Source organism: Ovis aries, chromosome 3, assembly GCF_016772045.2.
Source record: "Ovis aries strain OAR_USU_Benz2616 breed Rambouillet chromosome 3, ARS-UI_Ramb_v3.0, whole genome shotgun sequence".
Taxonomy (NCBI): Eukaryota; Metazoa; Chordata; class Mammalia; order Artiodactyla; family Bovidae; genus Ovis; species Ovis aries.
The window spans coordinates 73,021,952-73,166,130 of record NC_056056.1 but is presented as its reverse complement, the minus strand read 5'-3'; positions in this window follow the sequence as shown (position 1 = coordinate 73,166,130).

Genomic DNA, 144,179 nt, shown 5'->3' with positions numbered 1-144,179 from the left:
TGAAGCTAAGACTTAGGCTGAGTTACTGGAAAAATGAGGAGTTGAGAGTTAATTAACCTAAGAATAAAAACGGAGATAAAAATATGGAAGGGAAAATACTAACTTTAGTTTTGTCCATGTATTGTCTGAGGTGTCAGGAGTATAAGTTTATGTAAGTGCTCAGGCTTGCCCTTCATTGCTTGTTTTCATGAATTGTAAATAGAATGGTATCATCAATGATACCTATATTCATGAATTGTAAATAGGGTGGTATCATTAATGATGCCTATATTTTAAGAAGGTGAATTTTCTAATAATAACTATAATGAGTACACTGTAGTCACAATAATAACTTTATTCATGCAATAATTTACAATATATTTTATACTCATTTTCTGCTTAATGCTTACAATGATCATAAGATCACTGGGGCAAGAGTTAATATCCCAGGTTTTTAGATGAGTCAAGGAAATGAGAGAATTTAAATCACTTATCTAAGGACAAATTGGAAAAGGTCAGTTTTCATTCCAGTCCCAAAGAAAGGCAATGCCATAGAATGCTTAAACTACTGCACAATTGCACTCACGTGCTAGTAGAGTAATGCTCAAAATTCTCCAAGCCAGACTTTAGCAATAAGTGAACCGTGAACTTCCTGATGTTCAAGCTGGTTTTAGAAAAGGCAGAGGAACCAGAGATCAAATTGCCAACATCTGCTGGATCATCAAAAAAGCAAGAGAGTTCCAGAAAAACATCTATTTCTGCTTTATTGACTATGCCAAAGCCTTTGATTGTGTGGATCACAATAAACTGTGGAAAATTCTGAAAGAGATGGGAATATCAAACCACCTGACCTGCCTCTTGAGAAATCTGTATGCAGGTCAGGAAGCAACAGTTAGAACTGGACATGGAACAGCACAGTTGTTCCAAATAGGAAAAGGAGTACGTCAAGGCTGTATATTGTTACCCTGCTTATTTAATTTATATGCAGAGTACATCATGAGAAACACTGGGCTGGAAGAAACACAAGCTGGAATCAAGATTGCCAGGGGGAAATATCAGTAACCTCAGATATGCAGATGACACCGCTTTTATGGCAGAAAGTGAAGAAGAGCTAAAAAGCCTCTTGATGAAAGTGAAAGAGGAGAGTGAAAAAGTTGGCTTAAAGCACAACATTCAGAAAACTAAGATGATGGCATCTGGTCCCATCACTTCATGGGAAATAGATGGGGAAACAGTGGAAACAGTGTCAGACTTTATTTTGGGGGGCTCCAAAATCACTGCAGATGGTGACTGCAACCATGAAATTAAAAGACACTTACTCCTTGGGAGGAAAGTTATGACCAACCTAGATAGCATATTGGAAAGCAGAGACATTACTTTGCCAACAAAGATCCATCTAGCCAAGGCTATGGTTTTTCCAGTGGTCATGTATGCATGTGAGAGTTGGACTGTGAAGAAAGCTGAGTGCCGAAGAACTGATGCTTTTGAAGTGTGGTGTTGGAAAAGACTCTTGAGAGTCTCTCGGACTGCAAGGAGATCCAACCAGTCCCTTCTAAAGAAGATTGGTCCTGTATGTTCTTTGGAAGGAATGATGCTAAAGCTGTAACTCCAGCTGAAACTCCAGTACTTTGGCCACCTCATGCAAAGAGTTGACTCATTGGAAAAGTTTCTGATGTTCTGAGGGATTGGGGGTAGGAGGAGAGGGGGACGACAGAGGATGAGATGGCTGGATGCCATCACTGACTCGATGGATGTGAGTCTGAGTGAACTCTGGGTGTTGGTGATGGACAGGGAGGCCTGGCATGCTGCAATTCATGGGGTCACAACGTGTCGGACATGACTGAGTGACTGAACTGAACTGAAGGGCAGACAGGTAAAAATGTGGTGAAGGTGCCTGGAACACAATTATTTTGAATGCTTGTCCGAGGATTTTTTCATTTTATTTTTGGTCTTAGAACAAAGATATAAGCTCAAAATTCACAAACTCGTTTTGGTAATAGTAATAACAAAGATTATGCAAACTAATATTTTGGGAAAGTCATTATTTTAGATGTGTGTATGTGACCATGTATAAATATTATATATAGTATGTATATATGTGTGTGTGTGTGTGTATACACGTGTGGAAAGGATATATGTATATGTATGTATATATGTATATATACACACACGTAAGCATATGTTTTTTTCCCCTACTTCAACTAAAATAGTACATTTTAAGATATTGAGTGCAGAAACATAAATGAGAATTAATTTTTCCATTAAGATGGATATTAAGATATTCAATAATGTAAAATAATGCTACTCTTTCCACAAGATTTCTTTTGGTTGGAAAATGTATCAGTACTTTATAAAAACATGTAATTACTTTGTAAGTGTTATTTTAAATGAATTGATAAGTAAATATTTGTACTTTTTGTTTCAATTTCAATCATAGTTAATGTTGACAAATACTTATCCATGAAAGAAAAAGTCCTCAATAATTTTTAAGAGTGTGAAGGGGTCTTGAGACCAAATATATATAAGAAGTATTATTATAAAATTTCAGATAATTTATATATAGTTGTTGCTTTAAACCTTCCTGATACCTCTGCAAGGATTGAGAGCTTGAGCTCACAGGCTCTACATGTAAGTCACCTGTCACCCTTACTCAAATAATAGTTCCATAACTGACTACCTATGAAATCTAAGCAAGCTACTTTACTTCTCAGTGCCTCAGTTTTATCAATACTACAATGGTAATAAGGTATTTAGCTGAGCTACTGCCAAAGAATTCAAGAGTTATGACATAGCATTTCCAGGGTTGGGTGGCAGAAATAGTACACTCCAGCTGCAGGCAATGAATGGATGCACTGTCTGCAGAGAAAGAATAAATTTTTTAAAAAGCTACTAAAAGTCAATTTGCTCTTATTATCACCAGGCACCCTCAATTCTAAACAATGTCAGTAATGAAATACTCGTTCTCCAAAATATCTTTTGTTAGATTAAGTTTTAGACAATCACCTGCTCTCCAGGTGGATGACATCAACTGCCCCACCAGGAGAGAAACCTGGGTAGCTCTTAGATTTGCTAGAGAGCCTCCCAGGCTACTGTCCACAGGGTCACAAAGAGTCGGACATGACTGAAGTCACTTAGCATGCACTCCCACACTTCCTAGCTCTAAAACCTCCTTGACATCTGTGGGTTGAGTCTCTGTTTCAGCTGCATCCCAGTTCAACCTCTTAATTCTACTTCTCTCACTGCTAACAGAAATTGTTCCTGCGAGTACCAGCCAATACATCTCACTATTCAAAACCGTCTTAGAATCTGTTTCCCAGGGAATCTGATGCAGACAAGTAGCTAATCCAACATCATACAGATAGTGAATTTCATACCTAGAATTCAAATACCAGCAAGTTTGACTGCAGTGTACCCATAACCACTTAATTACTATCTCATTATATACACACAGTTCCTTGGTATCCCCAATAACTACAACAAAACAATGATCAGTGTTTCAGTGAGGCAGGTAATGTTAGATTTTCTCTTCGGCCTGGTATTCAGTCAGGAGCTTAAATCACTAATAATTAGAGGGACAATTATAACCTATGCTTGGAGTCATTGACCGGAAACCACTTTGAGTGGCAACCTTCCTAACCTGCAAAATCTCTGAAATAACCACAAAGAGAGATTGGAAATCTGACTCAGGGAGTAAATGTTGATGTCTCACCTCATCAGCAGAGTGTGCACCTTTCCTTGATGTCTCTGTGTTAGCTGTATGCTGATAGCCAGTTACTGGATTCACACTTATTTCCCTGAAAAGACAAAAGAGTTTGTGCTCTTATTGTCTTCCCTGATTGTCTACCAAACCATCAGCTAGCCTTCAAGGAGCATCATGAAGAATGCCTGCTTTATTTCTCTTGATTAAAAGTAATATATTTTCTAATATTTAAATGGAAAATAGTTGGGATTTTACTCTTACTTTGCATAAAACCGTAAAGAAGGAAAGCTACTACACATAACCATTCCCTAACAGAGTACTCATTTTATTTTCTTTACAGTGTTTGTTACCACCTGATATTTTCTCAAATTAACTTGCTAACTTGTTTATTTCTTTTCCTGTTCCATTAATGTAAAATGAATGAGTAAGGAACTATTATATCATTTTTAAGCTACTAGAAGAATGTAGGACAAACAGTTAGTGTTTAACAAATGCTGGTTCAGTGAATGAATATCTGGAAAGTAAGGACAATAAAACAGATTTTTAGAATCTGGTTAAAGTTTGAAGAAATATCTGTATTATTATTTATTTTGTACTTTGAACAAATTTAAAAAGTTCTTACACTCTATCATACACTATGCTTGGTACTAAATTTGAGGTGGCAAATTAAATGCATAATAACTGTCTTGAGAGACTCACTAGAACACAAACCAGGATATTTTGTAAACCACATTTGCACGATTATTAAAAACTTATTAAATGTTAGTGGCTAATATATCAATACTTTTAGGTAATATCTGATCATGTGACAAATAAGAATCAACATTTAGAGGAGATGTATTGAAGATGGCGGGGGAATAGGATGGGGAGACCACTTTCTCCCCCACAAATTCATCACAAGAACATTCCAACGCTGAGTAAATTCTACAAAACAACTTCTGATGCTGGCAGAGGACATCAGGCACCCAGAAAAGCAGATCCTTTTCTTCAAAAACAGGTAGGAAAAATATAAAAGATGAAAAGAGAGACAAAGGAGGTAGGGAGGGAGCTCCATCCTGGGAAGGGAGTCCCATCCCGGGAAGGGAGTCTTAACAAGAGAGAAACTTCCAAACACCAGGAAACACTCTCACTGTTGAGTCTGTGGCGAGCCTTGGAAGCACAGAGGGCAACATAACAGGGAAGAAAAATAAATAAATAATTAAAACCAACAGATTACGAGCCCAAAGGTAACTCCCCCAGCAGAGAAGCAGCACAGATGCCTGTATCCACCACTAGCAAGTGGGGGCTGGGAGGGAGGTGCAGGCTGCAGTGCTTTTTAAGAATCGGCCGGACTGCCCTGAGTGTAACCAGAGTGAACTAACTTGGGCTAGCATTCCAGACTGTGGGATAGCTACCACGCAAAAAGCTCTAACACAAGACACCACCAGGACCACACACAGATCAAAGAATGGAACAGAAATAGCCTTGACTAGATGGACCTTAGTCAGCGAAGTAATATCTCTACTTTTAAATATGCAGTCTAAGTTGGTCATAACTTTTCTTCCAAGGAGTAAGCATCTTTTAATTTCATGGCTGCAATCACCATCTGCAGTGTTTTTGGACCCCCCAAAATAAAGTCTGACACTGTTGCCACTGTTTCCCCATCTATTTCCCATGAAGTGATGGGACCGGATGCCATGACCTTCGTTTTCTGAATGTTGAGTTTTCAGCAAACATTTTTTAAGTTCACGGTTCACATTTCGCTGAAGCCTGGCTTGGAGAATTTTGAGCATTACTTTACTAGCATGTGAGATGAGTGCAATTGTGTGGTAGTTTGAGCATTCTTTGGCATTGCCTTTCTTTGCAGTTGGAATGAAAACTGACCTTCTCCCCTCCTGTGGCCACTGCTGAGCTTTCCCAATTTGCTGGCATATTGAGTGCAGCACTTTCACAGCATCATCTTTCAGAATTTGAAACAGCTCAACTGGAATTCCATCACATCCGCTAGCTTTGTTTGTAGCTATGCTTTCCAAGGCCCACTTGACTTCACTTTCCAGGATGTCTGGCTCTAGATGAGTGATCACACCATCGTGATTGTCTGGGTTGTGAAGATCTTTTTTGTGTGCAGTTCTTCTGTGTATTCTTGCCACCTCTTCTTAATATCTTCTGCTTCTGTTAGGTCCAGACCATTTCTGTCCTTTATCGAGCACATCTTTGATTGGAATGTTCCCTTGGTATCTCTAGTTTTCCTGAAGAGATCTCTAGTCTTTCCCATTCTGGTATTTTCCTCTATTTCTTTGTATTGATCACTGAGGAAGGCTTTCTTATCTCTTTCTTACTATTCTCTGGAACTCTGCATTCAGATGCTTATATATTTCCTTTTCTTTGCTTTTCGCCTCTCTTCTTTTCACAGTTATTTGTAAGGCCTCCCCAGACAGCCATTTTGCTTTTTGGCATTTGTTTCCCATGGGGATGGTCTTGATCCCTGTCTCCTGTACAATGTCACGAACCTCATTCCATAGTTCATCAGGCACTATATCTATCAGATCTACCCCCTTAAATCTATTTCTCACTTCCACTGTAAAATCATAAGGGATTTGATTTAGGTCATACCTGAATGTTCTAGTGGTTTTCCTACTTTCTTCAATTTGAGTCTGAATTTGGTAACAAGGAGTTCATGGTCTGAGCCACAGTCACCTCCTGGCCTTGTTTTTGTTGACTGTATAGAGCTTTTCCATCTTTGGCTGCAAAGAATATAATTAATCTGATTTCAGTGTTGACCATCTGGTGATGTCCATCTGTAGAGTCTTCTTTTGTGTTGTTGGAAGAGGGTGTTTGCTACGACGAGTGCATTTTCTTGTCAAAACTCTATTAGTCTTTGCCCTGCTTCATTCTGCATTCCAAGACAAAATTTGCCTGTTATTCCAGGTGTTTCTTGACTTCCTACTTTTGTATTCCAGTCCTCTATAATGAAAAGGACATCTTTTTTGGGTGTTAGTTCTAAAAGGTCTTGTAGGTCTTTGTAAAACCGTTCAACTTCAGCTTCTTCAGCATTATTGGTTGGGGCATAGACTTGGATTACTGTGATAATGAATGGTTTGCCTTGGAGACGAACAGAGATCATTCTGTCATTTTTGAGATTGCATCCAAGTACTGCATTTTGGACTCTTTTGTTGACCATGATTGCTACTCCATTTCTTCTGAGGGATTCCTGCCCGCAGCAGTAGATATAATGGTCATCTGAGTTAAATTCACCCATTCCAGTCCATTTTAGTTCACTGATTCCTAGAATGTCAACGTTTTCTTTTGCCATCTCGTTTGACCACTTCCAATTTGCCTTGATTCATGGACCTGACATTCCAGGTTCCTATGCAATATTGCTCTTTACAGCATTGGACCTTGCTTCTATCACCAGTCACATCCACAGGTGGGTATCGTTTTTGCTTTGGCTCCATCCCTTCATTCTTTCTGGAGTTATTTCTCCACTGATCTCCAGTAGCATATTGGGCACCGACTGACCTGGGGAGTACCTCTTTCAGTGTCTTATCATTTTGCCTTTTCATACTGTTCATGGGGTTCTCAAGGCAAGAATACTGAAGTGGTTTGCCATTCCCTTCTCCAGCTGACCACATTCTATCAGACCTCTCCACCATGATCTGCCCATCTTGGGTTGCCGTGTGGGCATGGCTTGGTTTCACTGAGGTGCTGTCCCACGTTGAGGGTCAGGAATGGCGGTGGTAAGGAGATACCCCTCGTCCAAAGTAAGGAGCAGCAGCTGTGCTTTGCTGGAGCACCCATGAAGAGATACCCCAGGCCCAAGTTAAGAGAAACCCAGGTAAGATGGTAGATGTTGCAAGAGGGCATCAGAGGGCAGATACACTGAAACCATACTCACAGAAAACTAGTCAATCTAATCACGCTAGGACCACAGGCTTGTCTAACTCAATGAAACCAAGCCATGCCTGTGGGGCAACCCAAGATAAATATGTTAGTAACCATTTAATCATTTTTCAATAGTAAAAACATCCTATTATTTTTTATACCACAATATTTACAAAGCCTTCGTTAGTGACAAGTACTATGCAATAATTATTGCTCTCAGATGGCTTGGGTATTTCTTCAGGTCCTAAGTTTTATTGAACAGATATTACTTTAATATAGTGTGAAATAAACAGATATTCCACAAAGGAATTTATCCAAATGGGCAATAAGCAGTGAAAATGTACTTAACATTGTTAGTCAATGGGGAAATATAAATTAAAGTCACAATGCGATACCACTGAACACAGACCAGAATGGTGAAATTAAAAAGAGAAATAAACCTCAGGGATTTTTCTAAGCTGAGGACAATGGTCTGTATCTTGAGAGGTATTTTTGTTACACCAGTCTGATGAACTTGTCAAAACTCATCAGGTGGTATTCTTACAATCTTTACATTTCAGTATAGGCAATTTTACATGAAAAAAGTAAGCAAATATTCAATTCTCATTATTGATCTATATATATTGCATACTTAGTGGTGAAGTGCATGCAACTTACTTTTAAATAGTATCAAAGAATAATAAATTGAGTTGATGGATGAGAGAGGGATAGATGCTTGGATAGATGTATACACTGTTCATATTTTTCAATGTCTCTATATGTTTAAATATTTTCATAACAAAATATTAGAAAAAAATAAGGACTTTCTTATGTCTTCTAATATAAAAATTCCTACATAAACTATATCATAGAGTCTTCCTGAATTTCCTAGGCAGAATGTATCCCATCACCTCTGTACAACTAAGAGACACAAGGGATTAGGATAAGAATATCTGTTCAATAAAACTTAGGACCAGATTATCTGGATCCTTCTATTTCGCCTAAATTATGAATTGATTTTTTAGAAATTTTTATAAGTTAATCATCGTGGTGGCTTTTCAAGGGCAGGAGTTATCTGCATTCATTATTATATCTCTTTCCAATATTCAGTTCATTGATCTGCATATGACTGATACTCAAAATTATCTGTTAAACCAAAATCAATTTTGGTTATCACCATCTACACTTACTTCCCTATATTTCATTCTCATTTCCTCACAAATGTGTTCTTCAATTTGGGCTTCAAATCAACCTAGATAGCATATTCAAAAGCAGAGACATTACTTTGCCGACTAAGGTCCATCTAGTCAAGGCTATGGTTTTCCAGTAGTCATGTATGGATGCGATAGTTGGATTGTGAAGAGGGCTGAACGCCAAAGAATTGATGCTTTTGAACTGTGGTGTTGGAGAAGACTCTTGAGAGTCCCTTGGTCTCAACCAGTCCAGACTCCAACCAGTCCATTCTGACGGAGATCAGCCCTGGGATTTCTTTGGAAGGAATGATGCTAAAGCTGAAACTCCAGTACTTTGGCCACCTCATACGAAGAGTTGACTCATTGGAGAAGACTTTGATGCTGGGAGGGATTGGGGGCAGGAGGAGAAGGGGATGACAGAGGATGAGATGGTTGGATGGCATCACTGACTCGATGGATGTGGGTCTGAGTGAACTACGGGTATTGGTGACGGACAGGGAGGCCTGGCGTGCGGTGATTCATGGGGTCACAAAGAGTCTGACATGACTGAGCGACTGAACTGAACAGAACTGAACTGAATCATCCATGACCTTTTCTGAAAATGGGGGAATATGGATCAGGAGGTTTTGATTAAAATAATAATTTTAATTACTAGTAAAGGGTGAAGGGGATTAAAATGTACAAACTAAATATTAAACATGCTGAGAGAGTAAATATTAAAAGTTTTCAAAACAAGAGTAAAAATTTGTAACTATGTATAAAGGTTGACGTTAACTAGACTTATTCCGATCATTTCACAATTTTGGTCAACTAATTTTTAATGATTGCAAAATGGACTTGAATCTGAACCTTTGATGTAACCTAAAGAATGCACAGAAGAACTGTACAAAAAAGATCTTCACAACCCGGATAATCACGATGGTGTGATCACTCATCTAGAGCCAGACATCCTGGAATGTGAAGTCAAGTGGGCCTTAGAAAGCATCTCTAAGAACAAAGCTAGTGGAGGTGATGCAATTCCAGTGGAGCTATTTCAAATCCTGAAAGATGATGCTGTGAAAGTGCTGCACTCAATATGCCAGCAAATTGGGAAAGCTCAGCAGTGGCCACAGGACTGGAAAAACTCAGTTTTCATTCCAATCCCAAAGAAAGGCAATGCCAAAGAATGCTCAGACTACCACACAATTGCACTCATCTCACATGCTACTAAAATAATGTTCAAAATTCTCCAAGCCAGGCTTCAGCAATATGTGAACCGTGAACTTCCAGATGTTCAAGCTGGTTTTAGAAAAGGCAGAGGAACCAGAGATCAAATTGCCAACATCTGCTGGATCATGGAAAAAGCAAGAGAGTTCCAGAAAAACATCTATTTCTGCTGTATTGACTATGCCAAAGCCTTTGACTGTGTGGATCACAATAAACTGTGGAAAATTCTGAGAGAGATGGGAATACCAGACCACCTGACCTGCCTCTTGAGAAATCTGTATGCAGATCAGGAGGCAACAGTTAGAATTGGACATGGAACAACAGACTGGTTCCAAATAGGAAAAGGAGTGCATCAATGCTGTATATTGTCACCTTGCTTATTTAACTTCTATGCAGAGTACATCATGAGAAATACTGGACTGGAAGAAGCACAAGCTGTAATCAAGATTGCCAGGAGAAATATCAATAACCTCAGATATGCAGATGACATCACCCTTATGGCAGAAAGTGAAGAGGAACTCAAAAGCCTCTTGATGAAAGTGAAAGAGGAGAGTGGAAAAGTTGGCTTAAAGCTCAACATTCAGAAAACGAAGATCATGGCATCCAGTCCCATCACTTCATGGAAAATAGATGGGAAAACAGTGGAAACAGTGTCAGACTTTATTTTGGGGGGCTCTAAAATCCCTGCAGATGGTGACTGCAGCCATGAAATAAAAGACGCTTACTCTCTGGAAGGAAAGTTATGACCAACCTAGATAGCATATTCAAAAGCAGAGACATTACTTTGCCGACTAAGGTCCGTCTAGTCAAGGCTATGGTTTTCCAGTAGTCATGTATGGATGTGAGAGTTGGACTGTGAAGAAGGATGAGCACCGAAGAATTGATGCTTTTGAACTGTGGTGTTGGAGAAGACTCTTGAGAGTCCCTTGGACTGCAAGGAGATCCAACCAGTCCATTCTGAAGGAGATCAACCCTGGGATTTCTTTGGAAGGAATGATGCTAAAGCTGAAACTCCAGTACTTTGGCCACCTCATGTGAAGAGTTGACTCATTGGAAAAGACTTTGATACTGGGAGGGATTGGGGGCAGGAAGAGAAGGGGACGACAGAGGATGAGATGGCTGGATGGCATCACTGACTCGGTGGATGTGGGCCTGAGTTAACTGCGGGAGTTGGTGAAGGACAGGGAGGCCTGGCGTGCTGCGATTCATGGGGTCGCAAATATTCAGACAGGACTGAGGCACTGAACCGAACTGAATCAATAAAAAAGTTACATCAACAGGGCATATGTAAGGTGCACAATTAGGAAGATTTGTATTGGTAAGGAAAATAGGCTTAAGATACATTTAAAGAGGTGAGACTGTGGCAGCTGAGAGTGCCAGGCTGTGACGGCACAGGTGCTGCCAAGGAGCTACCCTACATCTGAGATCAGGGGTGGTGGCTGGGAAGAGCTACCCCCCGCCCTACATCAGGGGCAGCAGCCAGAAGGAGCTACCCCATGCCCAAGCTCAGGGGATGTGGCTAAGAGGAGCTACAGCACCTCTGAGGTCAGGGGTGGCAGCGGAGAAGAGGAACTTCATGTCCAAGGAGCAGTGGCTGCGCAGGCGCACGTGGGCCAAGAGGAGCTACTCCACGTTGAAGGTCAGGAGGGGCGGCAGTGAGGAGATATCCCTCATCCAAGGTAAGGAGCAGTGGCTATGCTTTTCTGGAGCATCTGAGAAGAGATACCACATGTCCAAGGTAAGAGAAACCCAAGTAAGATGGTAGGTGTTGGGAAAGGGCATCAGAGGGCAGACACACTGAAACCATAATCACAGAAAGCTAGTCAATCTAATCACATGGACCAAGCCTTGTCAAACTCAATGAAAATAAGCCATGCCACGTGGGGCCACCCAAGATGGGCAGGTCATGGTGGAGAGGTCTGACAGAATGTGGTCCACTGGAGAAGGGAATGGCAAACCACTTCAGTATTCTTGCCTTGAAAACCCCATGAACAGTATGAAAAGCAAAATGATAGGATGCTGAAAGAGGTACTCCCCAGGTCAGTAGGTACCCAATATGCTACTGGAGATCAGTGGAGAAATAACTCCAGAAAGAATGAAGGGATAGAGCCAAAGCAAAAACGATACCCACTTGTGGATGTGACTGGTGATAGAAGCAAGGTCCGATGCTGTAAAGAGCAATATTACATAGGAACTTGGAGTGTTAGGTCCATGAATCAAGGCAAATTGGAAGTGGTCAAACAGGAGATGGCAAGAGGGAAAGCCAACGTTCTGGGAATCAGCGAACTAAAATGGACTGGAATGGGTGAATTTAAATCAGATGACCATTATATCTACTATTGTAGGGGAGGAATCCCTTAGAAGAAATGGAGTAGCCATCATGGTCAACAAAAGAGTCCAAAATGCAGTACTTGGATGCAGTCTCAAAAACGACAGAAGGAACTCTGTTCATCTCCAAGGCAAACCATTCAATATCACAGTAATCCAAGTCTATGCCCCAACCAGTAACATTGAAATAGTTGAAGTTGAATGGTTCTATGAAGACTGCAAGACCTTTTAGAACTAACACCCAAAATAGATGTCCTTTTCATCATAGGGGACTGAAATGCAAAATTAGGAAGTCAAGAAACACCGGAAGTAACAGGCAAATTTTACCTTGGAATACAGATTGAAGCAGGGAAAAGGCTAATAAAGTTTTGCCAAGAGAACTCACTGGTCATAGCAAATACCCTCTTCCAACAACACAAGAGAAGACTCTACACATGGACATCACCAGATGGCCAACACCAAAATCAGATTGATTATATTCTTTGAAGCCAAAGATGGAGAAGCTCTATAAAGTAGCAAAAACAAGACCAGGAGCTGATTGTGGCTCAGATCATGAACTTCTTATTGCCAAATTCAGACTTAAATTGAAGAAAGTAGGGAAACCACTACACCATTCAGGTATGACCTAAATCACATCCCTTATGATTATACAGTGGAAGTGAGAAATAGATTTAAGGGACTAGATCTGATAGAGTGCCCGATGAACTATGGATGGAGGTTCATGACATTGTACAGGAGACAGGGATCAAGACCATCCCCACTGAAAAGAAATGCAAAAAAAGCAAAAAGAAGTCTGAGGAGGGCTTATAAATAGCTGTGAAAAGAAGAGAAGTGAAAAGCGAAGGAGAAAAGGAAAGATATAAGCATCTGAATGCAGAATTCCAAAGAATAGCAAGAAGAGATAAAAAAGCCTTCCTTAGCGATCAATGCAAAGAAATAGAGCAAAACATCAGAATGGAAAAGACTAGAGCTCTCTTCAAGAAAATTAGAGATACTAAGGGAACATTTCATGCAGATAGGCTTGATAAAGGACAGAAATGGTCTGGACCTAACAGAAGCAGAAGATATTAAGAAGAGGTGGCAAGAATACACAGAAGAAATATACAAAAAAAGATCTTCATAACCCAGATAATCACAATGGTGTGATCACTCACCTAGAGTCAGACAACCTGGAATGTGAAGTCAAGTGGGCCTTAGAAAGCATCACTACGAGCAAAGCTGTGGAGGTGAAGGAATTCCAGTGGAGCTATTTTAAATCCTGAAAGATGATGCTGTGAAGGTGCTGCACTCAATATGCCAGCAAATTGGGAAAGCTCAGCAGTGGCCACAGGACTGGAAAAACTCAGTTTTCATTCCAATCCCAAAGAAGGGCAATGCCAAAGAATGCTCAAACTACTGCACAATTGCACTCGTCTCACATGCTAGTAAAGTAATGCTCAAAATTCTCCAAGCCAGGCTTCAGCAATACATGAACCATGAACTTTCAGATGCTCAAGCTCGTTTTAGGAATGAGGGGAATGAGAGATCAAATTGCCAGCAACCGCTGGATCATGGAAAAAGCAAGAGAGTTCCAGAGAAACATCTATTTCTGCTTTATTGACTATGCCAAAGCCTTTGACTGTGTGGATCACAAGAAACTGTGGAAAATTCTGAAAGTGATGGGGATACCAAACCACCTGACCTGCCTCTTGAGAAATCTGTATATAGGTCAGGAAGCAACAGTTAGAACTGGGCATGGAACAACAGACTGGTTCCAAATAGGAAAAGGAGTCTGTTAAGGCCTGTATGTTGTCACCTTGCTTATTTAACTTATATGGAGAGTACATCATTAGAAACGCTGGGCTGGAAGAAGCACAAACTGGAATCCAGATTGCCAGGAGAAATATCAATCACCTCAGATATGCAGATGACACTACCCTTATGGCAGAAAGTGAAGACAAAATAAAAAGCCTCTTGATGAAGGTGAAAGAGGAGAGTGAAAAAGTTGGCTTGAAGCTCAACATTCAGAAAACGAAGATCATGGCATCCGGTCCCATCACTTCCTGGGAAATAGATGGGAAACAGTGTCAGACTTTATTTTTGGGGGCTTCAATATCACTGCAGATCGTGACTGCAGCCATGAAATTAAAGACGCCTACTTCTTGGAAGGAAAGTTATGACAACTGGGGAAACCATAGCCTTGACTAGATGGACCTTTGTTGGCAAAGTAATGTCTTTGCTTTTCAATATGCTTTCTAGGTTGGTCATAACTTTCCTTCTAAGGAGTAAGCGTCTTTTGATTTCATGGCTGCAATTACCATCTGCAGTGATTTGGGAGCCCCAAAATATTAAGTCTGACACTGTTTCCACTGTTTCCCCATCTATTTCCCATGAAGTGATGGGACCAGATGCCATCATCTTAGTTTTCTGAATGTTGAGCTTTAAGCCAACTTTTCCACTCTCCTCTTTCACTTTCATCAAGAAGCTTTTGAGTTTCTCTTCACTTTCTGCCATAAGGGTGGTGTCTTCTGAATATCTGAGGTTATTGATATTTCTCCTGGCAATCTTGATTACAGCTTGTGCTTCTTCCAGCTCAGTGTTTCTCATGATGTACTCTGCATAGAAGTTAAATAAGCAAGGTGACAATATACAGCCTTAACAGACTCCTTTTCCTATTTGGAACCAGTCTGTTGTTCCATGCCCAGTTCTAACTGTTGCTTCCTGACCTATATACAGATTTCTCAAGAGGCAGGTCAGGTGGTTTGGTATCCCCATCACTTTCAGAATTTTCCACAGTTTCTTGTGATCCACACAGTCAAAGGCTTTGGCATAGTTAATACAGCAGAAATAGATGCTTTTCTAGAACTCTCTTGCTTTTCCATGATCCAGCAGATGTTGGCAATTTGATCTCTGGTTCCTCTGCCTTTTCTAAAACCACCTCGAACATGTGGAAGTTCATGGTTCATGTATTGCTGAAGTCTGGCTTGGAGAATTTTGAACATTACATTACTAGCATGTGAGATGACTGCAATTGTGCAGTAGTTTGAGCATTCTTTGGCATTGCCTTTCTTTGGGATTGGAATGAAAACTGAGTTTTTCCAGTCCTGTGGCCACTGCTGAGCTTTCCCAATTTGCTGGCATATTGAGTGCAGCACTTTCACAGCATCATCTTTCAGGATTTAAAATAGCTCCACTGGAATTGCATCACCTCCACTAGCTTTACTTGTAGTGATTCTTTCTAAGGCCCACTTGACTTCACATTCCAGGATGTCTGACTCTAGGTGAGTGATCACACCATCGTGATTATCTGGGTCGTGAAGATCTTTTTTGTACAGTTCTGTGTATTCTTGCCACCTCTTCTTAATATCTTCTGCTTCTGTTAGGTCCAGACCATTTCTGTCCTTTATCAAGCCTATCTACATGAAATATTCCATTGGTATCTCTATTTTCTTGAAGAGGTCTCTAGTCTTTCCCATTCTGGTATTTTCCTCTATTTCTTTGCATTGATCTCTAAGGAAGGCTTTCTTATCTCTTCTTGCTATTCTTTGGAACTCTGCATTCAGATGCTTATATCTTTCCTTTTCTCCTTTGCTTTTCACTTTTCTTCTTTTCACCGCTATTTGTAAGGCCTCCTCAGAAAGCCATTTTGCTTTTTTGCATTTCTTTTCCATGGGGATGTTCCTGATCCCTGTCTCCTGTACAATGTCACGAACCTCCGTCCATAGTTCATCGGGCATTCTGTCTATCAGATCTAGTCCCTTAAATGTATTTCTCACTTCCACTGTATAATCATAAGGGATGTGATTTAGGTCATACCTGAAGGTGTAGTGGTTTTCCCGACTTTCTTCAATTTGAGTCTGAATTTGGCAATAAGAAGTTCATGATCTGAGCCACAGTCAGGTCCCAGTCTTGTTTTTGCTGCTTTACAGAGCTTCTCCATCTTTGGCTGCAAAGAATATTATCAGTCTGATTTTGGTGTTGACTATCTGGTGATGTTCATGTGTAGAGTCTTCTCTTCTGTTGTTGGAAGAGGGTGTTTACTATGACCAGTACATTTTCTTGCCAAAACTCTATTAGCCTTTTTCCTGCTTCATTCTGGATTCCAAGGCAAAATTTGCCTGTTACTCCAGGTGTTTCTTGATTTATTACTTTTGCTATCCAGTCCCCTAAAATGAAAAGGACATCTTTTTTGGCTGTTAGTTCTAAAAGGTCTTGTAGGTCTTCAAAGAACCATTCAGCTTCAGCTTCTTCAGCATCACTGGTTGGGCCATAGAATTGGATTACTGTGATATGGAATGGTTTGCCTTGGAAACAAAGAGAGATCATTCTGTCGTTTTTGAGATTGCGTCCAAGTACTGAATTTCGAGCTCTTTTGTTGACCATGATGGCTACTCCATTTCTTCTAAAGGATTCCATCCTGCAGTAGTTGATATAATGGTCATCTGAGTTAAATTCACCCATTCCAGTCCATTTTAGTTTGCTGATTCCTAGAATGTCGACATTAATTCTTGCCATCCTGTTTGACCACTTCCAATTTGCCTAGATTCATGGACCTAACATTCCAATGTTCCTATGTAATATTGCTCTTTACAGTATCAAATCTTGTTTCTATCACCAGTCACATCCACAACTGGGTATCATTTTTGCTTTGGCTCCATCCCTTCATTCTTTCTGGAGTTATTTCTCCACTGATCTCCAGTAGCATATTGGGTACCTACGGACCTGGGGAGTACCTCTTTCAGTATCCTATCATTTTGCTTTTCATACTGTTCATGGGGTTTTCAAGGCAAGAATACTGAAGTGGTTTGCCATTCCCTTCTCCAATGGACCACAATCTGTCAGACCTCTCCACCATGACCTGCCCATCTTGGGTGGCCCCAGGGGCATGTCTTAGTTTCATTGAGTTCGAAAAGGCTGTGGTCCTACTGTGATTAGATTGACTAGTTTTCTGCGATTATGGTTTCAGTGTGTCTGCCCTCTGATGCCCTCTTGCAACATCTACTGTCTTACTTGGGTTTCTCTTACCTTGGGTGTGGGGTATCTCTTCACGACTGCTCTAGCAAAGTGCAGATGTTGCTCCTTCCTTGGATGAGGGGTATCTCCTCACCGCTACCTCTCCTCACCTTGAACATGGAATAGCTCTTCTAGGCCCTCCTGCACCCACGCAGCCACTGCTTCTTCGATGTGGGGTTGCTCCTCCCGGCTGCCCCCCATGGCCTGGGTGGTGGGTCACTGCTCTTGGCTGCTCCTGTGCTCTCACAGCCTGGCACTCTCGGCTGCCCCCACCACCCCTGACCTCTGATGCTTTTTCTAACTCAAGGACTATGAGCCATGCCATAAAGGGCCACCCAAGATTGATAGGTCATGGTGGAAACTTCTGACAAATGTGGTCCACTGCTGAAAGGAATGGCAAATCATTTCAGTATTCTTGCCTTGAGAATGCCATGAACACTATGAAAAGACAAAAATATAGGACACTGAAAGATGAACTCCCCATGTCTGTAGGTGCCCAATACACTACTGGAGAAGAGTAGAGAAATAATCCTAAAAGGAATGAAAAGATGGAGCCGAAGCAAAAACAATGCCCACTTGTGGATATGACTGGTTATGGAAGTAAAGTCCAATGCTATAAAGAACAGTATTGCACAGAAACCTGGAATGTTAGGTCCAAAAATCAGGGTAAATTGGAAGTGGTTAAACAGGAGATGGCAAGAGAAAGCACCAACATTTTAAGAACCAGTAAACTAAAATGGACTGGATGGGAGAATTTAACTTAAATGATCATTATATCTACTACAGTGGGCTAGAATCCCTTAGAAGAAATGGAGTAGGCATCACAGTCAACAAAAGATTATGAAATGCAGTACATGGGTGCAACTTCAAAAATAACAAAGTGATCTCTGTTTCCAAGGCAAATCATTCAATATCACAGTAATCCAAGTATATGCCCTAAGCAGTAATGCTGAAGAAGCTGAAGTTGAATGGTTCTATGAAGACCTAGAAGACCTTCTAGAACTAACACTCAAAAAAGATGTCCTTTTCATCATAGGGGACTGGAATACAAAAGTGAGAAGTCAAGAGATATCTGAAATAACAGACATATTTGGCCTTGGAGTACAAAAATGAAGCAGGGCAAAGGTGAATAGAGTTTTGCCAAGAGAACGCACTGGTCAGAGTAAACATCCTCTTCCAATAGCACAAGAGAAGACTCTACACATGGGCATCACCAGATGGTCAATACAAAATCAGATTAATTATATTCTTTGCCACCAAGTTGAAGAAGCTCTATACAGTCAGCAAAAACAAGACCAGAAGCTGACTGCGGCTCAGATCATGAAATCCTTATTGCCAAATTCAGACTTAAATTGAAGTAAGTAGGGAAAACCACTAGATCATTCAGGTATGACCTAAGTCAAGTCCCTTATGATTATACAGTGGAAGTAAGAAACAGATTCAAGAGATTAGATCTGATAGACAGAGTGCCTGAAGAACTAAGGATAGAGGTTTGTGACATTGTACAGGAGACAGGAATCAAGACCATTCCCAAAAAAAGAAATGCAAAAAGGCAAAATGGTTGTCTGAGGAGTCCTTACAAATAGCTGTGAAAAGAAGAAAAGCTAAAGAGATAGGAGAAAAGGAAAAATATACCCACTTGAATGCAGAATTGCAAAGAATAGCTCAGTGAGATAAGAAAGCCTTCATCAGTGATCAGTGCAAAGAAATAGAGGAACACAATAGAATGGGAAAGACTAGAGATCTCGTCAAAAAAAAGAAAATAGAGATACCAAGGGAAATTTTCATGCAAAGATGGCACAATAAAGGACAGAAATGGTATGAACCTAACAGAAGCAGAAGATATTAAGAAGAGGTGGCAAGCATAAACAGAGCTATACAAAAAGGTTCTTCATGACCCAGATAATCATGATGATGTGATCATACACCTAGAGCCAGACATGCTGGTATGTGAAGTCAAGTGGGCCTTTGGAAGCATCACTAGGAACAAAGTTAACGGAGGTTATGGAATTCCAGTTGAGCTCTTTCAATTCCTAAAAGATTATGCTCTGAAAGTGCTGCAATCAATATGCCAGCAAATTGGGAAAACTCAGCAGTGGCCACAGGACTGGAAAAGGTCAGTTTTCATTCCAATCCCAAAGAAAGGCAATGCTAAGGAATGTTCAAACTACCACACAATTGCACTCATTTCACACTGTTGTAAAGCAATGCTCAAAATTCTCCAAGCCAGGCTTGCACAGTACAGTGCATTTCCAGATGTTCAAGCTGGACTTAGAAATGGCAGAGAAAACAGAGATAAAATTGCCAACATCTGTTGGATCATGGAGAAAGCAAGAGACAAAACATATATTTCTGCTTTATTGACTATGCTAAAGCCTTTGATCGTGTGGATCACAACAGACCATGGAAAATTCTTCAAGAGATGAGAATACCAGACCACTTTACCTGCCTCCTGAGAAATCTGTATGCAAGTCAAGAAGCAACAGTTAGAACTGGACATGGAATAACAGACTTGCTCCAAATAGGGAAAGGTGTATGTCAAGACTGTATTGTCACCCTGCTTATTTAACTTATATTCAGAGTGCATCATAAGAAAAAGCTGGTTGGATGAAGCACAAGCTGGAATCAAGATTGTGGCGGAGAAATATCAATAACCTCAGATATGCAGATAACACCACCCTTATAGTGGAAGCTGAAGAAGAACTAAAGAGTCTCTTGATGAAAGTGAAAGAGAAGAATGAAAAAGCTGGCTTAAAACTCAACGTTCAGAAAGTTAAGATCATGGCATCCAATCCCATTACCTCATGGCAAATAGATGGGGAAACAATGGAAACAGTGATAGACTTTATTTTTTGGGCTCCAAAAATTAGTGCAGATGTTTACTGAAGCTATGATTAAAAGATGTTTGTTCCTTGGAAGAAAAGCCATGGCCAACCTAGATAGCATATTGAAAAGCAGAGACATAACTTTACCAACAAATGCCCAATTAGCCAAAGCTATGGTTTTTCCAATAGTCATGTATGTATGTGAGAGGTGAACCATAAAGAAAGCTGAGTGCTGAAGAATTGATGCTTTTGAACTGTAGTGTTGGAGAAGACTATTGAGAGTCCCTTGGACAGCAAGGAGATCCAACCAGTCAATGCTAAAGGAAATCAATTCTGAATATTCATTGGAAGGACTGTTGCTTAAACTCCAATACTTTGGCTACCTGATGTGAAGAACTGACTCATTGGAAAAGACCCTGAAGCTGGGAAAGATTGAAGGCAGGAAGAGAAGGGCACGACAGAGTATGAGATGGTTGCATGGCATCACCGACTCGATGGACATGAGTTTGAGCAAGTTCCAGGAGTTGGTGATGGACAGGGAAGCCTGGCTTGCTGCAGTCCATGGGGTTGCACAGTGTTGGACATGCCTGAGTGACTGAACTGTGATTAGGAGGACACATATTTATCTAGGTGTGTATATATATACATATATATATATGTATATATATATTCTCCATTGCTTGAAAGCAGTATAATTCTATTCAATGTCAGAGTTACTCAAATCCTTCTTGTCCTTGTTTTCAATAATGAAATAACAAGATAGACTATTTTTAGGCTAATGATTTTAAAAGTCAGCTATGTGCTATTGACAGCTAAATTTTAATATAAAAAATGATATGCCACAAAACAAATACATTGACCAATAGAATAGAATTTGGAGATTTGGAGCCCGGAAATAAACCCATATGTATATGAGCAACTAATATTAACAAAGGATTCAATAATACTCAGCAGGAAAATGATAGTTTCTTCAATAAATTTTGCTTGGAAAACTATATACTCTCAACCAAAAGAATGAATGTGGCCCCCAACTTACTCCACTTACAAATATTATCTTGTACTATGTAAAGAATTCCATGTAAGATCTGATACCCTGATACTCTAAAAATAAAACAAAGTTCCTTTGAATTGGTCTTGGTAATTTTTTGAATTTGACACCAAAAACACAAGTGACAAAAGCAAAAATCAAGTGGGACTACATCAAACTAAAAAGCTTCTGCACAGCACAGAAAACAGTTGACCAACAACAACAACAACAACAAAAGTGGAATTGGAAAAGAATGATTGCAAACCATCAATCTGATAAGAGTTAATATCCAAAAATACATAAGGAACTCATACAGTTCTACTGAAAAAGAAACCTGATACAAAAAATGGGCAGAGGACTTAGATATTTTTCCAAAAAGGAAATACAAATGGTCAGGAAGTATGTGAGAATGTCACTATCACTGATCATCAGAGAAATACATATCAAAACCTCAGTGAGATATCACCTGTCACCTGCTAGAACAGCTGTCATCAAAAAGACAAGAGATAAATGCTGGCAAGGATGTCAAGAAAAGAGAACACTGGCACACTGTTGGTGGAGATTTAAATTAGGATAGTCACTGTAGAAAACAGTGTGAGCATTCCTCAAAAAAGTTAAAAATAGAACTACCATATGATCCAACAACCTCACTTCTAGGTATACATCTAAAGGAAATGAAATCACTATCTCAAAAAAATATCTGCACTCTCAAGTTAGCTGCAGCATTCACAATAGCCAAGACCTTGAAACAAATATCCATAGGATATAGGTAATGGCATATCTATCTATCTAGGGAGTGAGCAAGAGAAACACTGTATGATCTCACTTACATGTGGAATATAAAAGCTCTGAACTCAGAAACACAGGAGAGAATGGTAGTTACAGGGGCTGAGGAGGGGTAGAGAAAATGGAGGACATATTGGTCAGGGGATACAAACTTTGAGTTATAAGATGAATAAGTCAGTGGATCTAATTGATGGCATGATGACAGTGGTTAACAATACCATATTGCATAGTTGAAAATTGCTGAGAGTAGAGTTTTAATATTCTCTCTATAAAAATAACAATGGTAATTATGTGAGGTGAAGGTTGTGTTAACTAACCTTATTGTGATAAATAATTTAATTACATACGTCTCAAGTCCTTACGCTGTACACCTTAAACTTACACACTGCTGCTGCTGCTGCTAAGTCACTTCAGTCGTGTCCGACTCTGTGCGACCCCATAGACGGCAGCCCACCAGGCTCCCCCATCCCTGGGATTCTCCAGGCAAGAACACTGGAATGGGTTGCCATTTCCTTCTCCAGTGCATGAAAGTGAAAAGTGAAAGTAAAGTCACTCAGTGGTGTCCGACTCTTTGCGACCCCACGGACTGCAGCCTACCAGGCTCCTCTGCCCATGGGATTTCCCAGGCAAGAGTATTGGAGTGGAGTGCCATTGCCTTCTCCAACTTACACACTATTGCATGTCAATTAAATCTCACTAAGACTTCCCAGCTGGTGCAGTGGTCAAGAATCTGCCTGGGTCAGGAAGATCGCCTGGAAAAGGAAATGGCAATATACTCCAATGGTCTCTTCGGAAAAATCCCATGTACAGGGGAGCCTGGAGGGCTGCAGTCCATGGAGTCACAGAGCTGACATGACTTAGTGCCTGAGCCGTGAGTGGTGGCTGTGCAGCGCTGCGGCAAGTGGCGGCTGTGTGACACTGGAGCAGCGAGCAGCTAAGAGGTCCTGACCATGTCTGCCTTCTCTTGACCACATTTAAGGTCAGGAGCGGTGGCCGTGAGGAGATACCTCATGTCCAAGGTCAGAGTAACCTCAGTAAGAGGAAAGGCTCTGAGAGAGGGAATCAGGGGGCAGACAGACTGAAACCAGTATCACAGAAAACTAACCAATCTAATCACATGGACCACGGCCTATCTAATTCAATGAAACTATGAGCCATGCCATGTAGGGCCACCCAAAACAGATGGGTCATGGTGGAGAGTTTGGACAAAATATGGTCCACTGGAGAAGGGAATGGCAAACCACTTCAGTATTCTTGCCTTGAGAACCCCACGCACAGTATGAAAAGGCAAAAGATAGGACACTGAAAGATGAACTCCCTAGGTCAGTAGGTGCTCAATATGCTACTGGAGATCAGTGGAGAAATAACTCCAGAAAGAATGAAGAGATGGAGTCAAAGCAAAAACAACATGAATTGTGGATGAAACTGGTGATAGAAGCAAAGTCCGATGCTGTAAGAGCAATATTGCATAGGAACCTGGAATGTCAGGTCCCTGAATGAAGGCAAACTGGAGTGGTCAAATAGAAAATGTCAAGAGTGAACATTGACATTTTAAGAATCAGCAAACTAAAGTGGACAGGAATGGGTGAATTTAACTCAGATGACCATTATATCTACTACTGTGGGCAAGAATCCCTTAGAAGAAATGGAGTAGCCATCATGGTCAACAAAAGAGTCCAAAACGGAGTACTTGGATGCAGTTTCAAAAATGACAGAATGATCTGTTTGTTTCCAAGGCAAACCAGTAATGCTTAATATCACAGTAATCCAAGTCTGCTCCAACCAGTAACGCTGAAGAAGCTGAAGTTGAACGATTCTATGAAGACTTACAAGACCTTTTAAAACTAATGCTCCCAAAAGATGTCCTTCTCATCATAGGGGCCTGGAATGCAAAAGTAGGATATCAAGAAACACCTGAAGAAACAGGCAAATTTGGACTTGGTGTACAAAATGAAGCAGGGCAAAGGCTAATAGAGATTTTCCAAGAGAATGCACTGGTCAGAGCAAACATCCTCTTCGAACAACACAAGAGAAGACTCTACACATGGATATCACCACATGGTCAACACTGAAATCAGATTGATTATATTCTTTGCAGCCAAAGATGGAGAAGCTCTATACAGTCAGCAAAAACAAGACCAGGAGCTGACTGTGGCTCAGATCATGAACTCCTTATTGCCAAAATCAGATTAAATTGAAATAAGTAGGGAAAACCACTAGACCATTCAGATATGACCTAAATCAAATCCATTATCATTATACAGTAGAAGTGAAAAATAGATTCAAGGGATTAGATCTGATATAGTGCCTTATGAGCTGTGGACAGAGGTTCATGACATTGTACAGGAGACATAGATCAAGATAATCCCCAGGAAAAAGAAAAGCAAAAAGGCAAATGGTTTTCTGAGGAGGCATTACAAATAGCTGAGAAAAGAAGAGAAGCAAAAGGCGAAGGAGAAAAGGAAAGATAAACCCATTTGAATGCAGTTCCAAAGAATAGCAGGAGAGATAAGAAAGCCTTCCTCAGTGATAAATGCAAAGAAATAGAGGAAAACAATAGAACGGGAAAGATTTCAGAAAATTAGAAGTACCAAGGGAACATTTAATGCAAAGATGGGCTCAATAAAGGACAGAAATTATATGGACCCAACAGAAGTAGAAGATATTAAGAAGAGGTGGCAAGAGTACACAGAACAACTGTACAAAAAAGATCTTCATGACCAAGGTAATCACGATGGTGTGATCACTCACATAGAGCCAGACATCCTGGAATGTGAAGTCAAGTGGGCCATAGGAAGCATCACTACGAACAAAGCTAGTGGAGATGATGGAATTTCAGTTGAGCTATTTCAAATCCTGAAAGGTGATGCTGTGAAAGTGCTGCACTCAACATGCCAGCAAATTTGGAAAACTCAGCAGTGGCCACAGAACTGGAGAAGGTCAGTTTTCATTCCAGTCCCAAAGAAAGGCAATGCCAAAGAATGCTCAAACTATCACTCAATTGTACTCATCTATTGGACATAACTGAGTGATTTCACTTTCACTGCTTACTTTTATGCATTGGAGAAGGAAATGGCAATCCACTCCAGTGTTCTTGCCTGTAGAATCCCAGGGATGGGGGAGCCTGATGGGTTGCCGTATATGGGGTCGCACAGAATCGGACACGACTGAAGTGACTTAGCAGCAGCAGCAGCACACTAGTAAAGCTAGTAAAGTAAAGCTAGCTTTAGTAATAGTAAATATTAATAAATACTTGCTTCAGTAAATAGTAAATAGTAAGTACTAGTAAATAGTATTACTATTTAGTAAATAGTAAATACTAACTTTAGTAAATCTAGTAAAGTAATACCCCAAATTCTCCAAGCCAGGCTTCAACAATACATGAACTGTGAACTTCCAGATGTTTAGCTGGTTTTAGAAAAGGCAGAGGAACCAGAGATTAAATAGCCAACATCTGCTGGATCTTGGACAAAGCAAGAGAGTTCCAGAAAAACATCTATTTCTGCTTTATTGACTATGCCAAAGCCTTTGACTGTGTGGGTCACAATAAACTGTGGAAAATGCTTCAAGAGAATGGAATAGCAGAGCACCTGACCTGCCTCTTGAGAAACCTGTATGCAGGTCAGGAAACAACAGTTAGAACAGGACATGGATCAACAGACTGTTTCCAAATAGGGAAAAGAATATGTCAAGGCTGTATATTGTTACCCTGCTTATTTAACTTGTATGTAGAGTACATCATGAGAAATGCTGGGCTGGAAGAAGCACAGCTGGAATCAAGATTGCTGGGAGAAATATCAATAACCTCAGATATGCAGATGACAGCACCCTTATGGTGGAAAGTGAAGAAGAACTGAAGAGCCTCTTGATGAAAGGAAAAGAGGAGAGTGATAATGTTGGCCTAAAGCTCAGCGTTCAGAAAACTAAGATGATGGCATCTGGTCCCAGAACTTCATGGCAAATAGATGGGGAAACAGTGAAAACAGTAACAGACTTTATTTTGGGGGGCTCCAAAATCACTGCAGATGGTGATTGCAGCCATGGAATTAAAAGATGCTTACTTCTTGGAAGGAAAGTTATGACCAACCTAGACAGCATATTAAAAAATACAGACATTACTTGGTCAACAAAGGGCCGTCTAGTCAAGGCTATGATTTTTCTAGTAGTCATGTATGGATTTGAGAGTTGTGCTATAAAGAAAGCTGAGTACAGAAGAACTGATGCTTTTGAACTGTGGTGTTGGAGAAGAATCTTGAGAGTCCCTTGGACTGCAAGGAGATCCAACCAGTCCATTCTGAAGGAGATTGGTCCTGAGTGTTCATTGGAAGGACTGATGTTAAAGCTGAAACTCCAATACTTTGGCCACCGGGAGCAAAGAGCCGACTCATTTGAAAAGACCCTGCTGCTGGGAAAGATTGAAGGCAGGAGGAGAAGGGGATGACAGAGGATGAGAGGGTTAGATGTTATTACCGACTCAATGGACATGAGTTTGGGTAAACTGCGGGAGTTTGTGATGGACAGGGAGGCCTTGCATCCTGCAAGTCCATGGGGTCACAAGAGTTGGACACTACTGAGCGATTGATGTGACGTGAACTGAACTGAGTGACTGAGCACATATCTCAATAAATCCAGAAACAATAAAAATAAAGGGAACATTAGTGGAAAAAAGTCACTAGTGCCAAACTTTTTCAGAAAGTTCAAAAATAAATATCTACCTGCCTGTTTGATGTGTTCACTTGAACAGGCATCTCAAAATTAGCATGTCTTCTAACTCCTGATACCTTTATCTCGCAACCTGTTTGACTTTGAGCAGTCCTATCTCCTTAATTTGCACCATCTCCCATCCAGTTGGTCAGGTTCAATATAATCTTATCATTAACTCTTTTTTTATTTGAAACATCTGGAATCCAGTCAGTCCATCTGTAGTATCCTGTTTGCTCCATATTCAAAATATCTTATATTCTAAATCTGTGCATCTCACCCTTCTCTGCTACCACTCTGGGATGAGCCGCTAGCACTTCACACCTAGTCTCTTTAGACTACAGTCACTGCATCTCCTTATTCCTACGTATATACTGTTTCAGTCTCTTCTCCAATGGCAGTTTGATAATATTTAAACATATCAGAGAGTGTGATATCACTGCTGAAACGCTCCAATAGTTTCACATTTTACTCAGAATAAAATCTGTCTTAGAGAATCTGACTGATACGAACTAAGGCCCCTCTCCTACTTCATTTCTTCAATCTCTCTTTCCCATTTCACTGGGTCCCAACCACATTGTGATGTTCTTGGAATATGTTCAGTACACTCAGATCATTCATTGTCTGCATATGTTCTTCCCTTTGCCTGAAATTTTTCTCCTACCTATTAATATATGAACACCAGCCTCAATCTTCTCTTTCAAGGCTCAGTTCAAATGTCAATGCCAAAGAGAAGTCTTCCCTACTACAAAACAATACCCTTCTCATTTTCAGTCTCCTTAACTTATTTTTGTTATCTTCATAACACTTACTATTAATGACATATTTAATATTTGGTTGTTTAATATCCATCTCACTCAGCATAATACAAATCAAATTCTATGAGGGGAGGGACATATGTTTTATTTACTGCAATAACTCCATGCCTAGTTAAATCCCTGACCCACAGTAGATGAAAACAAATATTTGCTGAATGAATGAATAAATGGTTGATCAATTTGAGTTATGTCCATCACAACATTGAAATGTGATTTGCTGAAGTGGTGGTGTAATTCTGTTTAATGATAATGATAATAATAATATTAAAAACCTTGAAAACTTATAGTTCATAATCTCCACTATTCAGGCTTTATTTTCCTGTAGTTTTAAAATTATCTAACCATGAAGCATTAAAATGATTCATGAAAACAAATCCTTAAGATGAATTGATTTATTCACTTTACTCCATACATTTTCCCTAGAAAGGTTACATAAAGATTAATTAGAGAAAGTAATCTGAACAGAGGGAATCAGGAACTATTAAGGGCTGCTTTTTAGTTTATATATCACTAAAGTAAGCATATAACTTCAAGTATTAATAAGTTCTATGGTTTTGTTAGTAAATTAATTTTTAATGTTCATAATATTGCATATCTTTAAATTTTCTAATGCTTTGTGAGCATTAGTAATTTTTAGTGGGGCCGTTAGCTGTCAATATAATAATTCTTTTGAACTGGATGAAAAAAACGTCTAAAATTCCTTTCTATATAAGAATACAAAGCCACAGAATATCCACACACTTTGTAATTTGATTTATAAGCTTATGTGATGTATCCCTTGAAAAGCAATATCGTGAAAGGGGTGGTAAGAACAAAACACACACACAAAAGCCTATACCTTGATTTCATGCACAATTGTCATAATACATAAGAGCACAGAGAAGGAGGGAGATAACGCAGCAAGATAGATGGGAGATTAAAAAAGTGTCATCACTCATTCATGATTTTATTCCTTTTTCTCAAGAGGCAGAGAGAACAATATCATCTCTTTATTTTCAGTTCAGTAAAACAAACTCTGAATGATGTCACCATGGACAAAAATGATTTCATGATATCATTATAAAATGTGTTGACTATCTCAAGGGAACAGAAAGACAGGAAGACTGTTTTATTGAATCACATAAGATGAATATAATTATTCTACACAAGCATATTCCCATATAAGATAGAGAATCTAATTTGGGATTTGCAGCTCTTTCATCAAAGCATCAGGTTTGTGATGTTGGGAAGTCATTTACTTCGAAGGTGTGACAAATCACAGCCCCAGGTTTTTAGACAATCAGAAATGGGCTTTGCTTACCTCCATTTTCTCATTTTACATTTAAATCTTATTGAATAAATGTCCAAGAAGTTTAAAATATTGTGATATGACCTTATATAACTTATTTGACAAGGGACTGACTAATAAAATAATCTTTAATAGAGCTATAATTTCTTATGACATTTTATTGGCAATTACTGGAATCTAATAAATGTTTTACAGCTCAACCAATCCTTTGGGGAAATTCATGTAACACATTAAAAAAATATGTACTGAAAAGAAAAAAAAGATGCAGAAACAATACAGTCTCAAATTAGAGCATATATATTTTCTAAAGAAACAGTTTCATTTTTAAGAGAAACAGTTTTATTTTTAGAGATCTAAAACCACAATTAAAATAATCTGAATTAACTCTTCCAAAAATCTGATCCTAAATATCTACAGGTAGTGTAAAAAATGAAAAGACAAAAGTCTTGTCTCGTAACAAGAAATGTTCTGAAGTGGTCTATCATTATTAATTAACTTAAAATTCACTGTCAAAACATTAGTCACATGTTTGCTATTAACGTCAGCCTAATCAGCGCTTTCATGTGGAAATCTCAGATTTCTGCCTGATATTGTATTTCAAGACAATGCTCCAAGAAAGGGGTGATTCAGGAGGGGAGAGTGGTTAATAAGACATGTCTAATCATTCTATAATTACCATTTAAAATAAATGACACTCAAACAAAAAGTGTGAGAAAAAATAGATTAAAATAGAGCTATTGTTCACACTAGATATTTTTTCCTCTGTTTCAAAATTAGTCCATAGCAGATAGTCAAGTACTCAATTAACTGGATAAATGAAACAATTACATGACTTCTTAGAAAGCAATCTAATACATAGTGGCCAAATGATTAATCTACATGTGCCTTGGGAAGAACAGACATGAGTAAAAAAAAAAAAATTACAGCACTGTTCATCTTCTCTCATTTATTCCTGTTCATCCTTTTATCTCTTTCCCATATCTTTAAAGTTATATTTAAGTAAGTGCGATTGCTTTTAAATATTTTAATATTATACCAGTTTGACAGATATAGATACAGGATGGTTAAATGGAAAGAGTATAATACTTTAAGTTGTAAGATTCAGGTCTTGATTATCTGATATGAGAAAAGTTCTCTTATTCTTTTCTTAAAATTCATTTCTTAAAATTGTTGCTCATTTTAAATCATGACTGCACCACTTATTAGGCATGTGCTTTGGAATATATGTTTTCTAGTCTCAGATTCTTCATTTGTGAAATATAGACAATGACACGTATTGTAGTTAGATAATATATGTAGAAATGTCCATTCAACATAATGCCAGAAGAAGGGAAAGCACAATTGTAATAATACAGAGAATTATACATTTTAAAGGGAAAATTCAAGGAATTAATGGAAGCAGAAAACAGAAAAACTTTGATAACTTCAAATCACTTAGTTAATTTTTAAAGGGGCTATACATCCTTTTTGTATCAGGAAACATGTATGGAAACTCAGAAAAAATGTATTTAAAAAGCATCATTCAACTATTTATAATTGAGTGGCTGTATTTGACTAATATAGCTCCAGGAGATGAAAAATATTTCCTAATCTATAAAATCAGGCTGGCCAAAATCACTAATGGCGCTTCATTGGCATTGTTTGACTGTTTCATTTCTTCATCAGATAGTTTTGCATGAGTAATTGTAGGTCACTACTTGTAAAGTTGATGCATTTGCATAGAACACATTAATCAACAATCATTCATGCTTTGAGAAATAGTGAAACAGATGGAAACAGCAATGGTACAAGTGACTGACTTTTGCCTCAGCAGTCTGGGTGGATGCTCAATGAAGAAAATTAGTTTATTGTGGTGATGATTTATTTTAGCTTCCAAGTGCTGTCTCTAAGAAGCAGTTCAAGGAATAAGACATTTCAAAATGTCTCTAGACTTTTCTCTCCCTAAAATATGCAATGGCAAAATGATGTCTTTAGTATTACATGCTAAAAACCAAATATCTTCATACGCTATTTCCCACTGGCATTTGGTTTTTAATGACTTCAAGAGTGTAGGTTGCAATTTCTGTCTAATGCTGCTAGTTTATAAGATGACTTTGGTAAATATCACTGCTATATTTCTTGTTTACTCTTTAATTTGAGGTTATTGCAGATTCATCCCCAAGGCTAGCCTGAAAAATTATTATTATTATTTTTAAAAAATTTCTTCAAGTTTAAGAATCAGCACCTGCTCTGGAAAAGCATATTGTCACTGTGAGTTACTATCTTATTTTACATGGAAATTAATTGGAGGAAGACAAGACCTATTCTAGTTTGACATAATCCTTGCTGCTGGGCAGAGTGAGATGGGGAAGAAGTGTATATAATTCTCTCAGATGAATTTACTCCTTCACATCAGTGCTGGCTTTAAGAGAAAAATAAAAATTATCCCTGATGGCTCAGCAGGAAAAGAATCCACCTACAATGCAGGAGATATTGAAGATGTGGGTTCAACCCCTGGGTCAGGAAGATCCCATGGAAGATAAAATGGCAAGCCACTCCAGTATTCTTGCTTGAAAAAGCTCATGAACAAAGCAGCCTGGTGGACTACAGTCCAAAGTGTTGCAAAGAGTTATACATATGTCTGAACAATGAAGCACGTATAAAAATCAGGGGAAAAGTTCACAGCAAAAAATGGCAAAGTAGTCACCTCTAGAAGAGAAGAAATCAGAGTGATGACACAAAGTATTTAAAACTGATGACAAGAAAGATACATTTTATGTTCACAAAAGATGAAGCAATTCTAAAGTCAGCAAACATTTTTAATAATTAGGGGACCATTGCTACACGATAGTGATTTTTTTAACTTTAAGAATGATTGCTTTCTCTCAAGTATAGTATCAACTTTGTAGCACCTCTGTCCTTGGAAACTTTAAAAAACAAATTGGCAGTAGTGATTTCAGAATCAATATCCAAATGTACAGGTGAATACACCAGATGGACCTTGGTCCTTTCCAATTCCATAATTCTATGGTGATAGGAAATCCCAAATTCCAATCTTGTCTTGGCATATTTGGTTGGTTTCTGACAGGAAAACAGCTGGTGTTTGTGGTTGTGTAATGAAACTTCAATCACCAATTGGGCTAACTGTACTAAAATATGAAGAAAAACATTCTGGTTTGGTAATTTTCATTTAACCAGTTCTCCTAATTTTTATACACTCCACTTTGGATTGCATAATTGAGCTCTTGTTTTACCCCCCAAGTCATTCAGTACCAACATCAACAAAATCTGGAACTCCATGAATGAACTGGAGCACATGCCCACAGAATCACATTTTGGCAAAGTGAAATAGAGCAGGTAGTAGGTAGTATCTAGCACATTATTAGTCTATTATAATGTGGAGAAGGTCCCTAAGATCAAATGGAAGAGTCTATTCTAACACTTGAGTAAAACACAAGAGTGAAGTCTGTAGGTAAAGCTAACTAGCTGAACTCCAGTCCTGCAACTCAGTACATGGTTAGACTGTCAAAAAATAGCAGGGGTTTAACGATGAACCTGAGATTTCACTGCCTGATCTTGAAGTAAGTGAGAAAAGCAAGCCAGGAATTTAGATATACTAGGATCAAAGTAACAGGTGGGACACAAAGAATGAGACTTATGTACAAACAATTTTCAAATCTAGCTTCCAAAATTGGACTATAATGTCTGCGATGATACCCATATAAAGAAAGTGAAAACCCTTTTTTTCAATAGGATACTGTTAGGACAGGAAGGGAGAAGGAAATGGCAACCCATTCCAATATTTTTGCCTAGAGAATCCGGTGGACAGGGGAGCCTGGTGGGCTGCTGTCCATCGGGTCGCAAAGAGTTGGACATGACTGAAGCGACTTAGCAAGCATGCATGCATTGGAGAAGGAAATGGCAACCCACTCCAGTATTCTTGCCTGGAGAATCCCAGGGACAGAAGAGCCTGGTGGGCTGCCGTCTGTGGGGTCACACAGACTCAGACATGACTGAAGTGACTTAGCAGCAGCAGAAGCAGGACAGGAAGAGAGTGTTTATGCAGATTCCTTAATTTTTTTTTTCTTTGTGACTCTTTTACTGGTCCCAGAAATCAGAACTGGCTTAAACCACAGGAAGCTCAGCTGAGAGGAAAATTTTGAACCTTGAAGCATTGAAAAAAAACCATGGAGAGAAACAAAGTTACCTTAGGCACACTCACTTGAAGACCTGCATAAGGTGAAGTTACTGGAATGCTACTGGATAAGGTGAAGATGAGGAACTTAAAGCCAGAGTAACAAGTTAAATTATGACTCCAGACTCAGCTAGTGCTGCCAAAGGTAAGAAATATGTAGCAATTGTGTGCAGCAGGATAAGCGTAGTAGAGGACTAATTTGTTCACCTGTTGTTCCAGCTTATTACCCATTTTTGGCAGATAGAAATGGTCAATTTCTTCAGAAGTGGCCTCCGATGCTAGTCTAGGAGAATTTCTGAGCTATTTTTCTCTGAAATATTTCATCAGTGTGAATATGAGCCCTAAGACCAGAGATTTGAGATTAAAAACAAAAACTAAATTCTACTTCCTGTGCCTTTATGTTTAATGATAAGTTTTGAACCATTAAATTTCACAGGTGGAATTCAGTAAAGTCAGTCAAAAATCCATTACAGTCATATGCACTGAGAACAAAAAAAAAAAAAAAAAAGAAAAGAAACATTCCCATTAAAACTAGTCTATGGTACCATAGAGTAATAACTTTTCATCCCATTTTAGTAGGATTTGCTAGTAAAATAATGTTTTATTTCAAGTAACAAAGATCTGATACTGTCATTTTTTTCCCAGTGGAAACAGAAAAAAAATCTTATTACAAATAAGTCTCCTATAACAAAATTTTCCTTCCAACTTCATTTATTTTTATAATATAGTGTCACGTCTTAAAAACTAGAAATAATAGTAGAAATCTATTTGATGTTCAGTAAAGTTTTCATATCAGTCACACATATTATATAAATCAATAAATACATATGTATAATAAAGATTACATTGACATTGCTTATGGATATACCTGTGATAGCTATTCTCTGTGAAATAGGGTTGAATTGCCAAGACACAAAGTTCTAAAAATCATTGTTTGTTATTGTTGTTCAGTTAATGAGTCATGTGTGACTCTTTATGACTGCAGTACACCAAGCTCCCCTGTCCTTCACTATGTCCAGGGGTTTGCTCAAATTCATGTCCATTGAGTCGGTGATGCTATCTAACCATCTCATCCTCTGCTGCCCCTTTCTTTTGCCTTCAATCTTTCTCAGCATCAGGGTCTTTTTCCAAGGAGTCAGCTCTTGGCATTAGGTGGCCAAAATATTGGACCTTCAGCTTCAGCATCAATCCTTCCAATGAATATTCAAGGTTGATTTTCCTTAGGGTTGACTGGTTTGATCTCCTTGCTGTCCAAGGGACTCTGAAAAGAATGTTTTTCAGCACCATAATTTGGAATCCTTTGTTCTTTAGGGCTCAGTCTTCTTAATGGTCCAACTCTCACATCTATACATGACTACTGGAAAAACTATAACTTTGACTATACAGACTTTTGTCAGCAAAGTGATGTCTCTGCTTTTGAACACACTATCTAGGCTTGTCATAGCTTTCCTTCCTAGAAGCAAGTGTCTTTTAATTTCATGGCTACAATCACCATCCACAGTGATTTTGAAAAGTGAAAGTGAAGTTGCTCAGTCGTGTCTGACTCTTTGCAACCCCATTGACTGTAGCCCACGAGGCTCCTCCATCCATGGAATTTTCCAGGCAAGAGTACTGGAATGGGTTGCCATTTCCTTCTCCAGGAGATCTTCCTGATCCAGGGATTGAACCCAGGTCTCCCACATTGTGGGCAGACACTTTTACCATCTGAGCCACCAGGGAAGCCCCTGGTGATTTTGGAGCCCAAGAAAATAAAGTCTGTCACTGCTTCCACTTTTTCTCCTTCTATTTGCCACGAAGTGATGAAACCCAATGCCACGTTCTTAAGTTTTTGAATACTGTTAAGCCAGCTTTTTCGCTCTCCTCTTTCACCCACATCAAGATGCTCTTTACTTCCTCTTCACTTTCTGCCATTATAGTGGTTACATCTGCATATCTGAGGTTGTTGATATTTCTCTAAGAAATCTTGATTCCAGATTGTGATTAACCCAGCCAAACATTTTATGTGATTTACTCTGCATATGGGTTACCTAAGCAGGGTGACAATATACAGCCTTGTACTCCTTTCCCGATTTTTGAAACAGTTGTTCTATGTCCGGTTCTAACTGCTGCTTCTCGACCCATATCCAGGTTTCTCAGAAGACAGGTAGGGTTGTCTGGTACTCCCATCTCTTTGGTGATTTTTTACAGTTGTGATCCACACAATCAAAAGTTTCAGTGTAGTCAAGGAAGCAGAATTAAATTTTTTTTTTCGTGTATTCTCTTGCTTTTTCTGTGATCCAACAATGTTGGCAAATTGATCCCTGGTTACTCTGCCTTTTCTAAACCTATCATGTACAGCTGAAAGTCTTCAGTTTAGATACTGCTAAAGACTAGCTTGAAGAATTTTTAGCATGTGAAATGAGCACAATCGTATGGCAGTTTGAACATTCTTTGTCATTATCTTTCAGTGTTAGAATCAAAACTGACCTATTCCAGTCTCCTGGCCACTGCTGCATTTCCCAATTTGTTGACATTGAGTGCAGCACTTTCACAGCATCATCTTTTAGGATTTTAAATAGCTCAGCTGGGATTCCATCACCTTCAGAATCTTTTTTGGTAATAATGTTTCCTAAGGCTCACTTGACTTCACACTCTAGGATGTCTGGCTCTAGGTGAGTGACCATACCATCGTGGTTATCCAAGTCATTAAGACCTTTTCAGTGTAGTTCTTCTGTATATTCTTGCCACCTCTTCTTAATCTCTTACGCTTCTGTTAGGTCCTAATTATTAATAATATGTTATTTTTCCAACCTAAGAGGACCTACTCATTTTATGGACATTAAGTTATTTAAGTTATTATCATGCAGTGGTCATGTATAGGTGTGAGAGTTGGACTATAAAGAAAGCTGAGCACCAAACAATTGATGCTTTGAACTGTGGTGTTGGAGAAGACTCTTGAGAGTCCCTTGGACTGCAAGGAGATCCAACAAGTCCATTCTGAAGGAGATCAGTCCTGAGTGTTCATTGGAAGGACTGATGTTGAAGCTGAAACTCCAATACTTTGGCCACCTGATGCAAAGAGCTGACTCATTTGAAAAGACAGATTGATGCTGGGAAAGTTTGAGGGCAAGAGGAGAAGGGGAAAAGAGAGGATGAGATGGTTGGATGGCATCACCAACTCAATGGACGTGAGTTTGGGTAAACTCCGGGATTTTGTGATGGACAGGGAGGCCTGTTGTGCTGCAGTTCATGGGGTTGCAAAGCGTTGGACACTGACTGACTGACTGATGCTATTTTAACTATTTGATATTATTGTGGTTTAGTTGCTAAGATGTTCCCAACTCTTGAGATCCCATGAACTGTAGCCTGCCAGGCTCCTCTGTCCATGGGATCCTCTAGGCAAGAATTCTGGAGTGGGTTGCCATTTCCTTCTCCAGGGGATCTTCCCAATCCAGGAATCAATCCCAGTTCTTCTGCATTACAGACAGATTCTTTACTGACTGAGTTATAATGAGGATAGACAAATGAATGCTATAGTCAATATCTCTAAACCACAGTAATTTCTCCTTTCTTTTTAATTATAGGTTGTTGTTTTATAAAGATTAATAACTGTTCTCCTGACTTATAAAGTATCATATCATTTTGAAAAGTCACTGTAGTTTTTTTCAGAAGAATATATATATATACACATATGTATAAATGTACTTATGTATTTCTATAATTTTCTGTATCTCAATATTTAAGTTCTTAAATTTTTAGAGATCTATAGAAAGAGACTGGAATGATTTCAAGACACATGGATATTATGTGGCCTAAAACAAAATAATTATGCTGCAGTATTTAATCATGTCTAATATTCATGGTAATGATCTATATTTAGATTAGGGAACAATTGAAAGTACACTGTCATTGTTTTATCAGAGTCTTGTTATAAAATTAGGGAAAGTATTTTTCAAGGCAGGTGTAAGATGACAGAGTTGAGCATAATACGAAAACTTTGACATTATACTCTTTAGTAAGACTTCCTTTCATATTCCTACTCCTATACATTTAAAATATATTTTTATGTCCTTTACAATAAAGAGCAGCTTTAATTATTTTGAAATCTGAAGGTGAGTAGTTAAGGCAAACATATAGAAAACAATAATGTACAAAATAAAAGGGAGACTTTGGCTTTTTCAAATCTGATATTCTTCCAATAGAATTTCCAGTGACAAGGAATTTTCCTGGTATATCTATATATTTAATTAAATAGGGAAGCTTACTCTAAACAAACACAGATGTTTATGGTTCTGCTTGACTAACAACGTTTTCTTTGCCAAACATTATTGTTTGGAGAGTCATTAAAGGTTTGACTAAAAACAACTCTACATTAAAAGAAGAGATTTACAATTTAGTTTGAAGTAATTAAATCACTTGATAGCAAGTGAACTGAACCGCAGCAACAGATGATTTTTTTCAAAGCTGCTATAAAACTCATAAGTGAGCTTGGATGTCAGCCTGTTTTACAGATAAGTCAAGTAGCCCTTTGCATATGCATATATTCACCTTTAGAAGAGCGACACAATTCAGTGTTAGATAGAAAATACCCTACAAGAAAATAGATTCTTGACCCAGTGAGCTTGGAGAGCACTCAAATAAACAAATTTAAGCAAGTTTTCTTATTTCAGCAAAATTCTAAGAGTACTTAATATGCAGTCATGGCTTGTGGGTAAACCAGAGATGAATGTTTCCCAAAATTGACTACTAAATTTCTCCCCCTCCCCACTTAACATTTCATCGAATTGGTAATTTGCTGGATTCACTTCTGGATATGTTGCTCTGAAGCGTTATTCAAGTAGTAAATCTAGCCAAACTCTGATATTTTGGAATTGATCAACCTCATCCCTCACTTCCTCAGACACAAACTGGCTCATAAAAGAAATTATCTGAAATGTCTGCCTTCTAGGTAGACTCTTTCCTGTGTTTCTACTTCCCTCTTTAGCTTGTGCTTGTTCCCCTAGTTCTGAGTTTAGGACTTTGTGAACCTGATATAATACCAGAATAGCCAGATAAGTGGAGACACCTCTTTTCCTTTCGCCCCACCAACAGCTCTCTAAAATAATTTGGTCTGCACAATCACTCATCTTCTTACCTTCCCCAGTAATCTAAGAAAGTATTACTTTTGGGAGCTCAATTTGAGTTTTTATAACACAGAGTATTATTGATCAATTAGTGATCAGTTCAAAAGAATTGATAGAGGCAGAGGAAAGAGAGTGAGAAACAGATTAATAATCATAATAAATACCACAATCATACTGGTGACTTTTCTGAAACAGCTACAGTTTATCAAGAATATGGTAGTAAATGAATCAGAAAGAAAAAGAACAGAAGTAGGAAAGTTTGTCCAATTGTATAATAAGAAAAAAAAATCATAAAGAGAGACAGGAGGAAAGGAGTCAGAAAAGTCTTGCTAGCTAAAGAAGCAGGGGACATTGCAGTATGTAAGAATAGGCTTGAGGAAAGCCTTTGGAACCACTATAGGGATAAAAGATAATTTTGAGTGAGGGTAAAGGTAATTCTGAAGAGGATCTAATTGATTCTGATTCAAATCTCCTTTAATTATCTAGGTAAAAACTGGGGTGTCCTGTTAATTACTTTTAGCTATTGGGCTAGTTTCCATGAATGAATATGTTATACAAGGACAGTGAGGCATTTTGAGTTAAATTTAGATCATATTAGCTTCTTTCACTGGCAAACCTTCTGGACTTGTGGCTCAGCTTTTTGATTTTTAGTTTCTCATCAGTTCTTTGCTCACTAAGTTGGTTTTGACAGTACTAACTGTCTTGAATGAGAAATTTCTGTACCATTTCTAAGCTCGGTCATTTCAAAAGAGACCATCCCTTAGCTCCGAGTTCTTTCTTCCCATCACCTTTCCTATCCATAGTCAGGGCACTTAGGGACAGCGCACTTTGTTAATAACCTTCCAGTATCTTCTTGTTTGTTAATCTGTGTCTTCTCTGTGTCACAGTGTTTTTAGACCAAACAAATTAAAAGTGAAATGGCTATTTATATCCGAGACTCAAGATGTCCACACCTCAGCTGAGTCTAGGAAAAGTGAAATTCTCACAGTTCTATTTATGAACAAAAATAGTTTGGTAGAGCCTAAGAAGGGAGAAGCAGAAAAAAATGGAAAAATAGGGTTCAGAAACTGTGAGAGCCTGGATGTGCTTCAGATGAAAGTGTGGAAGTGAAGCTATCTGTGTGTGAATAGTGAGGACTTTGCCCTGCTAGTCAACAGAATGGAAGAAGCCATGAAATAGGCAGAAGGCAGAATAAGGACACATATATACCTTCCCTTCATGCAATTAAGGCTTGGAAGATTCCATGTCCACATCTTACTGGGCTGAACATCTGTACCATCTATGGAAAACTCTCAATCACACTGCAGCCAGACAAAGTTCAGATGTCATATTTCAAAACATAAAAATGTACACTTACATTGCTGTAATTTTCTCCCCTCTTAATTTTCCCTAAGCTAAGAAGGTTATTCTGTCTTTAACACTCTGTGCCAAATATTTGCATTCATTTATGTGTTAGCTGGGCTTCCCTTGAGGCTTAACTGGTAAAAAAAATCCGCCTGCAGTGCAGGAGACCTGGGTTTGATCCCTGGGTTGGGAAGGTCCCCTAGAGAAGGGAACAGCTACCCATTCCAGTATTCTGGCCTGTAGAATTCCATGGACTGTCTAGTCCATGGGGTCATAAAGAGTCGAGCATGACTGAGCAACTTTCACTTTCATGTGTTATCTGACCATGACATGTCTCTGTGCAACAATGCCTCTCTCCTCTAGGTACTCTGTGACTTGGCAGCATGCCACAGTGATTTATCTCATTTTTTATACCTTGCTCCAGCATGCTTAGCAAAAGAACACATAACAGGGTCTCCTATTTACATATACATCCTTGCCCTTTTGTGTTATTTTCTATGAAGGTCTCCTGTTTAACCACTTTGCTTCCTTTAAGAAGAGGAATAATTTACAAATAAAGACATTATGAAGAAGGGACTTCCCTGGTGATCCAGTGGCTGATACTCCACGTTCCCAATGCAGGGGCACCAGTCAGGGAATGAGAGCCAACATGCCACAGCTAAGAGTTTGCATGCTGCAACTAAGACCCGGTGCAGCCAAATAAATAAACATTAAAAAAGAAAGACATTATGAAGGGATTCATGTTTAGGATTGCTTTCTGCATATCAGTTCAGTTTAGTTGCTCAGTCATGTCTGACTGTTTGTGACCCCATGAACTGCAGCATGCCAGGCCTCCCTGTCCATCACCAACTCCTGGAGTTCACTCAAACTCATGTCCACCAAGTCGGTGATGCCATCCAGCCATCTCATCCTCTGTCATCCCCTTCTCCTCCTGCCCCCAATCCCTCGCAGCATCAGAGGCTCTTCCAATGAGTCAACTCTTCACATAAGGTGGCCAAAGTATTGGAGTTTCAGCTTTAGCGTCATTCCTTCCAAACAACACCCAGGACTGATCTCCTTCAGAATGGACTGGTTGGATCTCCTTGCAGCCCAAGGAATTCTCAAGAGTCTTCTCCAACACCACAGTTCAAAAGCATCAATTCTTTGGCTCTCAGCTTTCTTCACAGTCCAACTCTCACATCCATACATGACCACTGGAAAAACCATAGCCTTGACTAGATGGACCTTTGTTGGCAAAGTAATGTCTCTGCTTCTTAATATGCTATCTGCATATAGGATCATATATAATATTACATTTCTCCTTTGTTTTTCAAGTACATTTTGCACTAAACTTTAATCTTTTTCAATGTTAATCTGTGCAAATCTTATGACAATTAGTCCATTGTTTTTATTATTTATATTTTTCCATAAATTTCCTTCTTGTTAATTACTTTTTCCTACATAGATAGTAATAATTGAGTCTCACAATGATGTTAGATAGCATCTTAAAGAGAACCATCACGTTTAATTATCTTTGAAATAGTATTGATTTTTCAATATACTAATATTTCACTGAAATCCTCATTTAATTTTTCTATCAGTCTGTCATCTGATTTATGTTTCATATTACCTTGATTTATAAATAGGCATATTTATCATTTTTCTTAGAATAGACTTATTTAGTGCTTTTGTATCTTATGATTTATATAAAATTTATATAAAAGTTATTAATCATCATGCAATTTTTATATTTGATTATTAAACAAGGGAATGGTTCATGTCATTTCTCAGAAGTTTCTCTTGGCCAGAATGGCAACAAGTATTTGGTTAGAATTTGAAACAAATGCAATGCTCAACACAGGGGATATCTTTATTTCTTACTGAATCTGGCTAGCACATCATAAGGTGTACGGGAAAACTTGAAGTCATTTGAGGCCTTCTGCCAGTAAAACTGAAATATATGGAAATGGTAGATTGTAGTGAGAATTATTTTTCAGCTTCAACTATTTAGAAAGTTCATGGTTTTGTTAAAAGTGTACATAGTGAATAGATAGCTAAAAGAATATAAATTTTTATGTATTTGTGTGATATACTTGCTGTATTAAGATACAGGCAACAAACTATCTTATGCATTTTTCCAATTAACATGGAAATAGTATAGTAGAAACTCAAAACAGTTTTATAAGAAAATTAATTAATGAATGAGTGAGTGACAGTCACTCAGTCATGTCCAACTTTTTGTGACCCCATGGACTGGAGCCCACCAGGCTCCTCTGTCCATAGAATTCTCCAGGCAAGAATACTGGACTGGGTAGCCATTGATGAATAGACTCCATCAATTTTGGAAGAAGTAGTAAGGACCTGCTATTTTTTGACTTCTAATATCTGTTCTTCATTCTTCTGTTAACTCTTGCTAGGTTTCTTCCAGAAACCACCCTCACTCCCAAATTCAGCTCCCATGCCTAAATTGAAACTTTTATCTGTTTCAAAGATGAATCCTGTGACCTATATGTAAGTAAATTATTGTATCAATCCATGAATGCATTGAGTTCATGTCCCAGTGAATTGAATGGATTTTTTAGGGAAATCTTCAGAATGATACTCCTGTTCTTAAGCAAGGACTGAAACTCAGTGAACACTGGGTCAGGAGAAGATGTCATCATTCTGTGACCATATATGAAGCCATTCTATTGAAACTGAGGATGGAAATGCATAGACAAGGGTAGAATTATGAGATGGGAAAAATCTAGTTCCTTGACGATGCAATTAAAACCTCTGCCTCAGGCTTTGGAGCCAGCCCTATTTTGAGACCTATTAGCCTAGCAAGGCAAAAAAATAGATTCTATATTTGCTTCAGTAGAGACTTTACATCTTTTGCGCTTGAAGCTTCTTTAATTAACAAGACAATATCACTAAAGCTCTACTGTCAGAAAAAAAAAAAAAAGAAATTTTTGCTCTTTCATTCTATCCAAGAATAGAACAAGATTCTATATCTCAACTGTTAAGGCAGTGGCTTTCAAACTATACCCAAGCTGTGCCTTCATCTAAGTGCTCCTGGGAAAGAAGAAGAGGATAGAGCCACGGAGTTCTAGAACATTATACGGAATCAACTAGAGACACCCTACATCTCTCCTGAGCTTTTGCAGGAAGAGTTCTGAGACTAAGACAAATTTGATAACTACTGGTTAAAACTGTGTTTTAATGCCTTTAAAGCAGACAGTAGTAGAACTGATGGACATACGTATTGTTCTGTTTTAAAAAACCCAAACATAACACTATAGAACCATGTTTATTTTATAATCTCTACCTTAATAAAAAATGGCATTATTCAACTTATTATATAAAAATGGTAACTTTTTTATGTTTGACATCTTTTAATTTTCATCATTTAGTGTTTTACTTCTCTTCCCTCAGTCACTGAAAACTAAGTCCCTGCTTTTCTTTTCATAATCTTTATATGCATGATAAAGCACATTTTTTAGTACTTTGTTAAATAAGTCAAATCCAACATTTGTATTTGTTCAGTGAGACCTTTCCTTAATAAAATAATAGATTTAATGTCTCAAAATTTCATAAAAATTTCAACTTCAGTTGAAGATTATGTTAATCAGTAAGGAAGTATCAACTTGCTGCTGTCCTTCAATTATGCAGCTGTTAGGATAATGTATACAAACGAGATAAAGCATTTTTAAAAAGTGTTGCCCAGTGCTAGGCACAAACACCTACTCAATATTAGTCATCACTGTCATCATCACAACCACTATCATCTTATCCTTAAAAAATCTTTAAAATTCTTTCTAGATATATATTCTAGAAATATATAAATGTTAATTAAAATGGATTTCCATATTATTTTTCAGCTAAATTTTTATTTGGAAAATAGATTTGCAGAAAAGTTGCCAATAGAATATAGAGGGTTCCTATATATCATTCAACAAGTACTGCCAATTAAGATAAATGATCTAAATAATGTTTATGTTAATATTTAAAACCTATAAATCTAATCACTATTTTTTATAAAACAAATTATGTTTAGACACCTCTGATTTGCACAATTAAATCAGTTTTCTTGAGTTGCATAACAGTCTAAAGCAAAACAACACTAAAGTAAAAGGCTGATGTATCCTGAAATAGCATTAAAATGAACTAGACCTTGTAAATCTGAATAATCACAAATTAAAACTGGTGGATTAACTAAAGATAGAATTTTTTAAAAGATGGGTTATTTAATAATAGCTTACATAGGTTTATAGCTAATTATTTACTTTATAACTACTAGAAGAAAAGGGAAAAAGAAACCATTTTACATCATAGAGCATGAATCTTGAATAAACTTAAAATGTTTTAACCCAGTTTTTAATATTCTGGAACATATTGTCAAGGGACATTGCCAAATCTATTTTTATAGATTTTTTTCCTTTAATAAGGTTTATGCTTTCTTGGAGATACAAAATGCATCAGTGCCAGAAAATGGAAATAGATTCAAAGCTTTCTTTGACTTCCTAGTTACTTTTAAACTCTGTAGTTGCTTCCATTGGTCCAAATACATGGAGATGAAGGATCAACTTTAAAACCTCAAAGTATTACTAAGTTTATTCTCATTATTTGGTGCAAGTACCTTCTAACACAATGACTATATATCACATATAGATTTGATTCACTTTCAAAAATCTATTTGTTAATAGTAAGCACAGCAACAATTGTCTGAACATCTGTCCATGAGGAATTGACTTGAAATGACTAACACATTTCACAAAGAGCAGCAAAATCTCTTTGATTCTAATGTTTTTCACACCCCATGGACTTGGGCCAAATGAAAGTTCTCTATATATCTCTCACAGTTTATGCTGTCCAAACACTTTGCTCCATCTTAAAAACAGGTTTAGTTTTGCCCTTTCATCAGTTCTTGGGATATTTATACAATACTAAGTTGGCTGGCACATAATATTTATGGCAACAAATGCTATCAAGGAATAAAAACTGTTAGGTTGAAAGAGAATCATTAAAAGGATACAATTAAATTTCCCTCTAGTCCCTGCAGGCTCCACACTGAACCACATATTGACATCTGCACCTGACTTAGCATCATGGAACCACACTTTTGCTAATTTTCATTTTATGTGCTTGCCTCTGATTACAACTTCACTGTTGTTCAGATACTGTTCTTTCAAAATTTACTTCTAAGTAACAAAAAACTATCAGAAAAGCAATTATTTCAACTTGTACAGAACCCCAGGCTCATTTCATATGGCATGCTTCTCTAGGATATGAGTCAGTCACCAGTATCATTCTGGGTACAATCCAGACCATTACATTGATGCAATATTTAAGGTAGAACAAACTTCAGGTGGCCTTTTAATAACCCATGGGCACATTTTAAGTGGTTTGCTTAATTTCAAACCCTATGTATTTTTGCTGGCAGAGTCTCCCCTATTTCCAGGAGTACAAAAGGAAAACAAAACTGAATTTGATGATCAGTCAAAAACAACAACCAAAAAAAACAACAAAAATAAGTCTTATTGAGAAGTAACTGTATTGGATATTCTAAATTCAAATTAAAAAATCAAGGGACAAACACGGTGGCTAACGTAAGGGTTTATATTAAAAGTCATTGATTTGTTGAATTGAGGAACATTCAATTTAAAAACCAAAGTAAATCCTATATAGGGCTGACCTTTAAAGTTTCCTGAGGAAGACATTTTTAACTCCCCTGTATATTATTCAAATTTAATATAAATGCATGCACAAAATATATGTACAATAAAGTCTACTTGGCACATTTATACAACAGCAGAAATTTGGAATTAAATATACTAAATAAATTATAACACCCATGCAATAAACTATTATGAACTTACAAAATAAAATCAAATGGTATTTTTAATGTGGAAAGATGTTCATTATGTTAATGACCATTCAGGACAGAAAGCAATATGCATTTTATTAACTCTCAATGTTATTTCTGGAGATAGAGATAATGCATATTTTATTTCTCTTTTGTTCATACTTTTTCATACATATATTATTCATGTAATTAAATTTTTTTGACTAACAGTTAAGAAAAAAATGAGAGCCAATTGATGAACAGAGAAATTAATAATCTTTGTACACATTATTGTTTAAGTGTATTGCTGACAGAATAATAGGCAATAAACGTCAAAATTTTCGAGAATAGTTGGTTGAGTAAATTTCCAAAACAAATACTCTTTGCATAAACTTAACAAAAATCAGTTATAAGAGTGAATGATAAACATGAATACAAACATCCAACATAATAAAAATTATTAAATAAGTGACTATGCATCCATTTGATTGTGCCTTACATACCAGTAAATATATTTAGTAAAAGTTTATAATGGAGTGAAAAATGTCCATCATATAACATTTTCTGTATACATTACTATAGATAAAATTTTATGTAAAGTGTGATCCCAATGAAAATACGTAATGAGAAAAATAATTTAAAAATTTACTAGTAGGAAAAAAGGCAAAACAGTAATAGTGATTGCTTTAAAGGTGAGATTATGGGTGTTTTTCTGATATGTGTCTGTAATTTTCTGTACTTTCTCAGTTTCTTAGAATGAGCATATATTACTTTTTCTAGCTCATGCATATTTTTTCTCATCAGTAATAATAAATTAAAACAAGCACCTAATGGTAGAGACCTGGGATCCAACTCAAGCCCCACTGTAATTCTTTCTAGACGGTACCAGTCCCAACTGATATGACCTTTTTCACCAATTCAAACAATTAATGCCTATATTTATAGACTAGCAAAGAAGTAAACTCTATCCTGTGTTATTCACATATCTAGTAAAGGACTAACTATATTGCTTCTAAAAATACTTTAAAATTTATTTACACAGAAATTACTGAACTTTCCATTTCTAGAATATTAATGACAAGTGGATCCAGTCAGAATCCACTACTGAGTGTAACTCTCAGACACTATAGATTCATTCTTAGGATGATCCTGTGATTTGGATCATCCCTCTGCCCTTACATTTTAACTCGATAAACATTTTCAGAGTTACATTCCTTTTGGAAATGAGAATACATAAATGAATAAGATACAATTTATATAAGATATAGTTTTAATTGCTATTAGAGACAACAAAATAAGAGTGACTAAAGTCACTCCCTGATAAAAGTGTAGACAGAATAAGCAGGTCATGGTTTATATGTACCGTGTTTTCTGAAATCTAGCTATCTCTCTTTTTTTAAAAAAATTTTTACTGGTGACAAAATAATTTATTTTTTTATTTCTTAATTTATTTATTTTAATTGGAGGTTAATTACTTTACAATATTGTATCTCTTATTTTATTGGTCTATTATGTCAAAGATTGTCTGTCATCATTACATCAGAGTAGCAGAATAGGTGAAGCAAAAGAAAGGGCATTCTTCTCCTCTTAAGGATACAACTTGGAGGTTGCACACATTTCCTCTCGAATCTTATGGGCTACATGTGTGCTTTTCAAAGAAAAGCAACGAGGGCTAACAAAGCCTTTGTCAGTGAACAGTGCAAGGAAATACAGGAAAACAATAGAATGGGAAAGACTAGAGATCTCTTCAACAAAATTAGAGTTACCAAGGATATATTTCATACAAAGATGGGCTCAATAAAGGACAGAAATGGTATGGACCTAACAGGAGCAGAAGATATTAAGAACAGGTGGCAAGAATACACAGAAGAACTGTACAAAAGTTCTTCATTATCCAGATAATCATGATGGTGTGATCACTCCCCTAGAGCCAGACATCCTGGAATGTGAAGTAAAGTGGGCCTTAAGAAGCATCACTATGAACAAAACTAGTGGAGATGATGGAATTCCAGTTGAGCTATTTCAAATCCTAAAATGATGCTGTGAAAGTGCTGCACTCAATATGCCAACAAATTTGGAAAACTCAGCAGTGGCCACAGGACTGAAAAAGGTCTGTTTTCATTCCAATCCCTAAGAAAGACAATGCCAAGGAATGTTCAAATTACCACACAATTGTATTCATCTCACATGCTAGTAAAGTAATGCTAAAATTCTCCAAGCCAGGCTTCAACAATATGTGAACCGTGAACTTCCAGATGTGCAAAGTGGTTTTAGAAAAGGCAGAGGAACCAGAGATCAAATTGCCAACATCCCCTGGATAATCGGAAAAGTAAGAGAGTTCCCAAAAAACGTCAATTTCTGCTTTATTGACTATGCCAAAGCCTTTGACTGTGTGGATCAAAACAAACTGAGGAAAATTCTGAAAGAGATAGGAATACCAGACCAACTTTCCTGCCTCTTGAGAAGTCTGTATGCAGGTCAGGAAGAAACAGTTAGAACCAGACATGGAACAAGAGACTGGTTCCAAATAGGAAAAGGAGTATGTCAAGGCTGTGTATTGTCAATCTGATTATTTAACTTATATGCAGAGTATATCATGAGAAATGCTGGGCTGGATGAAGCACAAGCTGGAATCAAGATTGCCAGGAGAAATATCAGTAACCTCAATAAGGTTATTATTAATAATATCAATAAGATATGCAGATGACACTATCCGTATGGCAGAAAGTGAAGAAGAACTGAAGAGCATCTTGATGAAAGTGAAACTGGAGATTGAAAAAGTTGGCTTAAAGCTCAACATTCAGAAAACGAAGATCATGGCATCTGGTCCCATCACGTCATGGCAATTAGATATGGAAACAGTGACAAATTTTTGCGGGGGGGGTGGGGGGGCTCCAAAATCACTACAGATGGTGACTGCAGCCATGAAATTAAAAGATGCTTATTCCTTTGAAGGAAAGTTATGATGAACCTAGACAGCATATTAAAAAACAGAGACATTGCTTTGCCCACAAAAGTTGTCTATTCAAGGCTATGATTTTTCCAGTAGTCACGAATGGATGTGAGAGTTGTACTATACAGAAAGCTGAGCACTGAAGATGCTTTTGAACCATGGTGTTGGAGAGGACTCTTGAGAGTCCCTTGCACTGCAAGGAGATCCAATCAGTCCATCCTAAAGGAGATCAGTCCTGGGTGTTCATTGGAAGGACCGATGCTGAAGCTGAAACTCCAATACTTTGGCCACCTGATGCAAAGAACTGACTCATTTGCAAAGACCTTGATGCTGGGAAGGATTGAGGGCAGGAGGAGAAGGTGACGACAGAGGATGAGATGGTTGGATGGCATCACCAACTCAATGGACATGAGTTTGAGTAAACTCTGGGAGTTTGTGACTGACAGGGAGGCCTGGCATGCTGCAATCCATTGGGTCATAAAGAGTTGGACATGACTGAGCAACTGAACTGAACTGAACTGTGCTATCCAATGCAATAACCCCTAGCCACATAAGACTATTGAGAATGTGAAATATAGCTCAATATCAATTGCAAGTTGGGCCATAAAGAAGGCTGAGCATTGAAGAATTGATGTTTTCAAATTATGATGCTGGAGAAGACTCCTGAGAGTCCCTAAGACTGCAAGAAGATCAAATCATCCAATCCTAAAAGAAATTAACCTTGTACATTCATTGGAAAGACTGATGCCGAAGCTGAAGCTGAATCTTCAATACTTTGGCCACCTGATATGAAGAGCCAACTCATTGGAAAAGACCCTGATGCTGAGAAAGATTGAGGGCAGGAGGAGAAGGAGATGACATAGGATGAGATGATCGAATAGCATTACTGACTCAGTGGACATGAGCTTGAGCAAACTCTGGGAGACAGTGAAGGACAGGGAAGGCTGGTGTGCCGTAGTTCATTGGGTCATAAACAGTTGGACACATCTGAACGACTGAACAACAACATGCTTTAAGTTTAGAATACAGTGGACTTTGAAGACATAGTATAAAAAACAATGTAAAATATATTCTTAATATATTTATATTGCTTGTATGTGATGATAGTTTCTGATATATTGGATTCAGACATCTTTTAAAATACTCATGTCTTTCTTTTTACTTTAAAAATATAACTAAGAAAAAAATTTACATTACATACATGATTTGAATATAATGGGCTAGAGAGGATGAGATGGTTAGATAGCCTCACAGACTCCATGGACATGAATTTGAGCAAACTCTGGGAGATAGTGAAGGACAAAGAAGCTTGACGTTCTGTAGTCCATGGGGTCATAATGAGTCAAACATGACTTAGCAACTGAACAACAAAAACAACAAATTTCCTCAAAAGAGAGTCAGGAAATTTTGGAAATCTCTGTTTCCTCTGAAAACTAGGGGGTTTGTTTGCCATGATGTAGATGGAGTAATGAGGAGAAGGAGACAAATTGTAGTATCTTCCATATGTAATTTCCTTTCAGGGAACATAGATTTATCACAAAGAAGGAATAGGATCATGTTTTAGCACTAGGAGTTGTTGAGAGGAAATTCTTCATAGGTATTTTGCATTTCTAGAAGTCTTGTGACTGACTTGCTGACTTCCTTTTGTTCCAGACTATCTTTCCAAAGATGTCTGTATAGTGGATGGCCTTGGATGATATAGTGTCTTGCTTGATAGCAAAGGACAGGCAGACATGGCTTCTGTCTACTCATTTAAAAAGAGTCAGATTCCCTAAGCTCAGGGTTTTATTTCCTATAATGCAACCCGTTGCAAGTACAGGTACCATCTGGCCCTCTTCACACAGCCCTGTGGGATTTAGAGCTCAGGGAAGTGTAAAAATGGTGATACTCTGATGACATTATTGCTCAAATAATAAACTGTTCTCTGTCTCTGATCCATGTTATGTGTGTTATATTTTATGTAACTTTAATAGGAATGCACAATATCCAATTAGAGTGGATATATATGTAAAGCACAGTCTTAGATGTTTGGCAGTTCTACCACACATGACCATTGTATGCTGTTGCATGAGTGATTTAACTTCTTTGTACCTCTTTTTCCTATTTAAAATTAAACTGAGCCTCATTAGATTCATTATAAAGGTTATGTGAGATAAATTTATAGAAAGTGCTTAGAAAAGCGCCAGGCATATGTTTTCACTCAATAAATGTTATCATTACCAATTAGATGAGGAATTATGGCTAAATGCAATAAATAGAAAATTGCATTGAGCAAATGTGACAGCAATTTGCTTTATATGGATAATCATACATGGCTGGCATCGGGCAAAATACAAAACAAAACTATTTTGGTTAGATATAACAATCTTACTGCTTTAGAGTGTGACATATGGCCTGATCCATAAAAATCTACAGTTCAAATCTTACACTCCTTCCTTTCTCATCTGTAACCTTAATGAGAAAGACCCCGAGGATCTACAGTGGTATAGAGCTGCAAGAAGGAAGAAACTAGGGTACTTAGATGTCTTTGTGATCAAAATCCATCTATCTTTCCCTCCTACATAGAACTATGACATAAGCAAGAAGTGAACCTTTCCCATGTGAAAGTACTAAAATGTTGGAATCCTTTGTCATAGTAGCCTACAACTGACTAATAAAGGGGAGAGAAAAGAAATCTCCTCTGAGGGGAAGAAGACAAAAATAGTTGTAATCATGTAAGTAGGGCTTCCTAGGTGGCTCAGTGGTAAAGAATCCACCTGCCAATGTGGGAGGCATGGGTTCAATATCTCGTCTGGAAAGATCCCCTGGAGAAGAAAATGGTAACCCATTTTAGTATTCTTGTCTGAAAAACCCCATGGACAAAGTAGTCTGGTGGATTAGAGTCCATGGGGTCACAAAAAGTAGGAAATGACTTAGCAACTGAACAACAAGGCACGTAAGTAGTTTGGTTGAGATTTGGCTTTGCTGCTACAAAGAGCATATGAAAAATCCATGCTGAGAAACCAACACAACTGAGCTGTTCACATGCAAAACTCCCTAAGTAAGCCTGGGTTCCCAAGTGTGAACGCCAAAGTTCTGGTCCTTAACCTCTCCAGCATTATGCAAAGTCCTACCTCTGTCCAAAGGTGTTTTACGGATTACATTTCAATAATTATGAACTTCTCATGAACTCTTCAATCATAATATGCATACTTAATAGTGATTATCTTACATCTGTCTTTTTAACATATTAATCCTTCTACCTGGAATGCTCTCTCTCTTTTATATGCTGAACCTTCACTCATGTGTCCTCCAAAGGTCAGTTTGGGTGAGTCTCTTTTAAGAAGCTTTCCATAGTCCTCTCAAGGCCAAGGCAAAAATAGAAAAAAATGTTCTGTTTTGCTTTGTTTTCCCAACTGAATTGAGTACATATCACCTTGATATTGGTGTAGAGGAATAAAGTTTAAAAGTAGTACATTGAGAGACTGCATTTCCTATGACCAGGACATCAAGAACAATGCCTGGTAGTTTGTTCTCTATCAGTATTAAGTATCTATTTCATAGCTTTTGGCATAATACAGACATAAAAATGATATACTTTTTTGCCTTATAAATAGTTTCTATCTAGGTAGAGGAGACAGCAATTCATAGATTAAGATGGAACAAAATCATACTGGTCAAAATGTATATTGTATAATTCTGAATTGAGTGATCCGCAAATCAGATGCAAAAACATTGCACCAGTCTGTGGCCTTTCTGAATATCAAACTATCACTAGTCTAATGTCTGTAGGTATTCATCCATGAATGTGTAAATGATACAATTAAGTCAGGAGAAGAGAAGGCATGCTCCACATAATTCAAGTGAATTGGGCTGTAAAAACTGTAAGCATGTAGGATTTCAGATAAAAGAGATTATTGGTAGGGATGATATGGACAAGGAAAGCATCGAGAAGTCAGGATCTGAATCAGACTATCAGGACAGAAGCCACAAGAAATTTGTACTCAGACAACTCTGGATTTAAATTACAAATGTATCACATAGTAGCTATTTTATTTCATAGTTTGTATTCTCTGATATATAAGAAGATTCATAGCAACTATTTTGCTAATATTTTTGTTAATGATTTTTGCATTTATATTTACCAGTGATATTGATCTGTAATTTATTGTTTTTGTGATATATTCAGTGTTGTGTAAGGTTGACACTGGCCTCAGAGAATGAGTTCAGATGAGTGTCTTCTTCTGTAATATTGTGGAATAGTTTAGAAGGATAAGCGCTAAGTCTTTTCTAAATGTTTAGTAGAATTCACATGTGAAGCCATCTGTTCCTGGACTTTTGTTTGTTGGAAGTTTTGTGGATTTTTTTCTGCTTGTGCATTTTTTTTTTAAATTTTAAATGACTGATTCAATTTCATTACTAGTAATTGGTGTGTTCAGTATTATTTCTTCGTGATTCAGTCTTAGGAGATTGTACTTTTCTAGGAGTTTGTCCGTTTCTTTCAGGTTGTTTATTTTTTGGTATATAGTTTATCAGAGTAAATTCCCATGAGCATCTGCAGTCTGTGGTGTCAGTTAACTTCTTTTAAGATTTCTGATGCTATTGATTTGCGCCTCCTATCTTTTCTGATTGATAAGTCTGAGGGTTTATCAATTTTCTTTATCTTATCAAAGACCTGGCTCTAAGTTTGCTTGATCTTTTCTTATTTTTAGTCTCTATTTCATTTCTTTCTGCTTTGCTCTTTAAAATTTCCTTCTTTCTACTAACTTTGAGTTTTCTTTTCTTTTATTTTTCTGTTTCCTTTAAGAGTAAGGTTATGTTATTCCTGTTTTTTCTTATTTCCTGGGGTAGGTGTATATAGCTATAAACTTCCCTTGGAGAACAGCTTTTGTTGGGTCTCCAAGATTTTGCATCTTTGTGCTTCCATTTTCATTTGTCTACAGGTACCACTTAGCAAAATTTTAAGTATGAAATATAGTATTGTTAACTATATGCAGTATAGTGTACAATACAGTTCTAGGGCTTCTCCATTTTGTATAACTGAAATTTGTACCTTTTGACCCATGGCTCCTCACTAGTTCTGACATCTAGTCCCTGGTAACTACCATTTCACTTGGTTTCTATAAGCTTCACTATCTCATATTCTTCCTGTAAGTGCAATTTTGTGTTGTCTGTCCTTTTGTGTTTGGCTTATCTCACTTAGGTTAATCCATGTTTTCACAAATAGGATATCTTTCTTTTTTTAAAGACTGAACAATATTTTGATGTATATAATTGCCAAATTTTCTTTAACCATTCATTAATTGACAGACATTCACACTATTTCCACAACTTTGCTATTGTTAATAGTGTTGTAATGAACGTGGGAGTGCAGATATCTCTTTAAGATCCAGATTTCAAAATGTTTGGCTATGTGCCTAGAAAGGTGAGTACTGGGTCATATGGAAGTGCTATTATTTAAATTTTTTGAGGAACCTCCATATTGTTTTCCACAGTGACTGCACAAGTTCACATTTATACCAACATCATATAAAGGTTCCTTTTATTCCACATCCTCATTTGTACTTGTTATCTTTTGTCTTTAATAGCCACCCTAAAAGGTGTGAGGTGATTAACTGTGATTTTGCTTTGCATTTCTCTGAAAATTACTGATGTTAAGCACCTTTACATGTATCTGTTGGCCATCTGTGTTTCTTCTTTGGAAGAAATATCTATTGAAATTATTGGAGCAAGAAAAACAATGCTGGAGACATCATACCTCCTGATTTCAACAAATTACAAAGCTAAAGTAATTTTTTATGGTTACCACAAAAAGACATCTAGGTCAATCAAAAAGAATAGCGATCACAGAAATGAATCCATGCATAAACATTCAGCTGATCTTCAACACGAGTGCTAAGAACATACAATGGGGCAATGATAGTCTCTTCGATAAATGGTGCTGGGAAAAATGGATATCTATCTGCAAAAGATTGAAATTGAATACTTATTTTACATCATAAAAAATAAACTCAAAATGAATAAAAGCCTTAACATAAGACCTGAAACTGTAAAATTCTTGGAAGAAAATAGGGAAAAAGGATTCTTGATATTGGCTTTAAAAATGACTTCTTAGATATAACACAAAAAGCTCAGGAAACAACCAATAAATAGACATATAGATTATATTACACCTAAAAGATTTTGCATAGCAAAATATTAAAAAGTAGAGACATTACTTTGCCAACAAATGTACATACAGTCAAAGCTATGGTTTTTTCAGTAGTCATGATGGATATGAGAGTTGAACCATAAAGAAGGCTGAGCACCAAAGAACTGATGCTTTCAAACTGTGGTGTTGAAGACACTTGAGAGCTCCTTGGACTGCATGGAGATCAAACTCTTCTATCCTAAAGGAAATCAACCCTGAATATGCATTGAAAAGACTGATGCTGAAGCTGAAGTTCCAATACTTTGGCCACCTGATGGGAAGAGCCAACTCAGAAAAGATCCTGATGCTGGGGAAAATTGAAGGCAGAAGGGGACAACAGAAGACGAGATGGTTGGGTGGTATCACTGACTCAATCAACCTGAGTTTGAGCAAACTCTGGGAGATGGTGAAGGACAGGGAGGTTTCACGTGTGTAGTCCATGGGTTCACAAAGAGTTGGACAGAACTGAGTGATTGAACAAGAAAATAATGCTGTTTGAATTTCACAAACTGCCTTTCATTTTAATTTTATGGATCCATGCTATACATTCAACACTAGATTGTCAGCATTTGGAGAGTGGAGCTTATGCTTTTCACATTCCTTTTGATGTGAATCTCATAAGATTATATACTTAAATCCTGGTTTCCTCTAACCAGCATGACTAATCTTCTTAGGAATCTTTCTTTTAGGTCATGAATTCCAACTGTAGGCTTATAGTGAGTTCCTAAACCACCTACCCCAGATCAATTTACTTGCTGAATTCATGGAAGATCAGCTTCTATATTCTCACTTACTATCCCCATTTCACTGTCTCACTCCATAGTAATTGAGAAACAAAAACCAAGAAACAAAACAAAATACCAATTCAATTCAATTCAGTTCAGTTCAGTTCAGTTCAGTTGCTCAGTCATGTCCATCTCTTTGCAACCCCATGAATCACAGCACGCCAGGACTCCCTGTCCATCACCAACTCCCAGAGTTCACTCAAACTCATGTCCATCGAGTCGGTGATGCCATCCAGCCATCTCATTCTCTGTCGTCCCCTTCTCTCCCTGCCCCCAATCCCTCCCAGCATCAGGGTCTTTTCCAATGAGTCAACTCTTTGCATGAGGTGGCCAAAGTATTGGAGTTTCAGCTTTAGCATGATTCCTTCCAAAGAACACCCAGGACTGATCTCCTTTAAGATGGACTGGTTGGATCTCCTTGCAGTCCAAGGGACTCTCAAGAGCCTTCTCCAACACCACAGTTCAAAAGCATCAATTCCTTGGTGCTTAGCCTTCTTTACAGTCCAACTCTCACACCCATACATGACCACAGGAAAAACAATATACTTGACTAGACAGACCTTTGTTGGCAAAGTAATGTCTCTGCTTTTTAATATGCTATCTAGGTTGGTCATAACTTTCCTTCTAAGGAGTAAGCGTCTTTTAATTTCATGGCTGCATTCACCATCTGCAGTGATTTTGGAGCCCCACAAAATAAAGTCTGACACTGTTTCCACTGTTTCCCCAGCTATTTGCCATGAAGTGATGGGACCAGAGGCCATGATCTTTGTTTTCTGAATGTTGAGCTTTAAGCCAACTTTTTCACTCTCCTCTTTCACTTTCATCAAGAGGCCTTTTAGTTCCTCTTCATTTTCTGCCATAAGGGTGGTGTCATCTGCGTATCTGAGGTTATTGATATTTCTCCTGGCAATCTGGATTCCAGCTTGTGCTTCTTCCAGCCCAGCGTTTCTCATAATGTATGCTGCATAGAAGTTAAATAAGCAGGGTGACAATATACAACCTTGACACACTCCTTTCCCTATTTGGAACCAGTCTGTTGTTCCCTGTCCAGTTCTAACTGTTGCTTCCTGACCAGCATATAGGTTCTCAAGAATTACCACCACAGATATGTTTACCATTCAAGGTACATTTTGTTTTATTAGTGATACTGGCTTAAATATCCATTAACACACACATTCCTATGAACTTGACTTTTAACTGGGTTGAAGTAACCAATAACTTTAAAAAGTTTATTTTGTTAAATATTTTAGTGTCTTTTATATTTTCTTTAGCACTGACAATGCCTACTTAGCGGGCAAAGATAAAAATTTGGTAATAAATTATCATGGTTTTGATTTTTCTTACCCAATGTTCATTTGCCCTCAAGAGATTTGACTATCACTTAAGACTCAATAATAGTATCTATGCTTTTTTATTTTAAATTTTGTTTACTCAACTTTTAGTGACTTTTTTTTTTTTTCCCCCTATAGCAAAGCAGCCCAGAACAAATTTTGGTGTTCATTGAGAAAGCTACTAAGTTACAGGAGTAAAACTGTCCCTTTGAAATGAGCTGATTCTAACAAATACCTCATTTCTCTATGCCAAATTTATTATACTGTGCTTTTGCCTAGAGCTATTTTCAATATGGTTTTGTTTGATGAGTATGCATTTATTATCTTATCATAAGCATAATTCTGCAAGCTTGAATGAAGGCATTTCCCATAACTTGAAATATGTTACTTTTTTATCTAGGTAGTTTCTACTTTTGGTAATAAATCTGATAAAAAAACACCAAGTATATAATGGAATACAAAGTAATAAATGATATTTAATAGTCCCTCATATGTTTAATTTACAAATGTTCTTTCTATGAAATGAAGTCAAACTTTGTATTATCATAATTATTTGCTAATATATGTGCATATACACCACAGCAATAAAACTGAATTAAACCAACATAGTCTCTAGTTCCTTGAAATATCAACCTTAGAAAATAATTCAATTCAATAACAATTTATTAAGAGCTAATTACTTGTCAGATTTTTTGTAGAATCAGTGTTACATCTACATGAGGAACACAGACAACTGAACAAATACCTAAGGTAAAGAAATCATGTGCAAGTTTACAGTATAAAAAAACAAGGTGATGAATACAGATATGTGCACTAGAGAGGATAGAAAAGAAAAAAGAAAAGAGCCATTTCAAGATTAAAACATTTTAGAACTCACTAGAAGTAAGCTTTCATATGCTTTTCTCTGCCAAAAAAGAAAAAAAGATATGTAAAAAGAAGGGACTTTCCCATAATTAATGAGTCAGTTTAGAGCAAGAGACTACACAGACTCTAGGATTCCTTCCAAATAATCACAGCTATATTTATTTAATTTTTATGACATGTTAAGCATTGTTGTGCTACCAAAGTTTATCTTCCCAACGGTACTAAGAAATGAATAATAGTACTTTTTCACACACACAGAAGTATAATTTAGCTTCATGGGACTGCTGCAAGCAGAATCCCCACAATATGTACTCAACCACACAATAAAAAACTAAGATGGGCTTAGAAAATGAGAGGCTATTTTGGTGGATGGGTGTTCAGTGGGGAATAATTATATTATTACTGATGAGGAGAAAGGAAGGAGAGATAAAGTGATTGGAGAAGTGAAGCAGCATACCAGTTATCAACGGTGTAACACATGACCTGGGATATAGTAGCCTAAAACCAAAACCATCAGCTGACCTGGGACAGGATAGACTTACTTTGGCTGGGCTTGACATACTCCTACTGTCTGATTGGTCAATGAAGGCCAGTATTTGGCAGTTCTTGACCTATCAGCCAAGAGAAGGGGGTGACTGGGACTTGCATCTGTCATGGTCCATTGTGACAGCCTTGGATGGTCACACAATGATGGCAGATTTCAAAGACCGAAGCCTGGGTTCAGACTGTACTGTGTCATTTCTTACATCCTATTGCCCAAAGCAAGTCACAGGTGGTGGGGAAATAGATGTTATCTCTTGTTGGGAGAAGCTGCAGAGAATTATGGCCACTTTTTGCAGTCTTACAGATGGTGAGAAATAGAAGAGATGAACTGAAAAGAAATGAGGAAAACAAAGTAACACCAAACTGCCACATATATTTTCACTCCTAAAATCACAGAACTAATTGAAGGTAGACTAAAAAGAAAATATTTGGGAGGCTATTGACAGTTAGATTTTTTTATGATGAAGATAAAAATTTTTTTATAAGATCATTTCAAGCATTATATCTTTTGACCTTTTCTTAGAAAATCAATCGGCTTTGATTTTTTAAAAAATGATCTTTATAATTCTAGGTGACTGATACCTTGTTGCATAGACAAAACACCATAGATGAATCAAGCAATTTTTCTAATATAAATTAAGAGACAAAGAACAAAATAAGTGTGCCAGTACTTACTGTAAACTATAATTCATCTGGGCAATAGGACATCTTTCAAGTCATAAATTTTTATCTTTATTTTTCCCTGTGACAGGTATGTAAAAAATAGATTTTACCTGCACAAACTTAAACCTGTATAACTCTTGTTATTGTTTAGTAGAGAAGCTAAGCTTGCTGTGAAAGCAGGCATAGATAATTTAAATTTAAATTCCTTATAACCAAAAGGTGCCTAAAACTCTCAACACAAATATGTTATTGATGATTTGTTTACATTTGGATGTTGGGTGTTATATGCTCTATTTCTTTTCTTTTTTTTCTGATTAGAATTCTTATTTTTATCTCTCAGTTTCTTCAAAGGACGTCAAGATCGGTCCAATTGGTCATGAAAATATGCTGCCAGGACCACAGAGAACTGCAAGTGTTAGCTTGTTGGGTTCTGTGTTTATCTAGTTTGAGTCATGTTACTGATTATGGACTACTTCTCTTGTCTTCCCCGGCTCTTCAACTCTCCTAAACTCTCTCTCTTTTGGACTCCTTGCTTCTATCTATAAACAAGCATTATTGAGGGCTGCTAGATGAGAAGGACATGACAACCCACTCCAGTGTTCTTGCCTGGAGAATCTTAGGGACAGCTGAGCCTGGTAGGAGGCTGTCTATGGGGTCGCACAGAGTCGGACACGACTGAAGCGACTTAGCAGCAGCGGCAGCAGCAGCAGAGGAATAAAAGATAATTCCTTCCTTTTAAATTGGCCTATGACTTGGATATAAAAATGGAAAATTCAAGAAACCATAAGGAAGTTACCTTGGACCTTATTATTTGTCATTCACTCTGACTCCCATTGCATTTATCTAACTCCCACACTGGACGATGGACTTCTTAAAGGACAAAGATCATGTCTGCTTTGCCTACCGCGGTCTCTAACATATAGGAGATTTAAATATACTATTTCAATTAATGACAAATTAACTTAGTTTATGTCAAAAAGATCTCTTTTTATGATGGCTCTAAGGTCAACTTGTTACTTCTTTATCAAGCTGTAATATGTTTGCTGATTCAACTACTAGTTAGTTCAGTTCAGTTCAGTTCAGTCGCTCAATCGTGTCTGACTCTTTGCGGCCCCATGAACCACAGCACGCCAGGCCTCCCTGTCCATTACCAACTCCTGGAGTTCATTCAAACTCATGCCCATCGAGTTGGTGATGCCATCCAGCCATCTCATCCTCTGTCGTCCCCTTCTCCTCCTGCCCCCAATCCCTCCCAGCATCAGGGTCTTTTCCAATGAGTCAACTCTTTGCATGAGGTGGCCAAGGGTCAGCATCATTCCTTCCAAGGAACACCCAGGACTGGTCTCCTTTAGGATGGACTGGTTGGATATCCCTGCAGTGCAAGGGACTCTCAAGAGTCTTCTCCAACACCACAGTTCAAAAGCATCAATTCTTCGGCACTCAGCATTCTTCACAGTCCAACTCTCACATCCATACATGACCACTGGAAAAATCATAGCCTTGACTAGACGGACCTGTGTTGGCAAGGTAGTCTCTGCTTTTTAATAAGCTGTCTAGGTTGGTCATAACTTTCCTTCCAAGGAGTAATTTTCTTTTAATTCCATGGCTGCAATCACCATCTGCAGTGATTTTGGAGCCCCCCAAAATAAAGTCTGACACTGTTTCCACTGTTTCCCATCTATTTCCCAGGAAGTGATGGGACCAGTTGCCATGATCTTCGTTTTCTGAATGTTGAGCTTTAAGCCAACTTTTTCACTCTCCTCTTTCACTTTCATCAAGAGGCTTTTTAGTTCCTCTTCACTTTCTGTCATAAGGGTGGTGTCATCTGCATATCTGAGGTTATTGATATTTCTCCCAGCAATCTTGATTCCAGCTTGTGCTTCTTCCAGTCCAGCGTTTCTCATGATGTATTCTGCATAGAAGTTAAATAAGCAGGGTGACAATATACAGCCTTGACGTACTCCTTTGCTTATTTGGAACCAGTCTGTTCCATGTCCAGTTCTAACTGTTGCTTCCTGACCTGCATAAAGGTTTCTCAAGAGGCAGGTCAGGTGGTCTGGTATTCCCATCTCTTTCAGAATTTTCCACAGTTTATTGTGATCCACACAGTCAAAGCCTTTGGCATAGTCAATAAAACAGCAACTACTATTACTATCCAGTTAAACAAAATTATCATTGAATGTTTGATGGTGGCACATATGATTAGTTCCATGAAGGATCAGGTAATATTTTCTATTTATGAGTCATACATTAGACTACTAATCTTTATATGATATTTTTGTCTAGTGTTATATTTGGATACATATTTTCATGACCTCATATATGCATTAGAACCTAGATTTTATAACTCATCATTAAATTGTAGATATTAAAATTTTTGTTTTACTTTTTAATTGTTAAATAATGAATATATGAGAATGTACAGAAAAAGTACAATGCAACAACTTATCACCAGGTAAACATCTAAGAACCATAACACAGGTCAAAACCAGAAAATTGTCAGTATCTACAAAAGTACCCTTTTACACTCTTCCAACCACTGGTCTGCCTTCCTTCCAAGAAACTACTGTTATAACCTATTATGATCACTTTCTTTCTTTTTAGAAGTATTAACACCCTAGTATAAATCTGGAAACTCTCTCTATATATATATCTTTATATCAATATAAATATTAATACATATATTTCTATAAATTGAATCATATATTATGAATTGTCATGTGTTCCTGGTTTTGCTTTCAGTGATATGTTTATTAAATTCATCATTATTTTACGCAGCTACATCCATTTTCAATGTTTTAGTCCTTCCAATGTATGAATATATCACACTTTAATCATGCATTCTTCTGTTGGTGGGGATTTAGGTTGTTATATGAACATGACACATGAATGTGTGGATTTCTGTTAATCAGTACATCTGTAAATCTTTAATTTCAGTAAATTATGACAAACTGTGTTTCAGGTTTGCTGTGAAAATTTACACCGCCACCAACAAAATATAAGATTCATGTTTTACTTTCTTGCCAAAACTCCTTAATTTTAGCTACCCATTTGGTTTACACATAGCACTATCACTAATTTTAATTTGTATGTCCCTATGAGACATACAAATTAATACCAATACCCAGCTGTGGATGTGACTGGTGATAGAAGCAAGGTTTGATGCTGTAAAGAGCAATATTGCATAGAAATCTGAAATGTCAGGTACATGAATCAAAGCAAATTGGAAGTGGTCAAACAAGAGATGGCAAGAGTGAACGTTAACATTCTAGGAATCAGCGAACTAAAATGGACTGGGATGGGTGAATTTAACTCAGATGACCATTATAACTACTACTGCAAGCAGGAATCCCTCAGAAGAAATGGAGTAGCCATCATGGTCAACAAGAGTCTGAAATGCAGTACTTGGATGCAATCTCAAAAATGACAGAATGATCTCTGTTCATCTCCAAGGCAAACCATTCAATATCACAGTAATCCAAGTCTATGCTCCAACCAGTAATGCTGAAGAAGCTGAAGTCGAATGGTTCTATGAAGACCTACAGGACCTTTTAGAACTAACACCCAAAAAGTTGTCCTTTTCATTCTAGGGGACTGGAATGCAAAAGTAGGAAGTCAAGAAACACCTGGAGTAATAGGCAAATTTGGCCTTGGAATGTGGAATGAAGCAGGGCAAAGACTAATAGAGTTTTGCCAAGAAAATGCACTGGTCATAGCAAACACCCTCTTCCAACAACACAAGAGAAGACTCTACAGATGGACATCACCAGATGGTCAACACTGAAATCAGATTGATTATATTATTTGCAACCAAAGATGGAGAAGCTCTATACAGTCAACAAAAATAAGACCAGGAGCTGACTGTGGCTCAGATCATGAACTCTTGATTACCAAATTCAGACTTAAATTGAAGAAAGTAGGGAAAATCACTAGACCACTCAGGTATGAGTAAAATCAAATCCCTTATGATTATACAGTGGAAGTGAGAAATAGATTTAAGGGACTAGATCTGATAGATAGAGTGCCTGATGAATTACGGAATGAGGTTCGTGACATTGTACAGGAGACGGGGATCAAGACCATCACCATGGAAAAGAAATGCAAAAAAGCAAAATGGCTGTCTGGGGAGGCCTTGCAAATAGCTATGAAAAGAAGAGAGGTGAAAAACAAAGTAGAAAAGGAAAGATATAAGCATCTGAATGCAGAGTTCCAGAGAATAGCAAGAAGAGATAAGAAAGCCTTCTTCAGCGATCGGTGCAAAGAAATAGAGGAAAACAACAGAATGGGAAAAACTAGAGATCTCTTCAAGAAAATTAGAGACACCAAGGGAACATTCCAATCAAAGATGGGCTCGATAAAGGACAGAAATGGTATGGACCTAACAGAAGCAGAAGATATTAAGAAGAGATGGCAAGAATACACAGAAGAACTGTACAAAAAAGATATTCATGAGCCAGATAATCATGATGGTGTGATCACTCATCTAAAGCCATACATCTTGGAAAGTGAAGTCAAGTGGGCCTTAGAAAACATCACTACGAACAGAGCTAGTGGAGGTGATGAAATTCCAGTTGAGCTGTTTCAAATCCTGAAAGATGGTGCTGTGAAAGTGCTGCACTCAATAAGCCAGCAAATTGGGAAAGCTCAGCAGTGGCTACAGGACTGGAAAAGGTCAGTTTTCATTCCAACCCCAAATAAAGGCAATGCCAAAGAATGTTCAAACTACCGCACAATTGCACTCATCTCACATGCTAGTAAAGTAATGCTCAAAATTCTCCAAGCCAGGCTTCAGCGATACATGAACCGTGAACTTCCTGATGTTCAAGCTGATTTTAGAAAAGGCAGAGGAACCAGAGATCAAATTGCCAACATTCGCTGGATCATGGAAAAAGCAAGAGAGTTCCAGAGAAACATCTATTTCTGCTTTATTGACTATGCCAAACCCTTTGACTGTGTGGATCACAAGAAACTGTGGAAAATTCTGAGAGAGATGGAAATATGAGACCACCTAACCTGCCTCTTGAGAAATCTGTATGCAGGTCAGGAGGCAACAGTTAGAACTGGACATGAAGCAACAGTTAGAATTGGACATGGAACAACAGACTGGTTTCAAATAGGAAAAGGAGTACATCAAGGCTGTATATGGTCATCCTGCTTATTTAACCTCTATGCAGAGTACATCATGAGAAATGCTGGACTGGAAGAAACACAAGCTGGATTCAAGATTGTGGGAGAAATATCAATAACCTCAGATATGCAGATGATACTACCCTTATGGCAGAATGTGAAGAAGAACTAAAAAGCCTCTTAATGAAAGTGAAATGGAGAGTGAAAAAGTTGGTTTAAAGCTCAACATTCAGAAAACGAAGATCATGGCATCTGGTCCCATCACTTCCTGGGAAATAGATGGGGAAACAGTGGAAACAGTGTCAGACTTTATTTTGGGGGGCTCTAGAATCAGTGCAGATGGTGATTGAAGCCATGAAATAAAAAGACGCTTACTCCTTGGAAGAAAAGTTATGACCAACCTAGATAGTATATTCAAAAGCAGAGACATTACTTTGCCAACAAAGATCTGTCTAGTCAAGGCTATGGTTTTTCCACTGGTCATGTATGGATGTGAGAGTTGGACTGTGAAGAAGGCTGAGTGCCGAAGAATTGATGCTTTTGAACTGTGGTGTTGGTGAAGACTCTTGAGTGTCCCTTGGACTGATAGGAGATCCAATCTGTCCATTCTAAAGGAAATCAGTCCTGGCTCTTCTTTGGAAGGAATGATGCTGAAGCTGAAACTCCAGTACTTTGGCCACCTCATGAAAAGAGTTGGCTCATTGGAAAAGACTGATGCTGCAAGGGATTGGGGGCAGGAGAAGAAGGGGATGACAGTGGATGAGATGGCTGGATGGCATCACTGACTCGATGGACGTGAGTCTGAGTGAACTCCGGGAGTTGGTGATGGACAGGGAGGCCTGGCGTGCTGCAAATCATGGGGTCGCAGAGTCGGACACGACTGAACGACTGAACTGAACTGATGAGATGGTTGGATCTTATCACTGACTCAATGGACACGAGTTTGAGCAGACTACACGAGGTTGTGTAGTACAAGGAAGCCCGGTGTGTTGCAGTTCATTGGGTTGCAAAGAGTTAGACATGACTTAGTGACTTGGCAACAACCATGAGTAATGAGTTGAAAAATTTTCACATAATTTGTTGACTCTGGTTTTCTCTTTATGTGTGCCCATTCAAATTTATGGAGTCTTGATTTTTCTAGTCGTTGTTTTCTTCTTTTTTTTTGCTCAAAATTAAATTCAGAAATTTGTTTTTCATAAAACACACACACACACACACACACACACAAATCTAGATTGTCAACTTCCACACAAACTGAAGTAGTCAGAGTCAATCAATAAGTCACAAAAGCTCTTGGTTTTGTACAGGACATAACTAAAATTATAGATCACATTGTAAAGAAGTCACAACTTTGTAATTCCGAGTCTTCCAAATCCTAAGCATATATACCATTCCATATAGAACTCTTAATTTTTAAATGTAATTAATGTTTTATAGTTCTCTATATAGTCTTTCTACATGAAAAAGCAAAAAAGATAGGACACTTAAAGTTGAAGTTCCCAGTTCAGTACGTGCCCAATATGTTAAAGGAGAAGAATGGGGAAAAAAGTCCAGAAATAATGAAGAGATTTAGCTAAAGCAAAAACAACACCCAGTTGTGGATGTGACTGGTGACGGATGTAAAGTCTAATGCTATAAAAACTATATTGCATAAAACGTGGCTCAGATCCTGAACTCATTGTTGCCAAATTCAGGCTTAAACTAAAGAAAGTAAGGAAAGCCACTAGTCCATTCAGGCATGACCTAAATCAAATCCCTTACGATTGCACAGTGGAAGTGACAAACAGATTCAAGGGATTAGAACTGATAGAATGCCTGAAGAACTATGGATAGAGGTTTGTGACATTGTACAGGAGGCAGTGATCAAGACCATCCACAAGAAAAATAATGAAAAAAGGTAAAATGGTCATCTGAGAAGCCCTTACAAATACTTCAGAAAAGAAGAGAAGTGAAAGAAAAGGAGAAAAGGAAAGATAAACCCATCTGAATTTAGAATTCTAAAGAATAGCAAGGAGAAAAAAGAAAGCCTTCCTCAGTGGTCAATGCAAAGAAACAGAGGAAAACAATAGAATGAGAAGGATCAGAGATCTCTTCAAGAAAATTAGAGATACCAAGGAAACATTTCATGCAAAGATGGGCTCAATAAAGGACAGAAATGGTAGGGACCTAACAGAAGCAGAAGATATTAAGAAGAGGTGGCAAGAATACACAGAACTATACAAAAAAATCTTAATTACCCAGATAACCATGATGGTGTGATCGCTGACCTAGGCCAGACATCTTGGAGTCCAAAGTCAGGTGGGCCTTAGGAAGCATCACGATGAACAAAGCTAGTGGAGGTGATCAAATTCCAGGTGAACAATTTCAAACCCTAAATGGTGGTGCTGTTAATGTGCTGTACTCAATATGCCAACAAATTTTGAAAACCCAGCAGCAGCCACAGGACTGGAAAAGGTCAGCTTTCTTTCCAATCACAAAGAAAGGCAATGCCAAAAAATGCTCAAACTACTGCACAATTGCACTCATCTCAGAAGTTAGCAAATTAATGCTCAAAATTCTCCAAGCTAAAGTTAAATAGTACATGAACTGAGACCTTCCAGTCGTTCAAGCTGGATTTAGAAAAGGCAGAGGAACTAGAGATCAAATTACCAACATCCATTGGATCATAGAAAAAGCAAGAGAGTTCCAGAAAAGCATGTATTTTTGCTTTATTGACTATGCCAAAGCCATTGACTGTGTGGATCACAACAAACTGTGAAATATTTTTCAAGAGAGGGAATATCAGATCACCTTGTCTGCCTCCTGAGAAATCTGTATGTAGGTCAAGAAACAACAGTTAGTACTGGACCTGGAAAACATACTGGTTCCAAATTGGGAAAGGAGTACATCAAAGCTTTATATATAGTCACCCTGCTTATTTAACTTTTAGGCAGAGTACATCACATGAAATGCTGGGCTTGCTGAAGCACAGGCTGGAATCAAGATTTCCGAGAGTAATATCAATAATCTCAGATGGCAGAAAGCAAAGAGGAACTGAAGAGCCTCTTGATAAAGTGATAGAGGAGTGTGAAAAAGCTGGCTTAGAGTGAAAAAGCTGGCTTAAAACTGAATATTCAAAAAATGAGGAACATGGCATCCAGTTCCATCATTTCAATGCAAATAGATGGGGAACCAATGAAAACAGTGACAGACTTTATTTTCTTGGGCTTCAGAATCAGTGCAGATGGTGACTGTTGCCATGAAATTAAGACATTTGCCCCTTAGAAGAAAAACTGTGACCGACCTTAGCAGCGTATTACAAAGCAGAGAATTACTTTGCCGACAAAGGTCCATCTATCTAGTCAAAGGTTTTTCCAGTAGTCATGTATGGATGTGAGAGTTTGACTATAAAGAAAGCCGAGCACTGAAGAATTGATACTTTTGAACTGTGGTGTTGCAGAAGACTCTCGAGAGTCCCTTGGACTGCAAGGAGATCCAACTAGCCAATCCTAAAGGAAATCAGTCCTGAATATTCATTGGAAGGACTGATGTTGAAGCTGAAATTCCAACACTTTGGCCACCTGATGTGAAGAACTGACTCACGTGAAAAGACTGTAATGCTGTCAAAGACTGAAGTAACAAGGAGAAGAGTGTGACAGAGGATGAGATGGTTGGATGGCATCACCTATGTAATGAAAATGAACTTGGGCAAACTCTGGGAAATTGTGAGGGATAGGGAGGCCTAGCATGCTGCAGTCTGTGGGTTCTCAAAGAATCGAACATGACTTGGTGACTGAATGACAACAAGTCATTCTGGACTTTTAAGTAAAAATTTTAAACCCAACCCTGAGCCATTTATTATACTTTTTTTACTTACACTTTATCAATTTTAGAAATTTCTTTCTCATTTTCTGTTTTTTTTTTTTAAACTGTAAGACTTTCATCTGTCTTAGCTTTGTATCTATTAAAATCATCATAGAAATTTTTTCTCCTTTTCTAATCAATTACATTAATTGATTTCCAAATGTTAAGCCACTTTTGTATTTCTGGAATATACCAAATTAAGTTATGAAGTATGATCCTCTATATGCATATGTTATATATATATTTTTCCTATCAGTTCAGTTCAGTCGTTCAGCTGTGTTTGACTCTTTGTGACCCCATGGACTGCAGCATGCCAGGCCTCCATGTGCTTCATCAACTCCTGAAGTTTTCTCAAACTTATGTCCATTGAGTTGCTGATGCCATCCAACCATCTCATCCTCTGTCATCACCTTCTCCTCCTACCTTCAGTCTTTCCAGGCATCAGGGTATTTTCAAAGGAATCAGTTCTTCACATCCGGTGGCCAAAGGGTTGGAGTTTCAGCTTCAGCATCAGTCCTTCCAATGAATATTCAGGACTGATCTCCTTTAGGATGGACTGGCTGGATCTTCTTGAAGTCCAAGGGACTCTCAAGAGTCTACTCTAACACCACAGTTCAAAAGCATCAATTCTCTGGGCTCAGCTTTCTTCACAGTCCAACTCTCATCTATACGTGACTACTGGAAAAACCATGGCTTTGACTAGATGGACATTTGTTTGTAAAGTAATGCCTCTGCTTTTTAACATGCTGTCTAGATTGGTCATAGCTTTTCTTCAAGGAGCAAGGATATTTCAATTTCATGGCTGCAGTCACCATCTGCAGTGATTTTAGAGCCCCCCAAAATAAAGTTTGTCACTGTTTCCATTGTTTTCCCATCTATTTGCCATGAAGTGATGGGACCAGATGCCATGATTTTAGTTTTCTGAACGTTGAGTTTTAGGCCAACATTTTCACTCTCTTCTTTCAATTTCAACAAGAGGCTCTTTAGTTTTTCTTGACTTTCTACCATAAGGGTGGTGTTATCTGCATACCTCTGGTTATTGATGTTTCTCCAAGCAATCTTGATTCCAGCTTGTGCTTCATCCAGCCCAGTGTTTCTCATGATGTACTCTGCATATACGTTAAATAAGCAGGGTGACAATATACAGCCTTAATGCCACTCCTTTTCCTATTTGGAACCAACCTGTTGTTCCATGTCCAGTTTTAACTGTTGCTTCCTGACCTGCATACAAATTTCTCAAGAGGCAGGTCAGGTGGTCTGGTATTTGCATCTCTAAGAGTTTTACAGAATTTGTTGTTGTCCACACAGTCAAAGGTTTTGCCATAGTCAATAAAGCAGAAATAGATGTTTTTCTGGAACTCTCTTGCTTTTTCAATGATTCAACGGACGTTGGCAATTTGATCTCTGGTTCCTCTGCCTTTTCTCAATCCAGCTTGAACATCTGGAAGTTCACTGTTCACATACTGTTGAAGCCTAGCTTGGAGAATTTTGAGCATTACTTTACCAGCGTGTGATATGAGTGCAGTTGTGCAGTAGTTTGACCATTCTTTTGCTTGCCTTTCTTTGGGATTCCCTCATAGCTCAGATGGTAAAGAATCTGCATGCAATGAAGAAGACCCCAGTTTGATTCCTAAGTCAGGAAAATCTGCTGGAGAAGAGATAGTCTTCCCACTCCAGTTTCTTGGGCTTCCCTTGTGGCTTTGCTGTTAAAGAATCTACCTGCAATGCAGGAGACCTGGGTTCAATCCCACGGTTGGGAAAATCCCTTGCAGTAGGGATAGGCTACCCACTCGAGTATTCTGGCCTGGAGAATTCCATGGAATGTAAAATCCATGGTGTCGCAAAAAGTTGGACACGATGGAGCAACTTGTAATTTCACCTTCACTTTTCACTTTCTTTGGGATTGGAAGGAAAACTGAGCTTTTCCAGTTCTGTGGCCACTATTGAGTTTTCCAAACTTGCTGAAATATTGACTGATGCACTTTCACACCATCATCTTTTAGGATTTAAATAGTTCAGCTGGAATTCCATCACCTCCACTAGCTTTGTTCCTAGTGATGCTTCCTAAGGCCCAGTTGACTTCACATTCCAGGATGTCTGGCTCTAGGTGAGTGATCACACCATCGTGATTATCTGGGTCATGAAGATCTTTTCTGTATAGTTCTTCTGTGTATTCTTGCCACCTCATCTTAATATCTTCTGCTTTTGTTAGGTCCATACCATTTCTGTCCTTTATTGAGCCCATCTTTGCATGTAATGTTCCCTTGGTATCTTTGATTTTCCTGAAGAGATCTCTAGCCTTTCACATTCTATTGTTTTCCTCTCTTTCTTTGCATTAATCTCTGAGGAAAGCTTTCGTACCTCTCCTTGCTATTCTTTGGAACTCTGCATTCAAATGGGTATATCTTTCCTTTTCTTCTTTGCCTTTCACTTCTCTTCTATTCATAGCTATTTGTAAGGCCTCTCAGACAGCCATTTTGCCTTTTTGCATTTCTTTTCCTTTGGGATGGTCTTGATCACTGCCTCCTGTACAATGTCATGAACCTCCGTCCATAGTTCTTCAGTCACTCTATCAGATCTAATCCCTTGAATCTATTTGTCACTTCCACCATATAATCATAAGGGATTTGATTTAGGTCATACCTGAATGGTCTAGTAGTTTTCCCTACTTTCTTTAATTTAAGTCTGAATTTGGCAATAAGGATTTCATGATATGTGCCACAGTCAGCTCCCCATCTTGTTTTTGCTGACTGTATAGAGCTTCTCCATCTTGGGCTGCAAAGAATATAATCAATCTGATTTTGGTGTTGACCATCTGGTGATGTCCATGTGTAGAGTCTTCCCTTGTGTTGCTGGAAGAGGGTATTTGCTATGACCAGTGAGTTCTCTTGGCAAAACTCTATTAACCTTTGCCTTGCTTCATTTGTACTCCAAGGCCCATATGTATTAGATTTAGCCATGTTTTTCTTTTTCATTGTTTTTCATACATTTTTATAGCTGCTTCATCCATATGGATACATTATTCTACTGCTTAAAAAGTAACTCTTTCTATTATTTATTATATCTATTTGTAATAAATTCTTCCAGCTGTTTATCTGAAAATAACATTATTGCCATATCATTCTTAAACCTATATTTCTAACATTTCAAAGATATTATGAAGCTGGTTGGGGTTTCCATTTTTTTTTTTCCTTGAGAAGTCAGTGAAGTCTTTTCTTTTTTAAGTTTTTCTCTTTGACTTTGACGTTCAAGAGTATAAAATATTTTTATTTATATTTAATTAACTTTAAACATGCATAAGATGTTATTTCTTGAGTTTATAATTTTAGATTCTTATTTAGTATTGGAATATTCTTAAAAAATGCTCTGTTCCATCCTTCCTTCTTTGTCATCTAGGACTCTCATCCTCTTATTCTTTATTTTATACCTTTAATTTAGTAAAGTAAAATTTAGTAAAATTTTACTAAAAAAATTTTACAAAAATTTCAGTTCAGTTCAGTTGCTCAGTCGTGTCCGACTCTTTGCGACCCCATGAATAGCAGCACGCCAGGCCTCCCTGTTCATCACCATCTCCCGGAGTTCGCTCAGACTCATGTCCATCGAGTCCATGATGCCATCCAGCCATCTCATCCTCGGTTGTCCCTTTCTCCTACTGCCCCCAATGCCTCCCAGCATCAGAGTCTTTTCCAATGAGTCAACTCTTCTCATGAGGTAAAGTAAAAATGTTGTTTTTAAACCTATCTCAGTTTTGAAACATATTTTGGAAAGTGTTTTTGGAACTATCCCAGATTTTTAATTCCCTTTTTGACCACAGCTAATCTAATTACATCTTAATTTGACTTATTATGCTTATAAATTCTAAAATTGCCATTGTGGCAGTTTTAAACTACATTTTTTACATTTTCTAATTGCCTGTTTAAATGTTATACCTTAAATTTTTATCTCTTTGAACACTATAAGCGTAATTTAAAATTTGAATCTGATTTGTTCCAAATATGGAGCTTAAGTGTCTATTTTTATTGATTGCTTCTACTACAAATTTCATGATTTCTGGTGTGTTTTTGTCCCTTGTTATTTTTTATTGTTTGCTGAAGGTCATCTTTGAAATATTTCATCTGAAAATGATTTGAGAATCATACTAAAGCTATTTCTTTCAGAAAGGAATTTGCTTGTTTGGGCAAACTTCTATGGACATGCAGAGATGGCAATGGCACCCCACTCCAGTACGCTTGCCTGGAAAATCCCATGGAGCCTGGTCGGCTGCAGTCCATGGGGTCGCTAAAAGTTGGACATGACTGAGTGTCTTTCTTCACTTTTACTTTTCACTTTCATGCATTGGAGAAGGAAATGGCAACCCACTCCAGTGTTCTTGCCTGGAGAATCCCAAGGACAGGGGAGCCTGGGGGACTGTCGTCAGTGGGGTCGCACAAAGTCGAAGATGACTGAAGTGACATAGCAGCAGCAGCAGCAGCAACAGCAGCTATGGACATGAGCCATATGGAACTTTATTAACAGTATGAAAGAACTGAGATGAAGCAAAGATGAGATAACCTCAGATATGCAGATGACACCACCATTGTGGCAGAAAGTGAAGAGGAACTAAAAGCCTCTTGATGAAAGTGAAAGAGGAGAGCGAAAAAGTTGGCTTAAAGCTCAACATTCAGAAAACGAAGATCATGGCATCCAGTCCCATCACTTCATGGGAAATAGATGGGGAAACAGTGGAAACAGTGTCAGACTTTATTTTTTGGGGCTCCGAAATCACTGCAGATGGTGACTGCAGCCATGAAATTAAAAGACGCTTACTCCTTGGAAGAAAAGTTATGACAAACCTAGATAGTATATTCAAAAGCAGAGACATTACTTTGCCAACTAAGGTCCGTCTAGTCAAGGCTATGGTTTTTCCAGTGGTCATGTATGGATGTGAGAGTTGGACTGTGAAGAAGGCTGAGTGCCAAAGAATTGATGCTTTTGAACTGTGGTGTTGGAGAAGACTCTTGAGAGTTCCTTGGACTGCAAGGAGATCCAACCAGTCCATTCGGAAGGAGATCAGCCCTGGGATTTCTTTGGAAGGAATGATGCTAAAGCTGAAACTCCAGTACTTTGGCCACCTCATGAGAAGAGTTGACTCATTGGAAAAGACTTTGATGCTGGGAGGGATTGGGGGCAGGAGGAGAAGGGGATGACAGAGGATGAGATGGCTGGATGGCATCACTGACTCGATGGACATGAGTCTGAGTGAACTCTGGGAGTTGGTGATGGACAGGGAGGCCTGGCATGCTGCAATTCATGGGGTCGCAAAGAGTTGGACAGGACTGAGCTACTGAACTGAACTGAACTGAACTGAAAGATGAGATACAATCCCTAAGACAGCTTTGACAGTTTCACTTTATCTTACTTTCAAAGTTCAGCCCTTGTGAATCTGTATCTTAAATACAAGGTCAACCAGCTTCTGACCTTGTTTGATTCTGAACTCCAAATAATCCATAATGATGCTGTATTCTCAAAGATAGTTAGTGAACATCTATCATCTCCTATAGAGAGACAATTTTAGTTTTTTTTCTTTTTTTTTGCCTGATGATGTACTTTTAAGATTTAGTCTTCCAACAACTTTATAATATACAGCAGTGTTAATTATGTTTAATATGTTGTACATTGTATCTCTAGTGCTTATTTTTCTTATAACTGAAAGTTTATACTTTTTGATAACCTTCATCTAATTCCCCTTCCCCTGCCTCACACCACTACTTGTCACAGATCTGATATCTTTTCTATGAGTTTGCTTGTTCACTTTTTATGTTCTTGGTATATAACATAGTGATTTGATATGTTTATACATTTCAAAGTGATAACTATGATAAGTTTAGCTGTCATTGTCAATATACAAAATATTACACAATTATCGACTATGTTCCCTATACTGTACATTTCATATCCATAACTCACTTTGTAACTGGAAACTTATACATCTTAATTGCCCTCACTTATGTCTCTCCTCCTCCTACATCCCCTCTCCTCTGGCAACCACCTATTTGTTTTCTGTATCTATGATTAGATTTCTGTTTGGTTAGGTCTGTTTGTTTACTTTTAAAATTCCACATAAGCATGAAACCATACAGCATTTTTCTTTCTCTGTCTGACTTATTTCACTTAGCATAATACCCTCTGCCATCCTCATTATAGTGGTGACTATCCCTGCCTGTTATGTGGGAGACCAGTGTTTGATTCCCCGATGGGGAGGCAACATGTCCTTGGCTTTCCTGGTTGCGCCGATCCTAAAAAAATCTGCCACCAATGCAGGAGACCTTGGTTCAATCCCCAGGTCAGGAAGATCCCCTGGAGAAGGGAATGGCAACCCACTTCAGTATTTTTGCCTGTAAAATTCCATGGACAGAGGAGTCTGGTGGGCTACAGTCCATGGGGTTGCAAAGAGTTCCACATGACTGAAAGACTAACACTTTCACTTTCACCTTCAATACCCTCTAGGTCCATCAGTGTTTTTGTAAATGACAAAATTTCATTTTCTGATGACTAATATTCCATAATATATAAATGTATATGCACTACATCTTCATTATCAATTCATCTATTGATGAACAGTTAGGTTGCTTCCATATCTTGGCTACTATAAATAATGATGCTCTAAACATTGGGAGGTATATATCTTTTCAAATTAGTGTTTTCAGTTTCTTCAGATTAATACCCAGGAGTGGAATTGTTGGACCATACAGTTCAGTTCAATCGCTCAGTTGTGTACTACCCTGCGATCCCATGGACTGCAGCAAGTGAGGCCTCCTTGTCCATAACCAACTCCTGGAGTTTACCCAAACTCATATCCATTGAGTCAGTGATGGCATCTAACCATCTCATCCTCTGTTGTCCCCTTCACGTCCTGCCTACAGTCTTTCCCAGAATCAGAGTCTTTCAAATGAGTCAGCTCTTTGCATCAGGTAGCCAAAGTATTGAAGTTTCAGCTTCAACATCAGTCCTTCCAGTGAACACCCAGGACTGATCTCCTTTAGGATAGACTGGTTGGATTTCCTTACATTCCAAGGGACTCTCAAAAGTCTTCTCCAACACCACACTTCAAAAGCATCAATTCTTCTGTCCTCAGCTTTCTTTATATTCCAACTCTAACATCCATATATGACTACTGGAAAAACCATAGCTTTGACTAGATGGACCTTTGTTGGCAAGTAATGTCTTTGCTTTTTAATATGCTGTCTTGGTTGGTCATAGCTTTCTTTCCAAGGAGTAAGCACCTTTTAATTTCATGGCTGCAGTCACTATCTGCAATGATTTTGGAGCCCAGGAAAATAAAGTCAGCCACTGTTTCCACTGTTTCCCCATCCATTTGCCATGAAGTGATGGGACCAGATGCTACGATCTTAATTTTCTGAATGTTGAGCTTTAAACCACCTTTTTCACTCTGCTCTTTCATTTCCATCATGTCCAGTTCTAACTGTTGCTTCCTGACCTGCATACAGATTTCTCAAGATGCAGGTAATTTGGTCTGGTATTCCCATCTCTTTCAGAATTTTCCACAGTTTATTGTAATCCACATAGTCAAAGGCTTTGGCATAGTCAATGAAGCAGAAATATCTATTTTTAATTTTTTGAAGAATCTTCATGCTGTTTTTCATGATGGTTCCACCAATTTACATTCTCATCAAGAATCCTTTTCTCTCCATCCTCATCAACACTTATTATTTGATGTCTTTCTGGTAATAGCCATCCTGACAGGTGTGAATTGTTATCTCATTGTGGTTTTAATTTGCATTTGTCTGATGATTACAGATTGTGAGCATGTTTTCATATGCCTGTTTGCCATCTGAGTTTTTTTTAGAAAACTGTCTATTCAAGTCCTCTGTCCATTTTGGCTTGTAAATATCTTCTCCCATTCAATTGGTGGGCTTTCACTCTGTTGATACTTTTCTTCACTGTGCAAAAGCTTTTTAGTTTGATGTAGTACCATTTGTTTATTTTTGGTTTTGTTTAGTGGATTAAAAAAATGTATACCACCCTTTTTATTTGTCTCACAGTAGGAAAGTGATCCAAATTTTCAGTTTACTATTACATAAATCAGACCTATCAATTTTGAATTATAATGCCACTTCTTCTTTGGTAGAAAACTCCCAACCCTCCTCCCTTCAAAAGCAAAGAAAACTGCTGCTCTGATTGTTATAAGTTAACTATCTAGAGTAAATGGCATTGGCGATACAAGCATGATGCAGGTTTAAGGATACTGCAAATATATACATGGACTGGATGGGCTCATTTTTGTCTATTGTTAAAGTTATTTTTCCTTTTATATGTCATTTTTCTAACCACAGGCTTTTAAAACAAAACATTTTCTTTCAAGGCTTTATGTTTATTATTTCAGTTGTTTTCATCTAGTCTGTATCTCTTCATTGACTCATCTACTCAGGAACTTCTTCCATCTGTCCTCTGCAATTAAATTTAAATCAATCCTTTTCTAAGGTCTAATTGGAGCCCCAATGCTACAGCATCTTTGCAGGGCTCCAGTGCATAATCATAGCCCCATTCTATGAGATCCTAAAGCACTAATGAATTATCCAAAGAAGGCAATGGCACCCCACTCCACTACTCTTGCCTGGCAAATCCCATGGATAGAGGAGCCTGGAAGGCTGAGGGTTGGACATGACGGAGCGACTTCACTTTCACTTTTCACTTTCATGCATTGGAGAAGGAGATGGCAACCCACTCCAGTGTTCTTGCCTGGAGAATCACAGGGATGTGGGAGCCTTGTGGGCTGCCGTCTATGGGGTCGCACAGAGTCGGACATGACTGAAGTGACTTATCAAGGAGTTAATAGCATCATCTCTGGAACAAGACTGTCTTGCCTCCTCCTCTTAGTAACACAAAACTGAATAAGTTACATGGTCTTAGTTGAACTGTTTTCCTCAAAAAATGTGTTGAATTTCTAACCTCATGTCACATGATGGCAGAAGCAAAGACTGGAGTGATGGATCTGCAAGCCAAGAAGTCCAAGGACTAATTGCCAACACCAACAGCCATGAAGACACAAGGAAGGATTCTTCCAAGGTTTGAGAGGGATCATGGCTCTGCTAACACCTTGATTTTGGACTTCCAGAAATCTGATGTGTGCAGAATTAAAATTTTGTTGCTTTAAACCTTCCAGTTTGTGGTATCTTTTTATAGAAGCCCAAGGAAACTAATATTGTATAACTGCATTCTGCCTACTTTGTCTATAAAATGCAGGTAATAATAGCACTTGTGTACTTCTAGGGGTTTTGTGAATGATAATGTGCAGCAAGCAAGTGAATGGTGACTGGCTTTTAATAAATGCTATGTAAGTCCTTTATAAATAACAGAAGCACACAGATATACATTCAGTTATTTTCCATCTAATTGTTCTATTAATTTTCAAATTACATTTTTTTAATCTGTATGGTTTTGCAGCTTTTAGGTCTTTATGAACTATATTTCTATATCCTGGTTTGTAATTTTGACATTTCCCCTATGATTTGATTGCTTTATATTCCCCTTCATCTCAAACACACTCCTACCATTCTTTCACCCGTATTCTTATGTCGAATTCCTTATTAGCTTGTAATTTCTAAACGTTGCTTTGTTTGTGGAAATTAAAGGAGAAAAAGGAGCTAAAATGAACATTTTACAGATAACTGTGGAACTTAAAATACAAAAGGTGGGTTATACTCCTATTTCTGCTACAAACCTGTTAAATGACTCAGGCATAACACTATGAAACCTCTTTCCTTAGGAGATCGGATTAAATGCATTCAAATATTTTATCAGTTTTAGTTTCTGTGATTAAATTATTCTGTGTCCTCTGAGTTCAACAATGACAATGAAAAGCTAGCTTTCACTCATCCATTATGACCCAGCACACATGGTGGGGATGGGAGGAAAGAATGTATCAAACAGAGCATTTGATTATTAGCTGATATGGGGAGATGCAATGACTGTCCACTGAGATAGGGTAATGCACATTATTGTTGTTTTTGAAAAATCTGGCCTCTCCATTATAATTACCTGTGCAAGCACAGTTCAGGGCTCCTTCCAAATGCCTGCTGTCCGCACACACACTTAGTGTAGCTCAGATTTCAAAAAGCCTATTATTCTGAAAAGTTTTCATATTCATGGTAACATAATGAAGGGAAGAAAGTACTTCCATGTTGCAATACATCATTTTTACTTTTCAAATCAAAACACTGTGGCATTTGCCTTTTACTTGTTTGGCCAATTGATAATTATTTTTAAACATTAGATGAACATTTTCAACTATAGTCAAATTCTTGAAAGAAGTTATAAATTCTCTAATTTATTTCCTTATTATCAAGTATTACCTGTGTGGAAAAAGAATGCCATGTGTCATTTCAGTAAACAAAGGGTATTGTGCTATCAATTCATCAGTCACTGCAGTCACCTCTGATGGTGCACCCTGAGGAAAACTCAGGATGGAGAAAACAAGGATCCCTGCCCTAGGTAGTTATGCATATCCAAGAAATTATTTCAATAAGTTCAGACTCTAGCATCTTCCCACACATAGAAAAGCACCAAATTTATTAACTTCAGATGTCTGGATTTTAAAAGTAATTAGCAATAATTTTTTGATGTTAAACAGCCTACTTTTATGTTTTGTTTTGTTTTGTTTCCCACAAAACTCCAATTTATCCTGGCTCCTCCCTTACCTCTTCATAACAGTCTCTCAAAGCTATCTGAGAGGCTGTATCCTTGGCTTAAATCCTCATTAAGTCCACTAAATAAAACATAATTCTCAAATTTCAAGTTGTATGTTTTCTTCAGTTGATACCTGATTGTTTCCTATTTGGCTTCTTCCACTTTGCTAAAAACCTTTTCAGACTTAATCAATTACTAAATCAAAAGTCTTGTTATATTCTTTATTCTTTTATTTCTTCTCCCTTGAAATTGTGAACTGTCTCTCCCTTGTTTCTTTCTCTGCTAAGTTTCCTTGATAACATGTTTGTTTGTTTTCAGTTTCTTCCTAATCTAGCCATAAATGCTTGATATTTCTTTCTCCTACCTTATAAAAGAAGGCATTTCACAAAATATTTATTTATATTTCTTAGTCTCAATCTCACTTGAGATATAGGCTTCTGTTTCAACTTTCTTCACATGGTTTAATTTAACATTCATTTATCATTCTGTCTTGGGTACTCTATGCTATCCATGATTTGCCATTGCTGTTCTCAAATATCTTTTTTTTCTGGTTCAAAAAGGACTATCAACTTTATACAGACCCTGTAGTTCCAATAATAAAGTCCACAGCTCCATTAGCTACACTGGTAACCATATAATCCAACACTCGGGGTGGGGGTTCTATTTTGACATTTCAAAAATGTGTCTCCACATTTTCTGCACAACAAAATAAACTTTAAGAAATTTTTCTTTCACAAACTTGGCTTTTGATTTTCCTTTTTCTACTACATTTTCTTTAAAATAATATAAAATACAACATCATCATAATTAACACAAGGCAGGCTGGAGGGATAAGAATGAGCAGAATCAAGAAAATTATCAAGTTACTTATACTCTTAAGTGAATAGACATTTGAAGAAATTCATGATAAGCTCAACTGGGATAACTTCATATATAAATTATTTTTTTGATCTAGCATGAGACTGATGCATCTAATAAAGATTACAAGTCACTCGCTATACTATCTTTAATAAGTTAAAGATATGCACAACTCATTTTCAAAATATTTTCACCATTTAATTTTAAAGAGGTTTTTAACTTTTAAAAGCTTTAACTTTCCATTTTTTAAGGACAGTTATTGTTCTATGATTCCTTTGTTCCCCAAAACAACCAGATAAAGAAATAATAGCAGTATTGTGTGGACTGAGTATCGCTAGCCCTGAAATCCCCTCAGGGTAAGTGAGGACAAGGAGGAAATCCTTCTGCAATTCCCTAAGTGTTTTCAATGCAGAGGGGCAAAGCATCTGGCACACAGTATTCTGTATTCAGCCAGCTCCTCCAAGTAGAGTGTTCCCCAGGAGTAAATTAGGCAATTAGCAGAATCATTAACTATTTCAAGCCAACAAAATATCACTCAGTGCACCAAAGTAATAATGAGCAAATTAGTAGTCATGAAGTTGGAGACTGCTGAAGAAGTAAGCTGCTCACTTTGGAGAGCCCACTCTCTCATTTGTCCAGTGGAAAGCCAGTTAATGCCCAAGACCAAAAAGGGGTTTACAATGGTATCGACTAGATTCTCTGGAGGCAAAGAACTAAATACATACTAAACATATGTAATCACTCACATACTTTAACAGTACTGTATTGTTAAAAATTCAGAGTTCAGTTTTTCCACAATATCTTCACTACTATCATGTGGTTCTTAACTGAGGTATACATGGTCTGAAAAAGTGAGTCTCTAATTTATTCTGCACCTATGTGAATATTTAGCTTTGCTCATTAATGACAGCATCATGATCACAGGGCTCTATTTATTCATTCGTAATCAGAAGTTCTAAATTTAAGGAAAGACTATGTGAGTTTTAGAGACCTGATACATTGAGAAGCCCTTCTCGAATCTACCCCCCAGGATTACTTTCAGGCTGTTGCAATGTATGTGAAAACAATTAGGAAGATATTTGGTATATCGTATACGTTTAAGAAGCATTACTTGGATCTGAATTTATATCAACATTTACTAACTCTGATCTCATTGTAACTTAGAGTAAATACTATTTGTTTTTCATGTCGCACGGCATTGTAGAGATGACGAAATAGGATGTGAGTGTCAAAACACCTTACACAGTTTTAATAATTATACTTTTGACTGTTTCCATGTGCCACACATGGGTCAATGGGTCTATGGGTCAATGTATTATTGCAATTGCAAACTAACTACCTATAAATGCACTCACACAATTTCTAGAATATACTAAATTATCAATAAATGGGAGCTGCTATTACTAGAATGGTATACTATCATTATTATTAATATTGAGTTTTATAAATATTGTTTCTACACTTTCTAGTGTCCTGACTTCAATCATAATCTAAGAAAATAATTTAAAAATTAATCTGAAGTCACAAATGACTATCTTCTTTTAAAATGAAGGCATATTTTCATTTTATTAAATATCATTTTAAAAATAATTATATTAAAAAGAGGATTATTCAATTTACTTGTCCCAAAGATGCCTTTTATATTTTTTTTTGCTGTACAATTTTCCTTTCCTTCCTTCAGGAAGGAAGAGAAGTTTAGAAAAAGGCATATTTCTGGATAAGCAAAAAGAATTGTATTCATCTAAAAATAATTTGGGATATTTCATCACATTTTGGTTTCCTAGGCATAACATGATGTTTCTTAATGGGTAGAAAATTAGAAGGAATACACAAAGCACCTTAAATAATATTTTTTGTAGAATTTGAAACTGGATAAGTCACTTGGATTTAGAAAGACAATAACATAGCCCTTCGATATGTACAGCTGAATCAACATGCTTTGTCTGAGTAGCTATGATTACATTTAATGGGTGGAACCACTTGTTAATAAAATGTGAAGATCATTTGATACTAAAATAGCCAAGGTCGAGCACATGTAGTTTTACTTGCCTGCTTGCTTTGTTTCCTTTTTTCCCTCTCCTCTCTTCTCTTCTTTCCTTTCCTCTCTTTTCATGGTCTTCTCTTATCTTCCACCCTTTTTTCCCATTATTTCTTTCAATAGGCCTCTGGAATGTAAGCAGAAATGTTATACTGAGATATTAACTCTTTTTTTACTACCAAAAAATAACTCTTTTAGACTGTTTTTGTCTTGTGGTAAGTAACTATAAAAAGTAATTTGTTAAAATTCTTAATATTTTGCAAAAAGAGTTTTCAAAATACATGTTCTATTTTTTTTTGTTTGAAAGTTTATAACCTAAAATAGGCAATGCAGACATAAACACAAAGCTGGAGCACATATAGGGACATCAGTAGTAGGAGTCATGGGTTATTTTTCACAGTATTTGTTTATATCACTATATTTGATAATATTATGATGTAAAGAACACTAGATGAGACCAGGAGCTGATGTTGTCTCTGAATCTGTACTGTGCTATTTGACTGTGGTTAAATCCTTAAATTTCTCAGGACCTCAGATTCTGTTAATAGTGTATTAACAGATTTATCCTGCTCACTGCAGTTTTTTGTTTTGTTAATGAATATCAACTGAAGATGAATGCAAAATGCTTTAAAGATGTGATATGATATTAAAGTGAATAAAATTATGTTTCATCTCTGCCTCATTAATGCAACTACAAGTTTTCCAAAGCTAGAACTACATCTTAAAAAAAGAAAAGGAGAAATCTCTCACTATGCCTGTTAGTTTATGTTATAATTATGTGCTAAATAAAGTAATGACACAGGAGCAATACATATGTAATGCCAAAAGTCATTCTAATGCAATTATCAAAAGAGGTCAAATATGTATATATATATATATGCTAAGTCACTTCAGTCGTGTCCTACTCTGTGCAACCCCATAGATGGCAGCCCACCAGGCTCCCCTGTCCCTGGGATTCTCCAGGCAAGAACGCTGGAGTGGGTTGCCATTTCCTTCTCCAATGCATGAAAGCAAAAGGTGAAAGCGAAGTCGCTCAGTCATGTCCGACTTAGCGACCCCATGGACTGCAGCCTACCAGACTTTCCCATCCATGGGATTTTCCAGGCAAGAGTACTGGAGTGGGGTGCTATTTGCCTCCTCTGGTATATATATCAGAGAAGGCAATGGCACCCCACTCCAGTATATATATATATATATATATGACCCTACTGAATATAAAATGAAATAATCATGACAAATAGATACAGTGAGAAATAAACTATCAAAACCTGTATTACTTTAAAGATGCATTACCTAGGATGAAAGCTATTTTTCTAGTTTAATTTCTCACCACTCTCCTCCTCTACATATTTGTTCCAATATGCCTTGATAGTTTAGGATTTCATGTCTTTCCTCATTCAATGACATTCTCTCATGGGAATGCTCTTATATATTAAGAAATACCTTCGGTGTGAATTACTCATCCCTTTGTTTCATTTATTCTCAGCTATTCATCTATTTCATTATTCAATTGTGAGCTACAAGTCACTGTGGAAAGAAAGATGAATCTGAACATATATGTCACTTGTCACGTACAATTCTGGTCTTCCAAGTTCCTCTGGGCAGCAGTCGTGATACTTATCACATGAACACATTACACAAACTGCATTTCTTCAAGTCTCCTAGAGCAGTCTTCTCACTGCTCTTCCTGAATCTGCTTGCCACCTAATACCAAGGCCAGTGCCACACATTTAGATGTTTGTTAAGGCAGTACCTCATTTCTGGATACAATTTCTCTCTCACTATCTCTTGCTATGTAAGAAGAGATGCAAAGAAGTGAGAAGTGTTAGTTGCTCAGTTATGTCTGACTCTTTGCAACCCCATGGACTGTAGCCTGCCCGACCCAACTGTCCGTGGAATTCTCCAGGCAAGAATACTGAAGTGGGTAGCTATCCCTTTTCCAAGGCATCTTCACAACCCAGTGATTGAACCCGGGTCTCCTACACGGCAGGCAGATTCTTTACTGTCTGAAACCATTCCAAGATTAAGTGACTTAAAGCAACAATTCATTTGCTCATGAGTCCACAGAGAAGCAAATTAACCAGCCTCCAGGTAAGGTGGCAAGTCTATCTCCCATGCTGTGGTGACTGGGCTTTCTCGTGTGACTGAAGTTATCATGTAGCTCAATTCCTAGGGCTTGATCAAAGGTCTGCTGATTGTTAAGGCTCTGAGCTGGGTCACATGTCTCCATAGCCTAGCCCAGGATTTTTCACATGCCTCAGTGGTGAGAAAGTGAGACTGGTAGCTGCAAGGACATGGAGCCAAGACAATGACACATAATATCATTTATATAATCTACTATCATCCATAAAAATACCAGAAGACTAATTACAAGGAGAAGGAGAGTCACATGGCAAGTTCAGTTCAGTTCAGCAGCTCAGTCGTGTCTGACTCTTTGTGACCCATGGACTGCAGCATGCCAGGCCTCCCTGTCCGTTGCCAACTCCCGGAGTTTACTCAAACTCATGTCCATATAGTCAGTGATGCCATCCAACCATCTCATCCTCTGTCGTCCCCATTTCTTCCTGCCTTCAATCTTTCCCATCATCTGTCTGTCTTTTCAAATGAGTCAGTTCTTTGCATCAGGTGGCCAAAGTATTGGCCAAAGCTTCAGCATCAGTCCTTTCAATGAATATTCAGGACTGATTTCCTTTAGAATGGACTGGTTGGATGTCCTAGCTGTCCAAGGGACTCTCAAGAGTCTTCTCCAACACCACAGTTCAAAAGCATCAATTCTTCAGCACTCAGCTTTCTTTATAGTCCAGCTCTCATATCCACACATGATTACTGGAAAAACAATGGCTTTGACTAGATGGACTTTTTTTGGTAAAGTAAGATCTCTGCTTTTTAATTGGCTGTCTAGTTTGGTCATAATTTTGCTTCCAAGGAGCTAGCATCTTTTAATTTCATAGTTTCAGTTACCATCTGCAGTGATTTTGGAGCCCCAAAAGATAAAGTCTGTCACTGTTCACTGTTTCCGTTGTTTCCCCATCTATTTGCCATGAAGAGATGGGACCAGATGCCATGATATTAGTTTTCCGAATGTTGAGTTTTAAGCCAACTTTTTCATTCTCCTCTTTTATCAAGAAGCTCTTTTGATCTTCTTCCCTTCTGCTATAAGCATAGTGTCATCAGCATGTCTGAGGTTATTGATATTTCTCCTGGTAATTGATTTCACCTTGTGCTTCATCCAGTCCAGCATTTCTCATGATGTACTCTGCATATAAGTTAAATAAGCAGGGTCAATATACAGCCTTGACATACTCCTTTCTCTATTGGGAACCAGTCTGTTGTTCCAAGTTCAGTGTTAAATTTTGGTTCCTGACAGATTTCTCAGGAGGCAGGTCAGGTCGTCTGGTATTTCAATGTCTTGAAGAATTTTCCACGATTTGTTGTGATTCACATGGTCAAAGACTTTGGCATAGTCCATAAAGCTGAAGTAGATGTTTGTTTGTTTGTTTGTTTTTGAACTCTCTTGCTTTTTCAATAATCCAACAGATGTTGGTAATTTGATTTCTGGATCCTCTGCCTTTTCAAAATCCAGCTTGAACATCAGGAAGTTTATAGTTCATATACTGTTGAAGCCTGGCTTGGAGAATTTTGAGCATTACTTTACTAGCTTGTAAGATGAGTGCAATCATGCAATAGTTTGAGCATTCTTTGGCATTGCCTTTTTTGGGATTGGAATGAAGACTGACCTTTTCCAGTCCCGTGGCCACTGCTGAATTTCCAGATTTGCTGACATGTTGAGTGCAGCACTTTCACACCATCATCTTTTAGGATTTGAAATAGCTCATCTGGAATTCCATCACTTCCAGGAGCTTTGTTCCTAGTGATGCTTTTAAGGTCCACTTCACTTTGCAGTCCAGGCTGTCTAGCTCTATGTGAGTGATCACACCTCCATGATTATCTGGGTCGTGAAGATCTTTTTTGTATAGTTCTTCTGTGTATTCTTGTCACCTCTTCTTAATATCTTCTGCTTCTGTTAGGTCCATACAATTTCTGTCCTTTATTGTGCCCATCTTTGCATGAAATGTTCCCTTGGTACCTCTAATTTTCTTGAAGAGATCTCTAGTCTTTCCCATTCTATTGTTTTCCTCTATTTCTTTGCACTGATCACTGAGGAAGGCTTTCTTATCTCTCCTTGCTATTCTTTGGAACTCTGTATTCAGATGGGTATATCTTTCCTTTTCTCCTTTGCCTTTGGCTTCTCTTCTTTTCACAGGTATTTGTAAGGGCTCCTCAGACAACCATTTTGCATTTTTGCATTTCTTTTTCTTGGAAATAGTCTTGATCACTGCCTTCTGTACAGTGTCATGAGAAATTAACATCAAAGATACTTTAAAAACCCCATGTATTTGGAACTTAAATGTCCAGTTTTAAATGATGAGTGTATCTAAAATTCTAACAAGGAAAAATATAAAATATTTGTGACATAGTAAAAATGAAAAGAGACTTTACTAGAATTTGTTACATGCAGTTGAAGCTGCTCAATGCAACTAAATACAACTGCACTCCAGTATTCTTCCCTGGGGAATTCCATGGAGAGAAGAGCCTGGCAGACTATAGTTCATGAGGTCACAAAAGAGTCAGACACAACTTAGTGGTAAACAACAACAACAATGCTATTTGGAGAAAGTAAATATTTCTAATGGAAAAGAGGAGGTTCTCTGGAACAATGTATATAATTTCTAAATCACAAGAATTATCTTTCCTGGAAAGTTCTTTAAAGCTGTGCCTGAATTCAATTAGTATCTGTTGAATAAATAAATGTCACCAGGCATGCCTATAAAACAGTCTAGACTTGTATTCTACACTATGGTAAATTCCTTAACACTATTAAAATTTTTTTCCATAAAGATTTGTTCAGGTTTATTATTGCTTCCTAATAATGTATATTTTCCTATGGTATGTTTTATTCTGCTGAGATTAAAATTATTTTAGTGATCCATCCTAAGTTCTTATTTTAAACTCTCCTTATCAATAGTCATGACCCTCTTCTGCATCTCCTCTGTAAGACTTTCTCAGCCTTCCTAGCTGTCTGTTTTCTCTATTAATAACTTTCTTTTCTAACTTCATTCTCAGAATTAAACTAAAGATATTTAAACACAATTCATTTTTCCTAAATTAAATCTCATATCATATTACTTCATATTTGCAGAGAAGTCTTTCTCCTTTTCCCTCTTCTTTGCACTATATCACTAAGATATAAATTATAAATTATGTATTAGTTTTGATGCTAACTCTCAAAAAATTTAAAATGCAAGACAAAATGTGAACTGGAACAAGGGAGTATTGCCTGTTGCCTTTTCTAATTACAGCACATGGTAAACCTACTAATTCCTGTTATCCTGATCTGCTGCCATGTCCTTTATACATTATACATATACATATATACACACACATTTTTTTTTCTCAAAAGATTGGAATTCTGGTATAGACTACATTTGTTTAAATAGAGAACCCTGGACAGAACTTATAAAGACAAAGAGTAATCAAGGTGTGCCTTTCCCATTAAATTCTCTGCTCTTTCAGTATCATTCTGTCTTCTGGCTTTCCTTTCAATATAGTGGCCAAATAGTGGGTGAAATATTCCTGATCTAGTCTTGTATTTGTGTTTCTTTAGCCCTTCAGTAATAGAGACAGAGTGCTTAGATCAAGAACAGATAGTCAAGTTGAAAGGAGGCTGAAATGTCTTTTATTCTCAATACAGATAATGCATTTGAGATTTTGTACATAAATAATATAAATTTCTTTCTTCTTTCTTTTTGGTAGAGCAAATACCAGGGAGAAATGTGAGCCAAGAGGTAGTGTATACTTAGATTGGCTGCCACTGATCATTCCTACCAAATGGATGTGGATCTTAGGGCATCTTTCCTTGTCTACATTAATCATATTCCTTCAGCATTGTACAACTTTATTTTGATGACAGAATTGATACAGATTGCCACATGTTACAAGAACTTAGGAGACTTCACACTGTCTTTGCAAATGTATATTTGGAAGTTATCTTAGAGTACTGGTTCTTACAAACAAACCAAGAAAATCACCTCAATTCTAGAAATCAGAAGTGTAGAAAGAGAAGTTGGTATTGCTGGCTTCCTTTGGAGGCCTTCAGTTACAGTTCTTCCAGTCCCATATTGCTCCAAGCTATGAACATTCCTTGGGGTAGCTGGCTAGCTCCGAGTAGTATGTGGGTAGAATAAAGTACTGGGGAACTGACACAGAGAAGAGAGTAAAACTCCATCCATAACTGTGTTTGTCAGGGAATAGTATCTAACAGGTATGCCTTTATCTACAGTGCAAAGGTAATAAGGAAAATAACAGTGGTACACATTGAAGTTATTACTTATTAGAAAGTTGTGAGCATATATTTAAAGCTCAATAATAATCATAAAAGAAATAAAAGTAATCAGTTAGAGAATAGAAAAATACAGAAGCCAGAGTTCCTTTGGTGCAATAATATTATGCTCTGATACTTCTATAGATGTTGTTTCTATAACCATCTCTTGCTGAATTTTAAAAAAATGCTTAAAGATGTAAGGGGATTGATACTTATATTTACACTTTCTCTGGATTATTACCTCTTGAAAAAAGAAATACTGTCTAGATGGGTTCTGTTATTCCCAGGGCTTCCCTAGCAACTAAACAACTGTTAATAGTGAAATAGTTATGTGAAATATAAATAATCCCTGAAAAATATGAGCATTTGAGAGCTATTAGGTCTTCCTTTATTCCAACAAGTTTAATTAATTATTCTAGTCAGGTAGCTTTTAAAGGTAGTTTATCAAATGACAAACCCTTGTTTTGAAAATTAATATTTTACATAATAAAAATTACATATGTAAGAAGACAAATAATAGAGAAAGAGCATTCATTACTCTGCCTTCTCCTTGAAACTCTTTTCTTGCTCCCAGGAGACATTGAGACTTCATCATTAAACCTTGGGACTTTGTTGTACAAAATTTGATAACCACTGTAGCTGAGCCTAGGTCAGTCCTTAAAACTTGTACAGCCTCTGCTGCCACGATTCTTCTGTCACATACTACCATGTCACTTGGAACAAGCTTCTTCTGAGGCTCCAAGTTTTAGAACTTGATAAATAGGAATGTCAATAAATCTCAAATTTCATTTTCCAATCAAATACAATGATAAGCACAGGTGTCAAGCAGACAGGCATAAAAAAAAACCCTTACATTACCAATAAAGATTTTTTGCAGGACATAGTCTAAGTGCAAACAAATGATGATTGTGATCCCTGCCCCCTCCCACTTGCCACTGGATGAATTAGACAGACTCCTCTGGTCATAGGTAAAACTGATTAGCTAGAAGCCTGTCTCCACAGCCCAAAGAGCTGAAGAGTATGCACCTTGTCTGCAGACAGCCAGATTCCACAAGAGGGCTGGGAGAAAAAAAGCTGCAGCAGGCATGCTCGATTCTTTCTTCCAAACTTACAAGTTAACCAAATTATTTTCCTAGTGGTGAGGTTGTAAAGATATGAAGACATGCCCAGGGTTTACCCTAATGGGGGTCTCTCAAAATGGAAATACTGGATATGGGCAGTAAGCATTCCATAAATATTTGTCATCTGACATTTTGGTCAAATTATACCTACTTGGGGCTTCCCTGGTAGCAGCTCAGTTGGTAAAGAATCCACCTGCAACGCAGGAGACCCTGATTTGATTCCTGTGTCAGGAAGATCCCCTGGCGAAGGGATAGGCTGCTCCCTCCAGTATTCGTGGGCTTCCCTGCTGGCTCAGATGGTAAAGAATCTGCCTGCAATGTGAAAGACCTGGGTTTGATCCCTGGGCTGGGAAGATCCCCTAGAAGAAGGCATGACAACCCACTCCAGTACTCCTGCCTGGAGAATCCCCATGGACAGAGAGGCCTGGTGGCTTACAGTCCATGGGGTTCCAAAGAGTTGGACACAGCTGAGTGATTAAATGCACACACACACATACCTACTTGAGAGGTTTGTGCAAGTGAGGTGATGTTTTTGAAAGCAGTATATAGTATATGATTTTTAGCATTATCTTTTTTATTATCTTAATTATTGCTATTTCTCAAAGATTCACTTTAGTAATATGCTTTTCATTTGTTGCTACTTAATGACAGAGTCATCTCCTCAGAAAGATAGCCAAGTGCATTATAACAATCAAACAGTTAATTTGAATATATGGATAGTTGTTTTTATATGCATGATGATAATATGCTTTAAATGTTTAAGATTATGGATTCACTTTGAAAATGACTAGTTCCACTGAAACAAAAAAGGCAAGAAGAAGAAGAAAGAAAAAAAAACCACAATTAAGCCCAATATATTAGCATTAGATATTTTGATTAAAATGTTTATTTATTATTTTTTTAATTTATTTTATTTACTTATTATTTTGCTTTACAATACTGTATTGGTTTTCCCATACATTGACATGAAATCCGCCATGGGTGCACACATGTTCCCCATCCTGAAACCCCCTCCCCACCTCTCTCCCCATATCATCTCTCTGGGTCATCCCAGTGCACCAGTCCCGAGCATCCTGTATCCTATATTGAACCTAGACTGGCGATTCGTTTCTTACATGATAGTATCCATCTTTCAATGCCATTCTCCCAAATCATCCCACCCTCTCCCTCTCCCACAGAGTCCAAAAGTCTGTTCTATACATCTGTGTCTCTTTTGCTGTCTTGCATACAAGGTTATCATTACCATCTTTCTAAATTTCAGATATATGTGTTAGTATACTGTATTGGTGTTTTTCTTTCTGGCTTACTTCACTCTGTATAATAGGCTCCAGTTTCATCCACCTCATTAGAACTGATTCAAATGTATTCTTTTTAATGGCTGAGTAATACTCCATTGTGTATATGTACCTCAGCTTTCTTATCCATTTATCTGCTGATGGACATCTAGGTTGTTTCTATGTCCTGGCTATTATAAATAGTGCTGCGATGAACATTGGGGCACACGTGTCTCTTTCAATTCTGGTTTCCTTGGTGTGTATGCCCAGCAGTGGGATTGCTGGGTCATAAGGCAGTTGTATTTCCAGTTTTTTAAGGACTCTCCACACTGTTCTCCATAGTGGCTGTACTAGTTTGCATTCCCACCAACAGTGTAAGAGGGTTCCCTTTTCTCCACACTCTCTCCAGCATTTATTGCTTGTAGACTTTTGGATCGCAGCCATTCTGACTGGTGTGAAATGGTATCTCATTGTGGTCTTGATTTGCATTTCTCTGATAATGAGTGATGTTGAGCATCTTTTCATGTGTTTATTAGCCATCTGTATGTCTTCTTTGGAGAAATGTCTATTTAGTTCTTTGGCCCATTTTTTGATTGGGTCGTTTATTTTTCTGGAATTGAGCTGCAGGAATTGCTTGTATATTTTTGAGATTAGTTCTTTGTCAGTTGCTTCATTTGCTATTATTTTCTCCCATTCTGAAGGCTGTCTTTTCACCTTGCTCATAGTTTCCTTTGTTGTGCAAAAGCTTTTAAGTTTAACTAGATCCCATTTGTTTATTTTTGCTTTTATTTCCAGTATTCTGGGGGGTGGATCATAGAGGATCCTGCTGCGATTTATGTCGGAGAGTGTTTAGCCTATGTTCTCCTCTAGAAGTTTTATAGTTTCTGGTCTTACGTTTAGATCTTTAACCCATTTTGAGTTTATTTTTGTGTGCAGTGTTAGAAAGTGTTCTAGTTTCATTCTTTTACAAGTGGTTGACCAATTTTCCCAGCACCACTTGTTAAAGAGATCGTCTTTTCTCAATTGTATATTCTTGCATCCTTTGTCAAAGATAAGGTGTCCATAGGTATGTGGATTTATCTCTGGGCTTTCTATTTTGTTCCATTGATCTATATTTCTGTCTTTGTGCCAGTACCATACTGTCTTGATGACTGTGGCTTTGCAGTAGAGCCTGAAGTCAGGCAGGTTGATTCCTCCAGTTCCGTTCTTCTTTCTCAAGATTGTTTTGGCTATTCGAGGTTTTTTGTATTTCCATACAAATTGTGAAATTATTTGTTCTAGCTCTGTGAAATATACCGCTGGTAGCTTGATAGGGATTGCACTGAATCTGTAGATTGCTTTGGGTAGTATACTCATTTTCACTATATTGCTTCTTCTGATCCATGAACATGGTATATTTCTCCATCTATTAGTGTCCTCTTTGATTTCTTTCACCAGTGTCTTATAGTTTTCTATATACAGGTCTTTAGTTTCTTTAGGTAGGTATATTCCTAAGTATTTTATTATTTTCTTTGCAATGGTGAATGGAATGGTTTCCTTAACTTTTGTTTCTACTTTCTCATTATTAGTGTATAGGAATGCAAGCGATTTCTGTGTGTTGATTTCCTATCCTGCAACTTTACTATATTCACTGATTAGCTCTAGTAATTTTCTGGTGGAGTCTTTAGGGTTTTCTATGTAGAGGATCATGTCATCTGCAAACAGTGAGAGTTTGACTTCTTCTTTTCCAATTTGGATTCCTTTATTTCTTTTTCTGCTCTGATTGCTGTGGCCAAAACTTCCAGAGCTATGTTGAAGAGTAGTGGTGAAAGTGGGCACCCTTGTCTTCTTCCTGAATTTAGGGGAAATGCTTTCAATTTTTCTCCATTGAGGATAATGTTTGCTCTGTGTTTGTCATATATAGTTTTATTATGTTGAGGTATGTTCCTTCTATTTCTGCTTTCTGGAGAGTTTTTATCATAAATGGATATTGAATTTTGTCAAAGGCTTTCTCTGCATCTATTGAGATAATCATATGGCTTTTATTTTTCAATTTGTTAATGTGGTGAATCACATTGATTGATTTGTGCATGTTGAAGAATACTTGCATCCCTGGGATAAAGCTCACTTGGTCATGGTGTATGATCTTTTTAATGTGTTATTGGATTCTGATTGCTAGAATTTTGTTAAGGATTTTTGCATCTATGTTCATCAGTGATATTGGCCTGTAATTTTCTTTCTTTTTTCTTTTTTTTTGTGACATCTTTGTCAGGTTTTGGTATTAGGGTGATGGTGGCCTCATAGAATGAGTTTGGAAGTTTACCTTCCTCTGCAATTTTCTGGAAGAGTTTGAGTAGGATAGGTGTTAGCTCTTCTCGAAATTTTTGGTAGAATTCAGCTGTGAAGCCGTCTGGACCTGAGCTTTTGTTTGCTGGAAGATTTCTAATTACAGTTTCAATTTACGTGCTCGTGATGGGTCTGTTAAGATTTTCTGTTTCTTCCTGGTAAGAGGAAACTTAAACTTTCCAGTTTTGGAAAGTTGTATTTTTCTAAGAATTTGTCCATTTCTTCCACATTGTCCATTTTATTGGCATACAATTGCTGATAGTAGTCTCTTATGATCGTTTGTATTTCTGTGTTGTCTGCTGTGGTCTCTCCATTTTCATTTCTAATTTAATTGATTTGAATTTTCTCCCTTTGTTTCTTGATGAGTCTGGCTAATGGTTTGTTAATTTTATTTATTCTTTCAAAGAACCAGCTTTTGACTTTGTTGATTTTTGCTATGGTCTCTTTTGTTTCTTTTGCATTTATTTCTGCCCTAATTTTTAAGATTTCTTTCCTTCTACTAACTCTGGGGTTCTCCATTTCTTCCTTTTCTAGTTGCTTTAGTTGTAGAGTTAGGTTATTTATTTGACTTTTTTCTTGTTTCTTGAGGTATGCCTGTATTGCTATGAACTTTCCCCTTAGCACTGCTTTTATAGTGTCCCACAGGTTTTGGGTTGTTGTGTTTTCATTTTCATTAGTTTCTATGCATATTTTGATTTCTTTTTTGATTTCTTCTGTGATTTGTTGGTTATTCAGAAGCGTGTTGTTCAGCCTCCATATGTTGGAATTTTTAATAGTTTTTCTCCTGTAATTGAGATCTAATCTTACTGCATTATGGTCAGAAAAGATGCTTGGAATGATTTCAATTTTTTGAATTTACCAAGGTTAGATTTACGGTCCAGGATGTGATCTATCCTGGAGAAGTTTCTGTGAGCACTTGAGAAAAAGGTGAAATTCATTGTTTTGGGGTGAAATGTCCTATAGATATCAATTAGGTCTAACTGGTCTATTGTATCATTTAAAATTTGTGTTTCTTTGTTACTTTTCTGTTTAGTTGATCTGTCCACAGGTGTGAATGGGGTATTAAAGTCTCCCACTATTATTGTGTTATTGTTAATTTCCCCTTTCATACTTGTTAGCATTTGTCTTACATATTGCAGTGCTCCTATGTTGGGTGCATATATATTTATAATTGTTATATCTTCTTCTTGGATTAATCCTTTAATCATTATGTAGTGGCCTTCTTTGTCTCTTTTCACAGCCTTTGTTTTAAAGTCAATTTTATCTGATATGAGTATTCCTATTCCAACTTTCTTTTGGTCTCTATTTGCATGGAATATCTTTTCCAGCCCTTCACTTTCAGTCTGTATGTGTCCCTTGTTTTGAGGTGGTTCTCTTGTAGACAACATATATAGGGGTCTTGTTTTTGTATCCATTCGGCCAGTCTTTGTCTTTGGTTGGGGCATTCAACCCATTTATGTTTAAGGTAATTATTGATAAGCATGATCCCGTTGCCATTTACTTTATTGTTTGGGTTCGGGTTTATACACCCTTTTTGTGTTTCCTGTCTAGAGAATATCCTTTAGCATTTGTTGGAGAGCTGCTTTGGTTGTGCTGAATTCTCTCATCTTTTGCTTGTCTGTAAAGCGTTTGATTTCTCCTTCATATTTGAATGAGATCCTTGCTGGGTACAGTAATCTGGGCTGTAGGTTATTTTCTTTCATCACTTTAAGTATGTCTCGCCATTCCCTCCTGGCCTGAAGAGTTTCTATTGAAAGATCAGCTGTTATCTGTATGGGAATCCCCTTGTGTGTTATTTCTTGTTTTTGCCTTGCTGCTTTTAATATTTGTTCTTTGTGTTTGATCTTTGTAAATTTGATTAATATGTGTCCTGGGGTGTTTCGCCTTGGGTTTAACCTGTTTGGGACTCTCTTGGTTTCTTGGACTAGGGTGATTATTTCCTTCCCCATTTTAGGGAAGTTGTCAACTCTTATCTCCTCAAGTATTTTCCCATGGTCTTTCTTTTTTGTCTTCTTCTTCTGGGACTCCTATAAATCTAATGTTGGAGCGTTTCATATTGTCCTGGAGGTCTCTGAGATTGTCCTCATTTCTTTTAATTCATTTTTCTTTTTTCCTCTCTGATGCATTTATTTCTACCATTCGTTTTTCTATTTCACTAATCCTGTTTTCTGCCTCCATTATTCTACTATTTGTTGCCTCCAGAGTGTTTCTGATCCCATTTATTGCATTATTCATTATTATTGACTCTTTTTTATTTCTCCTAGGTCCTTGTTAAACCTTTCTTGCATCTTCTTAATGTTTATCTCCAGGCTATTTATCTGTGATTCCATTTTGATTTCAAGATTTTGGATCATTTTCACTATCAATTTTCGGAATTCTTTCTCAGGTAGATTCTCTATCTCTTCCTCTTTTATTTGGTTTGGTGGGCATTTCTCCTGTTCCTTTACCTGCTGGGTATTCCTCTGTCTCTTAATCTTGGTTATATTGCTGCTTTTGGGGTGGCCTTTCTATATTCTGGCAGTTTGTGGAGTTCTCTTTATTATGGAGTTTCCTCACTGTGGGTGGGGTTGTATCAGTGGCTTGTCAAGGTTTCTTGGTTAAGGAAGCTTGTGTCGGAGTTCTGGTGGGTAGAGCTGGATTTCTTCTCTCTGGAGTGCAAGGAAGTGTCCAGTAATGAGTTATGAGATGTCAGTGGTTTTGGAGTAACTTGACCAGCCTGTATATTGAAGCTCAGGGGTGTGTTCCTGTGTTGCTGGAGAATTTGCATGATATGACTTGCTCTGGAACTTGTTGGCCCTCGGGTGGTGCTTGGTTTCAGTGTCGGTATGGAAGTGTTTGATGAGCTCCTATCGATTAATGTTCCCTGGATTCAGGAGTTCTCTGATGTTCTCAGGATTTGGACTTAAGCCTCCTGCTTCTGGTTTTCAGTTTTATTTTTACATTAGCCTCTAGACTTCTCCATCTATGCAGCACTGATGATAAAACGTCTACGTTAAAGATGAAAAGTTTCTCCACAGTGAGGGACACCCAGAGAGGTTCACAGAGTTACATGGAGAAGAGAAGAGGGAGAGGGGAGTTGGAGGTGACTAGAATGAGAAAAGGTGGGATCAAAAGATGAGAGAGCAAGCTAGCCAGTAACCACTTCCTTATGTGTGCTCCACAGTCTGGACTGCTCAGAGATGTTCGCAGAGTTATACAAAGAAGTGGAGAGGGAAGAAGGAGACAGAGATGGCCAGGAGGATAAAAATGGGGAATGAAAAAGGGAGAAACAGATCCAGCCAGTAGCCAGTTCCCTAAGTGTTCTCCACTGTCTGGAACACACAGAGATTCACAGAGTTGGGTAGAGAAGAGAAGGGGGAGGGAGGAGACAGAGGCAACCTGGTGGAGAAAAAGGAGAGTCCAAAGGAGGAGAGAATGGTCAAGCCAGTAATCTCACTCTCAAGTAAAAATGGGTACTGAAGAACGGGTTTTTAAAGGTACAAAATTGATAACAAATACTAAAAAGCAAAGATTAAAAATCTACAGTAGAGGTTGGATTTTCAAAAATACAATATTAAAGAAAAGAAGAAGAAGAACAACAACAAAAAAAACAAAGTCACAAGAATTATTAAAAAGCAACAACAACAACAAAAAAGTATATATGGCATTTGCTTTAAAAATAGGGTCTTTTTCTTTTTTGAAAAATAATAGTAGTTTATAAAAATAAAAATTAAAGGAGAAATAGAAGACTTAAAATTTAAAAAATGTTAAAAAAAGAAGAAGAAAAAGAAAAGAAGAAAAAACCAACCAAACAAGAATGATCGTAAAAATAGTAAAGATATATCTGGGACTTTCTCTGGTGTTGTGGGCAGCGTGGGGTCAGTTCATTTTTGGATAGTTCCTTGGTCTGGCTTATATTTCTCAAGATCTAAAGGCCCCTTCCTATGTAGTCAGTACTAATGACAGGGTTTTAATCTATTGCACCTGTAATTTCTGAGGCGGTTCCCAATGTTTTAGCTTCTTCTGTTTGCTGGTCTCTTCAGTGTCTGATTTCTGCCCTGACACAAGGCGGGCGGTGGTGGTCACTTTTTTTTTTAGGCTCACTTATTCAGTCGCGCTGTGGGGAGGGAGGGATGCTGCAAACAAATAACACTGGTGTGTCCTCGCAGTGTCTCAGCCCCGCTGGGCCTGCCCCCACTCACGGTGCACACTGCTCAGGCTCTAGGTTGCTCTGCTGGGAACTGTCTGAGGCCGGCCCTGGGCTGCATGCACCTCCCTGGTCTAAGCTGCTCAGGCTCAGGCACTCAGGTAGTCCTCAGAGGCACAGACTCGGTTGGGCCTGTGTTTTGTGCCTTTCCCAGGTCTGAGTAGCTCAGGTGTTTGGGGAGCAGGGTTGCTGTGACTTATCGCCTTTCCTATCCCTGCTGCTCAGTTTTCTGGGAGTACAACTGGCACCCCTTCTCCAGTGGATGGTGACTGCCCAGAGCCCCAGGAAGTCTTAGTTAGCAAAGAAGCTTGCTTGCAGTTTGGTAGTTATTGTCTCTCTGGGGCTGCAATTTCCCCTTTCCAGCACTTCTGGCTCTGGCTGCCTGTCACCAGAGGGGGATGGTCTGCAGCCAGCTAATTCTGTTCCATCCTTTGTTCTGTGCATGGGCCTGGTGGTGTCTTATGTTAGAGCTTTTCACGTGGTAGCTATCCCACAGTCTGGTTTGCTAGCCCAAGTTAGTTCGCTCTGGTTATGCTTGGGGCATTCTGGCCCCATTCTTAAAAAGCGCCTCCCTGTCCAGCCCCTGCTTCCTAGTGGTAGATGCAGGCATCTGTGCTGCTTCTCCACTGGGGAAGTTACAGTTGGGCTTGTAATCTGTTGGTTTTAATTATTTATTTATTTTCCCTCCTTGTTATGTTGCCCTCTGTGCTTCCAAGGCTTGCCACAGATGTGGCAGTTAGAGTGTTTCCTGGTGTTTGGAAACTTCTCTCTTTTAAGACTCCCTTCCTGGGACAGAGCTCCCTCCCTACCTTTTTCGTCTCTTTTTTCATCCTTTATATTTTTTCCTACCTGTTTTTGAAGACAATAATCTGCTTTTCTGGGTGCCTGATATCCTCTGCCAGCATTCAGAAGTTGCTTTGTGGAATTTACTCAGCGCTGAAATGTTCTTTTGATGAATTTGTGAGGGAGAAAGTGGTCTCCCCATCCTATTCCTCCACCCTCTTAGGACTGCCCCCTGATTAAAATGTTTAAATCATAAAGTTCCAGTGTAAAAGTATGTTTACTTAAAATCAAGATAGGTACCATTAATCAATTTATTTTCTCAGTTGAACAAGTAACTTTGTTTCAAAAGGTCTACTTTCATTAATTTCCTAACATCATGTGAAGATTTCAAATATGCTTTAAGAAGAATACATTTGTAAAGATCTCTTACATATAATTTGATAAAACTCTCACTGGTCCTTACTAAGAATTACCTAATATGAATGTGATCTTGTTTTCATATTTAAATATAACACTCTATTTTGATTCTTGGTCTGATATATCCAGAAAGATTCTCAGGTCCAGGACTATAGGATCATTTGATCCTATAAGAGCTTATACAGTTTTATGCTGATCAGAAGTGAAATTGAAGGTTAAGGTAGACTATTTCTGCACTGCCCCTACCAGCATGCTATAAACATAAGTGAGTGCTAACCTCATCTCCTTCTTCACACAGCAAAGAAAGAAATTGCAATCTTGCAGCAGTATCATTGCCACAGGGTGTCTAAGCCCAAACTTAAACCTAATCAGAACCACTTATGGCAGAAAGAAAGCCAGAACACTGATATTCAGAAAGAAATAGCTTCTATTTCTTAATGGTTATTTTTAATACATGTTCATTTTAATAACCAATAGCAGTTGACTGAGGACTTGTGATATTTATTTACGATAACAGTCTACTTCAATTTTTTATTAAAGTGAAATTCCACAGTTCTTACAGTTTGAAAAACTAAACTCTTTTACTAAAAAAAAAAATTTGGCAAGCTTTTGCTGATAGTAGTAAATATAGTGTTTTTTTTCTTTTTTAAATTATAGAGGGATTTTAACTGACAAAGTAGGTTTTGTTTCTTTTGAGTTATTTATCTTCTTTCCCCAATAAGTTTTGATATCAGGTCAGGAGTCCTTGTTGAAATGTACATTTTGTGGAACAAGCATAGTACAGGTAGGTTATGAGGGTCAGATTTTTCTGAACCTGTTACAATGCAGCTTCTTTGCAGAAATTCTTGGAGAATAGCCAACATGAATCAATTCTGAAATACTCTGCTAACCCATCTGGAAGAACATGTTTGTTTCTCAAACAGCCAAAGAGCTCTGCAAGGTGAAGCTTGCCTTCTGTAATGGGGAAGATTTCCCTATGGTGAAGTCTGTAGCAGGCAGCACAGATGTCATTGTAGTGGCATATTAGGACAATGGGAAGACATGTGGCTAGAAGAAATGGACCACTCTATGAGCATACAGCATTGCTCTGAGAATCATGATTTCAGGTTTCTCACAGAAGCCGGAGAGAGGAGAAAGTCCAACAGATACATAGGAGCAGGGGCTAGCTACTTATCAAGATATGTAAGTATTCAGAGAATATGGAACACTGGATTTTGTTAATAGCACAGAAAAGAAACTTATAGATTACTTAATTCAAATTTCTCTTTTTACAATTGAGAAAATGGACTCTAAAATTGAAGACTTGGTTTGCCTGTTTTGCAACACTCTTATGGGGAAGGAATGCTAGGATCCATTATGAATATTTGGATAAAACCTAAATGCTCATCAATAGGAGAATGGATACATAAAGTTGTAAAGCCTCAACAACAGCGTACAGGGGAATATGATGCACAGATTGGCTTAATTGTGCATCTCACAAACTTCAGAAAGTGAAATTGACAGTCCATTCAGACCCTATGATTTGAAAATGTGAAAGACTTAGGTTTCCGACTTATTTGTAGATTGAAGGCAATAGCCTGATGAATAAAGATGAAAGGTAAAAAGGTAAGCAAATGTTCATGAAAAAAATCAAGATGGGTTCCTATCCCCTCATCATTCTGGGAGAGAAATGCCATTTGCTGGAGAAGTGACCTGGTATCATTTTCAGAATGAAAGAACTGCTCATGCAACAGTACTATCCTAATTAAGAGAGCACACCGTCCAGAACAAAAAAGCAATGCTTTCCTCTTAATTGTCAATGTTTTTTCCCCTTTGTAATATTCAGAGAGATTCTGCAAACAAATGTCTTAATGCTAAAAGTAATGTTCCTGATTAATTCTGACTGAACACACACTATGGGCTAATTTATAGAGACTATTTTAATTATCTCAAAAGATTCCGTCAAAACTATTATTATTATTCCATTTTATAGATGTTCAAACAGAGATTCAAAAACGTTCATTTATCCAATGTCACACACCTAGGAAATGGAACAATTTGAAATCAATACAGTTCCTTTGTCCTTTATGACTGAGAGAAAAACACCCAGTGTAAAAATTGTGACTTAAGTTTTCTTCAGTAACCTTACTGAGGATGATAGCCTAGAGAGACAGCCTCTCAGATAACTTTGAGGAACTGCTCTAAAGAGGTAAGGAGACAGGCCATGTATGAATTCTTTTTGTTGTTCTTGTTGGAAAATAAACGTAGTTGAATATCAAAGATTCTCATTAATCATAAAGAACAGATACCTGAAATTAATAATTTTACTGCTTTTCTATATATGGGAAGATGCATGAATCAGGAATCACTGAAATTTTTCCTTAGACACGTGTCTTTAGCTATCTAGGGGACAGGGTATCCAAAGTACAGATATGCTGTTTTCCTCTATCCTCAATGTCTTCAAGGTGCACTCTGGTAGGTGACTGAACTGGCTAATGGCTTGATCCTTTAAGAAATGGAACGGCAGGCAACAACCTTTTTTTTTTTTCTTTACAGCTTCCTCTAATGTCTGTATAGTTAAAAAATTTTTTTTTCCATCTTTCTCATCATTGTTCCGCAAGACTTTATTAGTGCGTCTGTTTGATGCCCAGAACGAACTTTCAGGTGATTTCTCCCTTTTCTCCCCCAGATATTTTGGGATAATGGAAACCTTGCATCACTCTCTACGGAGCAGTCATCTCCCTTGAACTGTAAATGAAGTGCTATCTCGATTCAGATTTCACCTACTGTGTTACCTTGAGCCAAAATCTAGTTGTTGTTGTTTTTTTTTACAGCGCAAAATTTCACTCAGAATTCTACATGCCATATCATCCTTCCAACTTAAGTCAGAAGGACTATACTGATTCTTCATTTGGGTCAGCAGATAGATTCTTCTCACCCAGTTGCAAGCATCTGAAAATAGTACTAGATAATTCAAACCTTCCCATCACAGAGACACATCACATTCCTGTATATATAAAAGTCTTGCTTATGTTTACTTTTTTTTCCTCTCAGGGAAAAGTTAGAGACATAATTGCTTGTGAAAATTAGAAGATGCTCATACAAGTAGGTGACATTATGGCTGTAGAATGAAATATCTTAAAGACCCTAAAATATTATATAATTCAAAATGTGTTTACTCACAGGAAAAGGTCATATTGCAACCAGGAAATACTGAAATCACTTGTGTGTTCTTCTTAAAAATGTTCCACTCCATCCCCCAACACCCATAGTCTGTTATAATCCCTAGGAAAATATTGTATCCTGCAACTTTACATTGAAACTTCACTGACATTCACAGACTAAAGGAGCCATCATTACTAAGAGGAATGTGAAGTAAATTATGTGTGTTACTGCAAAGTAAGAATACTACTGGATTTCCCTAGTGGCTCAGATGGTAAAGCATCTACCTACAATGTGGGAGACCTGGGTTCAATACCTGGGTTGGGAAGATCCCCTGGAGAAGGAAATGGCAACCCATTTCAGTCCTCTTGCCTGGAAAATCCCATGGACAGAGAAGCCTGGTCGACTATATAGTTCTCAGGGTCACAAAGAGTCGGACACAACTGAGTGACTTCACTTCAGGGATACTATTGAAAAAGGGTGGCAGCCTACTCCACCATTCTTGCCTGCAGAATCTCATGGACAGAGGAGCCTGGTGGGCTATAGTCCATGGTGTCACAAAGAGTTGGACATGACTGAAGTGATTTAGCACAGCACAGGAATACTATATCAGCCAGAGTCTTGAAAGAAAATGGAGCCCATGCACGCCAGACAAAATAACAAAGAGGGTTTAACAAAGGGAACTAATTTACAGAGGTATTGGGAGAACTGAAAGCCAAACATGAGAAGGTGAATTAACCTAGGAGTTATCAGTGGCATGAAACCAGTGTCTTACCTAGCATTGGAGTAAAACAGCGAGGATAGGAACCCTGGATTGGAATCACCCAAAGTGGATAGAACCAAGAAGAGAAGAAGCACAGTGGGGAAGAACTTTCAATCTCTTGTGAGTCTCCTATTGGTTGACTCGTTTAGGAAATCAGATTTCAAGGAAGCCAAAAAATGTTAGCTCACAGGGCACAATTTCCTACAATACAGAAGAAGAAGCAGGGAATAATAAATAATCAACAGAACTGTTTCAGTCCACTCTCCTATTTCTATACAGGAGAGCATCATTATCTCTGGATAAACAAGACTGCAGTTTTCTTTAATAACAAACCTCATAGCTTCATTCATATTGCCAGAAAGTTATTTCTACCACATACAGTTAATTCATTTTAGTAGCCAGTTCATTCACTTTTAGTGGACTTCAATTGATGATTATGTCACATGTGGAGGTTGTGGCATCATTTTATTTCTAAAACTGTAAGGATACATCTGGGATAGACTCTTGGAGGGCACAAACAAAACCTTGTGTGCACTAGGACCCAGAAGAAAGGAGCAGTGACCCCAAAAGAGGCTGATCCAGACTTGCCCAGGAGTGTCCAGGAGTCTCCAGCAGAGGCATAGGTTGGTAGTGGCTTGCTGCAGGGTTGGGGGCAGTGACTGTAGCAGTACATGCATGGGATGTTTTGAAGGAGGTTGCCATTATCTTCATTACCTCCACCAAAGTTTGCCCCCAGGTAAATAGCAGGGAGGGAACACAGCTCCACCAATCAACAGAAAATTGGTTTAAAGATTTGCTGAGCATGTCCTACCCATCAGAACAAGACACAATTTGCCCCTCAGTTACTCTTTTCCATCAGGAAGCTTCCATAAGCTTCTTATCCTTCTCCATCAGAGGGCAGACAGACTGAAAAACATAATCACAGAAAACTAACCAATCTGGTTACATGGACCACAGCCTTGCCTAACTCAAGGAAACAATAAGCAATGCCTTGTAGGTCCACCCAAGACGGACAGGTCATGGTGGAGAGTTCGACAAAATGTGGTCCACTGGAGAAGGCAATGGCAAACCACATCAGGATTCTTGTCTTGATAACCCCATGAAGAGTATGAAAAGGCAAAAAGATAGGACACTGAAAGATTAACCCCCCAAGTTGGTACGTGCCCATAATGCTACTGGAGATCAGTGGAGAAACAACTTCAGAAAGAATGAAGAGATGGAGCCAAAGCAAAAACAATATGCAGTTGTGGATGAAACTGGTGATAGAAACAAAGTCCGATGCTGTAAAGAGCAATACTGCATAGGAACCTGGAATGTCAGGTCCACGAATCAAGGCAAATTGGAAGAGGTCAAATAGGAGATGGCAAGAGTGAACTTTGATATTTTAGGAATCAGCGAACTAAAATGGACTGGAATAGGGGAATTTAACTCAGATGACGGTAATATCTACTACTGTGGGCAAGAATCCCTTAGAAGAACTGGACTAGCCATCATAACCAACATGAGTTCAAAATGTAGTACATGGATGCAATCTAAAATAATGACAGAATGATCTCTGTTCATTTCCAAGGTAAGCCATTTAATATCATGGTAATCTAAGTCTATGCCTCTGTCACTAATGCTGAAGAAGCTGAAGTAGAACAGTTCTATGATAACCTACACGACCTTCTAGAACGAATACCCCAAAAAAGGTGTTCTTTCCACTATAGGGGATTGGAATGCAAAGTAGGAAGTCAAGAAATACCTAGAGTAACAGGTATTTTGGCATAGAATTTGCCCAAAATTTGACCTAGAAGCACAGAAAGAAGCAAGGAAAAGGCTAACAGAGTTTTGCAAAGAGAACACACTAGTCATAGCTAACACCCTCTTCCAACAACACAAGAGAAGAGTCTACACATATACATAACCAGATGGTCAATACCCAAATCAGATTGATTATTTTCTTTGCAGCCAAAGATGGAGAAGCTCTATACAGTCAGCAAAAACAAGATCAGGAGCTGACTGTGGCTCCTGATCATGAACTCCCTATTGCCAAATTCAGACTTAAATTTAAGAAAGTAGGGAAAACCACTAGACCATTCAGGTATGACCTAAATCAAATCCCTTACAATTATAGAGTAGAAGTGAAAATTGATTCAAGGGATTAGATTTGATAGAGTACCTGATGAACTATAGAGAGGTTCATGACATTGTACATGAGACAGAGATCAAGACCATTCCCAAGAAAAAGAAATGCAAAAAAGCAAAATGGCTGTCTGAAGAGGCCTTACAAATAGCTGTGAAAAGAATAGAAGCGAAAAGCAAAAGAGATAAGGAAAGATATACCCATTTGAATGCAGAGTTCCAAAGAATATCAAGGAGAGATAAGAAAGCCTTCAGCAATCAATGCAAAGAAATAGAGGAAAACAACAGAATGGGAGAGACTAGAGATCTCTTCAAGAAAATTAGAGATACTAAGGGAACACTTCATGCAAAGAAGGGCTTGATAAAGGACAGAAATGGTATGGACCAAATAGAAGCAGAAGATATTAAGAAGAGGTGGCAAGAACACACAGAAGAACTATACAAAAAAGATCTTCATGACCCAGATAATCATGGTGGTGTGATCACCCACCTAGAGCCAGACTTCCTGGAATGCAAAGTGAAGTGGGCCTCAGGAAGCATCACTACAAAAAACTTTGGAGGTGATGGAATTTCAGTTGAGCCATTTCAAATCCTAAATGGTGATACTGTGAAAGTGAGGCACTCAATATGCCAGCAAATTTGGAAAATTCAACAGTGGCCGCAGGGCTGGAATGGGTCAATCTTCTTTCCATCCCCAAAAAAGGCAACACCAAAGAATACTCAAACTACTGAATAATTGCACTCATCTCACACGCTACTAAAGTAATGCTCAAAATTCTCCAAGCCATGCTTCAACAGTTCATGAAACGTGAACCTCCAGATGTTCAAGCTGGATTTAGAAAAGGCAGAGGAATCAGAGATCAAATTGCCAACATCTGTTGGATCATCAAAAAAGCAAGATAGTTCCAGAAAAATAACTATTCCTGCTTTATAAACTATGCCAAAGCCTTTGATTAAGTGGATCACCACAAACTGGAAAATTCTTCAAGAGATGGGACTATCAGACCACCTGACCTGCCTCTTGAGAAATCTGTATGCAGACAGGAAGCAACAGTTAAAACTGACATGGACAACAGACTGGTTCCAAATTGGGAAAGGAGTATGTCAAGGCTGTATATTGACACATGGCTTGTTTAATTTATATGCAGAGTACATCATGAGAAATGCTGGGCTGGAAGAAGCACAAGCTGGATCAAGATTACTGGGAGAAATATCAATAACCTCAGATATGTGATGACATCACACTTATGGAAGAAAGTGAAGAAGAACTAAAGAACCTCTTGATGAAAGTGAAAGAGGAGAGTGAAAAAATAGGCTTAAAGCTCAACATTCAGAAAAGTAACATCATGCATCTGGTCCCATCTATTCATGGCAAATAGATGGAGAAATAGTGGAAACAGTGGCTGACTTAATTTTTTTGTGCTCCAAAATCACTGCAGATGGTGACTGAAGCCATGAAATTAAAAGACCATTGCTCCTTGGACAGAAAGCCATGACAAAACTAGACAGTGTATTAAGAAGCATAGATATACCTCAACATAATAAAGCTATATATGACAAACCACTGCAAACATTATCTTCAATGGTGAAAAACTGAAAGCATTTCCCCTAAAGTCAGGAACAAGACATGAGTGCCCACTTTCATGGCTACTATTCAACATACTTCTGGAAGTTTTGGCCCCAGCAATCAGAGCAGAAAAAGAAATAAAAGGAATCCAAATTAGAAAAGAAGTAAAACTCTCATTGTTTGCAGATGACATGATCCTCTACATCAGTTATGTTCAGTCGCTCAGTCACTCATTCGTGTCCGACTGTTTGCGATCCCATGATTCGCAGCATGCCAGGCCTCCCTGTCCATCACTAACTCCCAGAGTTCACTCAGACTCATGTCCACTGAGTCAGTGATGCCATTCAGCCATCTCATCCTCTGTTGTCCCATTCTCCTCCTGCCCCCAATCCCTCCCAGCATCAGGGTCTTTTCCAATGAGTCAACTCTTCGCATGAGGTGGCCAAAGTACTGGAGTTTCAGCTTTAGCATCATTCCTTCCAAAGAAATCCCAGGGCTGATCTTCAGAATGGACTGGTTGGATCTCCTTGCAGTCCAAGGGACTCTCAAGAGTCTTCTCCAAGACCACAGTTCAAAAGCATCAATTCTTCGGCACTCAGCCTTCTTCACAGTCCAACTCTCACATCCATACAAGACCACTGGAAAAACCATAGACTTGACAAGACGGATATGCTATCTAGGTTGGCCATAACTTTTATTCCAAGGAGTAAGTGTCTTTTAATTTCATGGCTTCAATCACCATCTGCAGTGATTTTGGAGCCCCCAAAAATAAAGTCTGACACTGTTTCCACTGTTTCCACTGTTTCCCCATCTATTTCCCATGAAGTGATGGGACCAGATGCCATGATCTTCGTTTTCTGAATGATGAGCTGTAAGCCAACTTTTTCACTCTCCTCTTTCACTTTCATCAAGAGGCTTTTGAGTTCCTCTTCACTTTCTGCCATTAGGGTAGTGTCATCTGCATATCTGAGGTTATTGATATTTCTCCCGGCAATATTGATTCCACCTTGTGTTTCTTCCAGTCCATTGTCTCTCATGATGTACTCTGCATAGAAGTTAAATAAGCAGGGTGACAAAATACAGCCTTGACATACTCTTTTTCCTATTTGGAACTAGTCTGTTGTTCCATGTCCAGTTCTAACACTTGCTTCCTGACCTGCATACAGATTTCTCAAGAGGCAGGTCAGGTGGTCTGATATTTCCACATCTCTCAGAATTTTCCACAGTTTATTGTGATCCACACAGTCAAAGGCTTTGGCATAGTCAATAAAGCAGAGATAGATGTTTTTTTTTTGGAACTCTCTTGCTTTTTCCAAGATCCAGCTGATGTTGGCAATTTGATTTCTGGTTCCTCTGCCTTTTCTAAAACCAGCTTGAACATCAGGAAGTTCACAGTTCATGTATTGCTGAAGTCTGGTTTGGAGAATTTTGGGCATTACTTTACTACCGTGTGAGATGAGTGCAATTGTGCCGTAGTTTGAGCATTCTTTGGCATTGCCTTTCTTTGGGGTTGGAATGAAACTGACCCTTTCCAGTCCTGTGGCTACTGCTGAGTTTTCCAAATCTGCTGGCATATTGAGTGCAGCACTTTCACAGCATCATCTTTCAGGATTTGAAATAGCTCCACTGGAATTCCATCACTCCACTAGCTTTGTTCGTAGTGATGCTTTCTAAGGCCCACTTGACTTCACATTCCAGGATGTCTGGCTCTAGATGAGTGATCACACGATCATGATTATCTGGGTTGTGAAAAACTTTTTTGTACAGTTCTTCTGTGTATTCTTGCCACCTCTTCTTAATATCTTCTGCTTCTGTTAAGTCCATACCATTTCTGTCCTTTATCAAGCCCATTTTTGCATGAAATATTCCCTTGGTATCTCTAATTTTCTTGAAGAAATCTCTAGTCTTTCCTGTTCTGTTCTTTTCCTCTATTTCTTTGCCTTGATCACTGAAGAAGGCTTTCTTATCTCTTCTTGCTGTTCTTTGGAACTGTGCATTCAGATGCTTATATCTTTCCCTTTCTCCTTTGCTTTTCATTTCTCTTCTTGTCACAGCTATTTGTAAGGCTTCTCCAGACAGCCATTTTGCTTTTTGCATTTCTTTTCCATAGGAATGGTCTTGATCCCTATCTCCTATACAATGTCACGAACCTCATTCCATAGTTCATCAGGCACTCTATCTATCAGATCTAGGCCCTTAAATCTATTTCTCACTTCCACTGTATAATCATAAGGGATTTGATTTAGGTCATACCTGAATAGTCTAGCGGCAGCTGCGGCCGGCACACTAAGTGGCGTGGCCGAGAGAAGCTATGCCATGTCCGAAGTCAGGGGCAGAAGCTGGGAGGACCCCGTGCCTGAAGGGCAGTGGCCAAGAGGAGTTACCCGACGTCTGAGGTCAGGGGCAGCAGCCAAGACTGCCAAGCTGCGACAGCACAGGAATGGCCTAGAGGAGCTACCCCATGTCCAAGGTCAGCATTGATGGCTGGGAAGAGCCACCCCATGCCCAAGGCAAGGGGCAGCAGCTGGGAGGAGCAACCCCACACCAGAGACCAGGGGCGGCAGCCGGGAGGAGCAACCCCACATCCAAGGAGCAGTAGCTGTGCAGGCGCAGGGGGGCCTAGAGGAGCTATTCCACCTTGAAGGTCAGGAAGGGTGGCGGTGAGGAGATACCCCTCATCCAAGGTAAAGAGCAGCAGCTGTGCTTTGCTGGAGCAGCCATGAAGAGATACCCCACGGCCAAGGTAAGAGAAGCTCAAGTAAGATGGTAGGTGTTGCAAGAGGGCATCAGAGGGCAGACACACTGAAAACATACTCACAGAAAACTAGTCAATCTAATCACACTAGGACCACAGCCTTGTCTAACTCATTGAAACTAAGCCATGCCTGTGAGGTAACCCAAGATGGGCGGGTCATGGTGGAGAAGTCTGACAGAATGTGGTCCACTGGAGAAGGGAATGGCAAACCACTTCAGTATTCTTGCCTTGAGAACCCCATGAACAGTATGAAAGGCAAAATGATAGGACACTGAAAGAGGAACTCCCCATATCAGTAGGTGCCCAACACGCTACTGGAGATCAATGGAGAAATAACTCCAGAAAGAATGAAGGGATGGAGCCAAAGCAAAAATAATACCCAGCTGTGGATGTGACTGGTGATAGAAGCAAGGTCCGATGCTGTAAAGAGCAATATTGCATAGGAACCTGGAATGTCAGGTTGGAAGTGGTCAAACAAGAGATGGCAAGAGTGAACGTCAACATTCTAAGAATCAGCGAACTAAAATGGACTGGAATGGGTGAATTTAACTCAGATGACCATTATATCTACTACTGCAGGCAGGAATCCCTCAGAAGAAATGGAGTAGCCATCATGGTCAACAAAAGAGTCCTAAATGCAATACTTGGATGCAGTCTTGAAAATGACAGAATGATCTCTGTTCGTTTCCAAGGCAAGCCATTCAATATCACGGTAGTCCAAGTCTATGCCTCAACCAGTTATGCTGAAGAAGTTGAAGTTGAATGGTTCTATGAAGACCTACAAGAACTTTTAGAACTAACACCCGAAAAAGATGTCCTTTTCATTATAGGGGATTGGAATGCAAGAGTAGGAAGTCAAGAAACACCTGGAGTAACAGGTAAATTTGGCTTTGGAATGCAGAATGAAGCATTGCAAAGAGTAATAGAGTTTTGCCAAGAAAATGCACTGGTCATAGCAAACACCCTCTTCCAACAACACAAGAGCAGACTCTACACATGGACATCACCAGATGGTCAACACCAAAATCTGATTGATTATATTCTTTGCAGCCAAAAATGGAGAAGCTCTATACAGTCAACAAAAACAAGACTAGGAGCTGACTGTGGCTCAGATCATGAACTCCTTATTACCAAATTCAGATCCTCTTCATAGAAAACCCTAAAATACTCCATCAGAAAATTACTAGAGCTAATCAATGAATAGAGTAAAGTTTCAGTATATAAAATCAGCACACAGAAACCCCTTGCATTCCTATACACTAATAATGAGAAAATAGAAGGAGAAATTATGGAAACAATTCCATTCACCATTGCAAAGAAAAGAATGAAATATTTAGGAATATATCTACTTAAAGAAACAAAAGACCTATACATAAGTGTAAGTGTAGTCACTCAGTCATGTCCGACTCTTTGCAACCCAACGGACTCTAGCCCACCAGGCTCCTCTGTCTATGGGATTCTCCAGGCAAGAAAACTCTAGTGGGTTGCCATTTCCTTCTCCAGGGGATCTTCCCAAACCAAGGATCGAACCTGGGTCTTCCGCATCACAGGCAGATGCTTATAACCATCTATTAATACTTCTAGGTAGGAGACATACACTATAGTACAGCAACTATTCTAATGTGAAAAATAATTCTGAATTCTCATTATAAAAACTTTTGGCTAAAATATGAAACATCATGGCAATAAAACTGACAGTGTAGTTGCCAGTGTAGAAACATCCCTGGGAGAAGTGAGAATCTTCCTCTTGTGAGAGAAACTCTGCACATGAAGTTTTGGGGCCATCAACTTGACAAAGACAGGAAGTAGCATCCTGTTATGTAATGTGGACCTCTTCTGTGTCATGCTGACAGCAAGGTGGATGACAGTGACCACTTACATACACTGAGGGAGGAGAATATGCTCTTCAGAAGGAAAGGACGTTCCAAGAGAAACAAAAGACCTATATATAGAGAACTATAAAACATCGGTGAAAGAAATCAAAGAGGACACTAATAGATGGAGAAATATACCATGTTCATGGATCAGAAGAAGCAATGTAGTGAAAATGAGTATACTACCCAAAGCAATCTACAGATTCAATGAAATACCTTTATCAAGCTACCAGCGGTATTTTTTCACAGAGCTAGAACAAATAATTTCACAATTTGTATGGAAATACAAAAAGACTCGAATAGCCAAAGAAATCTTGAGAAAGAAGAATGGAACTGGAGGAATCAACCTGCCTGACTTCAGGCTCTACTACAAAGCCACAGTCATCAAGACAGTATGGTACTGGCACAAAGACAGAAATATAGATCAATGGATCAAAATAGAAAGCCCAGAGATTAATCCACCCACCTATGGACACCTTATCTTCGACAAAGGAGGCAAGAATATACAATGGATTCAAGACAATCTCTTTAACAAGTGGTGTTGGGAAAACTGGCCAACCACTTCTAAAAGAATGAAACTGGAACACTTTCTAACACCATACACAAAAATAAACTCAAAATGGATTAAAGATCTAAATGTAAGACCAGAAACTATAAAACTCCTAGAGGAGAACATAGGCAAAACACTCTCCGACATAAATCACAATAGGATCTCTATGACCCATCTCCCAGAATACGGGAAATAAAAGCAAAATTAAATAATTGGGACCCAATTAAACTTAAAAGCTTTTGCACAACAAAGGAAACTATGAGCAAGGTGAAAAGACAGCCTTCAGGATGGGAGAAAATAATAGCAAATGAAACAACTGACAAGAATTAATCTCAAAAAACACAAGCAGCTCTGGCAGCTCAATTCCAGAAAATAAACAACCCAATCAAAAAATGGGCCAAAGAACTAAACAGACATTTCTCCTGAGAAGATATACAAATGGCTAAGAAACACATGAAAAGATGTTCAATATCACTCATTATCAGAGAAAGGTAAATGAAAACCACAATGAGGTACCATCTCACACTGGTCAGAATGATTGCTATCCAAAAGTCTGCAAACAATAAATGCTGGAGAGGGTGTGGAGAAAAGGGAACTCTCTTACACTGTTGGTGGGAATGCATACTAGTACAGCCACTATGGAGAACAGTGTGTAGAGTCCTTAAAAAACTGGAACTAGAATTGCCTTATGACCCAGCAATCCCACTGCTGGGCATACACACTGAGAAAACCAGAATTGAAAGAGACACATGTACTCCAATGTTCATTACAGCACTGTTTATAATAGCCAGGACATGGAAACAACCTAGACGTCCATCAGCAGAAGAATGGATAAGAAAGCTGAGGTACATATACACAATAGAGCATTACTCAGCCATTAAAAAGAATACACTTGAATCTGTTCTAATGAGGTGGATGAAACTGGAGCCGATTATACAGAGTGAAGTAAACCATAAAGAAAAACACCAATACAGTATACTAACACATATATATGAAATTTAGAAAGATGATAATGATAACCCTGTATGTGAGACAGCAAAAGAGACGTAGATGTATAGAACAGTCTTTTGGACTCTGTGGGAGAGGGAGAGGGTGGGATGATTTGGGATAATGGCATTGAAACATGTATAATATCATATGTGAAATGAATCGCCAGTCCAGGTTCAATGCATGATACAGGATGCTCAGGACTGGTACACTGGGATGGCCCAGAGGGATGGTATGGGGAGGGAGGTGGGAGGGGGTTCAAGATGGAGAACACGTGTACACCCGTGGTGCATTCATGTTGATGTATGATAAAACCAATACAATATTGTAAAGTAATTAGCCTCCGATTAAAATAAATACACTTATATTAAAAAAAAGACAGAAATATTACTTTGCCAACAAAGGTCCATCTAGTCAAGGCTATGGTTTTTCCAGTGGTCGTGTATGGATATGAAAGTTGGACTGTGAAGAAAGCTGAGCACTGAGGAATTGATGCTTTCGAACTGTGGTGTTGGAGAAGAGTCCCTTCTTCAGAGTCCCTTGGATTGCAAGGAAATCCAACCAGTCCATTCTAAAGGAGATCAGTCCTGGGTGTTCATTGGAAGGACTGATGTTGAAGCTGAAACTCCAATAGTTTGGCCACCTCATGCTAAGAGTTGACTCACTGGAAAAGACTCTGATGCTGGGGAGGGATTGGGGGCAGGAGTAGAAGGGGATGACAGAGGATGAGATGCCTGAATGGCATCACTGACTGAATGGACATGAGTTTGTGTAAACTTCGAGAGTTGGTAATGGACAGGGAGGCCTGGCATGCTGCAATTCATGGGGTCGCAAGGAGTCAGACACGACTGATCGACTGAACTGAACTGAACGTCTTATTAAGTTGGAAGAACAAGGTATGTTAAAGTTTTGATAGAGGTTAAATTTATATTTTAATATTGTAAATCAATAATTTCCCAAGTACAGTAGTAACATTTAATGTGACTTTCAAATAGTGTATGAAATTCCACTTGTGCCCTGACTCATATTTCTCAGCCCATTTTTTTCTATCAGTCTTTTCTGCAGCAGCTGTCTTCATGGATGTAGAACTGGGAAGCACCTTACTTCATCAGCAGGCTCTAATGTGGGAAACTCAAGTAGTCTTGATACCTCACAGCATGCACAACCTGAATGTGCTAGGAAGGTAATCTCTTGCTGAGTAAGCCCAGACAGATGGGAGGAAGTAGACAAGAGATAAATATAATTTTCTTCTAGTTTACAGATAAACCCTTCTAAGGTACATTCTGCACAGCTCTCACAGGCTCCAAGAGGACTCAAGACATACTCTTCATGGCTCTTCATGGTAACCAATCAGAACATGCTTTCTTGTGTCGGTTTCCCCCTTCTGTCCTGAAGAGAAACTTAAGCCCTTGTTTTGATCTTCACGTCCATGGAGAACATAAGCTGAGGGAAATATGTAATGTATTTTTAAAATTTTATCATATATTTTACTGCATTGCATTTTTATTTTATATTTTTTAATGATTTTTTTCTTGACAACAATGCCAAAGATAATTGCCAAAGATAAGATAAGATATACACACATATAATATATGATTCAGTTCAGTTCAGTTCAGTCGCTCAGTTGTGTCTGACTCTTTGTAACCCCATGAACTGCAGCATGCCAGGCCTCCCTGTCCATCATCAACTCCTGGAGTTCACTCAAACTCACATTCATCAAGTCGGTGATGCCATCCAACCAGCTCATCCTCTGTCGTCCCCTTCTCCTCCTGCCCCCAATCTCTCCCAGCATCAGAGTCTTTTCCAATGAGTCAACTCTTCTCATGAGGTGGCCAAAGAGTCTTCTCCAACACCACAGTTCAAAAGCATCAATTTTTTGGTGTTCAGCTTTCTTCACAGTCCAACTCTCACATCCATACATGGCTACTGGAAAATCTGCAGCCTGGACTAGACGGACCTTAGTTGGCAAAGTCATGTCTCTGCTTTTGAATATGCTATCTAGGTTGGTCATAACTTTCTTTCCAAGGAGTAAGTGTCTTTTAATTTCATGGCTGCAGTCACCATCTGCAGTGATTTTGGAGCCCCTCAAAATAAAGTCTGACACTGTTTCCACTGTTTCCCACCTATTTCCCATGAAGTGATGGGACCAGATGCCATGATCTTAGTTTTTGAATGTTGAGCTTTAAGCTGACTTTTTCACTCTCCTCTTTCATTTTCATCAAGAGGCTTTTTAGTTCCTCTTCACTTTCTGCCATAAGGGTGGTGTTATCTGCATATCTGAGGTTATTGATATTTCTCCCAGCAATTTTGATTCCAGCTTGTGCTTCTTCCAGTTACAATAATATATTTAATATATCATTATATTGAATTTATATGTGTATTTATGTACACATATATATATCTTGTAGTTTTCAAAGGACTTAAAAACTACATCTATTATTTTGAAGCCATATTAGGTTGCTCAAATGTTTCTCCATTCAAGTCCACAGAATGGAGTAAAATTTCAATGTGCTTATTGAGAACTTGTTTTTAGGAAGCTATAAGCAAACAATCCAATATCTATCTCTTGCCTTGAGTTAATGCTGATGGCATTTTACTAGGTGCAGCTTTAATTGATGAAGTAGAATAACCAAGGCCTTTTGAGAAACTGGAGTGGCACACAAATTATCCTTGTATACAGCCATCATCGGTGATCCAATCTCGTATTAGTAAAGGTCATAAGGAGAAAAAAAGAGTTGCAAAAGAGACTTAATAGCAGAAACTTCAATCACAGACAGCCTTCAAGATCATATTGATCTGGAAATACTGCTGGTGAGGTCATCAGTTATTTCAGTGTTATCAATATGTAGTATTTATGTGCATATTTTCACTGTAATTTGAGAAAATGGGTTTCCTATCAAGGTCTCTGTAAATCAGACCTTTAGCAAGTATTATTTTTATATGAAATAAGGGAAATACTCAGATCCTGAGAAGATGGCCAAATAGAAAACCAAAAATATTTGATTATTTGCCATCAGAAATGTGTCACCAGGAGAATGTTAATCTGCTTTTTTAAAAAAGTATCTTAATATGATATCTTAGTACATAAATTTTTCTGGAAAAGAAATCTATTCTCTGCCCTCTCCTCTTGTCCTCTCCTTTCTATTCAGCTGAGCCTCATTTATCTCCTCCCACCATACTGGTCTGTTCCTTCTGTCTCAGAATTAGCTTATGTGGCTTAGCTGAAAAAGAATTTACCTGCAATGCAGGAGACCTGGGTTCAATCCCTGGGTTGGGAACATTCCTTGGAGAAGGGAAAGGCTACCCACTCCAGTATTCCATGGACTGAATAGGCCATGGGGTTACAAAAAGTTGGACATGACTGAGCACTTTGACTTCACTTGGCTTAGTACACCACTGTTACATTCTCATACGCAACCAGTTCACAAGGATTCCCTATGCTTTGGAATATAAATTGATAGTAATATTGCTCTCCACAGTAGTAGATATAATGGTTATCTGAGTTAAATTCACCCATTCCAGTCCATTTTAGTTAGCTGATTCCTAAAATGTCAATGTTCACTATTGCCATCTCCTGTTTGACCACTTCTAACTTGCCTTTATTCATGTACCTAACATTCCAGGGTCCAATGCAGTATTTCCCTTTACAGCATTGGACATTACTTCCATCACCAGTCACATCCACAAGTGGGCTTTTTTTTTTTTTTTTTTCGCTTTGGCTACGTCTGTTCATTCTTTCTGGAGTTATTTCTCCACTGATCTCCAGTAGCATATTGGGCACGTAACAACCTGGGGAGTTCATCTTTCAGTGTCCTATCTTTTTACCTTATCATACTGCTCATGGGGTTATCAAAGCAAGAATATTGAAGTGGTTTGCCATTCCCTTCTCCAGTGGACCACATTTTGTTCGAACTCTCCACCATTACCTGTCCATTTTGGGTGGCCATACATGGCATGGCTCATAGTTTCATTGAGTTAGACATGGCTCTAGTCCATGTAACCAGATTGGTTAGTTTTCTGTGATTATGGTTTTCAGTCTGTCTGCCCTCTGATGGAGAAGGATAAGAGGCCATTGGAAGCTTCCTGATGGAAGAGACTGACTGAGGGGAAAAGTGGGTCTTGTTCTGATGGAAGGGGCCATACATAGTCAAAAAGAGTCCAAAATGCAGTAGTTGGATGCAATATTAAAAATGACAGAATGATCTCTGCTCATTTCCAAGGCAAGCCATTCAATATCACAGTATCCAAGTCTATACCCTGACCAACAATGCTGAAGAAGCTGAAGTTGGAGGGTTCTATGAACACCTATAAGACCTTCTAGAACACCCTCTTCCAAAAACACAGGAGAAGGTTCTACACATGGATAGCACAATGGTCAATCAAAACAATCAAAATCAGATTGATTATATTATTTGCAGCCAAAGATGGAGACGCTCTATACAGTCAGCAAAAAAAAGGTGATTGTAGGTCAGATGTCAAGGGAAATTTCCATGCAAAGATTGGCACAATAAAAGACAGAAATGGTATGGACATAACAGAAGCACAAGATGTTAAGAAGAGGTCACAAGGATACACAGAAGAACTATACAAAAAAGATCTTCACGATCCAGATAATCATGATGGTGTGATCACTCATTTAGAGCCAGACATCCTTGAATTCAAAGTGAAGTGGGCCTTAGGAAGCATCACTAGAAAAAAAACTAGTGTAGGCTATGGAATTCCAGTTGAGGATTTCAAATCCTAAAAGATGATGCTGTGAAAGTACTGCACTCACTAGGCCAGCAAATTTGGCAAACTCAGTAGTGGCCACAGGACTGGAAAATGTCAGTCTTCATTGCAATCCCAAAGAAAGGCAATACCAGAGAATGCTCAAACTACTAAACAATTGCACTCATCTCACATGCTAGTAAAATAAGGCTTAAAATTCTCCTAGCCAGGCTTCAACAGTTCATGAACTGTGAGCTTCCAGATGTTCAAACTGGATTTTGGAAAGGCAGAGGAATCAGAGATCAAATTTCCAACATCCATTGGATCATTGAAAAAGCAAGAGTTTCAGAAATACATCTATTTCTGCTTTACTGACTATGCCAAAGTATTTGACTATGTGGATCACAGAAGACTGTGGAGAATTTTTCAAGAGATGGGAATACCAGACCACCTGAGTTGCCTTCTGAGAAATCTGTGTGCAGGTCAAGAAGCAACAGTTAGAATTGGACATGGACCAACAGACTGGTTCTAAATTGGGAAAGGATTACATCAAGGCTGTATATTGTCACCTTGCTTATTTAACTTATATCCAAGTACATCATGAGAAATGCTGGACTTGATGAAGCAGAAGCTGGAATCAAGATTGCCAGAAGTAATATCAATAACCTCAGGTATGCAGATGACACCACACTTATGGCAGAAGGGGAAGAAGTACTAAAGAACATCTTGATGAAAGTGAAAGAGGAGAGTGAAAAAGTTGGCTTAAAGCTCAACATTCAGAAAACTAAGATCATGGCATCTGGTCCCATCACTTCATGGCAAATAGATGGGGAAACAGTGGAAACAGTGGCAGACTTTATTTATTTATTTATTTATTTATTTATTTATTTATTTTGTGCTCCAAAATCACTGCAGGTGGTGACTGCATCCATGAAATTAAAAGACGCTTACTCCTTGGAAGGAAATTTATGACCAACCTAGACAGCATATTAAAAAGCAGAGACATTACTTTGCCATCCAAGGTTTATGTAGTCAAAGCTATGATTTTTCTGGTAGTCATGTATGGATGTGAGAGTTGGACTATGAAGAAAGCTGAGTGCTGAATATTGATTCTTTTGAACTGTGGTGTTGGAGAAGACTCTTGAGAGTCCCTTGGACTGCAAGGAGATCCAACCAGTCCATCTTAAAGGAAATCAGTCCTGAATAATGATTGGAACGACAGATACTGAAGCTGAAGCTCCAGTCCTTTGGCCGTCTGATATGAAGAACTGACTCATTTGAAAAGACCCTGATGCTGGGAAATTTTGAAAGCAAGAGGAGAAGGGGAAGACAGAGTATGGGATGGTTGGATGGCATCACTGACTCAATGGACATACGTTTCAGTAAGCTCTGGCATTTGGTGATGGACAGGGAGGCCTGGGCTGCTGCAGTCCATGGGGTCACAAAGAGTGGGGCATGACTGAGCGACTGACATGAACTGAACTGAATATAGCTCTCCATGGCACTAACTTTGTATGGGCACTCTTCAACATCTCTGGCAGTGCACTGGAGAAATGGAAGTTAAGGTGACTTACATTACAGTAGATGAAATTCTTGAATGCAATCTTGGATATTTATATGAACGTTGTTTCCATTTCTACATATAAATTGAAATGTTAAATATACAGACCGTTTGACATTGTTCATAATACGTTTCCTTTCTATTAAATCCACAGATACGAGTCGGGTCCTAAGATGGAGTTGAAACAGGATGGGGAGACCACTTTCTACCCCACAAATTCATCTAGAAGTCATTTGAACATTGAGCAAATTCCACAAAACAACTTCTGAACACTGGCGGAGGACAACAGGCCCCCAGAAAGGCAGCACATTGTCTTTGAAAGGAGGTAGGACAAAATATAAAAGATGAGAGACAAAAGAGTTACTGATGGAGAGCCATCCTGGGGAGGGATATGTGAAAGAAGATAAATTTCCAAACACCAGGAAACCCTCTCACTGGTGGGTCTGGGGGGAGTTTTGGAATCTCAGAGGGCAACATAACTAGGAGGAAAAAAATAAATAAAACCCACAGATTACATGCCAAACCACAACTCCCAGTGGAGAAGTAGCCCAGATGCTCACGTCTACCACCAGCAAGTGGGGGCTTAACAGAGAAGTGCGGGATGTATTGCGTAGGGTAAGGACTGGGCCTGAATGCCCTGAGGGCAATCTGAGGAAGCTAACTTCAGACATCAACCCCCAACTATGGGATAGCCAGAAAGAGAAAAAAAGAAAAAAAGAGGGAGAGAGAGAGAGAGAACTTTCCCGTGAAAAGCTCTACCCTAAGGCTTTGCTGGGCCGCTCACTGAACAAAAAAGGACTGAGTGAATACAGAGAGGAGCTAGCCAGCTGCAGATTGGCCCATCACCCGCTGGAAGCAGAGAGGCAGGTAGAAAACAGCCAGAGCTGGAAGGTGAGGGGCAATCTCGGCCCCAGAGATGGCATCCTCTACCAAAGTGTGAGCAGGCTCCCAGTTGCTAACCAAGTCTTCCTGGGATCTTGGACGGTTGACATCCACCAGGAGGGTTGCAGCCAGAGGTCAGCACCCCAGAGGAGACACACAGCACACCTGAGATGGCACTCCCACTGGGCACCCAGGAACCAAGTGTCTGGGAGCGGGGAGGTGATAAGATGTACTGCCCACCTGGGGAGAGTGCACCCACCAAACACCTGGTGGCATGAGCTACTTGGACCTGGGAGGGCACAAAACGCAGGCCCAACTGAGTCTGTGCCTTTGTGGAGTACCCGAGAACCTAAACCGAGAGTCTGAGTGGTTTAGACCTGGGAAGTGCATGCAACCCAGGGCCCATTTTAGATAGTTCCCCTGCAGAGCAACCTGGAGCCTGAGCAGTGCAGACCGGGAAAGCACAGATGCCATGAGTGGGGGCAAACCCTGTGTGGCCCAAACACTGTGAGCACTCCCCACACATGCCAGTGATATTTGTTTGCAGTGGTCCTCCCTCCCCACAGCACAACTGAACAAGTGTGCCTAAATAAGTGACCACCTCCATCCCCTTGTGTCAGGGCAGAAATTAGACACTGAAGAGACTTGCAAATAGAAGAAGCCAAAATAAACAGTGGGAACTGCTTTGGAAGTGACAGGTGTAACAGATTAAAACCCTGTAGATAGCACCAACTACGTTGGAAGGGGCCTATAGACCTTGAGAATAAATATAAGCTGGAACAAGGAACTATCTGAAACTGAACTGACCCCACACTGCCCAAAACAGCTCCAGAGAAATTCCTAGACATATTTTACTATTATCATTTTTTAAATTTTAAATTTTTTTCTTTTTAAGTCTTTTATTACTCCTTTAATTTTCATTTTTATAACCTAATATTACCTTGTGAAAAAAGACCCTATTTTTAAAGAAAATTTATTTCATATATATTTTTTTATAATTTTTGTGACTTTTAAAATATTGTATTTTTGAGAGTCTAACCTCTATTCTAGTTTTTTAATGTTTGATTTTTGGTATTTCTTATCAATTTTGTACCTTCAAGAATCCAATATTCAGTATCCATTTTTCCTTAGGAGTGTGAATACTGGCTTGACTGCCCTCTACCCCTTTTGACTCTTCTTTTTCTCCCCCAGGTCACCTCTATCTCCTCCCTCCCCTTCTCATCTCTATCCAGGTTGTGAAGGGCACATAGGGAATTGATTACTGGCTAGATTGGTCTTTCCCCTTTGATTCTCCCTCTCCTCCCCCTGTCACTTCTATCTCTCTCCTCTCTCTTCTCTTCTCCATGTAACTCTGCAAAACTCTCTGGGTGTCCCTCAGTGTGGAGAATATTTTATCCATTAACCTAGATGTTTTATCATCAATGCAGTGTGGACGGAGAAGTCTTGAGGTTACTGTAAGAGTAAGACTGAAAACCAGAGGCAGGAGGCTTAAATCCAAAACTTGAGAACACCAGAAAAATCCTGACTCCAGGGAACATTAATCTTAAAGAGCTGATCCAAAAACCTCCATATCTACACTGAAACCAAGCTTCACTCAAGAGCCAACAAGTTCCAGAACAAGACATACCATGCTAATTCTCCAGCAATGCAAGAACATAGTCCTGAGCATTAATATACAGGCTGCCCAAAGTCACACAAACCCATAGATACAAAACTCACTACTGGACACTTCATTGCACTCCTGAGTGAAGAGATCCAGCTCCACCCACCAGAACACTGACTTAAGCTTCCCTAAACAGGATCCCTTGACAAGTCGCTGGTCCAACCACACCCACAGGGAGGAACCGTCACAATAAAGAAGAATCAAATACTTCCAGCATACAGAAATGCCACCCCAAACACAGAAATCTAAATAAGATGAAAAGGCAGAGAAATGCTCAGCAGGTAAAGGAACAGGATAAATGCCCATCAAACCAAACAAAACAGGAAGAGATAAGGAGTCTACCCAAAAAAGAATTCTGAATAATGATAGTAAAAATGATCCAAAATCTTGAAAACAAAATGGAGTTACAGATAAATAGCCTGGAGATGAGGATCGAGAAGATGCAAGAAATGTTTAACGAGGACCTAGAAGAAATAAAAGAGAGTCAAGCAATAATGAATAATGCAATAACGGAGATCAAAAACCCTCTAGAGGGAACCAGCAGTAAAATAACTGAGGCAGAAGATAGGATAGGTAAGGTGGAAGATAGAATGGTGGAAATAAATGAAGCAGAGAGGAAAAATAAAAAAGAATTAAAAGAAATGAGGACAATGTCTGGGACAATGTCAAATGCCCCAACATTTAAATCATAGGAGTCCCAGAAGAAGAAGACAAAAAGAAAGGCCATGAGAAAATACTTGAGATAATAGTTGAAACCTTCCCTAAAATGGGGAAAGAAATAGCCAGTCAAGTCCAAGAAATCCAGAGAGTCCCAAACAGGTGAAACACCCCAAGACACATATTAATCAAATTAATAAAGATTAAATACAGAACAAATATTAAAAGCAGCAAGGGAAAAACAACAAATAACACACAAGGGGATTCGCATAAGGATAACAGCTGACCTTTTAATAGAAACCCTTCATGCCAGAAAGGAATGGCAGGGTACATTCAAAGTGATGGAAGAGAAAAACCTACAACCCAGGATACTGTACCCAGCAAAGATATTATTTAAATATGGAAGGAGAAATCAAAAGCTTTACAGACAAGCAAAAGCTAAGAGAAGCAGCACCACCAAACCAGCATTTCAACAAATTCTAAAAGATCTTCTCTAGTCAGAAAACATAGAAAAGGTGTATAAGCTCAAACCCAAAACAACAAAGTAAATGGTAATGCGATCATACTTATCAATAATTACCTTAAATGTAAATGGGTTGCTTGCCTCAATGAAAATACAATGACTGGCTGAATGGATACAAAAACAAGACCCCTATATATGCTGTTTACAAGAGACCTACCTCAAAATAAGGGACACATATAGATTGAAAATGAAGGGCTGGAACAAGATATTTCACGCAAATGGAGACCAAAAGAAAGCAGGCATAGCAATACTCGTATCAGATAAAATAGATTTTGAAATAAAGGCTGTGAAAAGAGACAAAGACAGACACTACATAATGATCAAAGGATTAATCCAAGAAGAAGACATAACAATTATAAATATATATGCACCCAACATAGGAGCACCACAATATATAAGGCAAATACTAACAAGTATGAAAGGGGAAATTAACAATAACACAATAATAGTGGGAGACTTTAATACCCCACTCACACCTATGGATAGATCAACTAAACAGAAAATTAGCAAGGAAACACAAACTTTAAATGATACAAATGGACCAGTTAGACCTATTGATAGGTCTATAGTTGATATCTATAGGTCCTATAGTTGATATCTATAGGACATTTCACCCCAAAACAATGAATTTAACCTTTTTCTCAAGCGTACACAGAACCTTTTCCAAGATAGATCACATCCTGGGCAATATATCTAGCCTTCATAAATTCAAAAAAATTGAAATCATTCTAAGCATCTTTTCTGATCACAATGCAGTAAGATTAGCTGTCAACTACAAGAAAAAACTATTAAAAACACAAACACATGGAGCCTAAACAATACCCTTCTGAATAACCAACAAATCACGGAAGAAATCAAAAAAGAAATCAAAATATGCATATAAACAAACAAACAAACAAAAACAACAACCTAAATCCTATGGGACTCAGTAAAGCAGTGCTAAGGGGAAGGTTCATAGCAATAAAAGCTTACCTTAAGAAAGAAGAGAAAAATCAAATAAATAATCTAACTTTACACTTAAGCTACTAGCAAAGGAAGACATGAAGAACACCAGGGTTAGCAGAAGGAAAGAAATCATAAAAACTTGGGCAGAAATGAGAAAGAAACAAAGGAGACCATAGCATAAGTCAACAAAGATAAAAGCTAGTTCTTTGAGAAGATAAATAAAATAGACAACCCATTAGCCAGACTCATCAAGAAAAAAAGAGAGAAGAATCAAATCGACAAAATTAAAACATGAAAATGAAGAAATCAAAACAGACAACACAGAAATACAAAGGATCATAAGAGACTACTATCAGCAACTATATGCCAATAAATTGGACAACTTGGAAGAAAGGGACAACTTCTTAGAAAAGTATAACTTTCCAAAACTGAACCGGGAGGAAATACAAAATCTTAACAGACACATCACAAGCCTGGAAATCAAAGCTGTAATCAGAAATCTTCCAGCAAACAAAAGCCCAGGTCCAGATGGCTTCACAGTTGAATTCTACCAAAAATTTAGAGAAGAGCTAACATCTACCCTACTCAAACTCTTCCAGAAAATTGCAGAAGAAGGTAAACTTTGAAACTCATTCTATGAGGATACTGTCACCCTAAGGCCAAAACAAGACAAAGATGCCACAAAAACAGAAAACTATAGGCCAATATCACTGATGAACATAAATGCAAAAATCCTTAACAAAATTATAGCAAACAGAATCCAACAAATGTCAAAAAGATCATACATCATAGCTAAGTGGACTTTACCCCATGCAAGGATTTTTTAATATCCACAAATCAATCAATATGATACACCACATTAACAAATTAAAAGAAAAAACCCTATGATTATCTCAATAGATGCTGAGAAAGCCTTTAACAAAATTCAACATCCATTTATGACAAAAACCCTCCAGAAAGCATGCATAGATGGAACATACCTCAACATAATAAAAGCCATATATGATAAACCCACAGCAAACATTATCCTCAATGGTGAAAAATTGAAAGTATTTCCCCTAAAGTCAGGGAAAAGACAAGGGTTCCCACTCTCACCACTACTATTCAACATAGTTTTGGAAGTTTTAGCGACAGCAATCAGAGAAGAAAAAAAAATAATAAATAAAAGCAATCCAGATTGGAAAGGAAGAAGTAAAACTCTCACTGTTTGCAGATGACATGATCCTCTACATAGAAAACCTTAAACACTCCACCAGAAATTTTCTGATGCTAATCAATTAATATAGTAAAATTGCAGGATATATATTAACATACATATATTAATAATGAGAAAACAGAAAGATAGATTAAACAATCAATTCCATTCACCATTGCAATGAAAGAATAAAATATTTAGGAATAAATCTACCTAAAGAAACCAAAGACCTATATATACAAAACTATAGAACACTGATGAAAGAAATCAAAGATAACACAAATAGATGGGAAAATATACCATATTCGTGGCTCAGAAGAATCAATATAGTGAAAATGAGCATACTGCCAAAGCAATCTTTAGATTCAATGTAATTCCAATTAAGCTACCAAAGGTATTTCTCAGAGAACTCGATCAAATAATTTCACAATTTGTATGGAAATTTAAAAAACCTCAAATACCCAAAGCAATCTTGAGAAAGAAGAATAGAACTGGAGGAATCAACCTGCCTGACTTCAGACATTACTACAAAGTTACATTCATCAAAACAGTATGGTACTGGCACAAAGACAGAAATGTAGATCAATGGAACAAAATAGAAACCCTAGAGATAAATCCACGCACCTATGGACACCTTATCTTTGACAAAGAAGGAAAGAATATACAATGGAGAAAAGACAATGTCTTTAAGTGGTGCTGGGAAAACTGGTCAATTACCTGTAAAAGAATGAAACAAAAACATTTTCTAACACTATACACAAAAATAAACTCAAAATGGATTAAAGATCTAAACATAAGACCAGAAACTATAAAACTCCTAGAGGAAAACATAGGCAAAACACTGTCTGACATAAATCACAGCAGGATCCTCTAATACCCACCTCCCAGAGTAATGGAAATAAAAGCAAAAATATACAAATGGGACCTAATTAAACTTAAAAGCTTTTGCACAACAAGGGAAACTGAGCAAGGTGAAAAGACAGCCTTCAGAATGGGAGAAAATAATAGCAAATTAAACAACTGACAAAGAATTAATCTCAAAATATACACCTACTCCAACTATACTCAAATATAATGTACACTTCATGAAGTACACTCTAATAGAAGGGTGAAAAACCTATAACTCAAATATAAAATATAGCTCACTGCCTGTTTTTGTAAATAAAGTTTTAATGGAACACAATCATGTATTGCCTATGGATATTATATTTGGCATAAATACAGAGTTGTGCATCATGATAACATTTAAACTTTTTATTTGCCATCTTGTAGTGAACCCTTGCAGGCTGCCCAGGTGACTCACTGATAAAGAACTTGCCTGTAAATGCAGGAGACATGAGGCACTGGTTCGATCTCTGGGTTGGGAAGATCCCCTAGAGGAGGGCATGGCAACCCACTCCAATATTCTTGCCTGGAGAATCCATGGGTAGAGGAGACTCATGAGCTACAGTCCACAGGATTGCAAAGAGTTGGTCATGACTGAAGCAACTTAGCACGCACTCAATGAATCTTTGAGAAAGAGAAGAAGTAATATATAATCATACCAACTAGCATACTGGATCTCTAATATTCTTTTTTTTTTAAAGTTGTTGCTTATAATTTCTTTTATTTTAAAGCACATGACTCACTAATGAGTTTGGGATTAAAACCTACAAAAATGGGTAAGACATGTTAGCATAGTCAGTGGGTTGCCAGTCTTGTTTTAAAGAATTTGAATGAAGGAAAATAAAAGATAGCCTGTGAAAGCAGGGATCAAAAATTTAATGGCATGTGTCCATGTGAGCAGATGCAATACTTTTAGCTTCAGCACTGTTGCTGGACCAATAGGCCTCAGAGTAGTTTCAAGGAACAGAGAAAAATGAAGGGACTATGGCTTTTATTTGTGAGTATTCAAGCGGAAATCAGTTTTATCTACCTCACAGAAACAGATTTCTTATAAACCCTAGAATGCCTTACAAACAAGCTTACTTACATGAATATCAAAGTATTTGACCTGATTTTGTTAGTGGCCACACTGACTTCAGGGGAGTTCAGAGCAAGAGGAGCATTCTTAACTGCTGACTCAGGGTATTCCTAGCACATGTAATTTGGGACTGGAAAAGAATTGAGTGATTATTTAGTTCAACATTCTCATTGTAAAGGTGGGACAGTGGTATCCCACAGGACTAAAGTGATGTGCTTAGCATGATGCAGAATATTAATGTGAAAGCCAAAATTAGAACCTAGATTATGTCAGTTTCTTGATCATATTGTTTCCTAACCTAACACAGTATACCCAAATTTGCTGACCACTGTTCTGACAATCAAATTTTACTTATTTTTAAGTATTGCTAAATAGGAATGACTTTGATATTAAATTAATACTTTAAAATGTTATGCAAAGGGTAAATTTTTGTTAGACTATTAAAAACAACCAATTTTGTAAGGTTTTGTCTCATATTTATACAAAGTGAGCAATCATGATTATGTTTTCTGTTGAGGGACATAGAAGGATTTTCTAGGCATGTTTTTACTATCTAGTTTTCACTGTTAGCAACTTATTTCATTTAGTCAAGCATTATCCTCTTCCCCTATATGCTTTTGAGTTGCAAATATTTCTGAGAAAGGTAATATATTAAATTACCAGTTCTTTAGTTTGAATGTAATTTACCAGATTACATTATAAGACCATGGAGAATGAAAGGTTTGGGAAGAAGAAACATTAAATAGAGAAGAAAAAGAAATGCAGTTTTTGTTGTCTGTTAATATTTATTAAAACCTTAAATGGAGAAGAAAAATTGGGGAAAAAACCCCCAAAACACTAAAGACAAAATTTGAGAGTTGAAAGGGACCTTAAAAAATCTTTTACTAGCCTCATCTAGTGCTTGAAGCCTGCTTATGTTAATTCAAATGTTCCAGTGGAAGGGAGCTGTCTATTTTCCGACAAAGTTTATGCCATCTTTGACAACTGGAACAATCATTTGCAATAGTCAACCTTTATATTGAATTGCAATTTGTCCCCCAGTAGTTTCTTCCATCGATTCCTATTTCCTCAACCACTTGACATGCTTCCCAAGAATACAAGGAATGATATGTTTATACCTTTTCTGTCGGGAATATATCACATTCCTCCCATAGTTGTTTCTCTTCTACAGTTGGTCTTTATTCAAAGGTGGGGCCCAGAGATAACCTATTTTTGCTAGAACTAACATTTTATAATTCAGACCCAAGTGTTATGAAAGGTGTCAAACGAAAGCAACTTATATTTTATTTTTATTTTTTAATCCATAGTCAAGAGATTTAAAGAAAGCAGTATGGGCTTCAAAGCTGTGTGCTGAAAAGGGGATCTGTGCTATGATGAGGCTTCTGGGTGCTTTTAAAAAATAAAATCAAACAAATTCTACAACTCTAAGGAGGTGTAGATAGATATAAACTTGCAAAGGTGCCAATTAGGGACACAAAGAAGAAGATTTAAAATTCTTCCTAGTGGGTAAAAGGTGGGATAGAAATTAGAACCTAAATAGGGACACAAAAAAGAAGATTTAAAATTCTTCCTAGTGGGTAAAAGATGGGATAGAAATTAGAACCTAAATATATAAATTCTGAAAAATCTGCATAGGTCTCTAAACCTCAGAATAGTTCTGAGGACTTGCCCTTCAATCTCTTGACTAGGTTGATTATAGTATGTCAGTCTATATACATAGCCCCTTCAGCCCTTTTAGCACAATATATTCACAGCCAGGAAGGAAAAACATTCCAGAGCACATCACTGTTTCTTATTTGATTTTTTATTGGATGTCTTGGACAAGTCCTTTTGTACTACACAGCATGAAAATTTCAACCAGGTTTCATGCTTGAGTACTACTTGAGTACTAACTAAGTTTCTTACCATCATGATAATTATCCTACTTTAGAGGAGCTCAACTCTACCCCCAAAGGCAGGCAGATACACAGCAGAGTGCTACTGCTCTGTGCTGCCTTGTCCAGCTCTTTGTGATTCCCAGGATTGTAGCTCACCAGGCTCCTCTATCTATGGGATTTCCCAGGCAAGCATACTAAAGTGAGTTGTCTATTCTTGCTCCAGGGCATCTTTCTGACCCAGGGATCAAAACTGAATCTCTTGTGCCTCTTCCTCAGTAGGAGAATTCTTTACCACTGTGCCACCTGAGAAGCCTGCAGAAAATGCAGAACAATCTCAATGTGGGCATGTTCTCATATGCTTGGAATCTAATTTAAAAAAAACAAACAAACAAATGAGAGATTAAGGCCTCCTTTCCTGCTAACATGCAGATTTGTTTTGGAAGAGTACTCACTTTTTCTTGATGGAAATTTTTACTTTATGGGGAATGCTTTGAGTAATATCTTTCCATATACCACTGGATGAAAGAAGAAAAGAATCAGGAAATTGAGGCAACAAGAAGAAAGAGAAGAGTAGGCCACCAAAATTAACTTTGTCCTCTTCAAAAGTTCATGGGTAGTAAGAACAGTTGTTGATATTCAAGTCACTGAATATCAAGCCAAGGCCCCAATTTCAATTCATGCAAATCTCTTATTCAGTGTTTACATTAAGGTAGTTATACCAAGTGCTCTTTTTCAGCTCTCTCTTATTTCCTGTTACTCTCCTTCCTGTCAGGTTAGTTTTAAAATGTCCACATCTTAAAACTTTCTCTGCTTCATCTTCCCTGGGCCTTTTTCCAGGTTACCCCATGTGTCTGGAAATGTTCACATCATTCCAGTTTGCATGCCTCTTTCTCATGTATGCATTTGGATTTTCTCTTTTTCTAGAGATCTGGAGAAAATCTGGGAACTTCACTCATATCCATACCTTGTGGATATCATGCATGACTCAATATTTTCCAATCAGGCCGTTAACCATTTTGATAACCAGTGACGTTTTATCTGTTTGATCTGTTGCCTATGCAGTTGTTACTTTCTCCAGTTCTCCAGACTGCATTTCGTTGGTAACTGCCTGAGATCACAGACTTGTAGAGAGATAAGTTTAGTTCATACCCATTGGAATGTCATAGAAAGTGAAAGTGACATTGCTCAGTTGTGTCTGACTCCTTGTGACCCCATGGACTGTAGCCTACCAGGCTCCTCCATCGATGGGATTTTCCAGGCAAGAATACTGGAATGGGTTGCCATTTCCTTCTCCAGGAGATCTTCCTGACCCAGGGATTGAACCCAGATCTCCTACATTGTAGGCAGACACTTTACCATCTGAGCCACCAGGGAAGTTATATGTAAAAAAATGGAGATAAAAAGCCTGCCTACTTTTAAGTATTTTATTCATCAATACCCCAATCACAATCCATTACAGTTCTTTTGAGGGCACTTGAAATTACCATTATAATGACTCTTATAGACTAAAATTCTGTTTTCAAACGACTTAATTAAATTGAACCTAAATTCTCTGTAAAGAGTAAATTACCCATTAATAGCCATTCGTTCACTATTAGAGTTTAGTTTATCAGATTATCGGGTTGTCAGGTCACAGAGAGCTGATCCACGAAAAGGAGATTTGAATGACATGAAAGAACGTCAGAAATGTTCAGAGAATTAGATGGTATTTGAGAACTCTAATTCATAGTGTTCTACAGTGCTATGCTCACTCAGCAACTCAGTTATCAGTTAAGGGACAGAAAGAACTGGAAAAGAAAAGAAAAATGAAGTATTTTCTATCAGGCAAATTGAACCTATAAATGCATAATTAATGCTCTCTAATGAGGATGACTGTAATGAAGAATATCACTTTATTGCTTCTCCTATAAATAACTATTAATATTAGATTCTTTCCATAGAATTGCATAATCTGTTTCCCAGCTTCAAAGATCTTTGATTCAAAAACTAAAGCTGTAAACAACAGTGAGAGGAAAATATTCATCAGATTAAATGGTCACTCCGGGATCAAGCGAACACTAGAAAATTAATCCTTCTAAGCACTTTGAGCTTTCTCCTCAAAAGACAATTTCCATAAAGATCCATACTAGAAGAGTAGTGAAAAAAAGCAAACTTAAAAACAACAGGATGAAAGGTCTCATGTGTGTTCATGAACTTTAGCGACACTTCTATTTCCAAGAAGGAAGGAAGGGCAGACAATTAGTTACTATTATGCAATTTCCTGGTACTCTTTTATTATGCTAATAAATATATCCCCCTTCTGACAAAGTAGATAGTGTATTAGCCTGTTTTGAAAGCTCTTAAATGTGGATTTCTGTTTCCTCAGGGAACCAGATTGCACATTTATTGTTTCTGTTGTTCCTTTGAGCAAAAATGTGAGTTTATATTAGAAGAGAATTCCAAAGGAAAGCTTATTTTCCACTGAAACTTTATAATTTATAACACACACACACACACACACCCCTATAGGGGCCCTACTTTGTATCAGAATTTATGGTACAAGATAATTTATGTAAGGTATATTAACATATTCCCACAATAACTTGTAAGGTCAACAATATTACCCTATTCTCTAGATCAGGAAATACAGGCATAAGCTATATTCTGATGTTCAAAACACACAATGTTTTACAACCACAGAACACATTTAAAATACATTGCAATTTGAGGAAAATAGAGAATAATATCATTTCTGCAGTTTTAACTTTCTTTAAAATTTCCCAAGCTCTTTGATGCCCACTACCTCATTAAATAGGAAAAGGAGTACATCAAGGCTGTATATTGTCACCCTGCTTATCTAACATATATGCAGAGTACATCATAAGAAACGCTGTGCTGGAGGAAGCACAAGCTCGAATCAAGATTGCCTGGAGAAATATAAAACCTCAGATATGCAGATGAAACCACCCTTATGGCAGAAAGTGAAGGAGAACTAAAGAGCCTCTTGATGAAAGTGAAAGAGGAGAGTGAAGAAGTTGGCTTAAAGCTCAATATTCAGAAAATGAAGATCATGGCATCTGGTCCCATCACTTCATGGCAAATCGATGGGGAAACAGTGAAGTGGTGGCTGACTATTTTTTTGGGCTCCAAAATCACTACAGATGGTGATTGCAGCCATGAAATTAAAAGATGCTTACTCCTTGGAAGGAAAGTTATGACCAACGTAGACAGCATATTAAAAAGAAGAGACATTATTTTGTCAACAGAGGTCCATCTAGTCAAGGCTAAGGTTTTTCCAGTAGTCATGTATGAATGTGAGTTGGACTATAAAGAAAGCTGAGCACTGAAGAATTGATGATTCTGAACTGTGGTGTTGGAGACGAGTCTTGAGAGTCCCTTGGACTGCAAGGAGATCCAACTAGCCAATCCTAAAGGAAATCAGTCCTGAATATTCATTGGAAGGACTGATATTGAAGCTGAACCTCCAATACTTTGGCTACCTGATGCGAAGAGCTGACTCATTTGGAAAGACCCTGATGCTACGAAAGATTGAAGGTGGGAGGAGAAGGGGACGACATTGGATGAGATGGTTGGATGGCATCACCGATTCAATGGGCATGGCTTTGGGTAGACTCCAGCTGTTGGTGATAGACAGGAAGGCCTGGCGTGCTGCGAGGGGTCGCAGAGAGTCTGACATGACTGAGTGACTGAACTGAACTGAACCGAACCGAACCACATTAAATCTTTATGACAGTGTTTGAAGGAGGAAATCTGAATAACATAACATCTACTTTACATATGAGCAAATTAAGAAGTTCAACAAGTTACTGTGGTTATATAATCAGATGGGCAATCTAAAACTAGAAACACTCCTGACAGCTTGTAACAAAAAGGTACAGGAAGGTCACTTTATAGTATCTAGTTACTACAATTTATGCATGTATATACCTACATTGTTTTCCTGTTTTGTTTTGCTTATGATAATACAAGTTTGGTGTGGAAAATATGATACAGAAGAATGTAATAAAAATATTTTACCACCCAAAGGCAATCATTATTACCCTTATGGACATAACTATTTCAGATGTCTATAATATAATATATATATATAAAATATATAAATTATATAACATGTAATGCAATGTTCAGTTAAGTCGCTCAGTCATGTCCAACTCTTTGCAGCTCCATGGACTGCACCATGTCAGGCTTCTCACGCTAGCATCACCAACTCCTGGAGCCTATTCAAACTCATGTCCATCGAGTCAGGGATGCCATCCAACCATCTCATCCTATGTCATCCCCTTCTCCTCCGGCCTTCAGTCTTTCCAAGCATCAGGATTTTTTTCCAGTGAGCCAGTTTTCCCATCAGGTGGCCAAAGGTTTGGAGCTTCAGCTTCAACATCAGTCCTTCCAATGAATATTCAGGACTAATTTCCTTTAGGATCGACTGGTTGGATCTCCTTGCAGTCCAAGGGACTCTCAAGAGTCTTCTCCAGCACCACAGATCAAAAGCCTCAATTCTTCGGTGCTCAGATTTCTTTATAGTCCAACTTTCACATTCATAAATGACAACTGGAAAAACCATAGCTTTGACTTAGATGGACCTTTGTTGGTAAAGTAACGCCTCTGCTTTTTAATAAGCTGTCTAATTTTGTCATAGCTTTTCTTCCTAGGAGTAAGCGTCTTTTAATTTCATGGCTTCAGTTACCATCTGCAGTGATTTTGGAGCCCCCAAAATAAAAGTCTGTCACTGTTTCCATTGTTTCCCATCTTTTGGCCATGAAGTGATGGGATTGAATGCCATGATTTAGTTTTCTGAATGTTGAGTTTTAAGCCAATTTCTTATAAATGGTATAATATGTATAAAAGTTATATTTGATATAAAGGTTAAAATATAATAAAGCCTAGTTTTATATTAATACCATATAACATAAATTGTGTATTATAATATAATATGCTATTACATAGACCTGCATTTGGACCTTGATCTTATCCTTTAATAGCTAGGCGGCAAAATGATTTACTCCCCAAATTTCTATTTACTCATCTATAAATAAAAATAATAACAATACATTATTTGAGGTTTGACTTAATCACTATAGTATATAAAGCCCTTAGTACAGTATCTGAGCAGACACTTAATAAGTATTTTTGATTGTTATTGCTTGTATACTTATTATTTACATGTATCACATGCATATATGTTAAATAAATACATCCGGGACAATTTTATAATTGTAAACAGATTTTTCCTCAGGTTCAGAAATTTGCTGATTTTTTTTCCACTCAGTAATACACATTGGATATTTTTCTGCAACAGTGAGTATTCACAACTATCTTTTAAATGAATTTTTACTGTCAAATGTATGCATGTACCATGGATTATTTAATGTCTTCTGTATTGATAGATATTTAAGTTTATTCTAGTTATAAACTATTATAAATAATTCTGAAAATAATGCCTGCCTCTACATATTCAGCTGTTTTATACAAATAAATTTTTATTATTGGGATTAATGTGTCAAAAAGAAACAATTGCAAAGTAGATGGCTCATCTAGAAAATGGCGTAATTACAAATTAGTCAGATTTTAGAGGAAAAGAACATTCGATTCTATGGTATATTAGGCATATCAGTTAAGCTGATTTAGTTGCAAGAAACAGAAAAATTTAGCTCACCTACGGTACACAGTAGATGGATTTATCATCCCATAATTGGAATTATTAAGACATCAATTTTCTTCCACTGTTACATTCTGCCATAACTCACTTCTTTCATTTGCCACATGTCTTTAAGCCATGTTGATCGCATTCAGACACTACTAGTCCAATACAAGAAAAGAACTCCTTTTGTATATTCATTTACCAACAAAGACAAAGATGGATAGCTACCTACACATAGTGAGACAAAAGGAAAGTCATGTGAGATATATAGAGTGAATTAAGGAATGAAAAGAGTGAAAAGTTGGAAAAGAAAGAAATGCAAAGAAAAGAGGAAAACAACAGAATGGGAATGACTAGAGATCTTTTCAGGAATATAAGAGATATCAAAGGAACATTTCATGCAAAATGGGCACAATAAAGGACAGAAATCGTATGGACCTAACAGAAGCAAACGTTATAAAGAAAGGGTGACAAGAATACACAGAAGAACTATGCAAAAAGGTTTTCATGACCCAGATAACCACAATGGTGTGATCACTCATCTAGAGCCAGACATTCTGGAATGAGAAGTGAAGTGGGCCTTAGAAGCATGACTAGGAACAAAACCTGTGTAGGTGATGGAATTCCCATTAAGCTATTTCAAATCTTGAACACGTGTATACCTGTGGTGGATATATGTTGATGTATAGCAAAACCAATACAATAATGTAAAGTAATTAACCTCCAATTAAAATAAATAAATTTATTTTTAAAAAAGTTAATGCTGTGAAAGTGCTACACTCAGTATGCCAGCAAATTTGGAAAACTCAGCAGTGGCCACAGGACTGGAAAAGGTCAGTTTTTATTCCAATCTCAAAGAAAGGCAATGCCAAAGAATGATCAGTTTACCGAACAATTGCACTCATCTCACATGCTAGCAAAGTAATGCTCAAAGTTCTCCAAGCCAGGCTTTAATAGTACTTTGAACCATGAACTTCCAGATGTTCAATCTGGATTTAGAAGAGGCAGCGGAAGCAGAGATCAAATTGCCAACATCTGCTGGATCATTGGAAAAGCAAGAGAGTTCCAGAAAAACATCTATTTCTGGTTTATTGACTATGCCAAAGCCTTTGACTGTGTGGATCATGACAAATTGGAAAATTCTTCAAGAGATGGGAATACCAGATCATGGGACCTGGCTCTTGAGAAATCTGTATGCAGGTCAAGAAACAACAGTTAGAACTGGACATGGAACAATAGACTGGTTCCAAATAGGAAAAGGAGTACGTCAAGGCTGTATATTGTCACCCTGCTTATTTAACTTATATGCACAGTACATCGTGAGAAATGCTGGGCTGGAGGAAGCACAAGCTGGACTCTAGATTGCCTGGAGAAATATCAATAACCTCAGATATGCAGATGACACCACCATTATGGCAGAAAGTGAAGAAGAACTAAAGAGACTCTTGATGAAAATGAAAAAGGAAAGAGAAAAAGCTAAGACATTCAGAAAATTAAGATCATGGCAACTGGTCCCATCTCTTCATGGCAAATAGATGGGCAAACAGTGCAAACACTGAGAGTTTATTCTTTTTTTGTGTTCCAAAATCACTGCAAATGGTGATTGCAGTCATGAAATTATTATTTTTTCTTTCTTTTTTAAATTTTACTTTACAATACTGTATTGGTTTTGCCATACATTAACATGAATCCGCCATGGGTGTACACGTGTTCCCAATGCAGTCATGAAATTAAAAGACACTTGCTCCTTGAAAGAAAAGCTATGACCAACCTAGACAGCTATTAAAAAGCAGAGATATTATTTTGGCAACAAATGTCAATCTAGTTTCACTGACCTCTTAGGAATCAGTGAACTAAAATGGACAGGAATGTGCAAATTTAATTCAGATGACCATTATATTTACTACTGTGGGCAAGAATTAGTAGAAATAGAACAGCCCTCAGAGTCAACAAGAGTCCAAAATGCTGTATTTGGATGTAGCCTCAAAACCAAAAGAATGATCTCTGTTGGTTTCCAAAGCAAACTGTTCAAAATCACAGAAACCCAAATCTATGGCCCGAGTACTGATACCTAAGAAGCTGAAGATAATGGTTTCTATGAAGACCTAAAACACCTCCTAGAACTAACACCCAAAAAAGATGTCCTTTTTATCACAGGGGATTGGATGGCAATAGTAGAAAATCAAGAGGTACCTGGAGTAACAGGAAAGTTTGGCCTTGGAGTACAAAATGAAGCAGCACAAAGACTAAAAGAATTTTTTTCAAGAGAACACATTGGTTAGAACAAACATCCTTTTAATAATCCAAGAGATGACTCTATGCATGAACATTACCAGGTGGTCAATACTGAAATCAGTTTGTTTATTATCTCTAAGCCAAATATGGAGAAGTTCAATACAGTCAGTATAGATTAGACCTGGAGTTGACTGTGGCTCTGATCACAAGCTTCTTATTACAAAACTCAAGCTTACTTGAAGTAAGTAGGGGAAACCACTATGCCATTCACGTATGACCTTAATCAAATCCCTTATGATTATACAGTGGAGGTGATGAATAGACTCAAGGCATTATACCTGGTAGATAGCATGTCTAAAGAACTCTAGATGGAGGTTCATAACACTGTACAGGAGGGAGTGACCAAAACCATCTTGAAGAAAAAAAAAATGCAAGAAGGCAAAGTGGTGGTCTGAAAGGGTTTTACAAATAGCTGAGGAAAGAGGGGCTAGTGGTGGTGCTAGTGGGAAAGAATCTGCCTGCAATTCAGGAGATGTGCATTCTATCCCGTGGTGGGGAAGATCCCCTGGAGGAGGAAATGGCAACCCACCCCAGTATTCCTGCCTGAAAAATCCCATGGACAGAGGAGCCTGCCGGGCTAGAGTTCATGGAGTCACAAAGAGTCAGACACAACTGAGCATGCATGCATGCATGGAGGAAAGAGAAGCGAAAAGTAAGGGACAAAGGAAAAGATACACCCAAAAGATACACCCTGCATACAGGGTTCCAGAAAATAGCAAGGAGCGATAAGAAGGTCTTTTTAAACGAACGATGCAAGGAATAGAGGAACACGTAGAATGGATGAGACTAGAGAAGGTGATGGCACCCCGCTCCAGTACTCTTGCCTGGAAAATCCCATGGATGGAGGAGCCTGGTAGGCTGCAGTCCATGGGGTCCCTAAGATTTGGACACGATTGAGCGACTCACTTTCACTTTTCACTTTCACACATTGGAGAAGGAAATGGCAACCCACTCCAGTGTTCTTGCCTGGAGAATCCCAGGGATGGGGAAGCCTGGTGGGCTGCCGTCTATAGGGTTGCACAGAGTCGGACATGACTCAAGCGACTTCACAGCAGCAGCAACAGCATTAGCAGCAGCAACAGCAGCAGAGATCTCTTAAAAAAACAATTGAAGATACCAAGGGAACATTTCAAACAAGGATGGGCAAGATCAACGACAGAAAAAGTAAAGACCTGAGAGAAGTAAGGGTTTCCCTGGTGGCGCACATGGTAAAGAATACACCTACAATGTGGGAGACTGGGGTTCAATGGCTGGGTTGGGAAAATCCCCTGGAGGAGGGTATGGCAACCCACCCCAGTACTCTTGTCTGGAGAATCCCCATGGATAGAGGAGCCTGGAGGGCTACAGTCCATGGGTTTACAAAGAGTCAGACACGACTGAGAGACAGCACATGAGGAGCAAAAGAAATTAAGAAGAGGTGGTAAGAAAACACACAAGAACTGGACAAAAAAGGACTTAATAACCCAGATAACCATAATGATGTGATCACTCACCTAGATCCAGACATCTTGGATTGTGAGGTCAAGTAGTCCTTAGGAAGAATTACTATGAAAAAAAGCTAGTGGAGGCGACAAATAAGACCTTCTTGTCTTTCCTTGTTATTCTCTGGAACTCTACACTCACTTGGGTATTTATTTTCCTTTCTCCATTTCTTTTCACTTCTCTTTCATCAGCTATTTAAAATCCTAAAAATGATGCAGTTAAAGTGTTGCATTCAATCTGTCAGCAAATTTAAAAAACAGCAGTGACCACAGGACTGGAAAAGGTCAGTTTTCATTTCAATCCCAAAGAAAGATAATGCCAAAATACGTTCAAACTATGATATAATTGCACTAACTTCATATATTAGCAAGGTTGTTCTAAAAATCCTTTAAGCTAGGCTTCAGAAACATTAGAACAAAGGACTGCCTGACATACATGCTGGGTTTTGAAAAGGAAGAGAAATCGAAGATCAAACTGCCAACACTCGTGGATCATGGAGAAAGCAATAGAGTTCCACAAAAACATCTACTTCTGTTTCATTGACTACATTGAAGAATTTGACTGTGTAGATCACAACAATCTGTGGAAAATTCTTAGAGATGGAAGTAGCAGACCACCTTACCTATCTCTTGAGAAACTTTTATGGGAGTCAAGAAGCAACAATTAGAACTGCACATGGAATAACTGAATGGTTTGAATTTGGGAAGGGAATATGCACTCCTGTATACTGTCACATTGCTTTTTAAACTTATATTCAAAGTACATCTTGCAAAATATTAGGCCCAATGTATCACAAGCTGGAATCAAGATTGCTGGGAAGAATATCAACAACCTCAGGTATGCAATTGATACCATTCAAAAGCCAGAGAGGGAGGAAGAACTAAAGAGCCTCTTCATGAGGATGAAATAAGAGCGTGAAAAAAGCTGACTTGAAACTCAGCATTCAAAACACTAAGATCATGGTATCTAGTCCTGTTACTTCCTGGGAAATGTAAGGGGAAAGAGAGGAAGAAGTGACAGATTTTATTTCCTTGGGCTGCAAAATCACTGCGGAGAGTGACTGCAGCCATGAAAATTAAAAAATGCTTGCTCCCTGGAAGAAGAGCTATGGCAAACCTAGAGAGAAAATGAAAAAAGTAGAGGCATAACTTTGACGACAAAGATATGTCTAGTCAAAGTTATGTTTTTTCCAGTGGTCGTGTATGGATGTGAGATCTGGATCATAAAGAAGGCTGAGCTCTGAAGAACTGTTGCTTTTGAACTGTGGTGCTGGAGAGTTTCTTGGACTGCAAGGAGACCACACCATTCGAACTTAAAGGAAATCAACCCTGAATGTTCATTGGAAGCATTATTGCTGAAATTGAAGCCCCGATACTCTGGCCACTTGTTGCTATGAGTTGACTCATTGAAAATGACTCTGATACTGGAAAAGACTGAAGGCAAGCAAAGAAGAAGGCAGCAGATGAGGTTGTCAGATAGTATCACCTATTCAATGGCTCTAAATTTGAACACACTCCAAAAGACTATGGAGGACAGAGGCGCCTGGCATTTTATAATCCATGGGATTGCAAAGAGTTGGACATGACTTAGTGAATGAACAATAACAACAACAACAACAATATAATGGTAAATACTACTTTTGTATCTTTCTCCTGGCATGTGACATTGTTTTTGACCTAAAATCTTGTTTAGGAGTCGAAAGCAGTTTTAAGGGTCTTCACCTGGTTTTTATTTATCTTGTCCTTCAGACCAAGGAACCAATGTTCAGGTAACTACCAAAGATGTCCATTCCAATATACACTCAGGTATTTTGAAAATGATCACTAGGTCTAGTAAACACAGTTTGAGCTGGAACTCAGCCTAGACTCCATTTATTACTCGATCTCCATTGTACTCCCATTTGAACAAGATTCCTTGATGATATATTATCTTTCCAGGTCCAATGATCCTCAACAGCCTGAGTACCCCCATTCTCCAGTGTATGCACATCTGATATAAATGTCTGTATGACACTCCAGCATAGTTGTTATGCATTCACTCACCATGCTCATGCAGGTCCCTCTTCCCAAGTGGTCAATGGATTCTGAGAGCTGTCCCATGTCTGAAACTAGGCAGGAAATTATAACTTCATTGGAGCAGCTGCCTTCAACTTCCTGATTATCAGTCATTGATTTATTTGGTGTGTATAAAAGGATCAATAACATTGTTGACTGTCTATTTTACCCCTAGTAGTGCAAAATTCTACTAAATATTCCCACAAGTAAGGCCCTTCTGACTTCTACTCTGACCTACTGCTCAAAACAATATTTGCACATATCTTGCTTCCAGTTATTAAGCACCACCAAATGTCTTCTATTATTTTGGAATCCTAACATTCCTGTTTTAGGGAAGCTAGGCCTATAGCCTAATGTCTGTTTTAATGCTTGCTTGCAGAAACAGCCACCAGTGAGCTTTTAAAGAATGCCAATGCTTCTTTTTATCAGAGCATTCTTTTGGTTAAATGTACGATCATGATCGTATCTCAAAACAATTACTAGTGAGATTTTTGGCCATTGCATAGTATATTCATAGTATCATGCCTAATCCTTTGAGAATTTTAATTCCTTTTCTGTTGTTTGCAGAAGCTTTTCTGGCATTTCTATTTCATTTAATGTGAGTCACCCACTTTTCTGAATGTGGAAGAAGCAAAGTAGCAGTGTATTTATTAGTATTGCATCTCAGGGTTCTTTCCAGGATGTTAAATGCTATATCTCAGGAGACTCCTCCTGTACTGATATAGTCTGCCATTTTTAAATTTCTGTTCCTTCACCTTTATTCAGTGTACTGATGACAGTCCCATATGTACTTGACTGTTTCCTGCTAGATAGTATGTGATAGCCAGCTCCTGAAATCCTTCAGCACCTAACAGGCTTTCCTTTCAAAGGCTCAATATTTACCTGGTTGATGAGTGTGACCTGACCTTAGTTATTAGTCTGGTGGCCAGAAAGAGAAGTGGCAGTTGCTCTAAGTGGGGAGAGGGGGGAGAAGTTACTTGTGTTCTTGTTAGACAGAGGTCTCTGTATTATTTTTAAGCAAGTGGAGGAAACCCTAGTCTTTTACAAAAAGGATGAACTACTTCCACAGCCCCAGAGGTTCAGAAGAATATAAGGACTTATGATTTTCAGGTTCATGATCTCAGATATTTCCATGCAAAGCCTTAGGTCCTTTGCAATCCAGGACCGAACCTTAGCACAACAGACATGTCAGGGTTGAGAATTCAATATTTTCTGGAGCTCTGCTACACTTATAATTAAGTTCTGGAACTAATTTTCAATCTTTTTTTCCTCTTGCCCCATGGCTATACTAGAGAGAATCTTTTTAAAAGCTGCAAGGAACTCTTCTGGCTTTCACATCCTTGTATTGGTGATTGATTACCTAAAACGTTTCAGTGTTGTGTGTGTGTGTGTGTGTGTGTGTGTGTGTGTGCGTGCGTGTGTGTGTGTGTAATGCATTAAGGATTCCAAAATAAAACATTGTAAAGCAACTATACATCAATGAAAAATTAAAACCAAACCAAAAGAAAATGGTCAAATAGTGACAGAAAATGACTGTAACTAGCAGTCAAAATGTCTTGCTTAATTAAATAAATTCCAGTATATCGGATTTATTACCCTTAAAAACAAAAACAAAAAGAAAGGATTCTGCAGTACATCTACCTACTAGTTTCCTCAAACTTTTTATCAGTGCATTTTGACTCTCTAGTATCCCATCTTAGTTTACTGTTCGTGAACTTGCTAACACTGTATCATGAATGTATGCTAAGGGGAGTTAGTGCTCCATCTAATCAGTGATGGCATCCCCAGTGCAACAAGCCAGTTAGTGATACAGTGTCCATATCCTCTTTTAGAAGCTGCTTCCTAAGACCACTTCTGGCATCTAATATCATGAATCTGGTTCTTCATAAAACAGATTTTGCTATTTACGTGCAGAAAACTTACTGGGGTATGATCTCAGTAGTAACATTTGACAGAGATGCAAACTGCATAACTGAGTAGGAGTAGCTGAACCAAGATGTAGATGTAGAAGTGGCCTCAACTGACCCCTTAGAGAACACTGGAGTTGGGAAGGCCCTTGAAAATATTTCTGAATAAAGTCAAGGGACCAGGCCACAGTACCTGTACCCCAGCCAGTTATTCCATCCAGAACTTCTGAGAGGTATTTTATTTCCAATGTGGGCTATTCCTGGAAAGGGACTCAGCCATGAGCCACTAGCAGCTAGCATTCAGGGCAAGTTTTAGAAATTAGTGCATTGGTCCAAAATATTAATGCAGTTGTCTTACAATAGAATCAGTAACATTGTTTAAAAATAGTAGCAAGAAAATAAAGAGAGTGATGAGGAGAAATTTCACTGATTCCTGAGTAAAGATATTTAAGAATTGTTAGTACTTTCAGAAAGGAACAAGAGCGGGCTAACCTTTTCTTCTCATTCTGTTAACTGCATGCACAATACAAAATGTGACTGTGGCATAGAGGAAAGTGAGATCTTAGACAGTAGTTTGAAGTAAGCTGTTACCAAGACATTCTAAGCTTCAGCTCAAGAAAAAGGGCAAAAGAAAAATAACTGACTAAACACTGGAGTTTCTTCTCAATACAGGGATTCAAACAGATTCAAGGTATTAGATCTGATAGAGTGCCTGAAAAACTAGAGAATGGAGGTTTATGACATTGTACAGGAGGCAGTGATCAAAACCATCCCCAAGAAAAAGAAATGCAAAAAGGCTAAATGGTTGTCTGAGAAGGCATTATAAATAGCTGAGAAAAGAGGAGAAGTGAAAGGCAAAGGAGAAAAGGAAAGATATACCCATCTGAATGCAGAGTTCCAAAGACTATCAAGGAGAGACTTCATCAGTGAGCAATACAAAGAAATAGAGGAAACAATAGAATGGGGAACACTAGATATCTCTTCAAGAAAATTAGAGATAGCAAGGGAACATTTCATGCAAAGATGGGCCCAATAAAGGACAGAAATGGTATGGACCTAACAGAAGCAGAAGATATTAAGAAGAGGTGGCAAGAATACACAGAAGAACTATACAAAAAGGATCTTCAGACCCAGATAACCATGATGGTGTGATCACTCACCTAGAGTCAGACATCCTGGAATGCGAAGTCAAGTGGGCCTTAGGAAGCATCCTACAAACAAAGTTGGGGAGGTGATGGAATTCCAATTGAGCTATTTCAAATCCTGAAAGATGATGCTGTGAAAGTGCTGCACTCAATATGCCAGCAAATTTGGAAAACTCAGGAGTGGCCACAGGACTGGAAAAGGTCAGTTTTCATTCCAATCCCAGAGAAAGGCGATGCCAAAGTATGCTCAAACTACCACACAATTGCACTCATCTCACACTAGTAAAGCTGGTAAAGTAGTAAAGTAAAGCTAGCTTTAGTAATAGTAAAAACTAATAAATACTTGCGTTAAGTGAAAGTGAAAAGTGAAGTCACTCAGTCGTGTCCCATTGTTTGTGACCCCATGGACTGTCGCCTACCAGGCTTCTATGTCCATGGGATTTTCCAGGCAAGAATAACCATAAGTAGTAAATACTAAGTACAAATAAATAGTACTCAGTTGAGTTCAGTTGCTCAGTTGTCTCCAACTCTTTGGGACCCCATGAATTGCCTGTGGTAACAGGCAAATTTGGCTTTGGAATACGGAATGAAGCAGGGCAAAGGCTAATAGAGTTTTGCCAAGAGAACACACTGGTCATAGCAAACACCCTTTTCCAACAGTAAAAGAGGAGACTCTACACATGGACATCACCAGATGGTCAACACCAAAGTCAGATTGATTATATTCTTTGCAGCCAAAGATGAAGAAGCTCTACACAGTTAGCAAAAACAAGACTGGGTTGACTGTGGCACAGATCATGAACTCCTTATTGCCAAATTCAGACTTAAATTGAAGAAAGTGGAGGAAACCAATAGACCATTCAATTATGACCTAAGTCAAATCCCTTTTGAGTATACAGTGGAAGTGAGAAATAGATTTAAGGGACTAGATCTGATAGAGTGCCTGATGAACTATGGACGGAGGTTCATGACATTGTACAGGAGACAGGGATCAAGACCATTCCCATGGAAAAGAAATGCAGAAAAGCAAAATGGCTGTCTGGGGAAGCCTTACAAATAGCTGTGAAAAGAAGAGAAGTGAAAAGCAAAGGAGAAAAAAAAAAAAAGATATAAGCATCCGAATGCAGAGTTCCAAAGAATAGCAAGGAGAGATAAGAAAGCCTTCCTCAGTGATCAGTGCAAAGAAATAGAGGAAAACAATAGAATGGGAAAGACTAGAGATCTCTTCAAGATAATTAGAGATACCAAGGGAACATTTCATGCAAAGATGGGCTCGATAAAGGACAGAAATGGTATGGACCTAACAGAAGCAGAAGATATTTAGAAGAGGTGGCTAGAATATACAGAACTGTACAAAAAAGATCTTCATGACAAGATAATCATGATGATGTGATCACTCACCTAGAGCCAGACATCCTGGAATGTGAAGTTAAGTGGGCCTTAGAAAGCATTACTATGAGCAATGCTAGTGGAGGTCATGGATTTCTAGTTGAGCTATTTCAAATCCTGAAAGATGATGCTGTAAAAGTTCAGCACTCAATATGCCAGCAAATTTGGAAAACTCAGCAGTGGCTACAGGACTGGAAAAGGTCAGTTTTCGTTCCAATCTCAAAGAAAGGCAATGCCAAAGAATGCTCAAACTACTGCACAGTTGTACTCATCTCACACGCTAGTAAAGTAATGCTCAAAATTCTCCAAGCCAGGCTTCAGCAATACGTGAACCGTGAACTTCCAGATGTTCAAGCTGGTTTTAGAAAAGGCAGAGGAACCAGAGATCAAATTGCCAGCATCCACTGGATCATGGAAAAAGCAAGAGAATTTCAGAAAAAAAAAAAAAAACCATCTATTTCTGCTTTATTGACTATGCCAAAGCCTTTGACTGTGTGGATCACAATAAACTGTGGAAAATTCTGAAAAAGATGGGAATCCCAGACCACCTGACCTGCCTCTTGAGAAACCTATATACAGGTCAGGAAGCAAGAGTTAGAACTGGACATGGAACAACAAACTGGTTCCAAATAGGAAAAGGAGTACATCAAGGTTGTATCTTGTCACCCTGCTTATTTAACATATATGCAGAGTACATCATGAGCAATGCTGGGCTGGGAGAAGCACAAGCTGAAATCAAGATTGCTGGGAGAAATATCAATAACCTCAGATATTCAGATGACACCACCCTTGTGGCAGAAAATGAAGAGGAACTAAAAAGCCTCTTGATGAAAGTGAAAGAGGAAAGTGAAAAAATTGGCTTAAAGCTCAACATTCAGAAAACGAATATCATGGCATCTAGTCCCATCACTTCATGGGAAATAGATGGGGAAACAGTGGAAACAGTGTCAGACTTTGTTTTTTTTGGGCTCCAAAATCACTGTAGATGGTGACTGCAGCCATGAAATTAGAAGACGCTTACTCCTTGGAAGGATAGTTATGACCAACCTAGACAGTATATTCAAAACCAGAGACATTG